The sequence below is a fragment of the Cupressus sempervirens genome, chromosome 6 (assembly GCF_028749045.1).
Source record: "Cupressus sempervirens isolate cs-2001-9-10 chromosome 6, ASM2874904v1, whole genome shotgun sequence".
In the NCBI taxonomy this organism is placed as follows: domain Eukaryota; kingdom Viridiplantae; phylum Streptophyta; class Pinopsida; order Cupressales; family Cupressaceae; genus Cupressus; species Cupressus sempervirens.
This window is the reverse complement of record NC_143123.1, coordinates 690951494-691095672: the sequence shown is the minus strand read 5'-3', so window position 1 is coordinate 691095672 and position 144179 is coordinate 690951494. Positions and strand designations below refer to the sequence as shown.

Here is a 144179-nt window from a genome sequence, read left to right as displayed (position 1 = left end):
GTGGCCATCTTAGAGCCATTGATCCTCCCAAAATTCAACATTATTTACATTCTTCAACACCCAATGAGTACCCTTCTTTATAATTCTACAGGTTTGCAAAATATTGTTCCAAAAATTGTATCCTAGGGGGAGTGTTATGGTCCAAAGATGTTGATGCAGCAAGTCACCCCTCAGATACGTAGCCCTAACAATACTACACCAACTACTCAAGGAGTTCATCAGTCTCCATCCAACCTTAACTAGGACAACCTTATTGAAATGCCCAATTCTTCTAATGTTCAGCACCCCCCACAAAGACTTAGGTTGATAGACATTCTCCTAGCTGACTAAGTTACTTATTCACAACTTATTGTTGTGTTGTAGCTTGTTCCCTAAAATTTTATATATTTCTTGATGTAAATATTTTCTTCTAAAAATATATTAATTAATTCAAAATAGAAGTATAATATTATCAATAATATTAGTCAAAGTTAAATGTTAATTATTGATCATATATCAAATCTATTATGGCTAAATACTAGCCTATTGAGACTAGATTTCAAGTTTATTTCAATATCTAGTTTTAGAAGATATCTTACAAGGCTTGGATATTTTGAAAAAAAATTATAGTTTAGAAAATTTCTTATCTTCGGTTAGTAAGTAGTGCATTAGATGAATATATGTCTATTTATTAAATGATTCTTTGGGAGGGAGGATGATTAACTATTAGAAGATATGAAATGTGTGTAGCTAGTTGACCTTCAATTTTATAAGAACATGGAATAAATTGAACGTAAATATATCTGGTTGAATCATAGTGAATAGTGAAATGGATAGGACTTGGTGATATTTGAAACTAAATACTTGGAAGTCAGGGATCAAATTTATAGATGCAAGTTCAGACTACAACATTGGCATTGATTTCTGACATCAATTTATAACACCCAAAAATGGAATGTTGCCAAAAATATGAAAAAAAAGTCATTGTTAAACTAACCTCAATAATTAACTTGGTAGACATAACCATCAGACATATAACATCTGCAAAAATTTGTCAAAATTTTTATTGCATCACAATGTCGACACCATGATTGTCAGAAAAGAAAATTCAAAAGCATTTTTTTATGATAGTTGTTTTCTCATTTTGTCATTGGATAACCAATGACAATATCTTCTCAACCATGGTATCCTTGTCAATTAACCTATCATTATTTATTCTTCTATCATCATAATTTCAATGACTTGGACATGGTACTTTTGAGGAATCAAGTCAGGGGAAATTAAACCATCGACAAATAGAGGTGAAAAACACAATTTCCAATATATGTTTACATTCTTGTTAGAGTTCCATATGTTTTTTAGGTTATAAGCCATCCTAGATGTCATAATTATAATCATTATAGGAAAGGTATTCCCTTAATAAGAAATAAATCAAAACAAAAGAAACACAAGAATACTTCTAATCAAAATAACTATGAACTCTCATTTTAGATAACCACCAAGGAGTGTCAAGCACCAATAACTTTATGAATTTCCTTAATATATATAACCTTTATCTATGCATATACGAGTCTTTTATAGAAGGTATATACATAGGTGAGAAGCACAAATCTTTATCAAATCATTACTAGCAACTTGGTCCAATCCCAAATGTACTAATGATGATTTTGTTAGATTTGGATATCAATAGTGCATTTGTGACTAGGCCTTCTCCAAGAAATTCTTTGGAAACTATTGTGTTCTTGTCACTGGCATATATACCTTCTCTATTCAACTCTTATATGCACTAGTAAAAACTGTATATGTTAAGGAAATTCAAAAAGTTATTAGTGGTGGGAACTCCTTGATGGACTTGATGGAGACCTAACAGGGGAGGTCTTAGCTATTTTTATTAGAAGGCTTTTAGTCTTTAAGTTTTTTTTATTTTCTTTCTTTTTTTGGCAATCCCTCACCTATAAGAGTTAGAATTTCAATGTTGAGAATAGTTTGAAACTTTAAAAAACTATAGACATCTCTAATAGACATGCAAAAATGTGCTCAAATTTATTTTTCTCAGCTCTACTTTTCATCCATGATTATGAATTGAGGTTTCAATTGTCCCTAACTTTCTTTCTCAAAAGTAATGTGTGTGTGTGCATGTGCACATGCATGTGTGTGTGTGAGAAAAATCACCTGAGCAAGACCACTAGTAATCTTTGATATTAAACTAGGTCACCTCTTACATTTCCTAAAACCAACATGAGGATTTTCAATTTTGACATCATTTTCTAGACACAATTATACTATGCAAGGTTATCAGACTTCCAACAAAGAGCATTATGTATGGTTTGCAAGTTCAATGAAAATAGAATAATAAGAAATATGAAAGCACATTATGGATTTGTTAACATTTGCATCATAGAAAAATAGGTCCATTTTAATTATGTTCAAGTTAAATACAAAAAAGGTATTGCTATTATGATTATGGAAAGGGTAGGTGGATGCTTCCATGAGACACAAAAGAATGTACATTATATTACCAACTTCAATGGGGTATTTATATGGTTTCCTAAGAGAAATTTGATGCAATAACTAGTCAGTTGCCAAATGTTGCAAAGGATCTTTGAAACAAGTCTTTTTTCTTGGGCTTAAAATATACTACTTATCTAAGTTACTAGGACTGTGCTATAAAAATACATTAAAAAATATTTCCATAATAAGTGTACTATGAGAGTGTTGGAGTATGGAAAATAAATTAGCTCATAGAAAAATACTAAGCTTGGGTCCATGGGAAGCATTCATATTTTACTTCATTGTATTTTTTCACTGGTAGGCTTTCATATAACAAGCCATTGTAGAGTTTGAACTATACTTACTAAATTTACCTCTAGAAGTTTTGTACCGCAATGGGTTTCTAACATAAGAAAAATGTTGAGGTGATTTTCTTGAAATAGTTTATTTCCATTTAACTTTCTAAGTAATTATCTCATGCTATACATCTATTTCGATTCCAACACTATGTCAAATAAAGAAACATATGTAAAATATTTTTATAAGAACAAAAAAAATTCATAAGAGTTATAGATGAATATGTAAGCTTATTTTAAAAATTACAATATCTCTCGCTGAATATTTGAGTAACTAGACTGCTCATTTATAGTGTTTGTGAATTATAGTTACAAGTAATAAAGTTGCATACCTTTTATTATGGGTTCACAAACAATGGATGTAAATAGTTGATTGACTAGGATACTACAAATGTTGAAGCCAAAAAAATTATTACTCTATGATATTCACTCGTAAAATGTATCAATTTCATTAAATGATAAACCAAGAAAGTATGAAATGCATAATAAAGAGATATAAAATTTCAACAATGAGGAAAGAAACATACCATAAACTGATAAGGTTACATACCTCACCCCTCCCCCCTAACATAACTCTAAATTACCCATTAACATCTAACATTAATTCATTCTTTCATCCATTAATAAAATATGACATTTATTTACATTAGGTAAAAGAAATTAAGAGTTTCTATAAAGTAATCTCATAATATCTAAAGATGACATATAACATTCATTCTTTCTTTCTTTAACATTCATTAACACTAGCACATAAATAGATAGCATTCAATAATGTATATGAAATAATTTATTTAAATATACCTCAACCAATTACAATTGGTTTTGGAATATCTACCTAATTATTTTGGAATTTCATTCTCACCAAGCATTTAAAAATGCAAGAAAAAATATGAAAAAAGAGCATAAAAAGATTATGATCGTACACCAGTGTTTTTTGTGCTCTTTTGGAACAATCATTCTTATAATTGTGTGGCTCAATCTCTAATTGGCCAACATGTGTTTTGAAAGTTATTGATGAACTATGAGCTAGGCAAAAGAGAGATATCAAACTTGAAAAAGATCTACATAAATGTAATTAATTTTTAAACTTTAATTTGATAAAATGACAATGAGAACCATAGAATTAGTTGAAACTATTATGGTTTTAGTGTTTGAAAATCATATGTATACAAGTGATAAAGTTTTATACCTTTGATTATGGGTGCACAAATAATGGAAATGAAGTATTGAATATAATTTCCCACTTCATTTCATGATTCATCTATTTTTTTCTTAATAACTAGTCCAACCATCTATTTGAGGGGTTCTATCCAAAATGACAAGGGGAGAGGGAGAGGTTATACATGTCAAAAGGGGAAAACTTGAAAGGGGCTCAAAACATGCCTCCAAGGATGACCAATATTGAACATGCCAAACTAGTTGAATAGCAAGAAGGGATTCCTATATGACCATGTTTGTTCTCACCACCCGAGTTATGGTCGTTTTGTCCCACCCATAGATAACCCCATAACCCCTAGAGTTCCTAATTCCTCTGTGATTATCAAAGAAATCTATGCTGATAAACTCCAAATGGAGTTGCCTCAAATTTTAGGTAACCCCCATCCCACTAAATCTAAGAATTTTTTATACCTTTGGAATAGTCCCTTTTGATTAAGGCCCCCAAGCAACACAAAAATACATCCACAAAATCCAACCCTGCTAGTACCCCCCAAAAAAGGAAAATGACAAAACAAATTATTGATATCAATAAAAATGAAGGGGTAGGAAATTCTACTAATGAGGAGGAGAGAACTATGAACTTCAAAAGCAAAAAGGGGAACACTAGCTCTAGGGAGAGAAGATCTGTGACATTGAAAACTAAAAAAGAGAAGAGATATGAGGAAGAAAGAAAGGAGGAATTCCAAAATTCCCAAATGGAGGACAAGGTGGAAGATATAAAAGTGGAGGAAATGCTAGAGAAAGATGAATTTTCTCCTCTGATGAGGTTGATTTTAATGTGAAAGTGGTAGAAACTGATGATGAGACTCACTCTTCTCAAGATAAGAAAGTAGTTTGTGGACTTAGGCATTACTAAAGATGAATGGATTAAGATTAGTGAAAATAATGAGGATGGAGAGATGATGAAATCCCTTTCCAATATCTAGAGGAATCTAGAATATTTCAAGAAGGATTGTAATAATAAATTTGAAGAAATAAATGAGAAAATTGAAAATCAAAACAAATAGTTCAAATTTGTGGTTAGTGGTCTTGAATTAGGGGTGGTTGTTTTCTCCATTTGCAAAGTGAAAAAGGAAATGATGAGAAAGGCCATTTTTGGAGTCAACAATGGGAAGATCAAACTGAAAAAGGTGAGTTATGACAAGGAAGAGAATTGTGAGGAGATAAAGAATGTCACCCTGATCAAGAACTATACTGAAGAGATCAAGTACCTATATGAAGATAAACATTAAACAAACTTCAATTTTTTTCCTATATTTTTGGTAATCTTTTTGGGTTTACTATTGGTTTCCTAGTTTATGTGTTGTCATACAAACATTTCTATAAACTCTCGATCATGACGAGGTTTATTTTAACTATTTACTCTATTAAGGCCCACTTCTATTGGGATAGTAAATCTCAAAACATGGTTAGTAAGATTAGTAGTTTAAAGTTTAGACTTAATTTAGTGATAAGTGTGGATAGTTCAAACTATTTGAAGAACATGGATGGTTTTGAATAATTTTCTCTTTTTATAAGTTTTGGGTGGGATTCTAATTGCTAGTGTTAGAGTGTGTTTCTTTGCTGCTTGGCTATAATGGCCTAGGGTAGAGATGGTTTGATTACTTTGTTGTTATCTCAGTTTAGGACCATCTTCCTACTTTTTTTAATCAAAATAACTAGGGAAGTACAAGAAGGTGATGGAAAAGATGAGAAGGATGGAGAAGGAATTAGAGAAAGTAAAAAATAAGAAGATGTAGTGGACTGATCAAGTTGATCATAGTGAAGATGAAGAGGAGGTAGTGGATTTTGAAGGAGAAATGGAAAGAGTACCTAGAGAAGAGATGGATCTGAGTGATATGAAGATGGAAAAGTTGATCAAAGTCATTAAATCAAAGGATTAAAATGGGAAGGCTAAAGGTAAGTGATACATGGAGAGTAATGGGTCATATGGTGTTGTTTGACCAATAATAAGGCTCTTGAATGTGATTTTTTTTGTACAATCATAGTTTGAGAAGTTGATTGGGTATCCAACTTCACTTTGTTTTGAGAATAGTTTTCTATTCTCTACTTAATAGGTCCAACCATGTGAAGGTGGAAGCTTGACTATCCCCCATCCCCTAACATAACTCCAAATTCCATGTTAACATCTAACATTCATTCCTATATATTCAGTAGAAAATACCACTGTGGGATAGAACATGGACATCACATGGTCCATCTAATATACCCTAATCAAAGTGACAAGGTTCATGATTACACAAAAAAGGATATTAAAAAAAAACTATCCATATTTTATTTAATGACATAAAAGAGTATAAAAAACCAACCATTATTAATTTTTTTAATAATTAAATATTTCATGACTACTTATCAGGTTAGTGGATTATGGGATAATAACATCACAATCCTCCTCATCAGAGCTCTCCTTGAGGAGAGATCTTTGATGTGGAGGATAATGCCATTATTGTAGAATTCAATGTTGAGTTAAATATTCCTCATGGTTGCTTCATGTCTATTTGATGTAATCCATGTTGAACCCTCTTCATATCATTTTTTTTTCTTTCATTTGGACCCAATAAGGTCACATGGACCAAGTGTCAATTCCATGAGTCAATTCTCATCAAAAGCCCTAAGGTTAAGGCCCCAAGGCCACTCATCAATAACATCCATCAACATTTGGAACTACTCCTCTATAATAATCATCATTTAGAATTTTAACTTAATAGGTCCAAATAATTATTATTTTTAACAATTGGAAGTACTCATGTACAATAATTACCATTTAGCATTTCAATCCAATAGGTCCAAATGATTATTATTCTTAACATTTGGAACTACTTAAAAATAATCACCATTTAGTAGTTATGAGATGATCAAATGAGAGGAAATAGTCAAGAGATTAGATTGACACAAATTTTATATGATCATAGAGATGAATTGGATGTGTGAGTATAAAGAAACTAGAAAGACATTGTGTACAAATGAAGGTGTGAAATGGATAATTTTGGAGTACTTAGTACAAACACTCGAGACTCAATATATGTGCATATCATTATTCAAGATCAAATGGGTTTGTGGGATTATACAAAAAATGAACAATAAAGGAGGGAGGTGCCAAGGCTCACACTTATTGAGGTCCACATCAAAAATGGCCCTTTCTGTGAAATAACTACATATAAAACCTTTCTCATGAGATAACATATTATGATCTCTTCACCACTGGGATGGAACTTGAACCTAAGAGACAGTTTTTCATCACCCTTAAATCATGATTGTAACCAAAGTTAGGAGATTCCATTATTGAATTCTCTTCCCAATCATCTCACAAGAGCTCAAGAAAATAAATGGATTGTTTCAACTATGCTCCACTATATAGGCTAAGGCATCCCTACCCAATTTTCCAAAAGCCCACTTAACCTTTTCCAAAATCTAATATGTGGATTATGGGGAGATGTTGTGTTGAATTCTTATATGGGTGTTAGGGGAGGTGGGAAAACATGATAGGATGAGATGTGTGAAGAAGCATAGATCAAAGATGAATATGACTAAATCTTATTGCCAATCTAAAATGGATTCCCTCAACCTATGATGGGGACACAACCCAAGAACATAATGGACACAACAGAAAAGGGAGATTGTATTAACTGAAAAATAAGCTAGTACATTCAGTACAGAGAAAATAAACTTCAAAACATGCCCTAAGGGCTTACAATAGCATAAATGTGGAGATAATTTCTCCTTTCAATACATCCTCTCAAACTCCACTCCCAACTCCTTTTACAATGCTAGAAATCTCCTTAAATAGACCCCAGAGGGTTAAGGACTAGGAGTACATTCTAGAAAGTGCTAGTAGGTATCCACCGACCAAATAGAAGGTTCCAAAAGCTGTGTTAGAAGTTGACGCAAATCTAGAAGAATCTAGAAACGGTAACCGAACTTTCGGGAGGCATAACTTTTGAACCGTAGCTCCGATTGACGAACCATTTACATTTTTGGAAAGCTCTCGAAGCGCTCTATAGCCCTATGGACCAACTTCACTCGTCCCCCATTTTTCGGCCCTTTTCAAGGTCATTTAATGCCCCTAACTTGACTTTGAAGTATTCTTAGGAGGTCTCCAAAACTCGAAAAACTACAATAACTTTCAAACTGTGGGGCCTTTTGACCTGATTCTTTTTTCTGGAATGTTCTAAATCACAATTACATTCATTTGGCCAATTTACACCTTCTAGTTTACCAAAATGATGGCCCAATTACATACTCCTATTTTTTCGGGATTTACTAGCTCACTGATAGTGGAACTGTGAGAGTTGGAACCTTTATTTGACCCAAATGGGTGTCCAAAAATGAAAACACATGAAATAGAAACTAAGTCTAAGTACATTTTTTTGGGTGACACGAGATTGCCCTTATACCTCCGGATGCTCCTGCATCAACCTAGTGTATACATTTGTATGAAATGCATCACCATAGATAAGCTTTCTTGGTGTTGGAAGAGTATGTGTATATCGTTATCATTTAAGGAGGGGGGACAAGGTTTTGGTTTTGTGGGGGGGGGTGTTCAATGCATAGATAAACTAAATAAATATATAAATGCCATGGGAATGAGCATGCTATATAGCTGGACTAGGGAGTTGCATTTGTGTTGCAACTTAGTGTTGAAGGAAGTCATCCCAAAAGATTGGTACCAACTTAGAGCTATGAGAAGAACCTGGAGCTCTTGGAGGAGGAGTTTTAGAGAGCCAATGAAGTGGCAGAGACCGTATACTACCTTTGGCTTTTGTCTCTATAGGTTTCTTTCTTTTTTTTCTTTTCGCCTGTCCTTCGGTATGGCCTTTCTGTTGGCTATTATTTTGTTGTTGGGCATTTTTTGTTAACTTGTTGCCCTTTTTTATGTAAGAACTTTTGGGTTTCAGGATTCCTATAAAACCTACTTTTCTAAATCAAAAACACTTTCATATTTAAACCACATAAATCACGTTTCATAAAATTTTATTTTCAAATTATATAAACTTGAAGAAATACATGTCCATATCCAAGTAGTGTCAATGATATGTGGGTTTGTAGCATTAAGTGGTAGTAATATGGAATAGATAGTTCATGCTTAAATTGGAATCATGCTTTTCTCGTGTGATATTGGGTGAAAATGATTTATTGTTTGTCTTTTGTTTAATGACTACCATTATTGTCATAATTTTGACAATTCTCATCATATGTAGTCATATTTATGATGATGTTGGACAAAAAGTCAAAAAAAAAAAAAAAAAAGATACCAATTTCAAAAAATGTGCCCCTCCATCAAAATTTCCCATAAAAAAATAGGGCCAAATGTAGTAGTGTCAATATTAAAACCAAAATAATGACTAGGGATAATGGAATAATAAAGTTTGATTCATAATCAATAAGCATATAATTATTATTTTGTTACAGTAACAAAGGTTGAGATTGGATGTACAAAAATAGGGATGACATGAAATTGAATATATACGAATATTTATTCATGGAGATAGTTGAAGACCAAGGAAATGAATTCAACTTGTAATTTAATGGTTTTTCAAATTAAAATAAGTGGGTTTTTTATCGGGCACAAATCTTATGACAAAGAAGGATGTTACCATAGGGCTAACCAAAAAAAACCAAATTTAAGGGGAAAAAAAAAAAACTAATTAATGGGGGAAAATTGACATTTTAATTAAAAAAATATTACACTTTAAGAAAAAATAGAAAAATGGTTAATCACTAAAGAGTAGATTTGGAGCCCAACTTTGGTACCTATGGGACAATATTTGTGGTGAGAACTATGTGGGTTTTATATTTTCATGAAAAAATAGTCCATGTTGTATCATCTTTACTCATTTTTATTTCAAGAGTAAAGGAGGAGGTTCTCTTTGTATTGGAAAACACGCCTCTCTAATAAGAATCCTATTCAAAGGGGAAAGCCTTATAATCTAGGTTTAAATATTTAGAAACTATTATTAGAATAAGGCATAAATATAAGTCCCTATTGGTAGAGTACTGAAAGTGGAAACTAGAGAAGTTAAAATATTTAAAGTAGAAAGAGAAGGTAGTAATCAAGTAAAGAAACAAGAGATGCATCAAAAGAATTACAAAATATAGTATGATAACAATAATCAATATTCTTCATCCAATTAGATAGGAAATATTATAAAGATCCATAGGGACAAGAGGAAGCCTTGAATGATCCATAGTGAAGTAAATTCTATAATGGAAATGGATATCATTGTAGTTAATCATATATGTACAAGGCCAGTCACCATATTCAAACTTATCCAACCTAGAAAATCCTCTAAAAGGTTAGTATCCACCAAGATTCAAGGGAAGAATGCATGGGAGAATTTTATACTATTAGGGTTCACCTTGGGGAAGCAAGCCTACTTATTTCCAATAGCCTCAAAGGCTAATTTGTTTGAAAGATAAAAGGGAAGTAAAGAAACCTAACCTAGAATAAATTATAGATATGCATAGATTATTTAGATGGTCGATGGAGGTCAATTAAGGATGAATATAAATATTGAGAGGGATTATAATGTTTAGTCACACATGATTAGAAAAAATTCATAGTCTTTATATGGGTAGAAATATGTAATTAAAAAATGTGAGAATAAGAGCAAGTCTCAACCTTAAATTATAGGATTCTAGTTATCAGTAATATAGATATGTAGGTCTAGTAGTAAGGATCATAGGTAGCTAAATTTAAAAACCAATCCTTTCCTAACAAAATCTACAATACATTAAAAAAATCCTAAACTACCACCACCTTTAAAAAATAGTGCCATAGGTGAAGAAATTTAAGGCAACATCAAAGAGGAGCTCCATGTGAGGAATTTTGTAGTGGTATACATAAGAAGATTTGAGAGTTCAATTAATGACCTTAAATCTATTAAAGGCTTATATATATTTTATTTTTTGATGAATAGTCCCTTCCTTATATTAAAATAAATACAATAAAGTTACACATTCACAAAAAAATTGGTTGGGGGAAACAAGATCACCCCACAAGTTTAGATGACCCAAGGCTGGAGATCAACTATTCATCAAAAAAACTCAGTAAACAAAAAGCCCTCTAGCTGCTAGCGCAATGCCAGCCAAGGGAGGAATTTTAGGTCTGTTCTCAACTTCTTCCACAATGTCCTCCAAAAATACCCCACAAATTTAGTAACTCTGTCAGAAACTATACTCCTTGGAAGACCATGTAGTCTTACCACCTCTTTGAAGAATAAGTATGCAATATGGACAGCATCATGAGTTTTGTGGCATGGAATGAAATGTGCCATTTTGGAGAACCTATCAACCACCACGAATACTGAGTCATTACCCCTTTGTGTCCTTGGCAATCCAAGAACAAAATCCATACTTATGTCCTCCCATGGCTTTGATGGAATAGGCAATGGTTGATATAGGCCAGTATTGTGACTAAACCCCTTCGCAACTTGACAAACCTGGCAACTCTGTACAAACTTCTTCACATCCTATGAAATTTGAAGCCAAAAATAATGTTCTCTAAGAATGGAAATGGTCTTATCTCGACCAAAATGTCCTGCCATCCCTCCACTGTGTTTCTCCTTAATCAGATTTTCCCTCATGGAACTCCTTGGAATGCACAATTGACTACCCTTGAACAACATGCCATCCTGAATCAAATAGTCTAACCACTTGGTTCTATCTACAGCAACAGGTTCTTTACCCTCCTCATAAAATATTCTTCTTCCTCATTAAAAATATTACTCTAGTTAATTCATTGTTCTCCTTTTTACTAAATTTCAAATACACCTTTCAAGACCTTTATAATGAGAACCAAGCAAATAATAATCCAAACAAATTGATTGAAAGGAGAATTTAGAAATATTAGAAGCTTAATCAATGAAAATGTGGAAAACAAGAAAACCCAATTAAATACAATTCATATCATATGAATGGATTACATAGAGAAAAATCAATAAGAAAAAGTATTTTTTTATTCATGTATTTATGGATCAATTTTTTGATTGTATTCTACCCCTACCAAATAAATATGCCTTTTCCAAAATTCTTTGAGGAGATATTAATTATTACTACACTATTTCTTACCAAAAGTAATGAACATGTGGAAAACATCCATGTAGAAAAAGCCAAAATTCAAAAAAATAACAATCATTTAAGAAACAAATAAGCATTAAACAACATCCAAAAATGTGGCAATGAACTTAAAAAAAGAATTAAATACTAAGGGAACATAATGAAACTTAATTAAACAACTACTCAAATTAAATATCAAAAAAAAATCAAAAAAATAAAATCAAGAAGGAGATGCCCCGTATTAGGCTCCCCAAGAGAGAAAATAATATACGTGCTCCTACACATGATTAAAGCCAACATATGGATATTATTTACAATCTTAAATCCAACATATATGGTTAAACTAAAAATTAAACATAATAGCAAGACAATGCAACTCATAACAACATTATTTGTTAACTAGGAAAAGCTTGGCCAAGGGAAAACCTCAATGGGGATGGTACCCACAAAATGATCCATTAATTAAAAGTATCTTGTGAAAGATATGGACCCTATTAGTAGTCTACTATATATGTATAGTGTATATATCCTTGTTAGAGGACTAGGCCTTGTTAGAAGACTCAATCTTGTTAGGAGTTGGTATTACAATTACCAAAGTAGCAAATTGAACCCATTGCTTGAACATGCATATAGAATAGGTACAATCATTACATAAAAGGTATAGATAGAAAAACCTTACTGACTATGTTAATATTTTCAATATTTTATTTCTCCTTTGTAGCCCTCTTCAAAAAATTGATCATGCAATTGCACAATACCATACTATCATCAAGTTCACATAAATATTGATCATACGAAGTGTGCATCACAACATTATTGTATTATATTGCAATGACACACTTCTTACAAAGAAAATTTTCTTCCTTTATACTCAATTTCTTAACCATTCATCCTTCAAAAACTTGCATGCTTTCCAAAACATAAAATTTATATTTTGTTGTCATCCCAACCTTGTTAAGTCATTATTTTGGTAAACCAAAACAATCCCTTAAAAAGATGCCTTTACTCTATTATCTTCTCTATTCTGCATGTATAACATGTACTTGTAAAACTTTCCATAACTTTGTCTATAAAGTGAGTATTCTTAGGAAATCCTAGACACGTGCTTATTACAATATGTTCTTCCTTCCCTTGAGCGCACATAACCTCAACTTCTTCCAATGAACTAGACAAAAAATAATTGTATGACTATTCACTATCTTCCTAAATTATACTTATACAATTTTTGAAGTCCAAGTATCCAAAAATTAAGATAATGGTTTTCCTTCTTCATAGCCAATATATATTTCCATAAATGACAACCCTATATCATCCTTACATATCCTCCTAGCCAAATTTCCAACACTTGCAAAAAAAATCTTATGCCTTAAGTCAGCTTAAAATAATTATTAAATTCACATAGGAGAAAGGACCAAGACCAAAAATAGGTCCTTACACATCCCAATTGTCAATCCATGTCTTGAGCTATACAACCAAATTAAATGCACTAGTCAACTACCAACACAATTAATAATGCACTTGTCAGTGAACCAAACCATTGAGTAGTTAGCACAATAATTGAGCATGTCCATATTCACCAAGAATCATTGAATTCAAACACCAAATGATCTAAACATTAACCAAGAAGAACATCAATTGAACATAGGTTCATCCACCACTGAAAAAGTTAGGTAAAGAAATGTCTTTGATTAGTCATTGAGTCCATTAGTGAAGCCATATTTTCCAAGCAAGAACCACACTAGATGATAAAGAATCACAATTCTTCAACCAAGCTTACCAACTCCCATCACTGAGAGCCAAAACCAAACCCAAATATATAGGATTTCCAACTTAACCAAGATGCTCTGACATTAATTTTTTTGATTAATAAAGGTCCCTTTTATACTAATAACCATCATTCATTTTGTGGCTTCAACAATAATCTATTTAATAGAAAAGACTCTCTATTTTTAAGTTTATGATTATGGTTGTCAAAGGTGAGTTAATAAGTTATTGATATTCTTTCACAATATGACTTTTCCTTTGATAATGATGGCTTCTAAAATACTATTTTTGACTATAAATAATCTCTATGGTTGGTTTTATCATTATGATGAGAAGGTGATCCCATAATTCCTTAATCTTCTTACATAATATTTTTGCTCCTTTCAAGTCTTGTTTTTCCTTCCTATTTTTTTGATTAATAGACCATTTCCATTAATTTATAATTTACAAATACAAATTCACAAAAAAGGGAAACTTAGGATGATCCTAAATTTAATATCGAGCATACTAATTACAATATAAAATATTTACCCAAGAAACCTCTTCCCCTTCCTTGATCACCACCTCAGATTATTTGCCTCCTCCTCTTTCTTTATTAGCTTGTCCAATAAAAGAAAATTTTCCCTCATCTAGATATTATTTTTATTCTTTATTAATATACTATCTTCTCCTTTGTAGTCTCTTTTTGTACCTTTTTCTTTTCATATTTGCTTCCTTATTATCTTTTCATCTATGTGAATGGTGAAAAGTTAAGCATCCTCAAGTGATTTAGGGCTTAAAAGACTCAAATCATCCTATAAATTGTAGCTCAAACCATTAAAATATCTTTGTGATCTCTCCATGTACCTAAAAGCATTCAAATATCTTTCTATAAAAGGTTAATTAATGAAAATTAGAAAAACAAGAGAAATCAATTAGAAAAAATTCATATCAAATGAAAAGATATTAGAGAACCAAATTTAATCAAAAGATAAATGTTTTTATATTCATATATTTTATGTCAATGATTTTATTACAAAAATAATAGATCATTTCTAAGAAGCATTTTCTTCCTCTTATATTCTTGACTCCCCTTGCTTTTTCTCTTGCATTCTGACCCTACCAAATATGTATGCCTCTACCAAAATTGGTCGAGGAACTACCAGATGTTATATGTACCATTTGTAACCAATGCTAATGAACATGTGGACAAAATATAACCAAAAAAAACCAATATTTGTAAAATCAACAATATTTTAAAAAGAGAGTTATTGAACAACATATTAACACATGTTTATGACATGTGCATAAGAATTGAACACTAACAATAGAAAAAAGAAACTTTCTTGACAAAATACTCAAACTAAAATTAAAGAACAAAATGCCCCTACATCCATCAAATTCTCTCATCTCAAAAGAAACAAGTGCTTAGTAGAATTGATTCACTCAATGTTTATCAAGAATATTACCCTCCTTAAAAGAAGATACTTTAGAACTATAAATTTTTGGAAATTATATAAGTACCTTTTGAATTGTTGTTTCTTCTTTTAGTAATCACTTAAGACCTCTAATGGTATTCAAATCCTTTGTACACCTAAAAAATATAATCGGTGATATCTCCATCCTCTAACATCCTCATGTTTTCCTCTATATATTTTTAGCTCGACTTGTCTTACTTTAGTGTCCCCTTCATAGAGACATCTTATATTTCTCAAAAATCCCTAGCAGCTTAACATTGCATAACTTTGATAAGTTTAGAATCTACTAATCCACTCAAAATACCATCGTTTTCATTTTCAATCTTCTTATAATACCTTTATTTCACTTGTATTAGTTAGTATCTTGTAGGATATGAATATATCTTTAAGTTATTTCTAATCCCCAAATCCTACAAAAATTATGTGAGCTTCCATTCTTATTCCCAAAAAGTAGTTTTAAGTGCAAAACAGAGAAAGTGAATGTGGTTTAAGTGAAATTATATAATGCAAGAACACTAAAGGGGAGATAAACTATCATAAAATAAAGTGATTCCAATTAAATATGACACATATAGTCCCCACATTAGTGGTATATGACACTATGTGCATACACAACCTAAAGTAAGAAAATGATTTAGAATAAAATTGGATATAGCTAATTTCACATACATAGATACTACAAGAAACCATTTGTAACCACATCTTGAAAAACCATATTTTAGTGATAATCAAAATCATCTAAGACATGGTGAAATTCATAAGTGGTCATATTCCCCCTTGTTATGGCTTACTAATTCAGGAAGGTGAACAAGGAATCATGTTTACCATGGTGAACTAAATATGCAACATGTTGATGAGTACTCTCCCAAATATTCAAAAAGTTTCCTAATGGAACTTAGAAATAAATATTATTGAATCATGATTCTCACACCTATAACAATGCTTAAAATTGGTGCTTCCAAGCTAAAGATATGAGTGAATCAATGAAAGAAGGAATTGATGCTTATAAAAAGAATGTTGTTGAAATTAAATACAAAAATAACTCACCAGAGGAGGAACCCCTGGCCCCAATTCATTTCATTACTTTACCTACATGGCCAACATGAGCACATACAAATACAACCCCTACTAGGCTGAACTAGGAGGGAAGAGAGAGTATTCAGTTTGTACCCCAAACATTTTCTTGAGAGAGAGATCCCAACTTCTAGGAGGGAGATACAGGTGTGAGAGAAAGGTATGACATTATACGCATGTATTTTTAATATGAATAATTATAAGATATGATACACCATATGTATTTTAGTAAACTGAGAGGAGTGGAGGTTCTTTCTTAGTGATTTATTGAGAGATATGGAACTTGCATCAAGAGAACCTATTATGTCACAAATGTGATATGAGGGATAGTAAGATCCAAGGAGACACAAGGATATCTTTGTACCCATGTAACTAAATTTATAGCTAATGATATAGAAAAAGGAGTGGTTAGAGCGTTAGAAAATGGAGCTACATAGTACACTATAGAGATAGTGTTAAAATAGATAATACTGAGGTGGGGGGGGAGGGGGAATTGGTATTCTACAAACTTTTGCCCACAAATAGATATTAATAATTACTTTACAACATGCATATGAAAGTAAACCAACAATGCTGAATAGTAAATAAATCCATGCACAAATAGAACTCATAACACCATATTTTGTTAACTAGGGAAACCTTGCCCAAGGGAAAACCCCAGTGGGGATGGTACCCACAAAATGATACACTAAACAAAAGAATCTTGTTAAGGATATTGACCCTGTTAGGAGTCTATGAAATACATATAGTATCTCAGTCCTTGTTAGAGGACTTAGGCCCAATTAAAAGCCTCAACCCTGTTAAGGTTTTCTCCAACCCTATTAGGAGTTGGTACTACATATACATATGTATGCAAGAAGATCCCACTGCCCAAACATGCAATTATACAATTCAGTGCCTTAAGCAAAATAAGATAGATATAATAGCCTCTTGTCTGCTAACGGTTGTAATTCATGTCTCTGAGCTTACATCAAACTTTGCATCATATAAAGTTTTCATATCATAAATAAAGTCATTACATAAGTTTATATATCTCTTTCACATCATTCCAACTACCACATAACTTCTCAAGTTATGATTCCTTACATATACCTTTATGCTTTAGAAAAACATTGTCCAGTTGGCCTTGATGCTTCCACACGTTTGGCTATATACAAAATTAGCAAATGCTAACTTAGGGTAAACCTCTAGGATGTTATCTCTAAATAATTGAGTAATTATTTTGTAGCCAAAATAATTCCTTAACCCATTATTAACATTTTTCTAATATACATTGTTATGTATTATTCTCAGCCTTTACTAATGTTTTACCTGTAACTCTGTTAGTATTGACCATACTGATCTGCGCACTTAGGTACATCATCACAACACTTAGTTCTACATGTCCTTAATTGCAGTACGTGCTAAATTTTATTGTAGGCTTCACAATACTAAGATTATCTCTAAACTAAAACCACAATTGTCCAACAATTAGATAATTTTATGTCTCTAATCATGGGATCTGTAGCTGTAAGTTCTTCCTTCTATTCCAGAATAATATGTTGCCATAAATGACAACCCTTACCTTTACTGACTTATCCATATTTCCTACAAATAGATAAAGAGGATATTTTCTAGGAGTTATACCCATACCTCAACATTCTATAGACCCTCATCATTGCACTACAGATCCAAGAGGAATAGATCCCATCGCCCCATGCATGAGTAGTGATATTTTTTATTTTCATCTATAGGGAATATTTTGTACAGTGCCTCTTGTATACCAAAATAGTTTTAGATTATAGTAAAAATAGATTTTGAAGGGACCCTGAAACCCTTTCACGTCCTCACAAAGGAAAAAGCAAGACAACCATAAGGAAAAGAGTCCTTAAACCTACTAGAAGTAGCACCAAAATCATGTTTTACAGGAACCTGATGTATACCAAAATAGTTGATGTGTGTGTGTTTGTGTGTTTGTGCGATTTTCATGCCTATCATCCTCTTTAATGTCTGTATGACTATTTTTTAATAATTAATAACATAAGGATAAAATGATAAACATGAAGAAGATAAAGAAGAACATGTACTAATATTTTTAAGTGTAATATTTTAATAATAAAGATTAAATCATTACACATAACATTTGAGAAGATATACATAATGATCAAAAGGATAATTAAGTACATAAAAGAAGAGAAGAAAAGCTAAAATCTAAGCATAATATCATTGAGGATGTATAATATTAATAGATTTATTAAGAGGCATGTCTTTCATGTTCATTAGTTTTATATGAACCAGAGCAATACACTTCTATGAAAATGTAAGGATCTAGCCAATTATGACCAAAATTCCCTTTTTCACTAGGTATGACATTCACATTTTTCCAATTGAAAAGGAAAGTTCAATCACTTTCTTATTTTATCTATTATTAATAAATTTATGATATTTTATTATCTGTTCTAGAGCATTAATGTATTGTTTATCTAGCATTTCAAGTTCTTGTAATCATTTCTCTCTAAAGGATTCTTTATCAATTATGCCCTTAAATAAAGCTCATTAGGAACAAATCTCTAATTATAAAGGAAAAATCACATTCATTTCATAGACTAGATTATAGGGTGATATTCTTGTTATAGTGAAAAAACTTATTCTACATGCCCATAAAACATAGGTTAATTGAGTATACCAATCCTTGGCATGATTATCAACCATTTTTGTAAGGATTTTCATGATAACCTAATGGAAGCTTTTTTTGATCTCTAAGCCCAAGTTTCCTATCAGTGTCTAACATTTATTCATTTCCAAGGCAACGTTCGATGAACATCACTATGACCAAACCATCAAGAGAAGGCTAAGCTACAAAAGACTTGTCTACATCTTATCATAAGTTGAGAAAGTCAAAGGTTGTTGAGCACCGTAGTAAAGACCAAGTTAGCATACATGCCAAGTAACATAGTAGAGACCAAGCATTTGGAAAGTTAGTTATTACTAAGTGAGTTAGTATATCCCAAGTGAATAGAAGTTGAGTGACAACATGAATGTTAGTTATGATCAAGCATCAAAACAATCAAGTGTTGAGTAAATCAGTTTTGACATATGAGTATGTAATTGCACAAACACTTATGTAAATCATTTTATCCAACTTCTACATGACATTTAAAGATTTTAGAGACATTTAAGGAGAAGATTACATGGTCTTTTAGAAGGAATTAATCCGAGGACAAGAATATTAAAAAATCATAAAATCAGAAAGGTAAAATTGCAAAAGGATGAAATAAGGAATGTTGATCCGAATCTAGAACTTTCTATGATTATATATTTAAGAAGGGTTCCAACCCTAAGAAGATAATAATTGTGTATAAATAATGAATTTTGAAGCGTGAAGGAGAAAACAAGCTAAGTACATAGTGAAGGAAGACTAAGTCTAAAAGGAGATCAAATAGAGTGACCTAGCAGTGAAGGACATAATAGAGATATCAAATAAGGACATCAGATAGAGATTTTAAAGAGAGGAGATCCATAATAAGTATTTAGAGAAAAATGAAGGATCAGGTATTGAATCAATTTTAATAGATTGAGTCAAGGAAAATATCTTAATAGATTGGTTCTAAGAGACCTATTTAAATCTCCTAATAGAGTCCTTACTCTATTGTAAGTGGAAAGTCCTTTAATAGGGTAAGACCTAACAGTATTAAATTATTTTAATGGAGTAGACCCCTCACAAGGTAGATCATCAGATATGATCAAATTATAGCCCTAACAAGAAAACTTTGTGTTGGAAACTTATAATTGGAACAATTGTTGTTTTGTCATTGATGTCAAATCTATTGATGAGACATATTGATACCTAATCTAAATGTCATATCTATTTTATTAATGAAGAGGATTTGAGAAATTTCTCATAACAATAACACCTAGAGGAAAGGTTGAGTTATGAAAAGGAAGCTGTAATAAATATTTTATTAGAAAAACTTTGATAAAGAAAAGTGATTGTTTATATCAAGAAAGTTAAGCCAAGTTGAGTAATAGAGTAAAAAGAAAATGAATGTTCGGTGATGCTAGTGACAACTGAGTCACTGTTAGAGTCAAGAAAATTTAGTGTTGACTGAGCATTAGTATTGACAAAGTAAGTTTGTTGATGTCAAGCTAGAAGATTTATAGTGACTAAGTGTTAAAATTTAAAGATTTTCGAGTAACAGTTTTGAGAATGAATTTAAGAAAATCACGAGATCTAGCAGACTCAGTTGATTTCTTGGGAGGTTTAAACCATGTTGAAGATAAGATTGATGAGTTGGATCATTAAATTTGAGATGAGGGTTAGGTAAAGACATAATAGATGTATTCTAGAGAAGTTTCTAGAGGATTATCAAGAAGATGGACAGATACAATGAATCATGTTGAACCTGATTGTAAACCCTAGGATCTACAGTGACCATGGAAAATGGAAAACATAGAATTACCTATTTAAAGAGGTACAATGCCAACCAAAAGAGTTGGAGAGAGAGAGAGAGAGAGAGAGAGAGAGAGAGAGAGAGAGAGATAATATGTGTATGAAGTTGTATGATGTGTGTGAGAAAGGAATATAGATAATGGTGGATTGGAGACATGCAAGAGTGAACACAAGAGTGTGTTAGTGAATGTGAAGCTTAAGAAGACAGTTTTCATAGATGCTATTGATGTTGATAAGTAAATCTGAGTTGAAGTATTAAGTGTTGGTGAAGTGAGAAGGTTGATTTCTAGAAGGGTTTCCACACAAATCAAGATTAGAGATGACAATGAAAGGCTTATCAGCTAGTTAGCGCAAGGACCAAACATAGATTTGAACTTTCAAAGTGAGTTGTAATCAGATAGATCAAAACCTATTGTTTTCTTTCTAGTCATTATAATAGTTTGTATTGAAATCATTTTAATAGAGGTTGACCTAATATTCACTTGAAAGACTTAATAGTCTATGTAAATCCTTTAACTAGGTGACATTCTAAATGAAATTATCAAAGTCCTTTGACAAGGCCACTCATAATAGGGTAATTAAATCCTCTAACCAAGTCACATTTAACAATTTACATTGTAACCTTTAACATGGTTGGCTCCTAATAGAGCTCACTACGAAAGAGTGAAAAAGTGGTGACATGTTGCTGGTGGTTTTTCCCAAATTGGGTTTCCATGTAAAATCCTAACTTGTCAAATCTATGTTGAAAGCTTTATATGTTTTACATTTTATATTCAAAAAAGCATGTTATATTTCAAATAGTAAATTTTGTTTATAGTAGAGATTGAGCAACAGAAAAAAAATGGATTTATCGATTACCATAATCATTGTGTTATGTATTGATATTTTTCATGGATTTTATGCTTAGATAGATCTCATTTTAGTATTACAATTATATGTTTATATGATATGAGATTTGAGATATGAGATGGATTAGGTGTGAATACAGTTAATTGTTTTATTGTTAATTTTTTTATAGATCCTAATTCATCCCCCCCCCCCCCACTCTCAATATCTTGTTTTCCATTAAGATTTCTAGCAATTGGTATTAGAGCTCAATTCTCTTGAATAAAGTCTAACAACTTCAGAGAACAAGATCTTGAAATGGAGGAATACAAAATGGGAAAAATCATTGAGAACTAGATTATTTAAATCTAGATCATACTATAGCAACATGAAGGAGAAAAAGATGAGTTAAGGAAATCCTTAAAGAAATGGAAAGATTTGGTCATTTAGTAGAATGATACACTATACACGAAAGTTGATATTAGAGGATTGCTTAATAGTAGAAATATTGATGACAATGATGCAATGATATAAGATCTACTAGAGAAGAACAACATTATGAACAAAGAACTCAAAGAACTCAAAAGAGAACATGAAATTAAATTAGTAAGACTATGTGAAGTGACTAAAAAAAAGAAGAATGTTGAAGAAGACATAATCATAGCTAAAGAAGATACAAGACAAATTGATACCAAACTTGAGGAAAGATGATATGCTGTGTAGAAGCTTACAAATAACAAGTTGGGAATGATGAACCAATTTTTAATTGCAAATTAGGAGTTGAATAGAAAGGACATGGAGATCAAAATAAAAGATTACAAAGTAACCAACTAAGGAATGAGTTTAGATCCAAGAAAGAACCTCTAGAAAGAATGAACAAACCAAGTGAAGATATCAGATACTTTGAAGAATTGGTGAGATCACTAATGTCACCCAATGATACTTCTAGTCTACGACATGTTAAGAACTTTGCATCTACTGAGGAAGGATAATCATCAAAGAGTGGTGAGTAAAGAAATGAAAAATCCAAAGAAAAACCTACTTGTCATCATTGTGGTAAACTTGGACACATTGCTAACATATGCAGAAACAAAATTGGTATGCAAAACCTTAAACTTAAGTTCATTGGTAACTATTTTAATTGCAATAATCAAGGACACCAGGCACATGAATGCAAGACAAAGAAAAGTGATGCACCTAGTTTTAAAGGACATTGTTACAACTGTTAGAAATATGGACATAGAGCCCATGAATGCAGATCCTAGATAAAATATAACTAGACATCTGAAAAAGAAAATGCATGCACCTAAGAAAGGTAAATCATATAATTACGATTATAACACATGGTATAACTGTCATTATTGTAGAAAGTATGGGCACATTCTAAAGAATTTCATTAAAACGCATTTTAGAGGTAGCTATAAGAAATGGTTGAATGGAAACCTAGTCTATTTTAGTTGATTTAAGGTCAAAAATGTTAGTAAGAATTGTAGGACCCAAGCACCAACCCCAAATAGTGAAAGAAATCAAGGAAAAGGAAAAGTTAGTGATGAAAAAATATGGAAGGAAATAGTAGAAGCTAGAAGTAGTGGAGAAAACAAAGCTAAGATCACCCAATCCAATGGATCTGGTGATGACACCACATCTAACTATGAAAAGAGGGTATGTAAGGGATTGCATACTTAAATGTAACATCAATCATTAGTTCCTAACTAGAAAAATGGTTTAAAGTCCATATCAACATGAATCAAGATGCATTAGGACAAATCTAAGAGAAGTATTGGAAAATGAAATATGTTTTACTATCAAGTGTCAAGCATTAGTAATATAGTTTGTATTAACTAAGAATTATAATATAGACTAAGAGCTTACATCGACCAAGATGATGTATTGGCATAATGAATTGATATTGACCAATCATGGTGATAATGACTAAGTATTTGAGTGAAAAGAGGCATGAAAGACTAAGACAATTGTTGTGCACCTATCTAAGTATAAATGCATTTATTGCAATACCTCAATGAATAGATTGAAGGTATATATAAAATTTTGACATTCATTTTCATTTTACGAAGTGATTTTCAGAGCTCAAGTGTTTCAAAGGCAATTTCAACAATATAGCAAGAAAATCACAGTCTGTCGTCAACATGGAGAATTGAAGGATCATAGTAAGTTAAGTTTTCAATATCAAGGAGGTTGTTTTTGAAGTTATTGAAGAAAATTTGTTTAACCCTAGTTCAAAGATGGCATCATCTGTGTTAGCATCTGTGAAAGAAGTGTTGAAGGAGAGCAATGCATAGATTGTGAGGAATGATCAGTGTCCATCAAATTTTAAAGAATATCCAAACATTGCATTGAATGGTGATGAATTTGGTGCCCTATTATCAAATTCACCAAAGGTATTGATGGTTCATGATGTACAATCGTGTTATTTGTGTAAAGTGGGAGAAATTGGAGACTATGAACTTCAAGGAGCATATGATAAATTGTGTGATAATGGAGTATTGAAGGAAAATCACAAAATTGTTACTGAGAAAGGGCAAACCTAGGCCCTAGAGCCTTTCCAAAGGTTTTCAAAGTTGAATGAATAAATATTGTGTTGAGTCATATACATGACATGAAGATATGGTTAGATGGTGGACCAATTAAGATCAACAAGGATATCAAATTCCAAGTTCCTAGTTATCCTACTTTGAGTAGACCTAAGTCAACAAGGAGTGTTGTGAAGGATGTTATTGAGAAATATATGAAGGCAAAGTGGAATGGTCATGGCATGTCAATCGATGGAATCAATGACATTGTCATTAAGTTCCTAGTACATGTGATTAGACACAAGTTCTATCAATCAAGCCAACCGAATAGTGTGCCTTGCATTGAAATTGACCTCAGATACAAAATTGTGAAGACAGATCATAGTTATGATGTTTCCAAGCTACAAGTACAATAATTGTCAAAAAATCTTGGAGCAATAAGGAAAATGAAGAATACATCACGTAAGTTTGGTTCCCTACTTGTCTACCTATTTGTCCATGTACAAAATTTAGTTCCCATTGTTAGCAACATAGCATGGGATAGGAGCAAACCGACAATAGAATAGATAAGTTACTTGATATGTAAATTAGGAGAAAATTTTGAGGCAATAATGGATAACTATTTCAAAGAATTCAAGAATAAGATTTTGATTATTTTGATAACTATAAGATTGCAATCAAAGGATAACTATTACTTCATGTCCAATAATTATTTTGATGATAGATGCTTTATGGTAGATACAGATTTTATATATGCATAGGTAGTAATACCAACGGTTGCATTGTTTAGGCCATTACAATATGAAGTGAATGTTGATGAAGTGACAACAACAATGACTATAATGCTATATAAAGAGATTGATTTAAATGTCAAGCCATTCGGTACATATGACATAGCCAAGAGAAGAATGACATTAGAAACAAATTTTTTTGAGATAGATAAGAAAAGAAAGAAGGATCTTGAGGGAAAAATTGGTGAAGATCAACTTAAAATCACCAAAGGAAAAGGAGAGCATCAAAAATATGGAGATCAAGTTGAAGTTGAGTCATCTAAGGGAAAAGAGCTAGTTGTTGTCAAGCCCAAGGAAATAAAGAAGAAGAAAATAGTGATTGTTGATCCAAAATTTAAAGAGGATCTAAAGAAAGGTGTAAAGAAGGTTGTCACACCACCTAAGCCAAAGCTAAGAATAAGAGTAATTACAAGGTCAAAGGTAGCTTGGTCCCTGGCTGAAAAAGGAAAAGGTAGTCTAGTAAAAAGGAAGCCAACCAGAACACCAAAGAAAAATCTACCTAAGTGGTCGAGGAGAAAACTAGCCATGAAAAATGAGGAGGAGGAAAATGATGAAGAAACATAGTCTGATGATTTGAGAAAACTTTAGAGTGTTCCCAAACTGTCTCCAACAATTGTTGACTAGGTATGTGAGACAATGAAAGAGTCAACTGCTATAGAAATATTAAAGATGATCAATTTTGATTCTTTAAATAAACAAGACCAAGATAAGCTTGAAAAAGATATGATAGACATGATGATAGAGTTCAAATCTACACCTATGGAGTTAGGTCAAGGCATTCCTGAAAATTTGTATAATAAATTTGATCCTACGTGGAAGTGGTCATTATCCATTGAAAGACAGATCGAGAAGACCACATTAGCACCAACAATCCCATATTTGGGAAAGAAACATATGTCTATAGCCCTAAAATATTTTGTGAATAAATTCATGCCTAAAGAAAGGGCTTATAAAATTTTGATGAATAAAGTTCTTAAATTTGAGCAAGAGAGCATTCTTCTATGAAAGGAAGCATTTGGGTTGGGAATTCCATTGTATGACAATGAGGAAGAAGAAGAGAGAGGCAAAGAAGTAAAGGAATAGGAGGATGCTATGGAAGAGGTTTCAAAACTTGTAGAGGAGATAAGACAATTGGTAGTAGGGTGTGAACAACAAGATGTCACAATTTTAGACATTCCTAATTCATCCCCATAGAATTAGAATGTGTTGACTAAGGAAGATCTTAAAAATACTACACCAGATGCCTCAGATCCCTCCCTACCATGCACCAATCTAGTGTTAGTACAAGTACAAGAATATCAAAGTATTGAGAGTGCAAATATTGGAGGTTTTAATGTTACATTAGTTTTTGACATGAGTTTAAAGCAATAGGGAAAGGAAATAATTGTGTTTCCACAATTCACCCATGTCACAGATGTCAAACCAAATGCGAGTAAGATATAAGTAGAGAAAGAGATAGAAGAGAAGGAAAAACCCAAAGAACAAGAATTTATCCAAGCTCTTATACAATTGTCGAGTTCCATACCTATAGAGACCTTAAATGTTACACGTGTACAAAATGTTAAATCAACTCAAAAGAAGAAGTCACTTGGATTGAGTGCAAAGGGAAAGCAACTGCAGGTATCACTACCTAGTGATAGCACCCCTTGATCTATGATGATGGCACATATAGATGATACAATAGAGGGAACAACAAGTTTAGATTAAGTCAACACCTTACCTATGTATGACTTAAACAACATGACATTGGAATTGATGGAAGAGTTACAAACATTGCTATGTCACAAAAAACAAAAAAAAACAGTTGAGGAGAGAACACAAAAAGAAGTAGGCATTTCATAATATAAAGGATATCTTTGTTGATGCATTTAAGATTTCTGATGTTTATATGTAGCATCAAATTTTGGATCAGTTAGTGTATATAGTTGATAAGGTTCAGACTAAGGATATAGAGAACAATGATTCGACAGAACTTGCAATTAGATAGGTTGAGCTTTCTAACCTTACCATTCAATTGGAAGGGATTTTGAACATCATTCATTCTTTGTACATGAAACTTTGTGATGTTGAGTTCTTCACATTGGAGATTCAACAATCTATTGATATGATTCAAGAAGATATGAAGATGTGTACACATTCTTTAGGTAAGAATGAAAGTTCAAGCTTATCTTCTTATAATAAGTTAAACATTTGATCAAAAAAGATTAGCCAAGTTAATGGCTAGAGATAGTGGCATAAGGAAAAAATTGATTTCAATTCAATTCATGCTAATACCACATGTGGAGATAATTCAGAGGGAATTATCTATAGCTCAGAATTTAATGAAGAAAGATACACATCTTCTAATTGCAAAGAGCTTAATTGATCTAGTTGCTGATCTAGACATTCATATTCAAGTCATGGAATCAAAAAGAGATGGATGGAATAAAGGACATGAATAAATTTTGGAAAGTCATCAAAGATTTTTGGATAAATACAAGCTAAACCCTATAAACCCCAAGCCATAAGTTACAAAAACAAGGCAAAAATTTTCATGACATTACAAGGGAGAAATATTTGAATAAAGAGGAAGATGACAAAAATTAGAAATAGCATTATCAAATGAGTTGGTAACATCAGGGTTTACAGACATGTATATGCTTTATAGCAGAGATTAAATTTTGAAGATTGCATTATAGTCTTAGGGGGAGCATTATTTTTGCATGGAAAGCCAAGTCATGAAAAAGGTATTTTTGCCACTAATGTCAAAGGGGGAGAGTTTTGATCTCAAGCCCAAGTTTCCTATTAGTCTCTAACACCTAGTCATTCCAAGGCAGCATTGGACAATCATCACTACAAAAGAGATATCTAGAAAAGGCCAAGCTAGAAAGGACTTGTCTACATTTTACCATAAGTCAAGAAAGTTAGAGGTTGCTGAGCACCCTGGTAGAGACTGAGTTGACATACATGTCAAGTAACACACTAGAGACCAAACATTTGGAATGTTATTTGATGTCGAGTGAGTCAATATATGTTGAGTGTATAAAAGTCAAGTGACAACATGAATGTTAGTTATGACCAAGCGTCAAAACATTCAAGTGCCAAGTAAACTAGTTTCAACATATGAGTTTGTAATTGCAAAAAGACTTATGTAAATTATTTTAACTGAGTTCTACATGACATTTAAATATTTTAGAGAAATTTAAGGAGAAGATTACATGGTTTTTCATAAGGAATTAATCCCAAGAAAAGAAGATTAACCAATCAAAAAATAAAAGGGTAAAATGATAAAAGGATGAAATTTGGAACACTGATCCTAATCTAGAACTTTCTATGATTATCTATTTAAGAAGGGTTCCAACCCTATGAAGATAATAATGGTGTATGAAAGATAAAGAGTGAAGTGTGAAGGAGGGAGCAAGCTAAGTATAGAGAGAAGGAAGGCTAAGTTTGAAAGGAGATCAGACATAGTGACCTAGTAGTGAAGGACGTGACATAGATATCAGATAAGGAGATCCGATTGAGATTTTGAAGAGAGGAGGTCTGTAATAAGCTTCCAAAAAAAATTGAAGGATGAGATACGAAATCAGTTTTAACAGATTGAGTTAGGGAAAATATCTTAACAAAGTGGTTCTAACAGACCTATTTAAATCTCTTAATAGAGTCCTTACTTTATTGTAGGTGTAAAATCCTTTAACAGGGTAAGATCTAATAGTCTTAAGTGCTTTTAACTGAAGAGAGCCCTAATATGGTAGATTATTAGATATGATCAAATTGTATCCCTAACAATCAAACTTTTTTGTTACAATAGTAAAGATTTGTTGGTTTCATCCCCACCCTAGTTTTACCTTCAACTTTAAGTGTTTCCAGGTTATGAAAATCATTTTGTTATGTGCTGATATTTTTTATGGATGTTATGCTTATATAGATTTCATTTCAACATTACAAGTTTATGTTTATATGATATGAGATCTAATATATGAGATGGATTAGGTGTGAATATAGTTAATTGTTTTATCAGTGAAAAGTTTTAGATATCATAAGCATTGAATCTCAAACCATAAGTACACTCATTAGCATCATTTACCATAGGAACATGAATTCCTTATTCAATTTTTTGACAACCTTGACTATTAAATCCATGTTTAGCAAGTAGGCGATTGTTGGAACCATAATGAGAAGCCATAAATGAAAGAGTTAAAGGAGATTCTATGTCATAACAATTAATTTTAATTCTTTTAATAGGTTTATTAGATAAAGTGATGATAAATTTAATTCTTAAATCACCTGAAAGAGGATTAGGATTGAAGGGGGTTTTAGTTTTAGGTTGCATAATTGCAAGATCTAAAGCTCTATACTCACCAATGAAGATAGGAGTAAAATATAAAGTTCCTTAATCATACTCAGAAATAGAATAGGAAGTATATTCTTCTTTTGGTTTGGGTTTTAGTGTTTGATTCATGTTCTTGTTTATGTTTAATAGGTTGAGAAGTCTTAGCTAATTTTGTAGGTCACACTATTGTATATGTATGGATAACAGGTTTTTATTTGAGAAGTATTGATTAATCAAGTATATGATTGACAATTGATGTCAGAGACAAGTTCCTTAGAAGAAATCCTAATATCTTGGGAAAACTTTTGATGGCACCTAATAACTATAACTTAAAAAAGATTCCTATATTTTTTGGTCCATTGTTGGATATTGTTCATGAACTAGTGAATATAAGAAATTAGAGTACTTGTTCTAGAATTCCAGTGTTGTTTCTTGTAGGTATATGAGTCAATTTTATAGAATATGATGTAATCATCATTTTAAATATTAATGAAACTTGAGAAGACAATTTCTAGTTTTATTTCTCTCCACTTTTATACTCCTAATTTTAAAGTAACTCGAACAAGAATTTTAATTATCTTTAGTGCATTTTTATCATGTATTTTATCTATTTCTTTGTTTCAATTAAAAGAGTTGATTAAAATTCATGAAATAAGAGAGTAGATACATGGAGTATATAATTTAGATTTTATAATGATGATAAAACCTAGGAGTGAGTGATAGATTCTTGTTGGTGTAAATAAGTATTTACTATTTACACTTGAATTAAGTTTACTTAGGATAATGCATATTCATATTATTTTTCATGTAGAGATCTAGGAGTTTGCATATTCATGTGAGTTGTCATGTTGACAACACAGTAGTTTGCACTCCAATTGAGCACATTTTGTCTACAACATCTCTTTACAAGATACACCTTTACATTCTTATCCTCTCATCGTTGCACATACATTCATGCACATTGGAGGATAATCCACTCTTGGTGGACATGTGCTTAGTTGGTATGTGTATTTCTTTAATGAATCCTAGTCATATCAGTTGCCTTTATATACAAGGCACTTCTATAATGTATTCATCCAATCATCTGATATCCATTCTTATTTGATCATATATTGTCTCTCTTGTGCTATCTTTTGAGCTTCTAGATCTTGGCATTTCATTCTTTCCTTAGGCAAATTCTTACATGGTATTAGAGTTATACCAAATTCTTACATGGTATCAGAGCCATAGGAGTTGCATTACATAGCCATTAGAGAGATTTTTTTTTTTACAGGACAAGAGTGGAGCTTTCTAGTGCAAATTAGATATTGGCATCACATTCAGAAGGTCAAAAAACCCTTAAATCAACTTTTGTTTCATCAAAATCAGACATATGAGGTAAAACCTAGAGTCATTTTTTTTGGGTCATTTTCAAATAGTAATATCTCCTTCATACAGACTCCTTTGTTCGAGTGTTTTTTTTGTTTTAGGGTAGAATTTCATGATCTACACATTGATGCAAGTTGTTTGCAACCCTTGTTCTAGATTTTTTTGAAAATCGCAAGTCCCAATTTTGCAACTTCAAAGGCTTAGTTTGGGCTCATCTTAACACATATTAAGGTGCTATTTTTTTTTAAAGCATATGATTTTTTTCTACTTTCCAAATTTGGTATCAGTTTGTTAGGAACCTGTGTGTTCCTTCTGTTTATTTTGTTAGAGTAGTGTTGTTGGACGCATATGCTTTGTAAGTCGTCCCGTGAGTATATTTTATTATCCCACATGCATAGGTAGTATTACTTTTCTAGATCGTACCCAGTATATAAGAATAGGTTGAGACCCTTGATGGACACGGACGAATTTATTGTATTGAGCTTGCTCAAAGGAGGTTACCCCCTCGAAGTGGCCTGCGATCAGTAGATTCATTCTGAGTTCTGCTATCACTTTGTATTCTGTTATTTCGAGCATTCTCACGATATTGCTATAGGGAGGTTCTTCACATCTGGTATCAGAGCACTCTCTTGGGCTCGCTGGGTGGAAATTACATCAAATTTTTTTTTCTGTCGTGGCCTTCAGGTTCCTCTCACTTCTAATATCTCTTGTTATTGCAATAACTCTTTTCAGTTGTTCTGTCTGTGAGTGAATTTTTCTAAGTCGACTGTTCAAAAAAAAATGAGTAAAAATTTTTCTATTTTTTAGTCGTAGCTTCCTTGTTTGCTTTCTGTTTCTGCTCATACTTCCGCAGAACGTCTGCAATATCATTTCGCATACTTCCTTCCTTGGCGACCCAACCCCAAATTTTACATATCAAAGCCCTAAATCCCTCATTTATCTAATTTTAGGGTTTGCCCTATCTTTTTCACCTCTCATCCAATCGCCACCAAACTGAGCCACAAGATTCAATTCCTCATTTTGCTCCCTTATCCCTCTTGGACTGTTCGCCTCATTTCGCCTCCCTACCCTTGAAACCCTCATTTTTCTTTTTCCCTTGTCCCCAGATAGTCTCCCACCACCCGTCGAACACCCATTTCCTATATGAGTTTTACCCAAATCCAAGTTTGCCGTAACTAAAAAAGTTTTTGTTTCTCATCTTCTACCCATTCCAAAAAAAAAAAAAAAACCTTGTTTTATGGTTGTTACGCGTACAGGAGCAAAAATCATGGAAGAGGAAATTGCATCCCTCAAAACCAAACTTCAAGATCTGGATGACAAAATTCTGGGTCTTAACTTTCAGCAGTCAGCCATGAGCCGAAACCATTCAGGAGATACTGGGTCCTCTTCTGGAAATTTCCGTGGACCAAAGCTTGATTTTCCACGCTTCGATGGTTCTGATCCGACTGGATGGATCTATAGGGCAGAGCAGTATTTCAGCTTGCATAATACTTTGGATAACCACAAAGTCCCCCTTGCATCTTTTCATTTGGAACATGAAGCTCTTCAATGGTTCCGTTGGTACATCAAGGCTAATGTAGGCCCAACGTGGAGAGAATTGTGCACCCTCATTTTGGAGCGCTTTGGCCCTAGTTCCTTTGATGATTTCACAGGAGCACTCACTAAACTGCGTCAAACAGGCACTGTAAGAGAATACCAGACAGAGTTTGAAAAATTAGCTAATCACACAAAGGGCTTGTCTGATGAATTCTTCCGTAGTTGTTTTGTCAGTGGTCTGAAGGATGCACTTCGCTCAGAAGTCAAAATGTTTCGACCTACTACAATGATGGAAGCCCTTGGGTTGGCTAAGTTAGCGGAAGACAAGATTAGTGCTCTACAACGCTCCAGATCTAATTTTGTTCCATTTAGAAATACAGGTTCTCACAACCCTCCAGTCATACCAGCTCCCAGAACTACTCCGATCAAGCACTTGTCTGAAACAGAGATGCGAGTCAGGCGAGACAAAGGGCTTTGTTATAATTGTGATGAGAAATGGTCTCGGGGCCATAGATGTGTTCAGCAAAAGCTCTATCTCTTGGATGTGGATTCTCCACCGGAACTGGAAGAATATGTAGATGCTCAGGAAACAGTGGATGATGAGGTTGAGCCTCACCAGCCTGAACCTCCTTCACCAGAAGCTCCACCAGAGATATCTGTCCATGCTTTGGCAGGAGTCACTACTCCACAAACCATGCGGGTCCAGGGTTTCTTCAAGAAGATCCCTCTTACTATACTCATTGATTCTGGTAGCACTCATAACTTCATTGATCCACGAATAGCCAAACAGGCTGATTGCTTTATCCATCCCTGCTCTAGCTTTGAGGTCATGATTGCCAATGGGGGCACTTTACCTTGTAAAGGGAAATGTCGCAATGTGCGTCTCTCTATTGGAGATTATAACATGCGCTATGACATGTTTGCCTTACCCTTAGGTGGCTGTGATGTGGTTTTGGGTGCCCAATGGTTACGCACTCTTGGCCCCATTCTCTGGAATTTTGCTGAACTTTGGATGCAGTTTTCAGCCGAGGGGTACCAACACACTTTGAAAGGCTTACAACCAGGGTCTCTCAGCATCATCAGTTCACACCGTATGGAAAAACTTCTTAAGAAGAATTCACATGGTGTCATCGCTCAGCTCCATTCCATTCAGATGCAGCCATCAGCAGTCTCTAGCACTCCTGCCGATCTCCAACACATTTTGGACAAGTATTCTGGTATATTTGCTGAACCTGTGGGATTACCTCCTTCTCGTCCAGAGGACCACCGTATTCAGTTCCTTCCTGGCAGTGTTCCGCCCAACATCAGGCCCTACCGCTACCCATTTAATCAGAAGACCGAAATTGAGATACTTGTCCGTGACTTACTGAAGCAAGGTATTATTCGCCCTAGTACCAGTTCCTTTTCTTCTCCAATTCTGCTTGTTCGCAAAAAAGATGGGTCATGGCGACTCTGCATTGATTTTCGAGCACTTAATCATCTCACTATAAAGGACAAGTTTCCCATTCCAGTTGTTGATGAACTTCTTGATGAACTTCATGGGGCTCATTTTTTCTCCAAGTTAGATCTTCGTTCTGGGTATCATCAAATTTGGGTTAATGAGGAGGATATACCTAAAACTGCCTTTCGCACACATGATGGTCACTATGAATTTTTAGTCATGCCCTTTGGCCTCACGAATGCTCCTTCAACATTTCAGGTAGTGATGAATAACATATTTCGACCATACCTCCGAAAATTCATTCTGGTCTTCTTTGATGATATCCTCATATATAGCAAAACTTGGGCTGAGCATCTCCATCATCTGGAGCTTGTCTTGCAACTTCTCTCTGATCATCAACTCTGTGCAAAACTATCTAAATGTGTGTTTGGCCAGGAGGAAGTGGAGTATCTCGGGCATATTGTTGCACACCATGGAGTGCGGGTGGATCCTACAAAAATAGATGCCATGAAAACTTGGCCGCATCCTAAAACTCTCAAGAGCCTTCGGGGTTTTTTGGGGTTGACTGGCTACTACCGCAAGTTTGTCAAAGATTACGGGAAAATTGCAGCACCATTGACAGCTCTGTTAAAAAAGGATGCCTTCTCCTGGACCCCTGTTGCTGAAACTGCATTTGAACAACTGAAACAGGCTATGTGCAGTACACCTGTTCTCGCGATGCCAGATTTTTCCAAACCCTTCACTATTGAGAGTGATGCTTGCGGCAATGGATTGGGTGCTGTTCTCCTGCAAGATGACCATCCTATTGCGTTCACTAGCAAAGCCCTCTCTGGTAAGAATCTAGCCCTCTCTACTTATGAAAAAGAAATGATGGCTATTTTGCATGCTGTACAGAAGTGGCGGCCATACCTCTTAGGGAGTCATTTTTGCATCAGAACCGATCACCAAAGTCTGAAATACTTCCTGGAACAACGGGTATCCTCTCCTACACAACAGAAATGGGTCAGCAAACTCATGGGGTATGATTATGAGATCACCTACAAGAAGGGTAAGGAGAATATTGTGGCAGATGCTCTTTCTCGCACATTTGATAATCAAGCTTCCCTTTCCGCTATTTCTATGCCCATTCCCAATTGGTTAGCGTCTGTTCAGCAGGGCTATGACAGTGACTCTTCTTTATCTCAAATCATTCACCAGCTAGCCAATAATCCTTCTGCTATACCACATTACTCTTGGGATGGTGCTTCTCTTCGATACAAGGGTTAGCTAGTGCTTCCTCAGAACCCAGCTCTACATCAGGCTATTTTTTATGAACTCCATGCTTCTCCTTCAGCAGGGCACTCAGGCTTCCTCAAAACTTATGAGCGAGCAAGGAGAAACTTCTTTTGGAAAGGGATGAAATAGACGATTCAACAGATGGTGGCTGAATGTGATACTTGCCAACGCCACAAGGGTGAAACGACCCTCCTTCCTGGCTTGCTCGAACCATTGCCCATCCCTACACGGATTTGGACTGATATTTCTATGGATTTCATTGAAGGGCTTCCTAAATCCGATGGCAAGACAGTGATCTTGGTTGTGGTTGATCGTCTCTTGAAATATAGTCATTTTTGTGCCCTCAGCCACCCCTATACTGCCTCCTCTGTTGCACAAATCTTCATGGACCAGATATTTCGTCTTCATGGACTCCCTTCTTCCATTGTCTCTGATCGTGATGCAACTTTTACCAGTCATTTTTGGACTGAACTGTTTCAGAAAACTGGCACCAAACTGAAGATGAGTTCGGGCTATCACCCACAAACTGATGGTCAAACTGAAATTGTCAATAAATGCTTGGAAACTTATCTTCGTTGCTTCACTTCCGAACAGCAACATCAGTGGGCCAAGTGGCTCTCTTTAGCTGAATGGTGGTACAATACCTCTTACCACACTGCCTCTAAAATGACTCCATATGAAGCAGTCTATGGTCAGGCACCTCCAGTGCTCCTTCCCTACACTCCCAACAGCTCACCAGTCCAGGCAGTTGACATAGTTCTCCGCAGCAGGGATCAGATTCTTCGTACCTTATCGGATAATCTTCACATGGCCCGTAATCGGATGAAACAGCAAGCAGATCAACACCGTTCTGAGCGCTCATTTCAAGTTGGGGATATGGTTTTTCTTCGTCTACAGCCATACAAACAATCCTCCCTAAAGCTGAAAGGGCGTCATAAGCTGGCCCCAAAATTTTATGGGCCTTATAAGGTTCTGCAGAAGATTGGTTCAGTTGCTTATAAACTGGAACTTCCTCCTTCTTCCCGCATTCATCCAGTCTTTCATGTTTCTTGTCTAAAGAAAGTTCTGGGTACCACTGTCAGAGCACAAACTACTCTCCCTGAAATGGATACGGAAGGATCCATTATCCTGGAGCCGGTGGTAATCATTGACCAGCGCACTCGCCAGCTTCGCTCTCGCTCCATCTCTGAGGTCTTGATTCAGTGGCATGGCATGCAACCAGAGGATGCTACCTGGGAACCCCTTCTTCAGATTCAACAACAATTTCCACACCTTAAGCTTTGAGGACAAAGCTTTTTTCTAAGGGAGAGGGGATGTTAGGAACCTGTGTGTTCCTTCTGTTTATTTTGTTAGAGTAGTGTTGTTGGACGCATATGCTTTGTAAGTCGTCCCGTGAGTATATTTTATTATCCCACATGCATAGGTAGTATTACTTTTCTAGATCGTACCCAGTATATAAGAATAGGTTGAGGCCCTTGATGGACACGGATGAATTTATTGTATTGAGCTTGCTCAAAGGAGGTTACCCCCTCGAAGTGGCCTGCGATCAGTAGATTCATTCTGAGTTCTGCTATCACTTTGTATTCTGTTATTTCGAGCATTCTCACGATATTGCTATAGGGAGGTTCTTCACACAGTTTGGAGTAATTCTGAGTAGACATGGTATTTTTAGCATTTGGTCATTTTTGGCCTATTTTGGCACTTGTAATTAGATCCTTGAGAGGTCTTGTGTTTTATCTTGTTGAGCCTGATATAAATTCATAGTTGTTGTTGTAACCATCAAAATTAGAAGTCCAATTTGGTTCATTTTGACAAGCGATAGTTTTATATGCACTAAGTATAAAGTGCCAAAATCATCTATTTTGGGGGGTTCTTTGATTGAGTGATTTCGGGGTGGGGGGTGTCTTGAGTGTTTGCACTTCTCTTTCTTTTGTGTTCTTTTATTTTGCATCATGGGTTCTCATAGATTTATACTTTTAACTCCACATAATTATGCTACATGGAAAATCAAAGCATGGAGTAAAATGATGAAAAAAAGGTTTAATTGATGGAGCCATGGTTGCGCCATCTAATCCTGATAAACTAAATGAATGGAATCATAACAATAAGGTTGTTATTAGTACTTTGAGGAAGTATGTACATGAAGATCTTATCTTCCATATTGACAATTGTAAAATATTAAAGGAAGCATGGGATAAGTTTGCTTGCTTGTATACAAAAGTAGACAAAGCTAGGGGTTTTGAACTTGATTAAAATCTCATGTCATTAGATCCAAATGAGTTTGACACAATTCAAGACTATATTACCAAGGCACATGAGCTAAGGTCAATGGTTAAGGATTGTGGAATTACCATAGAGGATGAAAAATTGATCTATAATTTGATGAGAAAACTTCCTCTAGAGTATGCATCATTTGTTTCAAGCTTCAACACTCATAAGTTTACCTTAGGTTCTTCCTATACCATGCCTTCATTTGATTTCTTCACAGAGATGTTGATGGTAGAACAATAAAATTTGATGAGCATAGGGATTGTCAAGTCTTCAAAATCCAAAGCATTGGTGGCTAGTAAAGGGAATAAAGGAAAAGAGTCTAACAAGAAGCAGAAATCATGGCACCAAAATTCACAACAAGAGAAAGAACACTCAACCTTCTCACCACAAGACAACTCTAACAATAAGGGAAAATCATCCAAGAAGGAGTTTCTTACTTGTGCATATTACAAAAAGAGTGTACATGAAGAACATAATTGTTATAAGAAGGAGATTGATGAACTCAAGAATCTTCTTAAGAAGAATCAAATTGGTTTACCATCAAGAATGACCACTTCATTTTTTTCTTCACATTCAAATTTTGATAAAGGAAAGGATCACATTGGAAAAGGTCAAGCCTTAGTAGCTACTTCAAGTCAAGATTCAGGGAGATGGCTTCTAGATTAAGGGGATTCTCATCATATGGCATCTTCACAGTCTATGTTTTCATCATTTGATCCTTGTCATACTCTACTTATTTTTATGGGAAATCATACTTACATGAATGTGATTGGGAAAGGAACTATTGATAAGGGGGAGGAATACTTCAAAGATGTGTTGTGTGTACCTCACCTAAGTCATAATCTTATTTCCGTCTATCAGCTCACTCATGGAGATAGTGGAATTCACACCTAATTTAGTTTTTATCAGGGACATCTCGACTATACTACTTTTCAAATTTTGCTCATGATGATGACAATGATTTCTCAGTAGATTTTGATCACACTTCTACTGTTGATTTAGACTTTGAGGAGGACTTTGGCTACTTGAACTTGAGTATTCTCACATATGATTAAATTCTTGAGCCATCCATTTCTTCTACTCCTACTGATATTCCATATGTTATTGTTACTGATGATAGTTGTATTCACATAGCCATGGACTCAATTGATTCAGTGCAACAAGATATTCATTGTCTTCTAAACTCAGTTCCATGGGATGACTACTTGACATACATTTCTAGTTTATTTGTGGAGTCCTACATTGCAGATTTGGGAGACACTATTGATGACATTCATCTTCTCTTTGGTGAAGATTATCCTTCTTTAGCTGTTGTAATGGAATGTTCTTACCCTCATCTTCATTCTCTACTTCATCAGTCTTTTGAGGTTGACATGATGGTAGATCCTTTGATACAACAATTGGAGGAGGTCACTTTCTCTTTAGAGGAGACACTTGAGTCTTTGATACATGATCTATATTCATCCTCAGTTGAGCTTGATTTTTCTTTTTCAGCAGAGTGGCATAGTACACATGATTTGGAGGAGGTACCTTTCAATATTGACATGGGGACACTTGAGCAAGTTTCAAAGATTTCATAAATTTTGAGGTTTCTTCCTATAGATGGGAGAGGCTTCATTCATACACCTTTGGTTCTATTTCTTCCTAAGGGTAGGATTGTTTTTCTACACTCATGGAGGAGTTTCTACATTGATCCTTGCAAATCTACCACAGGTGTACATTCTACATTGAGGGGGGGTTACTTGGTTTATCTTCTCTTCTTCTCTCATATGGGGGTGATCTTTTCCTCACATGAGGTCTTCTTCTCTCACATTTTCTTTTATTGTACTTATCTCTCTTTTTGGAGGGGGGTTTTCGCATGAGGTTTTCCCTCTTTCTCCACTTGATGAGAGAATGCATTTCATATCTTCTACACTTGCATCTTGTACATGGGTACCTAACATGACCTAGTGGTCGGGACCCATTTTGCATTATTATCTATCTTTTGTGAGCTTAAGTACATTTCCCTAAGTTTCACTTAAGGGGGGGTGTTGGTGTAATAAGTATTTACTATTTTCACTTTACTTAAGTTTACTTAGGATAATGCATATTCATATTAGTTGTCATGTAGACACCTAGGAGTTTGCATATTCATATGAGTTGTCATGTTGACAATATAACAGTTTGCATTCCAATTAAGCACATGTTGTCTACTACATCTCTTTATGAGATATGCCTTTACATTCTTATCCTCTCATTGTTGTACATACATTCATGCACAACGGAGGTTAATCCACTCTTGGTAGACATGTGCTTAGTTGGTATGCTTATCTCTTTATTGACTCCTAGTCATATCAGTTGCCTTTATATACAAGGCACTTCTATGATGTACTCATCCAATCATCTGATATCCATTCTCATTTGATCATATCTTATCCCTCTTGTGCTATCTCTTGAGCTTCTATATCTTGGCATTTCATTCTTTTCTTAGGAAAATTCTTACGTGGTATTAGAGCTATACCAAATTCTTACAATCCTATTACAAAGTAATAGAATAGATTTTTCAATTTGTCATTGCATAAGGTGAGTAAATATTTTGACTCTATTTCACATGGTAAAAATACTAATATAAAATGGTAGTAATGTAGTTAGTACCATTAGTATTTGCATATAAATCTTTTAAAATAGCCAAAGATGTACCGTGATTTTATTATTGTTGTATAGTGAGCCAAACTATAATTTTGTACTATCCTATTAAATTGTTGATGTCAAAGTTTTTAGCATCTTATTTAATTTCTAACCATGTATCTTTAGAAAGTATATTATTAAGGGCACTTAGAAAGAATAGTTAGAAGGAGACATAGTGGGTAATAGTTGGACCTATTAAATTGTGTGTTGGCATAACTAATCTAAAATTTTCTAATGAGGAAAGGAACTTATGGATTTTATGCTCATCAGTTATACTATTTGTCATTGATGTCAAAGTGTTTGGAATATTACTTTAACTTCTTACCATATCTTTAGAAAGTATATTATTAAGGGCACCTAGAAAGAATAGTTAAAAGGAGACTTAGTGGGTAATAGTTGGAACAAAAAATGGAAGCAGTGTTAGTGATGAAATATCTTATCAGACTATCAGAGAAGAAGACTTATCACATAAGTGAATTCCTTATTGGAGTTGTAGGAAAAGTCAAGTCAGCATTAGGTTTAGGAGAGGAAAATTATTCAAGAAGTTTCTACATGAAAGGATGATATTGTGATCATTGGATATATAGGTTTAGGGTTTACAATATACTTAAGAAAAAGATGAATAAAAGTAGATGGTATCATGACTAAAAGAAGTGTGGTTGGAAAAAGGAAGAAGAAAAAAGGCTATAGATAGAGCCATCAAAGTGCAGAAGTAGGAAGGGGGTTGTGATCATAGTAGATAATAGTTAACGGTATGTTATTGAATTGAAGATCTTTAAAGTATATGATATAGAAAGGAAATGCAAATTATAGATCATTTTTTTCTATTACCTTCTTACCATTATAACATTTGTAATACCTTGAAAGGGTAGCCTTAATTAGTCTATTGTAAAAACTTTAACAAGGTAACATTATTAGATTAGAATGTTTAAATCCTTTAGTAAGTTTATTCCTCGTAGAATATCCTAATAGATCTAGAGGAAAATCCTTTAACAAGGTATACTTAACACTGTTTTATAACCCTTTTTTGGGCAAGCTCCTAATAGAGCATATTTGAAAAGAGTACAACATTTTTGGACACCATTCTCACACTATGGTTTTCACCCAAATTAGGTATCCATGAGATAAATCTTGGTATTATTATTGTGTGAATGCTTTTATTGTTCTATGTAATTATGTATCCAATTAACCAATAACAACACTTGTTATAAGAATAACTAAATCTTATCGGTAAATAGTATTCAAATTTGTTAAAAGTTGTAAAGTTTGTGATTACTGATTCACCCCCCTCCCCTATGCCCTACCCCCTCTCTTAGTAACCAATCCTATACCTACAATTGGTACCAGAGATTTGGTCCCTGATTTTAAAGTGTAATTGCTTATAGTAAATGTTCTCAAGATGCATAGGAATGAAGCACCTAATTTCAGCAAGTATGAAGATAAATTTGGAAAGTGATCTAGTAGGGTGAAATTGCAGTTGTTAGGATTTGGAGACAATGGAGAAGAATATCTTACCAAAGAGTATGCAAAACATCTAGTCCTCTTGATGATTCTGAAAAGAAAGAAAAGTTAGTACACAAGATAGAAATGATAGAACTAAAAAGTACTTTAGAGAAATATGAGTATGTTGACATTCATAATCTATGGATAGCCAAGAAAATGTCAAATAAGATACTACAAGTACATGGTGGAGATGAAAATGGTCTAGAAAAAAAAAGTAGGACTGAAAGGAAACTTAGATGGCATGAGAGTGAGATAATTTCTCAATATGGGACAAGAATTAAGGATATTGTTGTTACAATGAAAGGAGCTAGAGGAACGATTGAAGAACATAAAGTTTTAAGTAACATGTTGAGAACCCTACACAATAGATATGTAATTAGAGTTTCTATTGTACAAGAGTTGAGAACAATTCATAAAAGAAAGATTATCATTGATTCTCATATAGGTAGGATAATAGTGTTTGAACTAAGAAATTATGATAATGCTCAGTCAACTATTGGAGTGGCACTTTAGGATTTAGCAAGTGAAGAACCACACCAAAGAAGAAGAATTATTGATGATGCAAAGTATGAAGCACAAGTAGTAGAAGAGAAAGAGTTAGAAGAGATAGATGCTCTAATCACTAAAATATTTCTCAAAGCACATAGACATCCCAACAAGACAAAGAAAGACAAAAATGAAGAAACGGTGAACCAATATAAAAAGAAAAAATACTTTGGACAAAAAGGAAAGAATGCATGTTACATGTGTAATTTAGGATGAAGATAATGGAGATCATGTTGATGGCGATGACAAAGAAATAGTTTTTTTTGTTGTGAAAGAAGAGTCATCTACTGACAAGAATGTTATCGAAGAACAAAATGCATTAATCTCAAATATGAACAAGAAAAATTATTGGATCATTGATGATGGTTTCTCTCATCACTTGACTAGAGATAAGGAAAGTTTTATAACAATGGAGCAATGCGATGGAGGATCAGTAAAATTTGGAAATGGACCACCCTACATAATAAGAGGAAAATGTATAATCAATCTAACTGATGATATTGTTTGTATTGAAGTTTATTGGGAAGATGGCTTATACTACAATATTTAAGTGTTTCTCAATTCAATAATAAAGGTTTCAAATTTGAGTATAGTAATGGAAAATGTAAATATATGAAAAGAATGGAAAACTAGTTCCTACCAGTTAACATACAAAAGATAATGTTTTCAAGTTACATACCTCACTAGGTCATTGTCTAATTGCAAAAATAGAAAAAATTTGGTTATGGCATAAGAGGTTGTGTCATGTAAAATTTGATAATCTAGAAAAAAATGAGAAAAAGGAAAAGTGTAAGAGCAATGCCAATAGTGAATAAATGTGAGAATGTTGTATGAAAGGAGTGTCAATTTGGAAAAAAAGTAACTTGTTCAAGTTTTTCAAGTAAAGAATATTCAACTCAAAATATATTGGATTCAGTACACATTTTTTTGTTGGAAACAATTCTTCAATTGTATATTGACATTGATGTTTGCACAAATGTTAGTATTAACTCAGCAATGTAGAGTTTGCAGTATTAACCTTATGTATCTCAATATTAACCGAGCAGTCAAATATTGAATATTTCTAGTATTAACTAAGCAGTCGATTAATGAATGGATTCCTCCTTGCAGTATTGACCGAGTGTTCAAGCATTGAAAGGATTAATTGCTAACCCTATTAGGAGTTGTGGAAGATAAATGGACCCACTATCCAGCCACTTTCAAGGAAAGACCAATGAATCCATTGTCCAAATGATCTCTGTATTATTCCTTGCAAAATAATAGAAATGAATAGTACTGCTCCTTCCCCTTTCTCTATCATGTCAACCAGACTTATGCTCCTTCTGATCTTGTAACTAGATCATAAATTTGGCATCCAATAATCCCTTGGATCAGTTACTCACATTCACCAAACATTCTGCTCCTTTTCACACTTCATACTCAATACAATGATCACTTCTCTACCATAAATCTATTACAAACAAAGAAAACATCTTTCCTTTATACCATATCTTCAAAATAATTCCTTGAGTCAGCCCTGAGGCTTTCCCAATTAATTATAATAAGATAATTAATTAATTCATAATTACAATAGCACTATCGACTCACAATCTATGCAACTTATCGCACGTGTGACACTAGGGCTTGTGCATTCACTAACATCATCATCAGACTGTCTTATGTCACTAGTTGACCATGCATCTCTAGATTATATCTCTATCAAATGATATAATCCAAACATCATAAACTGCTTCTTAGGTATTCTATCTCTGTATGTTGACATCATCATCATACTATCTTATGTCACTAGTTGACTGCACATCTCCAGATTATATCTCTATCAAACAATATAATCCAAACATCATAAACTGCTTCTTAGGTACTCTATCTCTGTATTGCTCTTACAAAGTAGGCATATCTTCTGTACATCTTCGACCCAAGTACTATGCATTGAACTATAACATCATAACACAATATCGAACATGCCCATGAACGCCCATCATCAGACAATCAAAACATTGTCCGTACAACTAAGATCTATGTCTGCTACTTTGTTAGTCGTTACAAATTTACTGCTATATTGACATCAATGACAAACAAAGTCATGAATACAACATGTGTCAATACTCTCCAATGCTTAGGATACTCCCCAATGTAGTATCATCAGCATTCATGCTAACATCAATATATGTAAAATTGTAATGTCAAATAAAGATGAAATATCAGCCTGCCCAAGATTGATATAGATAAAACTATAGCCCACAAATATGTACTACGTGTAGCAGATTATTAATACATAAAAGACAAGTATCATTTACTCAACAAAATATTCACTACGTAAAGTCAATATTTAATATTAATACATAAAAAACAAGTATCATGCAATCAACAAGATGACAAAACCAAATGACCTAACAACAATATTAACACCCCCATGGCTGAAATGACGATGTGTTAGATTGATATAGGCTGCCTATACCCCTTTGTCAAGCTATGGATCACATAATGAACTCTTTTGTTCATTGTTTACGCTTTGCTGTCACGTAGTTCTCTTTCCAACAGTCTGCGTTTAGAAACTTTGCAAAATCCGATTTGTTTTCAGATTGAGGATATGGACTTCGCCATTAATCCATAGGATATCTCAATCCTTGTCTTCCACTTCGATGCAATGAAAAAGATTGCCACCTAACAAAATAAGCACCTGAAAAACGTTCCATCAACATAAGTCTGTTAATTAGAACTGATGAAATAACACCTAAACATGCAGACGATCTTTCTAATCATGGTAGATGTGAATGGGACCCTTTGATGCCGAAGAGCAGGAGATTAGGAGGACCACTTTCTGCTTGGAAAAAGAATCTGAGACAAAAAAGAAAAACATATTACCGCCAGGCCCACTTTCACTGTACATATAGTGGCTCTAGAATAAACGTGCAAAATAAAGGATTGGCCGCGAGAATCACAAACAAAATGATGAGATTACCGATTCAACAACCCTAAATTATAATGCTTTATATTGACCAACAAGCCGGCATGTCCGGAAGCGTATTCAAGACTTTTCGCGATTCATTCGAGTGAGAGTCACTGGGGGTGAAAAAGGGGAAAAAACAACAAATGGGTGGAAGTAGAATAATTAGGGTTGCAGATTTCCTCATCAATGGAGTTTGACGATCTGAATTTGGACAATCCTTTTGAAGGAGTAGGCAGTCTGTATTCTCCTCTGAAGATTTGTGGTCTTAATGTTGGTGATGGAGATTCATGGAGCTGCACAACTCCTCATCATTTGCATGGCCTCTGGCAGGACGTGGAATATATACCAACTTCTGTGGAGGGCACTCATGTAAATGTATTGCAAAATGTGAATACAGCGGGCTTGATTTGGGATGGAAAAGTGGATAAATTGGAAGGGAATAGGCATTCGAAGAGACATGAGAGTGGAGGGGGGATGAAGTACTCTTGGGATAATGATAATGGAGAGCGCTTGACTGCCACCAAGAATCTTGTTTCGGAGAGGAAGAGACGCAGAAAGCTGAATGAGAGACTCTATGCCTTGCGCTCACTTGTACCTTATATCACCAAGGTACGACTACTTCATTGAAAACTTCTTCTTTTGGCCTTTGGGTTGGGTTTGCATAGATAAAAGCTTTATTCTGGAGATTTGTAGGAAGAGCACATATAGATTTTCAGAGCAAAACTCAACAACAATTTGCTTTTGGCAGTGTGAATTGTTTGATATTTATCAATGGTTGTTTTTTTTTCAACTCAACACATTTACCGTCTGCTTGAATGCATAGATGAAAGACAAATTTGGGTATTGTTATGGTTTTGTGATTAAGGTCCTTCGTTCGTCTCTGCCACACTGCAGATCATGACTCAACTCATAATATAGCTTTTCACACTTTGACTGATTACACATTATAGTAGCTGTTGTTTTTTGTTTAGAGTGTGTATATTCCTTTTTATCAAAGATTAGAATCATGATCAGAGTGATAGGAAGTTCAGAGAGTAGAAGATGGATCACATTCCTACACTTTCTAACATTCTGATCTGAAACATTGATATACATCTAAGTGAATATTCATCGGAATATAGATATTCATAGTTGAAAACAAGAGTACAATATTGTGTTAAATGTCTCCGTTACACTTCTTAGTGGCTGATATGACATAACATGCATTACTGATACGATTGATAATGTGGGGATTGAAAAATTATACTGCAACTTCGTATTTTGTACGGTTACATCGACTGGACTCCATGTTAAGAAAAGTCATGTCTCATGTCAGTTTCATTAGTCAATATTTAATGCAATGAAAATTATGTTGTTGCTTTAAACTTGGGACCCAGCTCTTTATAAATATTCTAGTGGCTTTTTCACTAATTTTGTTTTGTTTAAGTGGTTAGTGGAATAAGTCATACATCAAAATCTCTTTTTTAACTATTTATTTATGGAATGTTTGTAGTTTATATATATTATAGTTAGTTTAGGTGTGCATCATTTAAATTTATAAGAGTTAGGTATTGAATGTTCTAGATTATTTATTTTTTAAATATTTAATTACGGATCTCTTTCTTTCTCTCTTTCTTTATATATAATTAATGGTTAGTCTATTGTACATTATTTAAATTTATAAGAGTTTGTATAGAATATTTTATATCATCATTTTCTCAAATATGTAATAATCAAAGATTTAAGATATTTAGTAAGAAAAAGAGATCTATAATGAAGCGAAAAAAATTTATTCCATGAAATGATGAAAATGATATAATAATTATAGAGTAATTGTGATGATTAAGAATCCAAATAAAACTTTTTGGTTATATATCTATCATAGTAAGTCATAGGATTATGTAGCATTATGATGTATGTTTATCTTATGATTAAATACATAAGCTAAAAGTTGTACAATGAGTACCTTAAGTAAACTTAAGAAATTAGAATGAATAGGACTAAGGTGATGACTTAGTTAGTAAATACATGTTAGTAATAACAATGCACCGCATACAACAGAGAGCGGAATAGGAGGGGTAGGGGGAGAGGAGGATCAATCAATTGTAACTGGAGTAAAGCATTAAACCATCCACCACTAATTAGATCTGAAACATAACACCAATATTTTATTCTCAAGGAAATCCCAATAAAGGGAAAAATCCCAATGGGGATCAAACCCACAAGATGATGTACTATCGTGTATAAAACCCTATTAAATGTACAATGAGGAATGGACAAGAGCCCATTACTCTAATGCAGTAAGCGAAATAAACTTGCTTGGAAAATAATCCAATTATAATAAGGGAAATAACCCAAAGAGTGAATAATAATTCACTATGGAGAAAAATTTGTTGAGATCAACTAATCGAAAGAATCAACTATGCCAATACAATTCCTTTGAAGCACAACATTAGATTCCACTCATGCCTCTTCTTTGATCTCTGCTCTACATCCACAACTTCACATCCAACTATAGGCATACCAAATTCATAAATGAGTTTACTTAGATATACAAGTCTCAAACACATATTAGGTAAGATCAATATGAGACCTAATACAAAAATGAATTACATCAACTAATATGATCCCATAATTTTTTAGGTAGAATACATATAGATTCCTTTACAATAATAATCAACATGCTTACACTCAATAGATAATCTCAATAATCAAACGAACACATTTCATGATCGTGTCAACCAAGAAATAAATTCCCTTTCATTGTCCAATGATAAAACTGACTTCCATGCAAATAATTCTAAAGAATTTTTTTATAAACATAAGAATGTATGTCTTCATGAAGTATCCTAAATTATATGTCACAAACTTGCACCACCAAAACTTTTCAAGCCAAAAATTGAACCATTGTTAAAGACAATTCCCCAATAAACACTGGCAGTAACCAATCTTTAGCAAAACCTCTACAACTCAACCATAACAGTTAACCATCATATATGATAGAAAAAATAACATGTAGACTCTTTGAATATCAATCCATAACAATTACTAGCACAAGTGAACCAAACTGTGTCACTAGCAACCAATCTTTGAACTAGATTATAACAAATTCTATGTCTAATAATTAGATATTTGGACATCCATGGAAAAATATTAATGCTAAAAATAATCGACAAACTAAAAAAACTCGAACAATCTCTCAACACCATTAATCTCCCCAATAATCACAATCTCCAACCTCCAACAAAACATCACATTTACACTAACAAATCTCCTTAAGTATAACATAAGAACAATGTGCAATATGTAAATATACAAGAATGTGTCTCAACTATGAGGCAATATTTTTTATTAAAATGATTGGGAAAGGGTCCTGACTCATTATAAATCTAGCGAAACCCATGTAAAACTAAAAGTGAAGCAAAATGAGACTGAAAAATAGTTAAGTAGAGAAACCAACCAAATAGCAGAGTTAGATCCAAAGAGGTCGCATCTTATTCTAAATAATATCTTCAAGATTTCTTCTCTAACATCCTAACCTTAGAAGATTTTTTATTGATATAATTCTTCTACATTGAAATTTTTTCCAAGTAGATCCATTATTACAACCAAAAAAATGTTGACTTACAAGAAAAGATGGGTTAGAAAAATTAATAGAAACATAGTGTAAGGGACATAAACTTTGCCAACATAAGAAATAGTACATGAATCCTTGACAAATCATCTACAAAGACAATAGACACAATGTCACCCATTTTATTGTTAGAAGAATATTTGGACTCTAAGGAAATGAGGCAATTTATTATATCTGTGTGTAATTAAATTTATTATAGATTGGGAGAGGAGAAATAAAAATGTAAAAACAAAAAGTGACTCTTCCCCAAGAGAGAGAATTTAATGTAAAACTCTCTCCAATAAAAATGAGAAGCGAAAAAAACCTTACATAAAGACAAAAATGTCTCCTTTAAAATAGAAGAAGAGAGTCTATGTAGCCTCTTCCTAGTGTATAATGATGATCCAATATCATTGTATGATATTCCTTTACTTTGAAAGAAATAAAACCAAGAATATACATACTACCTTTTCATTATTGAAATAAATATGAAGAAATCAAGATCAAGATATGTGATTCATTTAAAATATGTTGAACTAAGCTCAAAAAAGAAGATTTGACAAAAAACTGTATTGAGATCATGTCTTACCATTTGACATGAAATGTTTCAATTCTCATTATCTTCTAGAAAAGAGATTTTCATGAAAGGAAAAAATTGAATTTCCTATAGTCCTTAAGCTAAATAAACAACAAGGTTTTAGGTTTCAAAGTTATTAAACTAGTAATAAGGAAAAATCTATAGTTTTATAGTGATGTAATTAGATTTGTTCTTAATGTACAAATATAATTTTCAAGAGAAGTATATAAATAGACCATTCTAAGATTTAAAAATATATAAAATAAAACTATTTTTCAACATTCATTTGTTGTTGGCTACTATAGCTTTGCAACTTTCCTACTTGTTTCGGGCTACACCTTTTTTTCATACCTTCTCTGTCAAAGGGGGAATGGATCCCCCCCAATATTACCCCCTCCTTCAGAGCTGGTACTTGTGTGCCTAGATCTGGAACTAGTTTTGTCTGCCAAGTCCTAGAATGTTCAAGTGTTGCATTTGGTGGTAAATCCTAGCCTCACAGAACCATGTGATATTCCTGACAATTGTGCCTATTTGGGCCCCCATGCTCTGGGGGGTCCACGATAGCTATGGATGAGACTGTGATCCTAGAGTTAAATTGGATCAAGTTTTTCCTTGGATCCAAGATTGTTGTGGGCTCTGGAGAGGATCTCACATTTTCCTTAGGGGCTAGAGGACCACATATCTCACTTTCAAACTCTATGGTTGATTCTATTTCCTTAGGTCTATCCTTGAACCTTGTTGGAAAGTTTGTCTTGTTCCAACCCATGGTATATATGGTGAGAAAATGGTGCTCCACTAGGTGGAAATTATCAAGTTTGGTGTCCATTTCTGTGATGGTAAACTCCCTCTTCCTATTTAACTTCACTATTGAAAAGGATCGTGAGTTGGTCATGGAAGGTTCCTAGAATTTTGGTGAACACCTATTTATGGTAGTGAAATATAAATTGAGGTTTAACCCTACTCTATAGATCTGTACCAGTTTGTATAAGATTATCTAGACTCCCCTTGGAGTTTTGGGAGGAGGGAGAGTTTAGATGGATTGGAAAATCTTTTGGACATTTTATTAAAATGGATATAATGACTAGATCCAAGACTAAACTAGGCTTTGCCTAGTTTTTTGTGAATGTGAGTGTGAATAAACCATTGCCAACTCCAGTGGATCTGAAATCTAAATGGGGTACTTGGTCGCAACTAATCATATATGATAATGTTGCACTCTTTATGCCAATAATGTAACATGTTTGGCCATTTCATAATGAAATGCAAAAAGGGTAAGAAACTCAAGGGACAAAGTAACCTCACTGGGCATGGTGGTGGTAGAAAGCTTAAACACTGCTGAAATGGTAAATGAAACCAAACCCCACGAGACCATATTTTTTTATAAGATCGATGGAAACAAGTGTGGATAAACTCTATGATTTGAATTAAGCTTGTAGTAAGGGTAGGGAGAAGGTTAGGACCCATGTGAGGGAAGGTGTTGATGGGCAAGTTGAGGAGATGATCTGTGGTCAAACTAAAAAAAAGGTAACTACTGAGCATGAGGAGGGGAGATTGTTGAAGCTCATGTCATGCAACTGTTGACATATCAGTCAAGTTTGTTATTAGTGGCATACACTTATTCAGATTGTAAGTATCTACTAAGGTTATTGTATAGTTAATAGTGTTAACTAAGCATTTTAAGTTGTCACCAAGTTCTACAGTTGCTACCAAGTACTTTTGACTAATTCTAGTGTATATCGAGTAGTTACAATTATTGTGAAGATTAGCAATGTAAATCGAGCATCTTAGTTTATACCAAGTTTACCAGTGCAAACCAAGCTATGCAGTGGTTACCAAGTTCGTAGTTGATATGATACTAGTCCAATGTTGACTGAGCTACTTAGTGTTAACCAAGTGACTTAGTTTATATTGAGCTCAACTTGATAGTGTTTACTAAGCTATGCAGTGGTAACCAAGTGATTCAGTTTATATGACGAGTTTCATAGTATTCACCAAGTCACTAGTGGAGACTGAGTTTAAGACTACTTGGAAGTAATCAATATGGAACAAGTTTCTACATCTATTGAGTGCATGAAAATGTCGAGCATTGATAGTGGATGACAAGTATCAGAACCTCACCGAGTTAGTCTTCAAAACCTAAGTATCTACATTTGAGTTGACTTTGTAATATTTGTGTAAACTTGTATTGTGGCCAACTTTGTAATTGTATAATTGGATTGGTATATATGTTATGTATTGTATCACATCCAATGGATGAATGAAATGCATGGAATTAATAAGGAAGTAATGTGATAATTAGAAAAGAGCGAAAAGAGCAAATTAAAAAGGCTACAGTAGTATAAGGAGTAGCAAAGATTCATCTATCACAATAAGGTGATTTGTATACTCATAGGAATCTCATTCAGCAAACGAAGTTGCGGATCAGAGATTAGCTACTACTTCATCCTAACAGGCAGATCAATCAAATCCTTTAACAAGGTAGACCTAATAGTCTTATGCAAATCTCTTCACCGAGTGCATACTTCATTGTATGTTTGTAAAACCTCTAACAAGGTGGACCTAGCGGTCCTTATTGCTCCTAATAGGGTAGATCATTAGAAGTGATCAATGTAAGCCTTAACAGGCCAACTTTATACTGCAGTACTAAAGCTTGTGGGTATCATCCCCACCCTAGTTTTACTTTCTATTTGGAAGGTTTTTGGGTCACCAAATCTTTGTATCAAAGTGTAATGCTTTCATGTTTTCTAATTTTCTCATGCATGAAGTTAGATCAGAATTCATATAAAGGATTAATTGCTAATTGGGTTGAAAGTTTTAGAAGTTACTGATTAACCCCTCCACTCTTAGTAACTTAGCCTTCAAGAATATTTCCAACAATTGGTATCAGAGCTTTGTGGTTCCCAGAGAAAAGTTTACTAGCTTGAGTAAAGATCAAAGGCCATGGAGATATTCAGACTTGACAAAGCTATTAACAATGAGAAGCTAGATTTGGAAATGGATATTGCCCAACTCAAGAAAGCAAAGGAGCAACTCTCTCAATCTTTGAAAAAAAGAAAAGATCTTGCGACTCAAATGAATGATCATCTCTACATTGAAGAAAGAATTGAAGAACTTCATTCAAGCAATCCAAATGAAGCAAGTGAAGCATTCAAAGAACTCCTAGAAAAGAATGGTTCACTACAAGAAGAAGTAAGAAAACTAAAAAGAGAGAAAGAAATTCAATTGGTAAGATTATGTGAAGTTATGGAAGAGAAAAACAAGATGAGAGAAGAGATGGAAGGAAAGAATAATGAAATCCAACATCTATCCATTTAGCAAGAAGACTTTATTGATTAGCTCACCAATGCAAATGATGAAATCATGACCCTGAGGTCAGAGAATAAAAGATTGCAGAATGATCTAAACTCTGAAAGGCAAACCAATGAAAGAATGATAAAATCCCAAATAGACATGAATCAATTGAATGAGCAAAATCTCTATAAACAAAAAGGAAAAGAAGGAATTGGATATATAGAATGAGAATCATCCAAGCAAGGAGCTCAAAAGAATCAAAGACCTACTTGCAAACACTATGGTAAGATAGGTCATACATCAAACAAATGTTGGAGCAATGGAAAAGCAAAATTCAATGGAAAATGTTACAATTGTAATCAACACGGTCATAGAGAAAATGAATGCAAAGAGAAACCAAGATTTGAAGGCAAATGTCACAAATGTAAGAAGCATGGGCACAAAACATTAGAATGCAAAACCAAGTTATTAAATCCAGCAGAACAAATTGTGAAAGCTATATTTGGTTGGGACTACAACACCTAGTGCAGATGTCATTATTATGGAGAATTTGGACACATTGGAATGAATTGTGTAAAGCATCATTTGAGGAAAAGAGATACTACTAAAAGATGTTTTATTTGTAGTGAACTTGGTCATCTTGCCAAGAACTGCATGAATACTGGAAGGATTGAAGATGAAAAGAAGACCAAGGTTGATAATATCTAAAAATAGATGAGATAGCAATGGGTTCCAAAGTTTACTGAGAATGCAAGTCCAAACAATGATGAACAAGTCACTCAAGAATTGGGTGGCTCCACAATTTCTACTTGATTTCTCAAAGGAGAACTGGAACTAGGCTACCAAAGAAGACATCCAAATAAGTTCCAACTAAAAGGACAAAAGATCCATATTCAAGATACAAAGGGATGACTGAGTAAAAGGGTACCAATTACTACTGAGTTACTTTACTTACTGAGTGAGGTCGGGTCACAGACTCTACCAACTGAGGTTGGGAGTAACTAAATTTCATATGGTTACCAAATGATGGAAGACTCTACCAAGAAATCAATGCAAGTGGATGATAGTCTATCACTTTGATCTACTACTTGTACCAAGCATTTATGGAAAAAATTTATAAAAGGAATAAAACTGAAGTCATTTTTACCATTAATTTTCAAAGAGTAAACTGTGTAGAGCGATCTTCAAAAGCATCCAAGCGATTTGAGTGAATTGTTATTGAAAGATTTTGAATTCTCTCAAACCCTACCAATTGAAGATGGCATCCAGCAGTAGCAAGGTAAAGCAAGGTTCTGACATGCTAGTTCATGATGTAGAATGGAAAGCTCTAGACTTCAAGCTCACTTCTGCAATCATTGAAAACCTAGATCTGAGTGGAGCACAGTCGCAAATCCCTCCAAAGGTAGTATTGATTAATGACATTCATTCTCATTTTAAATGCAAAATTCAAGATATTGGTACTTTGGAAATGGACGAAGCCCTAGAAAAGTTGTGTGTAAATGGCATCTTGAAACCTGAACATCAATACCTTGAGACAAAAGGGTTAACACATATTCCTCACATGCCCCATGAATTTCAAGTAAAATGAATTAGGTTTATTCTCAATAGGGTGCACAATGCACATTTATGGTTGGAAGAACCAATTTTAATCACGAAAAAGATGATTCATAGAATCACTAGTCTCCCAATATTGGCTAAAGCTAAAATGACCAAAACCCTAGGTCAGGCTGAACTAGAGAAGAAAACCCTAGTAGAATGGGACGGTAGAGGCATGAAGATAAGCAGTGTCACTGACATGGAATTAAAGTTTAGTATTCATATGATTGCACATAAGATCTACAGTTCAAGTAGGTTGAATAGTGTGTCATGCAAAGCAGTTTACCTTGCATACAATGTAGTGAAGAACAATCTTTCTCTTGACCTTGCCGAGCTACTGTTGATTCAATTTAACAAGAACATGGAGAGAAACAGAATGACAAAGAACAACCCATGTAAATTTGGCTCTTTGTTGACTTTTTTATTCTTTTATGTTCAAAAATTCTTCCCTTCAAAAGGTTCAGTTGTATGGAGAAAAGATGTGCCAATACTCTACCATATTAATGAGTACATTGCTGAGATGGGAGAGAATCATAATAGTATCATGGATAACTATTTTGATACATTCAAGGAGAAAATGAATAATAGACTCAAGATTCCAAAGAAATTAGTTGAAGATTACAAGGATGATGTGTGTTTCATGGTAGATAGTGATAAGGTATACATTTAGGCAGTCAGGCTTAGAATTGCATGGGTGAAACCTCTTGGATATGAGGTTAATATAGATGAAACTAAGGACATAATTGAGGCACTTGTAAATGAACTAGTTGATCCCAAGGCTACATATTTTGATACATATGATGAAGCCAAAGCTAGGATAGAACTAGAGATCAAGCTCCCTCAAGCGATAAACAAAGGCAAGAAAAGAATTGCCAAGTTGAAAACTAGTTCCACTCTTTTGTTGACCAAGGAAAAAGGTGAGGATGAAGAAGTAGAGGATGATGAATAATTAGAGAAAGAGGAACCACTGAAGAAGAAGGGAAAGGTAATCATTACCAAGCCTGCCAAGACATCCACTACTGTGTTTACCAGAAGATCCTCAAGAAAGAAAGTTGATAAGGAAGGAGCAGATATAATATTCAGAAAACCTCCTCCCACCTTCCAAGATAGACTAAAAGAACTATGGGAAGGGGCCAATATAAAAAAATTCAAAACATTAAAGTATGAAATCAATACTAAGGAAGAACAAAAGCAAATTGAAGATCTAGTACTGGACTAAATAGGTAAGTGGAAATACTCACCTAACTAGATTACTTCTCAGATTCCTAATATTTTGATGGATAAGATTAAGCCAAGATGGGAATTTGCCATGTAAACTTTAAAAGACATATATAGGCAAACCCTGAGGCAGCTTATTTCGAGCTTATTTGACAAGGAGGTTAAGGAATCTCTAAAGAAAAATGAGGAGAAACTAGCTCTGAAATTCAACACTTGTCTAGTTCTGATAAAAGATATTGAGCATGTTGTAAGGAATGCAACAAATACATGGAAGAATATCTATCTTCTTCATAGATCAAGTGATTTTTCTATTGATGTGAAAGATGATGATGATGATGATAAAGAAGAGAAAGATGAAGAAGGAAATGATGAAGAGACAACACATTTTGATAATGAAGAGGAATAGGAGCAAGAGGCTACCGAGGAAGAAACATAGGATGATGATGACACGGACCTAGTTAAGATAGCTACAGTATTTATTGCCTCACTCCCTCACTCTCCAAGAAAAATAGTGACAACATCAAGCATAGAGACAACCTTACCAGGATTGACTGTGACTACCAATGACAACACTAACATCTAATCAATCTTTGCACCAGTTCAACTCAGCACATCATTGACTAAAGTTACCTCCACTTCATCTACTCTTCTACCGTGTTGGATATAATAGTTTTGAACACATCAATTTTGGGTACATCAATTTTGGGTACTACAGGTATTTGTACTAGTACTTCTACAATAAGTGCAGTATCAATTTTTACGGCTAGTCCTATTATGTCTACTATTGTTTCCATTTCTAGTAAGCAAAAAATAAGTGCAAGGATAGTTAAGACCAAGCCTTAACTGAGCACAAAATTTTTATGTAAAGGAAAAGAAAAGGAGGAGGGAATAGACCTTGATGAGGATATAGTAATCCCAAATTAGAACATATCCAAACTCAATCTAGATCAAACACACACTTTTGGTGAACTTCTCCAAAAGAAAGCCAAGTAGTAGAGGCTAAGAGAGGAAAGAGAAAAAGAATTCAAAATCATTGAGGATGCTAAGAATATTTTGGTAGAGGCTATAGGCATAGAGATTGATTCCTCTCAGCTAGTTTTGTTTCAGCTAGTAGATGCAGTACAGAAGTTCAATGAAGATGTAGATGGATAGGACAAGTTACTACAAAAGGTAGAGAAGAAATTTGAGAATAAAGTGTTAGAGAACATTGCTCAATAGATTGCCATCTACCAAGTAGAACTCTCTACCATTTTGGGCTCTTTGGAAATCTCTTGTACTAATGTATCATCACTTTTTGGTAAGTTATGTGATGTTTCATATTTCACTAAGGAAATAAAGGACAAATTGTCCAAGATTGATATAGATCTCAAGGTGAGTGCTCAAAAGTTAGAGATTGACCCTTGTTCAAGCTCTACTCATTTTATTAAGATAAGATTTTTGATAGATATGCAAGCAAAATTGCTTAGAGAAGAAGCAGGAATTAGATCTACATTGGGAGATATCCAAAATATGATTCTCCCTAACATGGATGCACTACAAAAGCATATTGCACATGCAAAAACCCTCATATGTGAAAACAACTTCTCCATAGTAGACCACATGATTGAGCTATCAACAAAAGTGTAGATTGCACTACACACATGTAAGGTCTTGCAGGACAATTGGGACAAAACTTTTTCTATCATACTCAAGCTACATTCGTACTTTTTTTCTCATTTTGACATTAATATGTAAATATATAGAATAAATCTTTGGCATTATTGTCAAAAAGGGGGAGAAGATATGGGAATGATGAGTTATGGAGGAGAAAGATGTAAGAATTGATACATAAGCTAAAAAGGAAATGGGAGAGATAGATGTGAGATAAATGTAAATAATGATTCAAAGAAGAATGTATAGTATATTGTATAGGAGCCTTAGCATGTACAAAAATATATCTTACAAAACCAATTTTGAAATATCTCAAAAAAAAATAGTATACTCTACCAAGCTAGAATCACAAGGTGATGGATAAAGGTATTCAGGAAACTTTTTCAATTCAATTTTGGCTAATAAGTGTTTTTGTAACTAATGCCAAAGGGCAAGATTGTTGACATATCAGTCAAGTTTTTGTTATCAAGTTTTAAATATTCAAATATTAAAAAGGGGCACAAAATACTTTACACTCAACCTTGTATATTTCTTTCCCTGTGCATTTTAATGTTTCTGTAGGCCTGCAAGTCTCCATCATTGGATCAAGATAGATCAACGGTTGGCGCTATCTCGCTATGGGAAGTTGCACATTGTTTTGCCATAGCGACATAGCACATTTTGGCTGTGTGTCAGGTGGGTCCTCCCTTTCCTTTTTGTTTCTCTGATGCTGAGTTTTGATAGATCCCTAGAGGGCGCTATGGTGCTATTGAAAAATATGTGTTCCTCGCCATTAGCGACATAGCGCCTAGACATAAAGTGTTACTGCGGTGACATCAAAAGGAAGGTGGGTCCCAAGTATGCCCCATTGGATATCGGTGATGAAATTTGGAAAACACGATGGGACCCCAGGCAACGTGGAAGGATGATTATGCTTGAAACGAGGCTTTAATTCATCACCAGTTGGGCAGTTCATTGATGTCAGCAGTTACCTAGACCCACGCTCCTTTCGAACGCATGAAGATTTCCTCACCCTCGGATCAATTTGGGTCGATGGTAGGCACTATCTCGCTATGGAAAGCTGGGAGGATATTATCCATAGTGACATAGCGCCTTGGTGATGCGTGGCACAGATGACATAATGGGCCCACCCTTCTCCAAAGTAATATTATGGCTCATCCTCGGTGGCAGTTATCAGGTGGGTCATAGTACAGTGGTGATATTTCATTGGTCCATTCAGCCAACTCGGTGTGCAGTTGTACAATTTTGTTGATCACCATAGATCTAAGGAAATTGATGGTAGGCGCTATCTCGCTATGGGAAGCTGTGAGGATATTACCCATAGCGACATAGTGCCATTGTGCCACGTGGATCAGTGGGCCCAGGTCTTTCCATGATGAAGATGTCAGATCATGCCAGGAGGTTGCCAAGTGTTTCATGGGCCTAAAATTTTGAGGAGGCAAGCGCAGTATTATGAGGATCTTCCATGATCATTGATCTCGTGGAGATCAATGATCGACACTTTCCCATAAGATGAAACTACAAGGACTTGTTAGATAGGTTGGCACATGGCCAGTTTCTTATTGGTTGGTACACTGATAGGTCGAATCCATTTTACTCACCGCCAGATCTCAGAAAATCAACGGTGGGCACTATCTCGCTATAAAAAGCTGCGAGGATATTACCCATAGCGACATAGCACCTCGACAACACATAGTGGGGTGGGGCCGAGTGTTATGAAATCGTAGAGATGGTACCAGTTCGGGCCAAGTCAGATGCCAAGTGTGCTAAGTTGGTTCATGGGTCCAAAAATTTTAAGGGCAAAGTGTTGTAATATGGCGAGTCTTCACGATCGTCAGATCAGCCTGGATCCACGGTGGGTGCCATCTCGCTATGGGAAATTGCTCGAAGGATACGCATAGTGACATAGTGCCTTAGTGACATGTGTCCCAGTGGGTCCGATGGAGGCATGGACGGTTAGCGATCGAAAGTTAATGTGAATGTCGTAGTCAGGGTTTGCAGGGTGGCATGGTCAATTCAAATATCTAGTTAAATTCGAGGAGACCTACAAGGTGGCATAAAGAAATGAACTGATTGGTCCATGTGGCCTATTTTTCTTATAGTGTTCAACTGACTCGTTGACTCTACTAGTTCATGCACCAAAAATGATAAGAAATCAAGGTCTTACACGAATCTGATCTTCATGATCAATTCCAACCACCCGAAGTGAATGTGAAGCATGCAGAGACACTCTAACCCCCCATCCAACCTATCTACCTGGTCAGAGCACAGTTATGGTGTCATTTCTATCTTTTCGAGGCCCTATGTTAGTTAACAGTCAAATTTTTTGGTACCTAAAGCTATACTTAGATCAAATTTCTTCAGATCCCCATGATTGTTCTTGGCGGAGCCTTGATGACGGTGGTTGCAGGATAGTTTTGGAGAGAAAATCTCAGTTATGCCTGAACTATAAAGGCAATTTTTGTGAATTTTGTAAAGGTCGACCTTTCTCTATTTTCTCTGTTACTACTCTACAGATTCTTAGTGTAAATTCCCATGTGCCTCTGAACTACATGATTTTCTACCTTATCTCTTACATCCATTGGTATCAAAGTGCAAGAACTCTTTGCCTCTTACTGGTGTTTTGTAGAGATCTATGATCTGCATGACTATATCTCTTTGGCCTATGAATGATGATATAAGTGAATCTCTCTTTCCTTGTGTCATTCATCTTAGTTTTCTTATCTACATGTAATTATTAGATTAAAGCAAGTCTGAATGTGTATATCCTTAGTTTCATTCTAGTTCAATGGTGCATTTATGGGTAGAGTTTGGTTCGAACACTCTATTTTGGTGCATCACCTCTTTAGATTAGATTAGGTAGATTTGCTTTCATGCTTTCCTTCTCCCTTTTTCTCTCCAAGAGTAGTTAGGTGCATCCTGATAGTAAGAGGAAGCCAGCCTTCTTTGGAGACTCAACCTCGCAGTTCAAGTCCCACAGCTTGGAGGTTGTTTCCATGTTTCACTAGGTTGTCCTCATGCATAGGCTTTGGACAAGGGTGCAGACTTAAGTGACAACAATTTTTGGCACGTCCGATGGGACAACTTTTCAGAAAACTTCAAGCCTATTGGTTTCAAAAGGGAAGATTTCAAGATCAATACCAAGGAGATAGTACTGGCTTCGGTGTTTAAGCCTTCGAGAGGCTCATTCTTCAAAGTAATTGGCGACTCTGAGCTTCAAATACATATCTGGTTCCAAACCAAAGTTGCAGTGATTTATGCCTAGATCTGAAACTAGAGCATCTTCTAGAGGTAAGTTTTAGTATCAAGAGCTTTCATTTTCAAACCCTAGAAGAAGGAAGACTAGAATATCTTTATCACCAGTTAGGAATACAATAGTAATAGATACACTGACAAGATCTATCTCCACTCCTCTTGCTGTTAGATCTCAGCCTAGACTGCCATCAATACATATTAATAGATCACTTGTCTATATGGCATTGCCTAGAGCTCATACTTTTGCCACCTTTAATGGTGGGAGCCCTCTCTTATTAGTCCAAAGACATGACATACCAGTAGCTGCCCTCAAAAGTATACCAGAGTTTACTAGTGAAACTTTTATCTCTCCCTCAGAACACATTCAAGAGGTTGCAAATGTTTGCAATATCCATGGTATTATAGAGGATGATGTTGCAGTTAGGCTCCTAGCCTCATCCTTGAAAGGAAAAGCATTACAATGGTATAGAGGTTTAGCTCATGGTTCTATAACAGATTGGGATGGATTAGGAGCAGGATTGTGCAAACATTTTGAGGATAAAAGTGACTATTTGTCAGTTTTAGAGCAGTTGACTACTATAAAAAGAGCCCCCCATGAATGTATGACTGATTTTAATTATAGATTTCAAAAGAAATGGGATAGAATACCTACTTTAATGAAGCCTACCCCTGGTAATGCCTTCTTGCATTACCTTAGAGCTTTTAACAGTGATATTGCCACTACAACCCAAACTATGGGAGGAGATACCTTGCCTAATGCTTATGACATAGAAATAAAATTAGAGAACATCCTAATACAAGGAGGTAAACTAGCTCTAAGGCCTCCTATGCCTTTCTTCCTTGATGTTCCAGATCATCAACCAGCAATGGCTCCTCTTCCCATAACTTCTACATCACAAACCCTTGTCCCAGTCCCTCAAGCTTCCACATCTTCAAATGGGATAGATAAAATCAAAGAGATGATGCAATCTCTGATGCAGAACATGGATAAAAGAGAAAAGAACCTAGAGAAAAGATTGCAAGATTCTAGGAAGAACCTGGAAGATAACTCCTCTATGATGCAAAAAATAAGCAACAAGGTGGTGACTTTAGAAAGACAGCAAGCTCAACTTAGTAAGTCCTTAAACATGGGGAAGGTATGTTCTGAAATTGAACAAGAAAATTTTATTCATCTATGTCAAGAATTTAATGATGTATTTGCTTGGACATATGATGACTTAAAGGGCTTTGACCCAAGGTTGTTTCAGCATACCATAGATTTAATTAATGATGTAAAACCAATAAGAAAAAAATAGAGGCTAGTGAATCCCAAGATTGAACCCCTAATGAGAAAGGAGCTATCCAAATTGATGGAGGCCAATATAATTTTCCCTATCAAACACTCATCATGGGTAGCAAACCTTGTCCCTGTTAGGAAGAAGAATGGAGAAATTAGATTGTGTGTGGACTTTAGGGACCTTAACCAAGCTTCCCTTAAAGATCGCCATCCTCTCCCTTCTATGGAGCAGATTTTGTCCAAGGTCAGTGGTTCAAAGAGATTTTCATTTCTTGATGGATTTTTTGGCTACAATCAAATGCTGGTTAAAGAGTCTGATAGATGCAAGACTGCATTCACCACTAAATGGGGTACCTATGCTTATTGTAAGATGCCATTTGGGCTAACCAATGTAGGTGCTACATTTTAGAAGGCAATGGAGATGGCCTTCAAAGGATTGATTGACAAGTTTGTCTTAGTTTACCTTGATTATATCATTGTGTATTCAGAAGATGTAGAAGATCATTTTGATCATCTAAGACAGGTATTCCTAAGATGCAGAGAGTTTGGGGTTTCCCTTAACCCAAGAAAGTGTGTCTTTGCTACTAACCAAGGAAAATTATTAGGACATATTGTATCTGAGGATGGCTTAACCATTGATCCAAAGAGGACAAAAGCAATACTTGCCCTTCCTCTTCCTAAACACAAGAAAGGACTGCAAAGTTTCTTAGGTAGGATAAATTTTGTGAGAAGATTTATTCCAAATCTTGCGACCATGGTGAAACCTCTTATAGCTATGCTCAAGAAAGGTATGGTCTTTGCATGGACCAAGGAGGGGAAGGAAAATTTTGAAGAGATCAAGGCAGCTATAGCCTCAACCCCTACTCTCATGAATCCAAATTTTGAGAAAGATTTCATCCTTTATACCCTAGGTGGTGAGTCAAGCATTTATGTTTTCCTGACTCAAAGAAATGATAAAGGTGACGAGCAACCCATAGCTTTCTTTAGTGAAGGGCTTAAAGAATATGAAGATAAATATAGCTATGTAGAAAAGCAAGCCCTTGCAGTCATCAGAGCTTTAAAGAAATTTAGACACCTCTTGTCTCATAATAAAAATCATTTTTTAGTATCCCATGCTAGTGTGAAGGAATTCCTTTTGAGCAAAGATATTAGTGAGAAAAGAGCTAGCTGGATTACTAAAGTGATGGAATATGATATTGACATTCAGATTACCAAGTTGGTAAGAGGGAGGGGGTTGTGTAAACAGATGTTATCATCTTAGAAACCTGATGAGGAAGCTGCTATGATACTGACAGAGCAACAAGAGGTAAGAAACAGTGACCCAAGGAGTTGGATGGATGATATGGTGAATTTCTTATTAGGCAATGGATACCCTCAAGGATTAGATAGAACTAAAAGGAGATAGTATAGATTACAATCAATTCCTTATGTCATAGTTGATGGTGTCCTCTTTAGAAAAGATTTTAATGGAGCCCTATTAAGATGCCTTGATATAGACCAGGCTAAAAAAATGATCAAAGAACTTCATGATGGTCCTGATGGTGGCCACTTCTCAGCAAGGACAACTATGATGAAGATCATGAGGGCTGGTTATTACTAGCCATCTCTGTTTCATGATTGTCATAAGTATGTGAGGAAGTGTGAAAAATATGTCTTCTTCTCTGGCAAACAAAGACTTGCAACTCTTCCCCTTCATCCTATTCAGGTGGACCAACCTTTTGCTCAATGGGGATTGGATTTCATAGGCCCTATTAATCCTCCTTCTAATTCAAGTCACAAATGGATTTTAGCTACTACAAATTACTTCACCAGATGGACAAAGGCAGTTGCATTGAAGGATGCCACTGAATCTTCAGTTGTTGAGTTCCTTGATGAAATTGTGACCAAGTTTGGTGCCCCTTCAACCATTATTTCAGATAATGCAAAGTCTTTTGTTGGAGCTCAGATTTGTGCATGGGTAGTGGACCATAATATCTATTTGAGCACATCCTCAAATTACTATCCTCAAGGTAATGGTTTGGTTGAGTCCTCCAACAAGAACCTGATCAGGATCATAAAAAGGACAATAGAAGATAACCAGAGGTGTTGGCATAAAAAACTGAAGACTACACTGTGGTCTGATAGAATAATGCCTAAAAGGTCAATAGGGAATTCACCATTTGTGTTAGTCTATGGAAAAGAAGCAAGGCTCCCAATTTCATTGGAGTTCCCATCCCTAGAGCTAGCTCATCAGCTGGAGTTGATTGAAGATGATGCCATGACAGTAAGAATGGCAGAGCTAATGGAGCTGGAAGAGAAGAGAAATAAGGCCATGCAGACCCTAAAGACGCACCAATAGCAAGTAAAAAAGAGTTTTGACAGGAAAGCTAGTGTCAGAATCTTCAGGGAGGGAGATTTGGTTCTGAAATGGGATGCAGATAGGGCAAAACCAGGAAGACACTCAAAGTTTGATGCATTCTGGACTAGCCCCTATCTGATTATTTGTTGCAAATAGGCCAATGCTTTTCAGTTAAGCAGGCCTGATGGTGAAATTTTTCCCATCCTAGTCAATGGGATTTATCTCAAACCATGCTTCTACTGAAGGTTGAAGGTTTCATGTATATAATTAGAGTAGTTTCCTTTTTTAGCTCTCTTTTTTTTTCAAGTGCACGAGAACAAGCTATTTCTCTGAGAGATAGCAGGTTTCTAAGTTTTGGAGGCCACAAAAAGGAGGTTTTGGTCTCTGATTCCAGTTGCAAAGACAAGGGTTTCAAGGTTTTCCTCTCAGAGGTAGGGTTAGGGTTTCACAGTATACATAGGATCCACCTCTTTTTGGCTCTGTAGCCCAATAGGTATGAGGTCACTGGTCTATGCATAGCTGGCTTGCGTCTCCTTTGAGTCGCCAGATTTGTTGGTCATTTTTGCCTTCTCGCCAGAATCACCACATTTGAATTCAACATAGTAACATTCACAAGTTTTAAATATTCAAATATTAAAAAGGGGCACAAAATACTTTATGCTCAACCTTGTATATTTCTTTCCCTGTGCATTTTAATGTTTTTGCGGGCCCGTAAGTCCCCATCGTCAGATCGAGATAGATCAATGGTTGGCGCTATCTCACTATGGGAAGTTGCACATTGTTTTGCCATAGCGACATAGCACCTTTTGGCTACGTGTCAGGTGGGTCCTCCCTTTCCTTTTTGTTTCTCCAGCGCCGAGTTTTGATAGATCCTCGGAGGGTGCTATGGCGCTATCAAAAAATATGTGTTCCTCGCTGTTAGCGACATAGCGCCCAGACGAAAAGTGTTACTATGGCAACATCAAAAGGAAGGTGAGTCCCAAGTATGCCATGTTGGATATTGGTGATGAAATTTGGAAAACATGGTGGGACCCCAAGCAACGTGGAAGGATGATTGTACTTGAAATGAGGCTTTGATTCATCACCAACTGGGCAGTTCGTTGATGTCAGCAGTTACCTGGATCAGTCTGGATCAACGGTAGGTGCTATCTCACTATGGGAAGCTATGAGGATATTATCCATAGCGACATAGCGCCTCGGAGATGTGTAGCACAGATGAAGTAATGGGCCCACCCTTCTCCAAAGTAATATTACGGCTCATCCTCGGTGGTAGTTATCAAGTGGGTCATAGTACAGTGGTGATATTTCATTGGTCCATTCAGCCAACTCGATGTGCAGTTGTACAATTTTTTTGATCACCATAGATCTAAGGAAATCGACGGTAGGCACTATCTCACTATGGGAAGCTGTGAGGATATTACCCATAGCGACATAGTGCCATTGTGCCACGTGGATCAATGGGACCAGGTCTCGCCATGATGAAGATGCCAGATCATGCCAGGAGGTTGCCAAGTGTTTCATGGGCCCAAAATTTTGAGGAGGCAAGCGCAGTATTATGAAGATCTTCCACGATCATTGATCTCGTGGAGATCAACGATCGGCACTTTCTCGTAAGATGAAACTATGAGGACTTGTCAGATAAGTTGGCACGTGGCTACTTTCTTATTGGTTGGTACACTGATAGGTCAAATCCATTTTTCTCGCCACCAGATCTCAAAAAATCAATGGTGGGCACTATCTCGCTATAGAAAGCTGCGAGGATATTACCCATAGCAACATAGTGCCTCAGCGACATGCAGCAGGGTGGGGTAGAGTGTTATGAAAATGCAAGGATGGTACTAGTTCAGGCTGAGTCGAATGCTAGGTGTGCTAAGTTGGTTCGTGGGTCCAAAAGTTTTAAGGGTAAAGTGTAGTAATATGGTGAGTCTTCACGATCGTCAGATCAGCTTGGATCCATGGTGGGTACTATCTCGCTATGGGAAATTGCTCGGAGGATACGCATAGTGACATATCACCTCGGTGACATGTGTCCCAGTGGGTCTGGTGGAGGCATTGACGGTTAGTGGCCAACAGTTAATGTGAATGTTGTGGTCAAGGTTTGCAAGGTGGCATGCTCAGTTTAAATATCTAGTCAAATTCGGGGAGACCCGCAAGGTGGCATAAAGAAATGAACTGATTGGTCCACGTGGCTTGTTTCGCTTACAGTGTTCAGCTGACTCACTGACTCTGGTGATTCATGCACCAAAAATGATAAGAAATCAAATTTTTACATGAATTTGATCTTCATGATCAATTCCTACCACCCGAAGTGAATGTGAAGCATGTAGAGACACTCTACCCCCCGATCCAACCTATCTACCTGGTCAGAGCACAATTATGGTGCCATTTCTATCTTTTCGAGGCCCTTTTTTAGTTAATAGTCAAATTTATTAGTACCTAAAGCTATACTTAGATCAGATTTCTTCAAATCCCCATGATTGTTCTTGGCAGAGCCTTGATGGTGATGGTTGCAGGATAGTTTTGGAGGGAAAATCTCCGTTATGCCTAAACTATAAAGGCAATTTTTGTGAATTTTGTAAAGGTTGACCTTTCTCTATTTTCTTTGTTACTACTCTATAGATTCTCAGCATAAATTCCCTTGTGCCTCTAAATTTTCTACCTTATCTCTTTCAGCCATTGCTATGAAAGTGCAAGAACTCTTTGCCTCTTACTAGTGTTTTGTAGAGATCTATGATCTGCATGATTGTATCTCTTTGGCCTATGAATGATGATATAAGTGAATCTCTCTTTCCTTGTGTCATTCATCTTGGTCTTCTGATCTACATGTGATTATTAGATTAAAGCAAGTCTGAATGTGTATATCCTTAGTTTCATTCTGGTTCAATAGTGCATTTATGGGTGGAGTTTGGTCCAAACACTCTATTTTGGTGCATCACCTCTTTAGATTAGATTAGGTAGATTTTCTTTTATGCTCTCCTTCTCCTTTTTTCTCTCCAAGAGTAGTTAGGTGCATCCTAATAGTAAGAGGAAGTCGGCCTTCTCTGGAGACTCAACCTCACAATTCAAGTCCCACAGCTTGGAGGTTGTTTCCATGTTTCACTAGGTTGTCCTCATGCATAGGCTTTGGATAAGGGTGCAGACTTAAGTGACAACACTAGTTGTTTGGGATGAAGCAACTAAAGTGGTTGATGCAATGAGATAGGAAAACATATTATGTATGGGTCACTTTAATACCCATCTCCACCCTTCAAAGAAAATGGGGGGCTTGGAGGACTTTTTTGAAAGCATGCATGACTTGGAAGGCTTCCTTAGGAGGAATGACTTGATTGATATTGACCTCCAAGGTCCTTTTTTCACTTAGTCTAACAATAGATTGGGGAAAAATATGATCTAGGTTAGGCTTGACATTGCCCTCATCTCAGCCAATTGGGACATGCTCCAACATACATCCTTAAAGGTAGATCCAAGGACCATCTCAGACCACTCTATGCTAGTTTTCTCATGGATGTAGAATCAAACAACCAAATGAAGGCCCTTCAAGTATGAAATAATGTGGCATTGACACCCAAAGTTCAGGGATTATATTGCACGGTGGTGGAATAATCCGGTTGAAGGAATGGCTATGTTTCACATTGCTAGGAAACATGAAAGAGTCTACAAAGAGGTTATTGGATGGAGCAAATCTCTGTTTGGAAATATTTCCAGGGAAAAGAAGACTACTAAAAAGAAGTTGAAATCTATTCAAAATTGTCTGGCACAAGGTAATGCTAACACTATACATTAGAAGAAGGAGAGGGAGTGTTAGGATAGGTGGAAGACCCTTTTGAATTGGGAGAAAATCCTCTGGAGGTAGAGATCTAGGGTTCAGTGGTTGGAGGAGGGTGACTGAAATACAACCTTCTTCCACAGATCAGCATTAAGGAGAAAAAATAGGAACACGATAAACCTTTTGGTTGACAATAATGGTTAGAAGATAATGGAAGTAGAGGAGATAGAAGATAGGGCCAATAAATATTTCTAGGAAACTTACAACCCCACAGTCATTCAGGTCAACAGTAACATGTAAGAATGTATTTTAAGGTTGATTAATCCAGTGGTGAATAACTTGATGATTGAGGCCCTGAATGGTAAGGTCAAGGAGGAGGAGGTTAGAAAGGCAGTGTTCAGTATGAATAAGAACAAAGCCCCAGGACTTGATGGGTTTTCCAAGCCTTTTTTAAGGAATTCTAGGATATTATTTAGTAGGACATGGTTCGCATAGAAAATAACTTCATCATAACTGGCAAGTTTTTGAAGGAACTTAAATAGATGTTCATAATTCTAGTCCCTAGGATGGATGACCCTAGATGTCCAAAATATTTTAGAACCATTAGTCTCTATAAAATGATCTATAAAGTCCTCACCAAGATTCTCATTAATTGCATCAAGCCCTTACTTGATGGCTTTATAGGACTGCACTAGAATAGTTTTGTATCAAGGTGATAGATTCTTGATGTGGTCATAACCAAACATGAGGTAATTCACTCTGTGGAAAGAGAAAGAACCTAGGTTTGGCCCTTGAACTTGATATTTCCAAGGATTATGATAAGGTCAAGAGGGAATTTATTTTTGATATCCTAAATAAATTAGGATTCAATGAGAATGTTATTAGAATTATCAAGAGCGTTCTGAACACTATCACATTTTCAGTTCTTGTTAATGGGCCCTAGAAAAAAAAATCTTCTTCCCATGGTCTATGACAAGGTGACCCCCCATCACCTTACCTGTTCATCATTGTGGCAGCTTGGTGCTGAGCAAAAATTTAGTGGCCATGGCTAACTCTATCAGAGTAAAAGGCATCAAACCTATGTCCCTATGTCCACCACAGATTATCTAGTAATTTGTTGATGACACCTTATTTGGCATATCTTCAGTCCGTGAAGCTAGGGAGTGGAAAGTAATTATGAATCAGTATTAAGATGGTTTCAGGACAATGCATAAACTATTAGAAAAGAAAAGTGTATTTTTTCAACACAGACACTAGTTTGAGAGAAAAGGTAATGAGAATATTGGAATGCCATAAGGCAAGTCTTTCTGATACCTATCTTGGCCTCCCACTTAGTTGAACACTTTCAGAGAAAGCTAGCAGGATGGAAAGGAAAGGTCTTGAGTAGTGCATGGAAACTCTAGCTCCTCTTAGCCTCTTTGTAGAGCATTCTGGTGTATTTTATCTCTATCTTTAAACTCTCAAGTAGATATAGAGACATTCTTGAGAAAATCCAAAGAAATTTCTTATGGTCAAGTTCTAAAGAGAAGTCTAGGATGAGCTTGGTGAGCTAGGAAAAATTCTGCCGAACTAAGGCCCTTGGACGTTTGAATATTAGAAGGATAGGACATATGAATAATGCCCTCCTAATTAAAGTCAGCTAGAGATTGATGAACTCTTTGGATAGTTGGTGCAATATTGTGAAGGCCAAGTATCTTGGAGGGGACTCTTTCCATCAATTCCTTTGGACCCATGCTCTCCCCTAGGGTACTAAAATTTGGAACAATGTGGTGCACACCCAAACTATTCTGAAGATGGGTACCCACTGGGTTATGGGAGATGGAAACAACATTGAGTTTTTGGAAGACCAATGGCTTCAAGATGACCCCCTCATGCACACTAGATTCCAACCTATGCATGAGGCTTGTACTAGATATAAGGGTACTCTAACTTGAAGCTATATCACCTCTAATAGACAATGGAAAAGAATTCATAATCAGGAGTTTACTGGGACAAGGCTTTCTCTGGAACTACAAAATCTTCTCTAGAGTTATCAAATTCCTTCCACCTAGGTTGATGACTCTTTGGTTTGGAGACTTACCCCCTCATGTGACTTCACCATGAAATCAGCTTATCTTTGTTCTCTAAGGGGGGATGTGGTCCCCCAGAGGAAGGTCTGGCACCCATGGATCCTAGCAAAGATAAATCTCTTTCGATGGATGAACTTAAATAGGACTATTCTCATGTAACACCCTGCCAAAGGATCCAAAAGAATTAACCTAAAGTTTTACTAAGTTTTCCTAAACATTTTTTTTTTTAAAACAAGAAAGATAATCATACACATTAAACACATAGTAGCAGAAGCAGTAACATACTAACAACTATAAGCATACATAATAGGTTACATTCCTTAAGGATCCCAAGATGTTGAGTCACATTTAAATCTAAATTAATAGTAACTCTAATAACTACCACATCCACATAAAAGAATAATTAGAAAGTCCAAGTCCATAATATACATTTGTTCTGAATGCCTCTAGGAAAATTAATTCAGAATGCTCATTCATCCACTATACATGTCATAGGGTATGAAAGGCTAAAAGAATATATATATGTAGAAATAGAAATAAAGATACATCATCCTCCATGAATCCATGATACAAAGTACAGTAAAATAAATGAAATCATCCACCATACATGATACATCCATACATCAAAAAGATATAACATCCATCATAAAATATAACCATCCATCATAATGATCCATGAACAGAATGAAGGTAAATGCCAACAAAGAATGCTCCAACCACGGTAACTACAGATGAATCTCAATGGTAAGAGTAAAAAGCACTACCACCTGACCATGTGGAACCTAAATGGCCCACTCCCACTATGCTGAGGAGATAGTCTAAAGTCCCAAACAAGATATCAAATCACATAACACAAATACTCTCTAAGTCCAAGAAATCTTAAAAGTATACTAACTCAAAGGTTCCAATACATAGATCGACATCTAGACCTAGAGGCACACAAAGACACATAGTAATCTACTATATAAGCGAGCAAGTGTCATTGCATGAATCATGTTCGGAGTTACCCAAGCAATCCCTTAGGAATCCAGGGTCCCTAGTGATCCCTGTGGCCACTAGTATCCTCTCATACTGACAAGGCATACTACGGAATGCAAGGTTGTAACCAAGCATTCTCTCTACTCCTATCATAGTCTATACTAGCACTCAAGGCATGGGCGAGAACATACAATTAATCTTGTTAGGTTCATTTTACTCTCATTTAGTGTAAATGTTATCACTTATTAAAACAACTTACAATGAGTTACCCTGGCAGCCACTTAGGGCCCTGGCCCCCATCGCAAGCTACTTCTCGACACTACATATAGATAACCTACCCTAAGCTCACGAAATCACAAATTATAGAAAAATCACCTCAATCCTATACAAGTGACTGGAAAGCATCATAAGTATAATCCACAATAATCACATCAGTTGTCCATGAGAAACTGAATAGCATCAAATGATAAATCACAATACCCATTGGTTCTCCAACAAACAACTAGAAAGTATCCCAAAACATCCATTGGTTCTCAATGAGCAACCATAAATCATCACAAAATAATACTGATCAAAGACTCCAAAATGGTCAAGTCAAAACATGTCACAACATGACATCATCAAAAACAAATCACTTAAAACACCTCAGTCCTCTCAAACGACTAGAAAGTAAATCAAATATAACTAATCAAGACTCAAAAATGGTTAAGTCGGGTATCTCATATATATACACTTCAGCTTGACACAAAATGACTAAAAAATAATAACAAACAGTAAATACAACATATCATAGAGCATACTAATCACATTACCATGGTTGGGAGGAAAAGATCGAGATAAAATCATCATGACATCACACTCACACAAACCCTGAGCCTCTGGTAACAACCTAAATTGGTCAACATCTAAACAACTCGAAAACCCCAAAACATAGATAACACATAGAAATATAGAATAGTCTCACAATTTGGTTTAATCTTGAAAATATAATGTTAATTCAAATGTAAGGTTTTCAGATCTCATTTTCAGTATATATTTTAAGTACATATGACTTACAATATATCCCTTAACCCACTCTTATATTTAAATAGAATTATACAATTACCCTAATTCGATTTCAAATCAATCATTCAAAAATGATTTAATGGATAATTATCTATTTAAATTATTAAAATCATACTCATTGATTTTCAAGTAAAAGTCTCCATGATTTTATTAAAAATCAATGTTATCGATAGTTAAATAAATTTTCAAACCTTAATTAATAACATTCTTTAATAATTAAATTTAATTAAGTTAAACTTAACTAAATTAATTAATAATTAAATTATAAATATTAATAACATTCATTATTATTAGATCTTAATTAAATTCAATTCAATTAATTAACAATATATTTAACCATATTATATTCATTATTATTTTATTAAATTATAAAATATGAATATAATTTAAGAATAAAATTATTAACAAATAACATTATAAATTTAATATATTTAAAATTTAATAAGTTTGACTACGATTTAAATTTATTATAATTTTTTTAAAAATCATATTAATAAAAAAAAAAAAATTTAAAAGAAAATCCATGCCTGCGTTGATGGCCACCAGCCTCCCCATAAAGGGGTTGTCGAGTAGCGTACCTTGCTGATGCAGGGTCTATGCTAGCAATGGTACACTATACCACTGCTATCGTAGCCTGCATTAGCAGTGTATAGCCACAGGAAAGTTGGGGGGTAAGATTTTATATATATATATATATATATATATATATATATATATATATTTATTTATTTATTTATTTATTTTTAAATTTTTTTTTTAATATATTTTTTAAAATTGTTTTTAATTAAAACATTAAAACAATTTCCACCCCCTCCAAAAATGTGTAAAAAGATATATATCATTTTATTTTATTGTTTTAAATTTTATTTTTAATTAAATTCATTTCCACAACAATCTCCCTTTTACCAAAAACTTATATATATATATATATCCCAATGTAGAAACCCTATGACATTACAGAGGATGAATATTTTTTTTTAAATGATACATAATAAATAATAAACCATTCAGATTCCTAATTTTAAAATTTTCTTTTTAATACTCAAAAACCCTCCCCAGTTTAAATAATAAATTCTTTACTCTACGAAATGAGGATCTTGATTTCTTCTCTAATCTTCATGCATACATAAGGTATTGACCTTGACCTGTAGTAGGTCCTTCATCTAGATGGACTAGCTAGACTGCCTTCTGCTCTCTAGGTTCCTCCCTCTAAGACTCGTGGACCTATCTCTATCTCCATGCTCTAAATGATGAGCTCTATCCTACAAGGGTAGGCATGCTAGGATCTTCTTGACCAAGTCTCTAGTGACTAGTCCTTCTATCTCATCATGTTGCTTAACACTATCGTCCCCTCTAGCCTCTTCCTGAAAAGGGTCCCCTAAATGGACCAAGGAAGGGATACGATGACTAGCTCTCCCACGACTTCTACCATGTCCTGAGCTATGACCCCTAGCAATGGATCTAGAACCAGAAGTCATCTGTCCTACAACACCCAAACACAACAATGACATCTAAGAATTCATCATAACCATAAGGTCATAGCTTACTAACATAAAGCAATAATCTAGAAAATTTTATAAGTTTTCTAGTTTCATGTTTAGAATTAGTGTGGTTTCAGAGTTTGTTGTTCAACAGTTTGTTTTCAAGTTTGATGTCAATATAAGTTTTGTCATTTAAATAAGTTGCAAGTTTACTAATTGCTCAAGTGATGGTGCACATTATGCCCAAAGTTCCCAATGTTGAAACTCAGGCTCTAATACTAGATGTAACACTCCGCTCGGGAACCCAAGAGAAATAACCTAACATGTTACAATGTTTACTCAACTATTTTCTTTCTTTTTTTCTTTTTTTTTAAAATGTTTGAACAACATCAAGATAACATTAATGCAGAAGCAATATAATCATGCACATCAAATACACATTTGCAATTACAGATACAATTTCAATTCCTCAAGGGTTCCTTTACATTGAGTCACATTTAATAATTTAAAATTAATTAGTTTAAGTTTCAAGTAAAATGCCACATGATCATAAAGAAGTAATAGATACATATTGCATAAGCAAAGCATAAGTATAACTAATACAATGAAAGTACATCCAATTAATAACATCCACTGCACATGTCGCAGGGTATGTGCGAATAGGTATAATACATTAGAATACATGATAGCATTATTACATCATCTGAAAAGAAGTCTCTAAGATAAGAAATAAGAATGATTAAGGTACATCTTCTATGACGAACATCCAACAACTAGAAAAGTGAGGGGAACCCAAATGGTAAGAAGACACTACCTCCTAATCGCATGGTTACCTAGTTAGGCTTCCACTCCCACTGTGTAGGGAAGATAATGAATGATCCTCATATGGCTAATCAAACATAAAACATTCCTAGGCAAGGAATTCCTAATAGCCAAAACTACCTCAAAGGTAACACATACTACTCAAGAAGATAAAATAATCCAAAAGTAAGAACACTCAAACCAATACCAACACCTCATAACCAAACATCATACATGAACAAAGTATAAATCGAATACCAAGATCATAAGATAAAGTCAACGAACGATAATCACCTCAAGTCAAAAGCCACATGTCAAAAGTACATCATCCATGAATCACCAATCATCATCAATGAAAGTAAATAACCACACTAAACACATCCAACAATAAGTACACCACCAGAGGTACACAAAATCTAAAGAGGAGACTCAGGCTACATACTAGGGAGTGGCATCACATGGTCAAACAACTTGAGTTACCCTGGACTGATCTATCAATAGACCCTAGACCCTCAAGCATTGAGTTACCCTGGACTGGTTACTCTAAACCTCGGATCCTCAACATGACACATGTAGAACCAAAAACCCCTATCAAGAAGATGAGGCAACCAATTATACTGTCATCCCATTCCCATCCTTAGTCTATACAAGCACTCAAGGCATGGGCAGATCAAATATCTCTAACTTATCTTTTTAGTGTGTTTCCCCCGCCCCCCCCCCCCCCCCCCCCCCCAAAAAAATATTAGTTACTAGATTATCACTTATTACATAACTTACAATACATTAATCCTTATTATTCATCTATTAATGATACATTGATTTAAGATGTATTACTAAAATTTATTAATAAAATTAATAATTAATAATTTCAATTAATTATAATTCATTTAATAACATTGATAGTTAATTATTTAAACTAAATACAATTTAAATTTAATAATACTAATATTTAATAAATTATATTAAATATAATTTAATTTTAATAAACTTAACAATTAAAAATTATAATTAAAAAAAACTTTAATAATAAAATTACATATGCGATTAAGGCCCGTCGGCCACAAGATCCCTTTCACAACAAGGAGTATGATTATCTAGGGTACATCATTGACAGCATATACCTACAGATCATGAATGCTAAGAAGGGAGAGCTGGGTAATTTCAAATTCCATCATTGCTCGCTGCTTGCTGCTCATGCATTTGATCCTATACAAGAACATTAGCTACATCAGTCAGGATTTCATTGACCAAACATATGATGAATTTAGTGAGTTTCCTATTCAACTGTAGACCCGTATTTGGGACAAAAAAATTTATTATTCAAATGCTATTCTATTTTTCAATCAATTTAGTGCTATGATTATGAGGATGTTAGATCATACCTTTTTTAAGGCTCCCTCCATTTTGAAAACTCTACTAAGACCCTTCCATCAAGATGATCAACTAAAACAAGATCATAAATAGGGTGATATATATTTTTTTAAAGAGTGTTCTTTAATGAGAATTTATGCATGCCCTTAGCCACCCCATGAGCTACCTAAGTATGTTCCTCCTAGGTTAGCCATTATTGAATTCTTTTGGCAGCTTTTATTAATGAACAAAGAGTATTTCTTGCTTCCCTACTTAAACCTACATTTGTGTGTAGATGTTTTAAGGTAGGAGATTTTTTGATTGGAAAGAATGTCATTGAGGAGTTCAATGAGTATTTAGGTCAGTATAAATTTACTATGGACCTTACAGAGTATATGACCTAGACAACTATGCAACCAATGAGGTTAAGGCCATCAAGGGTTATATTCTACCTCCCAGCAAGCTCATCCCTATGGAAGACCTAATTCAAAATATAGTGATGACAGGAGAGTCTGAGGAGTTGTTAAGAAAATATTATGAAATCAAAAAGGTAGAAGATGCCTTAAAGAGGAAATCCAAATTTGAAGGGATTTTACACAGAGGTCCCATACCTCAGGAATTTGAGGAAAATGATAGAAAATTTTGATAATATCATGGCTCAGATGCTAGACGAGCTTGTATGGGATGAAGCAGTGGTGAATCCAAAATCCTCTGCACCAAATGTTCAATCATAGGTTGATGTTGAAAAGGAGGAGAAACCTTCATCATCTAGATGGGTATGAGGTTAAGGCCATCAGGGGTTATATTCTACCCCCCAGCAAGCCCATCCCTATGGAAGACATAATTGCAAATATAATAATGATGAGGGAGTCTGAGAAGTTGTTAAGAAAATATTGTTAAATAAAAAAGGTAGAGGATGCCTTGAAGAGGACCAACCCAAATTTCAATGGTTTTTACATAGAGGTCCCATACCCCGGGAATTTGAGGAAAATGATAGAAAATTTTGATAATATTATGGCTTAGATGGCAGATGAGCCTCTAGGGAATGAAGCAATAGTGAATCTAGAATCCCATGAGCCAAATGTTCAATTAGAGGTTGATGTTGAGGAGGAGGAGAAACCTTCATCATCCACATGAGTAGCCAAGGGAAATAAAAGGTAGAAAAAAATGCACATCCTAGAGAGGTTGGTGAACAAAGCCTTTCAAGTCATCTTGGGCAATGATCAAAATTTTCTTGATATCAGGAAGAATTACCTATAGGAGAGAGCAACAGAGGTAGGTAGGGCCTCTATTGATTTTCTAATTGCAGCCTCCAGATTAGATGACAGGCTTGTCCAATTTGAGAAATTTATGGAGGATGATGATTTTATCAAATCATCAGAGTTTAAAGGTTTTTTGTTTTTGTATAGGGTAAAATAGAATGAGCTCACATTGAGCCTTATGCCAAGAGAGGATCTTGAGAAGACAAAAGAATTAGTAGACAAACTATTGGCATATGATCCAGACAATGAAACAATAACCCTTGTAGAGGCCAGAGAGTTAGTATAGAGAAGTGGCATGATTTTAGTACCAGGCTGGGATATTGAAAGGGCCTTTGTGCTTGACCAAATTAGAAGGCAAGACAAGGCAATTAGCTATGAGCCTAACAATATTGATGGCTTGAAGAGAGGGTCAAGTTTTAATGTAGCTACTAAAACCCTAGCCATTTACAGCATCGCCCTTGAGACTAACAAACCAAGAATGATGGATGTGGAGGAAACCACTTAAGGTAATATGATTACTTGGAAATTAGACAACACAATAGACAAGGAGGTCTCTAGCATGATGAAGCACTTTGCATACTCTAATGAGGCCAAGATGGATCAAATTGAGGATAGGCTTGTTGTTGCTTACAATGAGTGCTTGGATACTAGAAAGTTATATGAGGAAGAGCTTAAGACAAGCTATGTGTAGAAATAGAGATTCAAAGCGTACAAAAGGAGATTTTATCTCTACAATACCAACTCAAAACTGGAATAGAGGTAGAACCTACACAAAGGAATGTGGAAGAAATCAGGTCCACTGCTGAAGTGGAGATTCAAACAGAGGATATACCCATAGGGGTAATAGTGTAAATTTCTAGTGATTAATTTGGAGGGTGAAATCCCTACATCTAATGGTGCACTAAAAAGAGGTGTAATGTAGAGCATGTTGAATCATAGGGTAGGCATCTTGAAGAGAATTTCTCAAGATATATATAATGCATTCACTAATTTATAAACTACTAAGTAGGTATGCAATGAGGCAATAGCTTGGCTAGACTCAATTTTCCAATAGCTTGGCTACCTCTAGGTATAATAAATTATGTTGTCTACTGGTAATAATAATCACTATTAATTTAGGAGCTAACATACAACATGCCTATCAAAATGTCACGACCTACCCAACAACATATGACATATGTCCATAGGTATGATATCACATAATACCTCATCTTGGTAGCTTCTAATCTTAAACTTTTTTTATCACTATTCATTAACCATGACCTTGTGGTCATCTTGCACCCAAGCAATATGGTATGGACATAGGTGTTTCTATCTTTTCAGCTTCAATTTTGTGACCATTGTAACGGTTTCATAATAGATGAAGATAATCACTACATTGTCTTTCTCAAGGATACCATATCTATTCTAAAGACTACTTATTCCATCGTGAATTACACTTGAATAGTCAACCCAAGGACGTAGGACTTGAAATGGGTTAGCATAGTATGTGCACTAAGTTCCTTTAAGAGTCTTAACACCTATGTTGTAGGAAAGTAAAATGCATGAAAGGAATATATACTACTATGAAAAATAGTAAACACTCTTGGACTAATAACAAATAAATGTAGAAAGTTTTGAAAAATGAACCTAAATTGGTTAACAACTCAAAACATCCACCATGATCATTTTCTGCAAGTGCTGCAAGAACTTTCACAATGCAATGTTGCAGGACTAATATAGTAAATCTATATTGAAAATAGGAAATTGCAAGGAATAAATCTACTCTACCTAAATCTATTCCACCTCCCAAGTGGGCCCCTTTGGTTGATTTCAACTAACTAAGAACGCAACAAGTATTCCAAAATCACTCTTTCATTAGAATCCTTCTTTGATTACATCAACTGAATAATTCATGAAGAACGGAAAAAGAGTACCTTCTAAATCATAAACTAGCATTGTCTATTTTCTCCTTATATTCTACTAAGATGATCCAAAATCCATTATATAGAGGATTGGATACTTATTAAAAACATGACATAAAAGTCTTGAACAAACATCACCAAAAAAGAGGGCAGAAGATCAACCATAACATAGTACATTTAACAAGTAACATAATAATAGCTCATAGGAAATATAGCAAGTCAGGTCTTCCTAGATTTTCTAGAATATTAACTTCTCTACAAGTGCAACTTATCCATAGGAACTGAACTACCCTTTCCTTGCCATGATTGGTCTCCATCATCTTCTTCCTTTAATGCAATAATCACCACCCTTTTGTGTCGCTCTTCATTTCCTGAAACTTAGAAACATCCAGAACACATATAGAAGATAACATTCCTACTCTTATTAAAATATTAGAACATAGCATAAAATATTTACATGAAATATTGTGTTCTATGTATAATACTAAGCAAAGTATGTCATACATGCTACCCATAGGTTTAGTAAGTTCTAGTTGTCTTTGGCATAAGTTCACAAGATATTTAAACAAATGTTTTGGAAATGATTTTAGAAAAAGAACAAAGAGTAAGTCCAAGCTATAAAAACTATATCAAAATTGAGATATTAATGTGCCTCATCATCTGCCCCCCACTATTTAAATGCTCGTCCTCAAGCATTATACTTCTTTCCATATCTCTAAAATCTCCCACTGTAGTTTTCCCTTGCTTCCTACTTCTGAAAGTGTAGAAGAATCCTTTGGTGTGCTTCCAATGTTCACCTAGGTGTTCTTCAACCAATGGATCTAGTCTGGTAGCATTATTATCATAAATAGGCCAAAGAAGGGTAAAAGGCTGAAAAGTCAATGGCATCCATAATTCCTTTCTAATTTGTCTTCCCAATTGTAGATACTTAGCCACCCTATTAAAATATGCCTCATAATTGATAGGGCTATGTGGTTCTACCTTTTTGAAGGCTTTTGGAAATCGGTTCCATTGGTTCCTAAGCCCTACAATAGCTCCTTATTGTGTAAAGTTTGGAAGTGTTTGCTACTCTCTATACACCTTTTCTCTTTTTGCAAACACTTTCTCTCTAATCTCTAGTTTCATTCTTCCATAGGTTAATATAAACCAATCTCTTAGAAGGTCATTAGGCTTACATGATTCAGCATGTAATGGTAATGGTTCAAATTTCTCAAGATCTCTATAGGTATCTAACAACCTATCATAGTTTGTCTAATTGTGCATCCAGGACATTAAAGCTCTAAGATGAACATCCACTATGTAAAGTAGAGGATTCCACTCTATCTCATGTGGAATTTTGAAATTATGTAAATAAAGTTCACACAACAAATTCCTTTTCCATGAGGGCAAATTCTAATACACATTGTAGAAATCTTTAGCATTTTTAAATTCATAATCAACATTCCTTATTGTCATCATCAATTGAAATAGTAGAAATTGTTCCATCAAACAAAGGGAATACACACTAGGTGGTGGCTTGCAAGCCATCACTTGGTTAGCCAACTTTAAAGCTTTATTCATTTGTTTTTTATGTTTCTCAAGTTGCTCTTTCAGTGACTCAATTTCCTCATCTTTGTCAAATATTACTTTATGCATTTGGTTCCTCTCTTACCTCCAAAAGGCCTTTTGAAAAATGAAATGATTATATAGACCAAATAATATAGATTGAATTGTTGATGAAGGGAATTCTTGAGCCATAGATTTCTTCTTTTGCTCCTTAGCAACTTGCTGAAAGCAATGGGTATACTAGGAGGATCTATAAGATATGAGAGAAATATTAGAATATTTAGGGATTGGTGGCATGGTAGGTTGATCATTGTTAGGGGCTTTTCTGAGACAATAGTGGGGTTTGACTCACACATTTCCTTACTCTCCTGTAGCATTTCATTAATAGGCTCATTTTCATTTGTTTCCACATTTGGGGGTTTTGATTGTATAGGAGAGTCATTTGGAATATTCTCAACTACTGATTCTATATGAGATTTTGAAATTGGAGCATTTAGGTTTTCAGTAGAAACTGGGGATACTCAACCTTACATACGAGGGCTTCTACGCATAGGAAACTCTTTAGCTTTGACCATTTTGCAGGTCTACTTTAGTTCAGGCATGACTGGGGTAGACACTTCAAGAGTAGTTACTACAAGAATAGACCTTTTTCTCTTTGTTACTTTAATAGAAGGGTTTTGAGCTTCCTTTTTAAGATTAGGGCTCTCTTTACCAACCTTACGCTTGCCTTTGTCTCTTGAAGAGCTAGTTATATCTCCTTTTGAAATAGGCTCAATAGGTTTATCACAAGAGGGTTATGCTGGTTCTTTTGCTATTTTAGTTGCATTTTGACTAGGCTCTACAAATTCTTCCTCATTTCCTAAATTTTGTAGAATAGGATTTGCTTGAGGCCGTAAGGTTTTAAATTCAACAAAGTTTTCCCATGAACTAGGGGAGGAATCCCTAAGAGACCTTTCAACTAAAAGTTTGATGAGGGCATGATGAGAAATATAATTTTCATTTCCTTTCTGAGTTTCCTTAGCACTAATACACAATATAATATAAAGGAAATTAATGTCTTATACAACTAAGCAGCTTAAATGGTGAGCATGCAAGTTTGAAACCTACCTTTGCAGGTCAAATACTTGATAATATGGATCACCAATTCTGGATATGGAGCCGGAAGAGAGAGTCTTTTATACCCTTGCTTTGAAATGTGAAGTTGAGGGACACCTAGTCGAAAGAATTGTGCCCATGACGACCTGACATCATGTTCATTAGGATAATGTTCCCCATTTGTTGGTAGTCCTGTGACTTCTTCTATCCACTCCTCAATAGCAATTACTTTCAATCCCCATACTATGGCTTCCCCTTCATCAAATGTTCTCATAAACTCCATTGCTATTTCATCATTAAGCTTAGTTAACTGTAGGAAGTAGCCAAGCCATCCATAGGCATGAAATCGTTGGACTACTTCTATGCCCACAAGTAAAATACTATGAACAACTAGCTCATACCATCGCAACTATCTTCCAATCTTTAAAATGATTAGCTTGAAAAAAAAAATCTATTCTCACCACCCTAATAAGTTTTATCCCCTTTTAACATTTCTGCAAATACCCTCTTCTCAAAATTTGAAATTGATCTTTTTGAGAAAATGTCAATACCACATTCTCTTAACAAGACTCTATTATGTTTGGCATGTAAAATAATGATGCAATTATTTATGAAGAACATCAAGGTTTAACTGGAAGTGTTCTTGTAATAAATCATAGTCCTTTTTTAGTCATGTCAATCAGTGGAGATTTTTTCCAAAATCACAATGAAAAGGTACAACAAATACAAAAAGATTTTAAAAATTAAAATTAGACCACTACCAAAGTAAAACCTATAATGTGGTCATGACTAAGGTGACATGGAGATGACATTTGGAAACTAATACACTTTGTTGACCCCCCACTAAATTTTGACAAGGGTCCACACTTAAAAATTTGGGCTTAGGAATGAGAAACTGGCTTAAGGCTCAAACGATACATTTAATACAGTATTATATATAAATATTGAAATTGATGCACTATAAATGAATAAAGAGTAAAAAATGTTGTACCTAAAATTTGAGAGTGTACTTCTGCATGCAAACTGATGAGGTGGCAAAGTCTGATGATCATAGAAAAGGTGCCAAAGATATAGTTTATTGAAAGTAGTAAAAATAGAATTTGTGGGTGATGTGGAGTGTGAGTGGATGATACATAAAGAAATGAGATGAGTTGATATGAAGAAAAGGAAAAATGAATGAAAGAATGGAGCTCATATTAGATGGGGTTTTATTATGAGTTCTTGTTGAGGGTTTGTTATGGTGTAATTACAATAAGAAGGTTTTCACCTTCTTCTAAAGGAAGTGTGTCAGCTGGGAAACTATTTAGTTGGAACTACTGCAGGAACTCATCTTCAGTCTATGGTTTATGATAGAGGTGCAACCTATGGCTGTTTACAAGTAATTTGAACTGGATAGGATCAACGGTTGTTAGCTGGACTGCTCCATTGTCAAATACATATTGAATGTCATAAGGCCTTAACCATTGAGTCTGCAACTTTTGCAGATTCTCTATGAAACGAGAATTGTATAGGAGAGCCTAATTGATAGGCCAACACTGGGGCAAATAATAAGAGGTGAATTAACAATTTTATGGTGAAATTTGGCTTGTCTATACATGTCAATCTGAGAGTGTAAGCTTGCAAAAGGTGTCCGAGCAGTATGCTATCAAGGGATGATAGTTGTGAGATGAGGGGTTATGAATGCAGCTACGACACATGAAATTGAGTCTATGAGAAATGAAATAAATCTAGTGATAGGAACTATCACTTCTGGTGACAAGAACATCAAAAATAAAGGAAATTCAAAAGCATCAATCTGTAATAAGATAATATCAATAATAATTTAAAGTATTAACTAATCTAGATTATAAATCAATACAATGATGAAAACTTGAACATCTAATTTATTAAAAGACATGAATACATAATAAAACTATTAACACTATATAACAAATAAACTACACTAAATAAAATAGTCATTGTGCTTTACCAAAGAGCAGGCCCAAACTCCTCAATTTGCATGATGAGTAGAGAAGACAAACTCTATGCTATTGTAACCATGCTAAAATGGATGTTGTTATTTATTGCAAAGTAGTATAGTTCAGACTTGCGTACAATAATCTTTTCTTGTAGAATGTTGTATATTACCAATTTGCCTCTCGATATGCTTATGTTGCTTTTATATGTAGATATTATAATAGGTTTTGAGCCATTTTGGAAATACATACAATAATTAATACGTGGCAATAGAACATAAATTTTTTGCGTGCCAATAATAGGTAGCTTATTATTGTCAAAACAACATTATCTTCACCATAAATCTTGCTTGCAGAAAAGGAAACATGAAAAATGGATTAATATTACTTGTAGCAACTGCAGCAGTTGATATTATTGAAGCCTCATTTCCATCCACTGTTTCAAGCTATGGTTTTGAAAATGTTTAGATGTAACAAAATACATATATAGAGCAGATGACGTGTATTCTATCCACACAATTCATTAAAATGAATCTCAATTACAATGTCTTTTCCAAAAACCTTCATGTCCTTTCCACACGTACATGCATTTGCATTCAGAATAATTGGAGTAAATGTCATTTAGTGGATCATAGTTAAATGTGTCTAATCTCGAAAACAATCTGTTGATTGACTAGGTGACCTCCCATCACTTCTATAGCCTGTAACTACCAAATTTCTTGCTCCTCCAATCATTGGATAGGATACTGATATGCTAATCCATTCATTGGATCATCATTACCTCTTGACATGTCTCAGTCCCAACATCGATCCTTGTTCTTCCTTATGTATGAGATATTCACAAGTTGATGGATCTTTGTATTATACTAACAAGAAGATACATAATAGGTTACATGAAGACTTGCAACTCATAATTAGCATGCTAGATAAATACAATCACATCTTATTTATTCACATATTTTATCTAATAACTAGATTAAATATTACTCATACATATTAAATCATATGCAACTTATAAGGAGAAAACAAAATATAAATGCAGATTGAAATGAGTGTGAAGGCTTATACGAAGGCTAAAATATGGTATGATTTGGAACATTAAATGCTCTCATCACCAATCTCCAACTTGGAATTGTTTATTACTGATATGTGTATCATGCCACTTCTTTCATTGTTGCTAAATGATCTTTGTTCTTTCCAAAGCTATCTTTCGTATTTCATCTAGTGAGTTCAAGTGGAGAAATCTCTCTTCTTGTGCTGCAGGAAGATTGATGTTCAATTCCAAAGTAGTGCATAGTCTTTTATGTTCAAATTCAATAGGCAACATTGCTACTTTTCCATACACAAGTTCAAATGGAGTGAATCTAGTTGTTGTCTTCTATGTAGTTCAGTATGCCCAAATAGCTTTAGTTAATTTGCTAATCCAATCTTTATTTGTGACTTCTACTTGGATAGAATGGCTTCAATTTCTCTATTTGTGACCTCTACTTGCCCATTTTCTTGAGGGTGATAAGGACTGGATTTCTGGTGCCTTATGCTATATTCTTTCATAACTTTAGTGATTAAGTTTGATGTGAACTATACACCTTGGTCTATGATAAGTTCTCTGGGAACTTCGTAGCATGTAAATATTTCCGCATAAGAATTTAGCTACTTTCTCATCTCTTGTAGTTTTCATTGCCTGACCTCCACCCATTTAGTTAAATAATCCATGCATACTAAGATGTAGGATTTTTCATTTTCTGCTGGGTCAATTGGACCTATAAAGTCCATACCCCACTTGTCAAAGGGTGTTATGATAATCTATGGATTGAGTTGCATCTCATTTGACTTGGTTGGTCAGCCCATCCCCTGCCATTTGTTACACTTGGTGGTATAATTTGATGCATCCTTATGCAATGTTGGCCAATAATATCTAGTTGTGTGTACCTTTAGTGTTGTTCTTTGTCCTGCAAAATGGCCTCCACATGGTTCATTGTGACAGGCATGTAGTATGTCATATATCTCATCTTCTTTGACACATCTCCTCATGACCTGATATGGTCTAGTATAAAAGAGATTGTTATCTATCCATGAACAATGAACAATTTTCTCTGCTAGCTTCCTCTTATCTTTGTGAGAGAAGTGTGAGGGCATTCTATTTGTAGCAAGATAATTTTCTATGTCTGCATACCATGGTGTATAAGTTGCTATGTAGAACAAGTGCTCATCTAGAAAGGTATCTTCAATTGGAGTCAGATCTTCATCAACAATGTGCAGTCTAGACAAATAATCAACAACTACATTGGACTTCTCTAGCTTATCAACAATGGTAATATCAAACTCCTAAAACAACAAGAGCCATCTTGCCAATCTACCCATTACAACACATTTTTTCATAAGTACCTTATAGTTGAGTGGTTAGTATGAACAAAAATAGGATACCTAGTTACATAATATATGAATTTGTTCAATGCATAAACTATAGCTAAAAATTCTTTCTCAGTTACTATGTCATTCAGTTCAGGACCATGGAGGCTTTTACTAATATAGTAGATGGCATTTTCAAGATTAGTAGGCTTTTGTCCTAATACAACACCTACAACATAATCTGATGCATCAGTATGGATATGAAATAGAATTGACCAATTTGGTCCCTTCAAAATTGGTGCCGTGGTGAGGAATTTCTTAAGCTACAAGAAGGCTTCATGACATGCGGATGTCCAATTGAATTCAACTTCTTTAGTCAACAGTGTATAAACTAGCTATTTTATTGAAATCTTTAATGAAACACCTATAATAGCCAACATGACCTAAAAAATATCTTACATCCTTTGGTTTTTTAGGTATGGGAAATGTTATAATTACCTCTATCTTACTTGGATCCACTTGTATTCCTGTAGCTGATATGAAATGACCAAGCACCACTCCTTCCTGTAGGTGCATGAAACATTTCTCACTATAGAGTGATAGATTATGTTCTTTGCACTGAACAAGAACCTTTTCAAGATTCATCAAGGCTTCCTCAAAGGTGGCTCCAAACACTATGAAATCATCCATGTATAGTTCCTTGCAGTCATGCGATATATCAAAAAAAATGTTAATCACAGCTCTTTGAAATGTCGCGGGAGATTTACATAGGCCAAATGGCAAGACAAAATATTCAAAAGTACCCCATGGGCATATAAATGTGGTTTTATCTTGATCTTTAGGAGCTATACTTATTTGATTATAACCATTGTACCCATCAAGAAAAGAAAAGTATTTCTTACTAGCTAGAGTATCCAAAACTTGATCAATGAAGGGTAAAGGAAAGTGATCCTTCTTGGTTTCCTTATTCAATTCTCTATAATCTACACAAATTCATCATTTCCCTCCCTTTTTAGGTACTATAAATAGAGATGAGACCCATCTACTATTAGATATAGGGTATATAAAACTAGCATCAAGCAACTTTTGTAGTTCAGTTTTAAATATTTCTCTAAGTGTTGGATTAATCATTCTCTAGGTTTGATAGAGTGGCAGGCACCCTTCATTGATGTATATTCTATGAGTGCATAATGTAGGACTTAACCCTTTCATATCCCCATAGTCCCATGGAAAAGCCTTTTCATGTTTTTGAAGAAGCTCTATTAACTATTTCATTTGTTTGGGAGGCAGTTTGTGATTGATATGGAGAGTATGACCTTTTGACAACTCAATAGTAGTTGTGAGATCAACCATAGTAGCTTCAGAGATTGGACTTGTATCTAGTTCACATGGAAAAAGTTTATGGATAATGTCTGGCCCCTTGGGCAAAAAGCAACTCTCATTATATTCCTCATATGTAGTTAATTCCAACATAAAACTAACAGATACATCCTTTTCTACCACACAAGTATTATTAAGAATACTTTGAATTATTAAATCCTCCTCCAGTAGCTTTAGAAAAGACTATATATGTAACATCATAAGCTATGCTATAGAGTTTAACTCTTCCTCTCCATCCCCTAAATCTGGCCATACAAATGTGCTTAAATCTGGTTGGGGTTGTGTTGGAGGATACAAGTCAAATGTTTTTGTTTCCTGTCCATCAGATATGGTCATACTCCCTAACCTACAACTTATATTTTCATCTTTGTAGCTAACCATGGTTGTCCTAAAATGATAGGGTAACCAAATAAATTGACTTTTGGGGACAAAATCATGAAATCTACAAGGTACTCTAGAGAGTCTAAGGTTACTACAATGTCTTCTATCATCCCATCAGGAGTGATAGTAGAACTATCTACAAGTTGTAGAATTGTTGGGGTGGCCCTTAATCCTTCTATATTTAGCTTTTTCATAGTATCCTTAGTCATAATATTTATAGTAGCACCAAGATCAATCAAAGCATTTTAATAAACTGACCATTTATAACCACATTCACAATTAGACTTCTTGCATCAAAATATTTAGGAATAACCAAGTTTCCTAACATAATATCAGCTAATTGTCTTACAACATGGACTGTGGTTGGGTCCTTTTTCTTTCTCCCATGCTTTTTCAAACATGCTTCTCTAATGGCTTTGCCATAAATAGGAACATCTTTAATAGCTTGGAATAAAGGAATTTGGACATGCATGTTCTTTAGTTGATCAATAATGTCAAAGGATTTTTCCTCTATTTGTGTAGATTTACTTTGTATGAGCTTTTGTGGAAAAGGAGGTTCAACTATTATTTGGGTTTGAGCTGAGCTAGTTACACTAATTGGGTCAACCATTTGTGGCTAAGAAGTTGTTGGTACTAATATTGTAGGAGTATCTGGTATTTCAATTTTGAGAGGTAGTTTAGGCATTAGTAGGGTTGTACTAGATCTCAAATGTATATCCACAACATTTAGAGCATAAGCAGGGTATTGTTGAGCATTAGTAGAATACACGGGTTGTTGTGGTTGTTGGTTATTTGGATTTGGCTAAGGTTGTGTAGGCAACTAAGTCTACTTTTGAGGTCCAAAATTTGCAGGTGGTGGCAATAGTGCAGGTGGATTTGTTGGAGGTGGTAAAGGTGGGTATCCAGCATTGTTAGTCCATTGTTGAGGTCCTCTCCATTGGTTTGTAGATTGCCAATTCCCTTGGGGTGGTTTCCATTGGTTTGGGGGCTACGAATATTGAGTTGTTGTGGATTATTTTGCCAAGCATTATTCTAATTAGGTTGACTATATTGTGGAGGACCCTAGACATTATGGTTTTTCCATTGATTACCATATGGATTTGAATTTTGTGAATGGTCTTGAGGCATACCTTGATGTTGGGCCCATGGCCAGCATTGAGCAATGAATAATACTTTCTCATCCTCTCCATCTATCTTGATGTACTCAATTGGAAGATGTTGGTTTTCCACACTAGCGACCAATTTGCATTGAAAATCTTTCTTCTACTTCCGGTAGTGTGGACAATACTTAGCTAACTACACCTCAGCCTCTGCATGCTTCTTCTTTGCAGTCATTGTGTCAAGATGTGTAGCAACATCATTTATGATGTCCTGATTAAAATTTGAGAGTAGATTAGATATCTTGAGCTTTGGAATACCTTGATTGATCCCTTTAATGGTCGTGGACCGATGTCCTCTACCTTTCTTCATAATTGATCTTTAGTAGTTAAGACAAATTTTCTTGAGGTCATCCCAAGAGGATTGATATACATCACTTCCAACCATCAAGTTTTATGCTTCTAGACAATTATCATTTAGCCCTCTCAAGAAGACTAGCATCTATGAATCCTCTGCCAGTACATGCTGAGGGTTCTTCTGTAGTGTATACAAGAAACATGAAACATAGTCTTCCAATATTTCATCCTCCTTTTGTGATATTCTAAAAATATCATCTCCTCTTGAATCATTCGCCTTGCAATACTCTTTGTATTTCTTCAGAAATAGAGTTTGCATTTCATCTCAAGTACCTACTGCATTGGCTCCGAAGCCCATGAACCATCATAAGGTTGATTCTTTCAATGTTGCTAGAAACAACTTGAGCTTATGGGCATTAGTGCTATATCCAAATCTATGATAGCTTATGTCAAACTCAAACAAGAAAGTATTAGGATCCTTAGTTTCAAGGCCATAGAATTTTGGAAGAGTAGTTGCGGATATATTTTTGAGATTAGCATTGGTTATGAGGCTCGAGAGAGAAAATGGAAAAGTAGGTTGTGCTATTACTGAATGTATTTAATTATGAGGTTGCTGCTGAAAAGGAATGTTGGCCATGGGATTATTAACAATAGGTAGATTTGGACTAGAACTATCAAGAAAGATGGCCAAAATTTCAGCAAAAGACTGAAGACCACTTGTGTCCAAAGGTTCTGCTCTAGAGGAAGATCTTGTAGGAAAATCAGGGTTGGCATCCCCAAAAAGCAACTCAACTTCTACTTCAATTTCTTTGTTCAAATTAATAGACTCTTGTGGAAGAAATTTGTCATATTCTTCTCGTTGTCTTCCTCTTTGATGCATGCAATTGAATTGGTGACTTGTTAATCAAACCCACAACTTTGTGGTTTCTAACTAACAAACTAATATAAAAATAAAGGACTCATGAAGGTTCCTAGTTTGACATCATCCCTGGCAACGGTGCCAAAAATGTAAGGATTTCATAATAGATGAAGATAATCACTACATTGTCTTTCTCAAGGATACCATATCTATTCTAAAGACTACCTATTCCATCATGAATTACACTTGAATTGTCAACCCAAGGATGTAGGACTTGAAATGGGTCAGCACAGTATGTGCACTAAGTTCCTTTAAGAGTCTTAACACCTATGCTGCAGGAAAGTAAAATGAATGAAAGGAATCTATACTACTGTGACAAAATAGTAAACACACTTGGACTAATAATAGATAACTGCAAAATTTTTTGGAAAACAAACCTAAACTAGTTAACAACTCAAAATATCCACCATGAGCATTTTTTGCAAGTGTTGTAGGAACTTTCACAGTAGCAATGTTGCAAGACTATTACAATAAATATATCTTGAAAATAGGAAATTGCAAGGAATAAATCTACTCTACCTAAATCTATTCCACCTCCCAAGTGGGCCCCCTTGGTTGGTTCAACTAACTAAGAATGCAATGAGTGTTCCAAAATCACTATTTCATTAGAATCCTTCTTTGATTACATCGATTGAATAATTCATGAAGGACAGAAAAAGAGTATTCTAAATCTTAAACTAGCATTGTCTATTTTCTTCTTATATTCTACTAAGACAATCCAAAATCCATTATATAGAGGATTGGATACTTATTAAAAACATGACATAAAAGTCTTGAACAAACATTGCTAGAAAAGAAGGCAGAAGATCAACCATAACATAGTACATTTATTAAGCAACAAAATAACAGCTCATAGGAAATATAGCAAATCATGTCTTCCTAGATTTTCTAGAATAGTAACCCCTCTGCAGGAATAGCTTATCCATAAGAACCGAACTACACTTTCCTTGCCATGATCGGTCTCCATCATCTTCTTCCTTTAATGCAATAATCACCACCCTTTTTCACTACTCTTCATTTCCTGAAAGTTAGAAACATCTGGAACACATATGTAAGATAACATTGCTACTCTTATTCAGATATTAGATCATAGCTTAAAATATTTATATAAAATACTACATTCTATGTATAATATTAAACAAAGTATGTCATACACACTACCCATAAGTTTAGTAAGTTCTAGTTGTCTCTAGCATAAGTTCACAAGATATTTAAACAAATTTTTTGGAAATATTTTTAGACAAATCACAAAGAGTAAGTCCAAACTATAAAAACTTTATCAAAATTAAGACATTATTGTGCCTCATCAACCATCATTTCTAACACTAGATTGTCAGTACTTCCACCGTCAATGATCACATCACAACAATTATCTTCACATTTTGCACCTTGTGCGAAACAAACTCCTTCTTTGATCATGTTCATTCTCACCACTCGCTAGGACTCTTTTGTTAACTAGGACTTCTCCCCTTTCAACATCTTCAAAAATGTGATGATCTAACATCTTCATTAACATGTGCAACTCTAGCCTAGCCTTCTATTCTTTGATTTGTCCTTCCTTGGCGCTGGGAACATTCAAATGCTCTATGCCCTTCTTCTTTGTAGTGAAAACATTTCCCACAGAAGCCTCCCCTTCCAGATCCTTGTCCTCTACCTCTTCCTCTTTGATCTCTATTGTTCTAATCATGGAAATGATTGGAACTATTTCCCCCTTGGTTTTGACTACTACTTTTACCCTCATCCTTATTCTTCTAATCATCATTATAGCTTCCATAAGATCGTCCACCAGATCTTCCACCGCGACCTCTTCCATTATTCTTCTTATCCAAATTTTTGCTTAGTTTCTCCTCGACCTTTAGGGAAAATTGATATGCCTCCTCAATACTGGTCACTCGAACAAGACTCGTCTCATCCTAAATGCTTGGCCTCAACCCATTAAGATAAGGGAAACTTTATCCTTATTAGCTTCTGCATGGCCAGTTCTAATGAGAACTCTATAGAACTCTTTAGTATACTCTTGGATAGATTTTCACGCTTGTTTCAACCCTTACATTTTCTTTGATAGATCAAGCTCATTATCTATGGGAATGAGTTGTCACTTCATTTTAGCTACCATTTGATACCATCTAGTGATTTTGTCCTTTCCTCTTTTATTTTGATCCAACTAGATCTCTTGCCACCAGATCTATGCATGACCCTTTAGTTTAGCCTTCACAAACTTGATCCTATTCAGATCTTCAATATCTTCATATTCAAATTACTCTTCCAATTCATTGATCCAATCAATCAATTCCTCTGGGTTGAGATTTCCCAAAAATGTGGGGACATCAAACTTATGTCTTTTCCAATACTGGAAATGGCCCTAAAAATCTTTGCCTCCTCTGGGTTAAGAACTTCCTCTACTGTGTCTGATTTCATGTTTCCTTCTTCTTCTCTTTCATCCTCACTTTTGTCATCTCCTATGGCGAGAATCATTCCTCTGTGAATATGTTCTTGCATCACTTGCATTTTCCTCTAGAGGGTTCTAAAATCCTTAGGTGTAACACCATCGACTCTTCCACCACACTCTCTTTGTGGAGGCATTTTTGCACTTCCATTAAAACCCTATTGTAAATTGCCTCATTATCAACTATCTATCTACACACTCAACCCAAACCATGTTCTCGGTGCGAATTGCCTCACAATTAGTGATTTGTCCACACACTCAAGAACTCTAGCTCTGATACCACTTGATGAAGGGTGCTCCCCTTAATACCATAAACACATAACAGAAACAAAGAAACAATAACAAATGTGAGAAAAAAATATGAACTTCTTATTATGCCCACAAATGTAGAATTATAGAACTCTCAATTATAATATGGTAACCCAAATGGGCACCTTCATTGTATAGTAATTTGCAAGAAATTGCTGCGAATTATCAACTAGAGTTGTTCTAGACAATGTTTAGGCCTTTCTTAAATAGGCAATTTTATATCGCCTGAGAAGGTTCTAGACAATGAAACTTAATACCTAGGGCCAAAAAACCCTAACAATACATATAGAGTCGGTCAAATACATCTTTGACAATTATTTTAGATATTTTGGGTAACCCAACTTCAGAAGGCCATAACTCTCAAACTGTTGCTTCGATTGGCTATTATAACCACTTTTCGAAAACACCAACTCGTGATCTACATGCTTGAAATTGCATAAGTGCCCTTCCATCAAGTTTTTGGACCTCATCTGAGCACTCTAAGGCCTCCAACACTAAGCCTGAAGATTTTTCTGCAAATTTTTCCACCAAAAATCCACAATAACTTCTCTGATACTTAAGCTAGAGCAATGAGATTTTTATGGTAAGCTTATAACTTTGAAATGAACCTTCATGTAAAAAAGAGAACATTTTGTGGCTCGTATGAAAAACTTACTAAAAATAGAAAGCTCCCATAAATATTAACCACCATGTCTACTAGTCCTTATTAAAATAGTAAAGACTGAAAAGAAACTATTTTTGGGTGATGCAATATTGCTCTTACACCCAGGATGCTCCTACGTTAGCCATGCTTGGAAAAATAGAGAACCACCTCCTAGAGCTTCCAAAATTTATATGTACAAAGTACATATAGTTCTCTTATTGATTCCAAGTAGCCATGAAAGTTCAACCATTGGAAATCATGAAAGAGCCATAACTATGCTTCTAACTACTTACAAAATAGTGAACATGGTAGTAAAATATTATTTACAAAACACCTATCAAATCTATTGAACATAAAAAATAAAGGAACATTAAGAAACTAGATTCAACAAGCTATTCAACCATGTAAACATAGTACCCTATTCAAGATCCATTAGAGCGTGGATCAAGGGTTTGAAAACAAGACTCTGACTACTTGCTGCAACATTACTCTTTTCTTCAAACACAATGTCTATACAAAATGAATGTCAATCCTTGTCCTAGGCTTTAAAAGGTGTTATATAGGTCTTTTGCATTTGTGGCAACTAACTATGTCACTTCCCTAACTGATCTTGTTGGATTTTTTAACTTGTTGTCAAGTTGTCATGAGCAACTTTGCAAGATTTTGCATTTTCTTGCTCCATATCCTCAACTTGATCAAATATGGTGTAATTAATTTTAAAAACACTAGTCAACCTCATTTTATACCTTTTCCACAATTTTTACACTGTTGGTTAACTTTGATCATGTTTGACCAACTTAGCAATATTATGCAATTTGTCACTAAATGGACAACTTGTTGACAGCAATCACACACTCACCTATCAACCTAAATATAATGACTCTATACCACAATTGGGACTTTATTCTAGTCCTTATTTCCTAGTGGTTGGCTTAAACCATCTACAAGCCAAATTTTCTTTGAACATGTCAAGTTCCTAGGTGCTCCTACACCATATACATTGAACAACCTAAAGGATTTGTTATCGAACAAGGTAAAGATTTGGTATGCAAGATACACAAGGCACTATATGAACTAAAACAAGAACCAAGAGAATGTTATGAAAGGTTGTATTCTTATTTGATCAAAATAGGATTTGTAAAAATTTGTGCATTTCCAATCAATATCATAAGATTGGAAGTAAAAGTAAAGTCTTGATTGCTGAAATATTTTTGGATGACAGTCATTGGAGGAGATGAAGCCTTAAGTAAGTCATTTGGTGAGGAAATGAGGAATGAGTTTGAAATGTTTATTATTGGAGAAATAAAAATCTTTATTGGACTTCAAGTAAAACGAATGAAGAATGGGATCCACATAAATCAGTCAAAATACATTAAAAAATATATTAAAAACATTTAGGATGGAAGAGTTTAAACTTGTCAATACACTGATGGTTATTAGTTGCAATCTATATGAAGAAGATGCATCCAAATAAGAAAATGAAACATTATACAGATCAATGATTGGAAGGCTACATTATGATGTTCATAGTAGAACTAACATATCTCAAGTCATATGAATTATTACAAGATTCTCATCACAACCAAAGGAGTCACACTTGATAGTAATTAAAAGGATATTCAGATATTTTAAAGGTACTCAAGATTACAGCCTATGGTATGAAAATTGAGGATAATTTGATCTTAAAGTCTATACAGATGCAGACTTGGTAGACAACATTGATAATAGTAGAGCACAAGGGAAGGAGCATTTTTCTTAGGCGAATGATTAGTTTTATGGACTAGTAAGAAGCAGAATTACATTTCACAATCAAATCTAGAAGTTGAATATGTGGTAGCTACAATCAAATTTTAACAAGTTGTGTGGATGAGGAAGATGATGGAAGGAATATAGTAAATAGTTCAAGAACCAATTGTTAGACATTGTGACAACACTAGAACTATAAATATATCAAAAATCTGAAGGTGCACTCAAAAACCAAAACCATATTAATCAAATATGATTTTCTGAGAAGTAAGTACAAGATGAAGAAGTCAGACTAGAGTATTTTCCCACAAAAATTTAATCACATACTATCCTAGTAAATTATGTATTGGCATAATGGATCTAAAAGTTGTTGATGAAGAAAGAAACTTATGTATTGTGTGTTCATCAGTTATACTATTTTTCATTGATGTCAAAATGTTTGACGTATTATTTTAGCTTGTTACCATATCTTTAGAAGGTATATTATTAAGGACACCAAGAAAGAATGGTTAAAATGAGAATTATTGGGTAATAGTTGGAATATACAATGGAAGCAATGTTATTGATGAAATATCTTATTAGACTATCAAAGAAAAAGACTTATTGTGGAAATGAATCTCTTAACAGAGTAGTAGAGAAAGTCAAGTCAACATTAGGTTAAGGAGAGTAAGATTGTTTGAGAAGTTTCTACATGAAAGGATGATATTGTGACCATTGGATCTAGGTTTAGGGTTTGTGATATACTTAAGGAAAAGAAGAAGACAAATAGAATATAGCATGACTAAAATAAGTGTGGCTAGATAAAGGAAGGAGAGAAAAGGTTGTAGATCAAACTATCAGAGCGTAGAAGTTGAAAGGGGGTTGTAATCATAGAAAATAATAGTTAATGGTGTGATATTGAATTGAAGAGCTTTACATGATATAATATAGAACAATAGTGCAAATTATATATCAGTTTTCTTCTATTACCTTCTTACCATTGTAATAGTTGAAATCCCTTAAAAGGGTGGCCTTAATTGATCTATTATAAAACCTTTAACAAGGTAACATTCTTAGATTAGAGTGTTGAAATACCTTAGCAAGGTTACTCCTAGAAAAGTAAAGATCCTAATAGATCTAGAGGAAAATCCTTTAACAAGGTACACTTGACAGTGTTTTGTAACCCTTTATCAAGAAAGCTCCTAATAGAGTGTATTGTAGAAGAGTACAACATTTGTGGGAAACATTATATCACACCATGGTTTTCATCCAAATCGGGTTTCTACTTAATATAAATATTGGTGTTAATATTGTGTGAATTATTTTACTATTCTATGTGATTTTTTATGCGCTTAACAGGTAACAGTGTTATAGGTAGAGATGAATCTTATCATTAAATAGTAGTCAAAGCTGTAAAGTTGGCAATTACTAAAAGTTTTTAAATATTATTTGGTGTTGTTTTAACCATGTCATTTGACATTGTTATAAGTTTGAATCAGTCAATTCATTACCAATCTAAAATAACATTCAATTCACTTAACTTTGTGTCACTGACTAATTTAGTAATTACCCAGTTTGCATCCATCACATATAACTTACTCAATTCATCTTTCTAGAAGTTACACTCATAGTCAACCTGAAGCACTTATTCAGTGGAGGAAAAATGAGAGTGGACCTTGAGGCAAGATATAATAGAAATTGGAACATATTTACATAGTTCTCCAAGCTAGTTCATGCTACAAAATATTGGCACAAATATTCCACATTGGAAAAATAACCCTTTAGCCATTTAATCATTCAATCTAATCACCAAATAGAACTAGAACTATACCAAGACACAATATGAAGAGTACATGAACCTCTTATGACACTAAAAAAATATTGTAGAACCTTTCATTCACACTCTCACATCTAATTTAGCTAGTGCAAATAAATTGGCATAGAGAACAAAGGATCATATGAAAACTAATGAGTTACAAAAATTAGAATCATACTTGATACATATTTGTGGGTTTAAAACCTTCTTCTAAGGATTTATCCTATTCTCATTAGAAATGTGTGGATGACTCTATTGTGATGGGAGAAGCCTCGATAAAAAATGCAAGAAATATTAAAAAGGCTCTTGAGGATTATGGGTAGGTTAGGACATATTATTAATTGGAACAAAAGCTTGATATATTTCAATGTTAATGTGAATAGACAAAACAAAATTAAAAGAATTATGGGTTGTGAGAGTGGTAGCCTTTCAGGGTCTTATCTTGGTTTACTTCTTTGTCTTGACCCTCATGAGTCCTCCTGGAGTTCCCTCATTGACAAAATCCACTCAAAGTTAGCTGGCTAGAAAGGATCCCTCCTTAGCTAGGCTTGTAAGATTTTTGTTCAAAAATCCACTTTACAAAACATGCCCTTGTATGCTTTGAGTGTTTTAAAAATACTTAGGAAGTATGCTTTGGCCATTGAAAAAATTCAGAAAAAATTCTTATGGACTGGGATGGAAAAGAAGAAAATAATGGCTTTGATTTCTTGGCATAAGGTTTGTATGCCCATCAAAAAAGGAGGGTTGGGTCTAAGAAAGATTAATAGCATGAATTGTTTTTCACTTGCTAAGCTTATTTGGAGATTATATAATGAAAATGGAGAATGAAAATACATATGGAATAATAAATATAACACAGAGAATCAAGGCTTTAATATTTTCCTTAGTAGTGAGAATGCTCAAGGGGGTTCTGTGATTTGGAAGAAGGCTCAAGAAAACAAGCAGATTATAAATAAAGGGGTAAGATGGAAGGTTGGAAATGGCAAGTCTATTCAATTTTGGGATAACATATGGATTCTTGATCATGCTCTGAGTTCATATCACAAGTGGAATGAGTATATAAACTAATGTAAGACTATTTTTGGGACATATGTTCCTGATTATTGGGAAGAAGATAATTGGGTGAACCTTACCAGAGTTGATGAGGCTCTTATTGACCTTAACAAAATGTTGAATGTTATCTTTTTAGTTTAGGATGATGATGCTTTAGTATGGAAATTTAATCCAAATAGATTGTTTTCTGTTTCATCTCTGTATGGTAATACTTTTGAAGACTATCATATGCCTTGCTGGGCTAAATCCCAGTTTAAAGGCTTGACACCCAAAGTTAACATATTTTTTTGGATCTTATTATAGGATAAAATCCTTGCTACTAACAATTTAATGAAGAAGGGCATGTGTCTTGTCGACATGAGTTATCCTTGTAAGGAAGCAGAAGAATTGATTAATCATTTGACCATTCATTTCTCTTACACTAGAAGGTTATGGGAGAGGATTTGTAGACTTTTGGATGTGGATTGGATTTTCCCCCTCAGTATTCAAGATTTATTCTTATCATGGAAGTCTCCTTCTCACAATGCTTTGCTTATTAATTTATGGGTTTTCATCCTTCCATAGTTATGTTTGGGTGTTTGGAAGGAAAGAAATGATAGGGTTTTTGGGGGTAAGGAGACTACTTCCAATTAGATATTTCATAAGATTAAGCATATGGTGATAGAGAATATTAGGATAACTGGGAAAGGTCAAGAGCCTCAAGCTGACTAGGAAGCCAAAGTGATTAAAAATTTGAATTTGTAAGGAATTAGTTACTCTTAGAATGATAGTAACCTTAGAAACTTGGTTAGGTGGGATTGTCCACCATAGGGATGGTATAAGATTAATTTTGATGGGGCCTTAAAGGGAAACCTAGGAATAGCGGGTTATGGTGTTATTATCAGAAATGAAAATCAAGATAGCTTGGGTGTTATGGTTATTCCCATAGGAGATCAAACCAGTCATGTTGCAAAAGCTAGTGTGGCTCTATATGGTCTTCTATTTTCCAAGAGCATGAATTTGGAGAAAATTTGGCTAGAAGGGGATTCCCTTAATATTATTAAATGCCTTGATAAAGTTAATAACCCCTCTTGGACCATCCATAATATGATGTAAAAGGCTAGTAATTTGATTAATTCCTTTGCAAAATGTGTTATCACTCATAACTATAGAGAAACCAACAAAGTGGTTGATTGGGTTGCGAACGTGGCATGCAAAAGCCATACAAAAATGATATGAAATTATGGTGACAATATCCCTAATGATGGGCTATCCTTGATAGAGTACAAAAGGCTTAGAAGTATGCAAAAGAGTTTTAATAATGATGGAAATAGCATTTAGGAACAATTATGATTTGCGTAGGATTGGGGAGTTGTGGGTTATGATTATATTTGAAGATACAACTCATTCATTACCACATGGATTGTGGTTATCTCTACATAAGAGAACACTTTGTTGTTATTATAATATAAAGATCTTAGTTTTGTCTGAGCTTGATAAGATAGTGAGGAATTGCAATTTGAGGATTATGGGTGGTAAGAGAAAAAGGGTTGAGCCTACAAGTTGTAAGGAATGGAAGCAGAATATTAAAATTTGGGATATTTTAGAACATGGTCAATTTACAAGCTTCATGGAGAAATTGAAGGGAAATAACCCAACCATAACCCACTAGTTTATCAAGACTTGGAAGAACGGAATCATCCTAGTGGGAAACTAGAGAATCTAGAAGTCATGGAGGATATTATAGCTGAAGCCACCGATCTTGACATGAATGGGATCAACTTCTACAGGGATAGGAAGCTGTCCAGTTGTGTTGTTGATAAGTTTGCAGAGACGACCAAGGAGAGAAATAGGTTGGTCAAAATTGACAACTTCTATTTTATCCCTCATTCCATCTCCAGACCATGGAGATTTATTATGTTTATTGTGATTGAATACCTAACCCTTCATGGTCGTTTTACAAAGATTTTTGGCACCACTTTATGTTGGTAAATCATTTTAGGCATGGGGTTGGAAGTAATTTCCCTTTCTACCTGAGGTAGTCACTAGATAATACCATTTTAGTTATTCAGAACAACCTTGAGGGGGATCATGCTTGCCACAAGGGTTTGATGGTGTTGATCATGAATCTCCTTAAAGTGAAAGAAGTGGACAGACCCCATATTACTAAAAAACCTTGGAGTGTGATACTGAGGGGAGTGATCAGGATGAGGTTTATGAAGAGGAAACGAAGGAGGAAGAAGATGAGATGTTTGACAAGAAGAGGAAAATCCTTTCACCTAGGTGCTTGTCTACCAAGAAAAAGAAGAGCAAGGAGGTGGACTATGAGATGGAAACAAAATTTGATGAAGATCTTGAGGAGGTTATAGGGAAGAAAAATGAAGGCAAAACTTGTATTGTTACCAAGACTAAGGCGAAGAAGACTGACAAAGTTATGAACATTCCCTTAGATGATAAGCCTCTGATTAAAAAGAAGGAGCTAAGAGGTAAGAATGTGCTATCTCAAGGGAAGGATGAGGACAAAGGTATCAAGGAGGTGGATACTAAAAGAGACACTATGGATATGGACGAGGAAAACCTGAATCAGAGAAAGGACCATGATGAACAAGGGTATATGAAGGGTATCTTTGGAAATCCAGGTGTGATGGATAGAGATATCAGTAGTATGAAGGAAAACATGTAAGATATCAAGAGGGATTTTGATCAGCTAAGCAGGACTACCAGAGGTGAGAGGACTCTTGGTCACCATCTGGATAGACTCTTTGATGTTATTGGAAATGTGGAAGAAGTCAAGAATTTAATGAAGAGAGTCCCACCTCTAGAAGTGAAGAATGAAGTTATGGAAAAAATGGTGAAGGATATACAGAAAAAGATGGATGTCGTGGGAAAAATAGTTGACAACACTAAGAATGTGGTTAAAAAACTTGCAGACCAAAGTTACTCCATCTTGAAGACTGTTGCGGACAACATCAAAACTCTATTGGACAAAATGGAACATGGGATAATCCAAGGTTTTAAGGAAATGAAAGAGGATCAAGGCCCCAGTAAGCACACCAGGGATAATTCAAAGAAGACAGAGGTTATGGAAGACAAAGAAATTGATGAGTTGAAGGCCTTTATTGTGAATATGAATATCCTTGCAGATTTGGTTGTTTATCTACTAAAGACGCTATAGCTATCTTGGTGTTGTCTTTTTACTATCTTTTCTTGTTTGTTGTATTAAGGCTTCTTGTCTTAGTTAGTTTTGTGTATTAGTGCTGACGTACAATTCCTCGTGGGCTTTCTTTTCTTATTCTATCTAATAATTTGTAAAAGGTTTTAGGTCCTTCAAAACCTATTTTTACTTAATCAAAATAAATCATCAAAAAATAATTTTGAAATTTGAAATAAATTGGAGTTAAAGGGGTTTATGATTGTAAGATTGAGGGATTCTATTTGCAACATAAAGGATGATGAAACATTTTATTCGAAAGATGGGGTAACTGAAGATAGTGGGTATTTGTAGGCTTGTTTGTCAGTGTCTCTTTTATTTTGTAGGTGGGTGGATGTTTTATTTTTCTTGTGGCTTATGTCTTCTATGTGGTGCCTTATCTAGGCTTCTAACTTTCTTCTTTCCTAGAAACTTCTCTTTTTTTCAATGTTCCTTGCATCTTTATTGCATTTGTCCTCTTGTATGGAGAGAGTGGGGTTTTTGGTTTTTGTGGCTAGGTTATGCCTTGTTCTAGCTTTACCCTATTTCTCATCACCATATTTGTTGGGAATTTTTTTGGGGTTTTATTTTTTTCTTTTCATCACTTGATTTGTGTTTGTAGTTGTTCCTAGGGTTAGGTTTTCATGTGTTTTTTTTTATCTAGTGATTTTTTCTCTACCTCCCTTCTCAACCCTTACATAGTTCTTTTGTCTCAAGTTTTAGGCTTTTATGTGGGTGGGTGGTGTTTTGGACATGATTAGCTAATGAGGTTTTGTCTTTGGGACTATTCTTCCTATTTTTGTTTGTGTTATTTTGCGTTTCATGGGACCCTCTAGTGGTTTGGATTTGTGCCTTATCATTATTTTGATGAGCTAGTTTTAGTGGGGTTGTTCCTTGCCTTGTCCTTTGGGTTGTTCTTGGCCTCATGTTTTCTTTTCAAGGTCTATTTTGGTTGGGTTGTGTATGTACCTCTCGGTGCCCAATATTGTATTTTCCCTTTGGTTTTGTGGGATTTTCATTTTTGTGGTAGGTTTTTGTACTGCTAGGCTCATTTTGTGGCATATCTTCCTCCTATTAAGGTGGGCTATATCTTTTCAACTTTCTTTTTAAGTGGGTCATTTTTATCCTTCTCTCTTATGTCCTTTATCTATTATTTTCTATATTACACTTGGAAATATATTTCTCTTTGATCAATGTGGTCTAATCTCAAACATGGTTGTAGAGTGTAGGTTCAAACATGGTTTTGATTTCTCTTTTGGTTGTCTTCTATTAAACTACTTATATGGAGGTGAGCTCCTCTATTATTGAGTTGGTGAGGAATATTGTACGTGCAAAAAGGACTAGTATGTGGTTGATTAGGTTTCCAAGTTATTTTTGGTTATGGAATCCATTTAAAACCCTATCTTAAAGGTTTGGAAATCCTTTACATAGCCTTTGGCCATCTTCTATTATTTTTTGTACTTTGCAAGGTGTTTCTATGTTCCTTACACATATTGAGTTCCTTTTTAGGTGTTGAATTCTATATTTTAGCATGCATGAGGAAGTCCAAAGCTTAGTTTATTTTTCCCTAATTTTATGTAAAATTCATATCTTATTTGTGGTAGAGATAATTCATGCAAGATGTCTAAATTTAGAAAATATGTCTAGAAGAATATATTTCCAAGATAATTTGTGAGGGAGATATTTCTAAGAGAATATTGAAAGGTAGAGATTTCCAAGGTGTGTTGAGAGGAAGAGATTTTATTGCCACATTGAGAGGGAGAGTGAGTATTATGATAGAGAGTAGATTGTGAGGATGGAATAATAGCTATGGAAATCTTGTAGTCTTTTATACGATTTATTTCTCTTGAAGCTAAATAAAAGTGTGATTCCTAGTTTTCGCACTTTACATTTCCTATACATATTTGTTTTATTCATTATCAGCTTCTCAAGAGTTTTCTCTCATTGATAATTTTTGTTAATTAACCTAGAGTACTAGCTATTAGAAATTAGATGTGTAATTAATATTATTGCTTCTACTCTATGTAATTTATTGAATAGTTAATTTTTTTTGGGTTGTAGAAATTAACATGGTATTAGAGCTTTAATCTATATGTAAGAAAATAAGTTTTGTGACATAGATATCAAGAAAATATTCACAAGGTTTCCTAACATGAAGGTTAAGAAGTATGGTGTGTAAAAGGGTTGTACACTATGGAAATATGTCAAAGACAAGTTTAAAGACAAGTGATCAAAAGTTTAAATATGCCAATGGTATATTTGATTGGATATAAGTAAATTACATTAACTTCATTGGTGATTTCTCTAGGAAGACATGGATATATATATTGAAAAATAAATATGAAATCTTCAACAATTCCAAAGAGAGAGGAAGATCAAGTATTAGTTCTAGAGATTGTGTTAAGAAAGAGACAGTGAAATTGTACTGCATTCATACAAACAAGTAGGTTGTGCATATTCCATCTAGACCAAGGCTTGAATGAAGGGAAAGATTGTATACTTTAGGGATAAGTTGGGTATTTTGCAGGACACCTTCCTCACTAAGAGAGGGTGTTGATTGTTGTGGCTTGGAAGGTATCAACATGTTACTTGCATGTTTAGTTCCTTTTTAGGCATTGAGCTCAACTTTCTAGCATGAATTATGAAGTCCAAAATTCAATTTGTTTTTTTCTTCTAATTTTATGTATAATTACTAGCTTCTTTATAATAGGGATAAGTCATGAAGTGCATCTATAAATTTGGAAAAGTTGTCTAAATATACAAAAGTATTCTAAATATATAGGAGTGTTCTTTTGGAGACAGAAATATATAAATTAGATCATGGAGGAAGAATCAAATACATTTTGAGAGGAATAATTTTTTAAGAGAATATTGAGATGAAGAGAGTTCCTTGGCATCTTGAGAGGAAGAGAGTTCATGGCATATTGAGAGGAAGAAAGTTCCTTGCAACATTGAGAGGGGGTATGAGTGTTATGATAAAGAGTTGGTTTTGAGGCTAAGATAATTGCTATGTAAATATTTTCATATGTTGTACAAGTTCATTCTATTGAAGTTGAATAAAAGTGTGATCAAGCAGGTTTTCCCACTTTGAGTTTCTTTCACATATTTGTGCTATTCATTATTGGTTTCTTGAGAGTTTTCATTTTTTTTCTTATAGTTGCTAATCAACACAGAGTATTAGTTGTTGAAAATAATTCTTCAAGTGTATGTTGTCATTGATGTTACACAAATGTCAATATTAATTAAGAAATTAAGAGTTTGCAGTATCAACCTTGTATATCTAAGTATTGACCGAGCAGTTGGGTCAAGAAGAACTTCCAACATTAATCGAGTAGTTGGTTAAAGAAGGGAATCCTTCTTGCAGTATTAACCGAGTGGTCAGGAATCAAAGGACTCATAGTGTTGATTGAGTGTTCAATCCTGGTATTGACTGAGTGATATCAAAATGCATTTGTCTATTATTTAATTGATTGAGGTTAACTATTTGGTTGTTTATTGATTATTTGGAAGGGTATTTAAGCCAACTTGTCCAATCTTATGATATATAAGAAAGGTCAAGTTGTGAGGATAAGATAAACAAGTGGAATGTGAAATAAGATGGATAGGTGAGTGAAGGCAAAGGTAGAGCAGGAAAGTGTGAAAGATAAGCTACAAAGAACATCTGATCAGTAAGGATCTAGAGAGCCAGAAAAAAGATTTGAATCTGCAAAGATAGTTGCTTCATAAATCAGGTCAAATTGTTGTTACCTTCTAACCATTGTAGTGGTAAAGAAATCTCTTTAGAAAGTTGACTTAATAGTCATATTGTAAATCCTCTAACAAGGTGACTTTTATAGATCGAAGTGCTTGAAGACCTCTAACCAGACCACTCCTAATAGGGTGATCTAAATCCTCTAAAAAGGTCATACTTAGTAATATGTTTTTAAACCTTTAACAGGGTTGGTTCCTAATAGGGCCCACTTTAGAAGAGTGAAAAATATTGTAACTAGTTGCATGGTGGTTTTCCCATATTGGGTTTCCACATTAAATCTTGGTTTCATATGTGTTCATGTAATTTTTTTTATGCTTTATGTTCCTGCAACTAAGTTAGTAAAGGCTAAAACAATTTTTTAATTGTAAGATTGCTTTGTTATCCGAGTATTAGTAATATTCTAGTGTTAACCGAGTTGGAAAATATTGCATGATCAGTGGAAAGTTTGAATTGACATCTAGGGATAGAGAATTATTTTTGTGGTAACTGATTCACCCCTCTCCTCTCAGTTAGACTTTTACATTTCCAACATTAGATGCCAAAAATAAGATATATAAATAATATTTGTGTCCCTATTCTATGTGATCTGTTAAGAAGTTAATCTATTGTTAGGTTATAGAGATTAACATATTCTTTAGTTTGAAACATGTCAAGATGGGGGATCTTGGTGAAACCCTTAGTAAAGTTAAGGGTGATTGGATTATCAACTCTTCTAGCATTTGGTAAATGTTCTATTTGGTCCTAGTGAAAACAAAGGTTATGGGAGTCTTGTTAAAACCCACGTTTCTTTAGCTTAAGAGAGCATGCTTGCTAAAACCCTTCATCTGTTGTTTATGGGGCTAAGGGATCCTTGGAAAACACCTCTTTGAGTTGTATGTATTCATACTAGTGTTTTCTCATCTTGTACTTAGTGTGAGGATTTTTTTTTGGTTGTTGTTGTGCATTTGGTTGATTTTTGTACTAAAATGATAAAATTTATGCAACTATTTATTTAAGATAGGTTCCAAATCCCTCTTAGAATATTCTTGTAATAGGGTTTTGAGTCCAATCAAAATCTATTTTACCCTTCTAGTAAAAAAAAAGATCATCAACAACATGAAGGGAAGTAAGATACAAGCAATATGAATAATTTATCCAAATCAAAAGAGAAAATACTGAAATGTAGAGAAATTATGAGCATTTTTATATTGTTAAAATTCAGCATGGTGCTTAGTCATCTCTAACTTTCTCTGCAAAAGGACTTGAAAATTTGGATATATTGTTTTCTAAGCTTTGTAAACTTAACTTCTAAGCCATGATATCATAAATTGGCAAATGTAGATAAATGCAATATAATTCCCTAAGACAAAGAATCCAATATGTAAAACGACATATTTGACCAATTTCATTTGACATCCAGCAATGAACTTTAGAACATCTGATTCTATTAAAGAATATTTTGACATCCAACCACGAACTTTTACTAATAAGACATTTTCACATTGAACTATTAACTTTTGATAAACAAACATTTTGACATTCATCCATGAGCTTCTGATCAACACATACTCATCAACTATAAATCAAACTATTTTGATTTCCAACTATGAATACATACTCATGAACTATAAATCAAACTATTTTGATTTCCAACTATGAACATTAGTTATTCAGACTTAGGTTGATGTTATTTGCAATAATATGTCCATTACCATTAAAATATAATATATCCATTAAAATATAATCAAAGGTAGCACTAATGATACACATGGCTCCAACACAACTCATCAAGGACAACACAATATTGTACATGTTGCTCGTGTCGATAACAATCTCTTGTTTGTAGTAACATCTTTCAACACTATACATGTCTTCCAAACTGATAAATCTATACAAAACACATATCTATTGCATATTAAAGTCAATTATTAATACACAAAAGACAAAACTTGACAACCCAAATGACCAAACATTAATATAAACACTAATTAATCAAAATGATGCTGTATTGGATACATATTGGCTAGGCATGCAGCCTTGACAGGCTACTAGAATTTTCACTAAAGATAACAGCCTTGTGAAATGTCCCTTTTCTGATTTTTTATGATATTTCCAAACTCTAATCAGATCTTTAAAATCAAACAGCTAATATCCCAAAGATCCACCAAATTCCTCAAGAAACCCCAAATCGGGTATGTTGAAAATAGTGCTAAAAGCTTCACAACTTCACAAATTATTAATAAATCTGAAAATGGAAATTTTTACAGAACTTTCAGCAGCATAACAGCCTACAAATTGACATTTCCAGATCCGTATAGCCTTTACACAACAGCTCGAAAATGTAGGACCAAAACTATGCTCATCGGGCTCCCGAAATAGCACAAAATATGCCCGGAAACACCACAAGAACACTAATAATCTATCTCAGAAGTTTAATCACGTCCCAATATATATATTCAGCTCTATTTTAACAGCTTAAAGTATAAAATACAGCAGCAACCAAAACTGATATGAAATACTCAACCGGAAACACCAAACTCTTACAAAAATACACCCGGAAACTCACAAATCTGCACTGTTCAGCACAAAGGCAAACTCTGTATGAGCATGCACATGGAATGGCTTCAAACTCCCGTTCTTAGCCTTCCTGGAAACCTGCAAACTCCCGTTCTTGGGTCTCCCTGGAAACCTGCAAACTCCCGTTCTTGGGTCTCCTACTCCACAGGTTTGGCAGCCTCTGAAGAATAACAAAGAATCAGCAAAAATCAAGTTCTGGAATGAGCCCAAAATGCCTCCAAACCCCTTAAAAGAGGGCATAACTGTAACTCACGTCCAAGAGAGGTTAATGAAACTTATTTTAATAATAATTTTCATTTATTAGTCCAACGGTTTCCAAAGATTAACCCCCTTTTTCCGAAACTTCACTTTCTTGGGCCTGCCTGCCTTAGCAAAGATTTTCTTTTTTAATTATTTGAAAAGGGGACATGACAAGTCCTCCCCTCCCAATCATTGCTTGTCCTCAAGCAATGGCTGAACAATAAACCAATCAATCCACCTGGATCCCAAATGTAGTCATGAACTATACTACTACCAATTAACACAGGCTCCTGCAATATCCTCTGCAATATGACCAAGAGGAATCCATAATCAAATTGATAATTATAGCTCAACCAAACTCCGAAATCACCACTACCACAATCAAAAACCCATGAGGCACAAACTCTTAGAACATCAGAACCCAAGTAAAGTGGACAAATCAAACTACCAACCCAGTAAATACCATCAACCCATCCCACTGGCCTATATGGAATGTACAATCCAACTCTGCAACAATGGTGAACCCTCTCGAATGAAACTATACCAAGTATGGAGAATCCACACACTGTACAACTCCTGCAGTCAACACAACTCTGCAAATCATCGGCCACTATCTCATAACCATAACTCCCATACACTGCTGATGGTGAAAAGACATTACAAGATAAAGAGTAAGAAATGGAATCCAAACCAAATTTGTTTGCCATCAACTCCTCAGCACAAGGATCAAATGCTAACTGATTCACATACCCTGCAATATAATGTTGATAAAAAAAACCAACCTCAGTCAACAGCTCACCATGAAGAAGTGATACAACCCACTGTGACTGATCACCAGCTAAGTCAAGAGATGTCATAGCCAAAGGAGTAGAATCAATAACAACACCTGCTAAAGCATCACTCCAAAACTCCTTCTCTAAGTCATGTATTATCAACCTGTCAATTGCGGGACCTATCACCATGTCATGCCCATCACAACTCTCATCCCGAGGCATCAAACTATCCCATAACTGATGATAAGCACTAGGAACCAAAGTACATCTCTGTATCATCATCTCATCAACATGGTCATCAAAGGTAGATAGATGAGCATACCTCACAGTGTAATGCCGATAGAATGCACCAATCTCAGTTAGTGGCTCAGATTGCAATCCAGATGTAACTAACTGCAATCGATCATGAACCAAGTTGGAACTGACTACTACCTCTGAAGACATTGCGAAGGGAGTAGTATTACTAGTAGGGACCATGCCAACTATCAGCTCACCAACATCACACATGGTCTTTGATACAACATCTCTAGTCTTCGTGCCATTAGTACTAGAGGTCACCACCATGTCAGGCACACCACAAAAATCTGCTACAGCACCCAACTCAATTGAACCTGACTCTAGTGGGAATGAACCTGATATGCCAAAGTTAGTATCAAGGATGGATGCATCCCCATCTCCACTGTCTCTAACAATCTCGACCATGGACATCCTCGGATCACCAAACACCACAGCTTGTGACTGTATAGAATTAGGTAAAGACTGTAGTCGCTCTAACTCCATGGTCACCTTAGCCAAATGAAACTGTGACTCCTTGAGAGCCAACTGTGTACTCTCAAGAATCTCAGAAGTCACCTCAAGCTGCTCAGTAAGCTCACTCACCTCATCTTCCTTGGCCAACAATGCATCATATGCTGTACTGCCCCACTCCATAAGATAATCTCTGTCGGCTACCAACTGCATATAATTCTGTCTCAAAATCCGAATAGCCTCCCATAAAGAGTGGATCTCTGTCAAGGAAAGATAACTTCCTCCTTGCTCATCACTAGTAGGAGAACCCCATCCATAAACTGCTAACAACTGACGAGCAGCATCAAAATGTTGGCAAGTGATAGCAATGTCTTGGTCACTAACTCTCAACTGATTAGACACATGATGGCACTGGTTTGACTGTCTCCTACAAACCTCCTCTGATGCACTGTCTGAAGGAGTGTCCTCAAAGTTACTAGTCTCTAGAGTATTACCATCCATATCCTGTGAATCAAATCTAAAGCTCATATCAACATACAGAGTATCAAAAACATTAGCATTGCTGTCCAACTCCTCTATACCCAAGGAAACTAAGTCTTCAAAACTGCCCACTGCATCCTTCTGGATGTCATCAATGCCAATATGATCCTGGGACTCATCTATACACACTACCAAATATGAAATATCATCAACACATTCCAGCAAGTATGGCCGACTGGATATATGAACAAAGCCCAACATTGGTGTATAAAAACTAATACCAACATCAAACAAGATACTGGCACAAGAAAAGACAACACTGTGTAATCTGCTAATCAAATCCATGATAGCACCCAAACAAATACTGCTACCAAAAAGTGTTAAAGATCTCCAGTCAACTGAATCCCAAATGCCAATATAACAATCTCGAGTCCATATCCGTAAACTAGAATCAACTGGTAACTCAAGCAAACTCCTCACCTGAGTAATATGACCAATACCAACTAACTCCACATACCTGTCATGATGAGATAATGAAGTCACACTACTATCTTTGTTCACCTTCAGCTGGCTGGACAAATCATGTGAAGTACTACCAGCCTCAACCTCATGTGATGAAGCATCTAACTGTGTCTGATACTCTTTCTCAGAAAAGTCATGAATGCTCAATGTCTGCTCATCTCTACCAGGTATCTCACCATCCTGCACAACAACATCCTCATAATCATCATCTGAACCCACTACACTGTAGTCACTGCCTGTTGTAACTATACCATCCTGAATACCTGTGGCATCACCCTTTGATGACCTGTAAACAATTGTCTCAATTTGAGTATCAAGTTGACCGTTACTATCAATCTGTGTAATATCCTTTCCCACCGCCTCCTGTGGCAGAGTAGAATCTGAGACCTCTACCTGGCTATCAACTAGTTTCTCAAACTCCTCATGCAAGTTCTTGGGAATTGTGTCATCTGTCCTGTGAGAAAATCTGCCAAATAGAAATCCAGTCAACTTATCCACCTTAGCTGGGTCAGATAACATGTCATTTATACGGTGGTGCTCAACCAACTGTTTAGACATGTCATGGCTTATTTTCATAAGTTTATCTCGAATGTCTAAATAACCATCCTTTCTACTATTTTGATTCTGGCTATCAATTGTCCAAGATTGTTCCCTCTGAGACTCTGTACTATACCTGTCCATTCTGGATAAAGTAGAGTGTAACCCCAAAAGGATATAACTTCTTCAAACACCAAGAACTAACATGCAAATGATTAGAAGTAGCATGCAACCATAGATTTGGACATGCAACTGATTAGAAGCAACATGCAACCACCAAATTATGACATGCAAGATCTGGGTAGTTGTCAAAACTGACATGCAAACTTCTACAACCACCAACTTCACCAAGAACTAACATGAAAATGATTAGAAGTAGCATGAAACCATAGATTTGGACATGCAACTGATTAGAAGCAACATGTAACCACCAAATTATGACATGCAAGATCTGGGTAGTTGTCAAAACTGACATGCAAGATCTGGGTACTTGTCAAAACTGAAATGCAAACTTATACAACCACCAAATTCACCAAGAACTAACATGAAAATGATTAGAAGTAGCATGCAACCATAAATTTTGACATGCAGCTGATTAGAACCAACATGCAATCATAAATTATGACATGCAAGATTTGGGTAGTTCTCAAAACTGAAATGCAAGATCTGGGTAGTTGTCAAAACTGACCTACAAACTTCTACAAACCCTCAGGCTGGCAAGATCATGGCTCTGATACCACTGAAATGTCCCTTTTCTGATTTTTTATGATATTTCCAAACTCTAATCAGATCTTTAAAATCAAACAGCTAATATCCCAAAGATCCACCAAATTCCTCAAGAAACCCCAAATCGGGTATGTTGAAAATAGTGCTAAAAGCTTCACAACTTCACAAATTATTAATAAATCTGAAAATGGAAATTTTTACAAAACTTTCAGCAGCATAACAGCCTACAAATTGACATTTCCAGATCCGTATAGCCTTTACACAACAGCTCGAAAATGTAGGACCAAAACTATGCTCATCGGGCTCCCGAAATAGCACAAAATATGCCCGGAAACACCACAAGAACACTAATAATCTATCTCAGAAGTTTAATCACGTCCCAATATATATATTCAGCTCTATTTTAACAGCTTAAAGTATAAAATACAGCAGCAACCAAAACTGATATGAAATACTCAACCGGAAACACCAAACTCTTACAAAAATACACCCGGAAACTCACAAATCTGCACTGTTCAGCACAAAGGCAAACTCTGTATGAGCATGCACATGGAATGGCTTCAAACTCCCGTTCTTAGCCTTCCTGGAAACCTGCAAACTCCCGTTCTTGGGTCTCCCTGGAAACCTGCAAACTCCCGTTCTTGGGTCTCCTACTCCACAGGTTTGGCAGCCTCTGAAGAATAACAAAGAATCAGCAAAAATCAAGTTCTGGAATGAGCCCAAAATGCCTCCAAACCCCTTAAAAGAGGGCATAACTGTAACTCACGTCCAAGAGAGGTTAATGAAACTTATTTTAATAATAATTTTCATTTATTAGTCCAACGGTTTCCAAAGATTAACCCCCTTTTTCCGAAACTTCACTTTCTTGGGCCTGCCTGCCTTAGCAAAGATTTTCTTTTTTAATTATTTGAAAAGGGGACATGACACCTTGTCAACCTACTAGACGTTTCTCTTGAAAGATAACAGCTTTGTCAAGTTACTAGATTTTCTTGTGAAATATAGTATGAACCTTTGGGTTCATCGCTTACGCTTTACTGTCACATAGATCTCTTTCCATGAGTTTTTTTTTTTTTAACGTTGCAAAATCCTATTGGCTTTCAGCTCTTGGATATGGGTTATGCCATTAATCTATGGGATATCTCAATTTTTTGTCCTGAACATTAATGCAACGAAAAAGATTGTAATCTATTTTAAACTAAGCACCTGACAAACGCTCCATCAATAGAAGTATTTTAATTAGCAACGAGTTACTGCGTCAATGACTTCCAATATATCTAATTGTGATTAGATCTGATGAAATAACATACGTGCTCTCCGATCACGGTAGATGTGAATGGGACCCTTTGATGGCGCAGACCGGGTGGTAGGAGGACTACTTTCTGCTTGGAAGGGAATCTGAAATAAAATATCATTAATGCCAGGCCCATTATTCACTGTACATATAATGGCTGTAGAAAAAACGTGACCAAAAATGTGATTGGCCGTGACAATCACAAACAAAATGACGACATGACAGATTCAGCAACCCCAAATATAATGTTTTATATTGGGCAACAAGCCGGGAAGTCAAGAAGGAATTTGAAGCCTTTGTTGTGCACTCGCGATCATTTGGGGTTTAACTTCACAAATGCATCTGGGCACCACACAATAGACTTCTTCTTCCTTGGAAAGAAAATGGAGTTTGACGATGATCTGAATCTGGACAGCATTCTCTTTGAAGGCGCCGGCAGTCTGTATTCTTCATCAATCGCTTGTGGTCTTAATGTTGGTGTTGGAGATTCCTGGAGCTGCACAACTCCTCCTCCTCCTCCTCCTCATTTGCATGATCTCTGGCAGGACGTGGAATCTATACCAACTTCTCTGGAGGACACCCATGTAAATGTATTGCAAAATGTGAATACGAAAGTCCTGATTTGGGATGGAAAAGTGGAGAAAACGGAGGGGAAGAAGCTTACAAGGAAACAAGATGAGTATTTTTCTGATGGGAGTGGAGGTGGGATGAACTCATGGGAGTGTTCGACTGCGACTAGGAATCTTGTCTCGGAGAGGAAGAGACGCAGAAAGCTGAATGAGAGACTCTACGCCTTGCGCTCTCTTGTCCCTTATATCACCAAGGTACGACTTCATTGATAACCTATTCTTTTAGGGTTGGGTTTGCAGGTATAGGAGCTTTCGTTTTGGGTTAGAGAAAAACTCAACAAGCATTTACCTTCTTATGGTTTTCTGATTAAGGCCCTTGAGTCCTCTCTGTTACACTACAGATTGTGAATCACCTCAGAATATAGTTGCTCGTACTTGAATTGATTGTGTTCAATCTGTTGACTCAGAATTTGCGTTTAGAATATTAATTTCTTAAACTTGTTCTAGTTATTGTGGTTGTTTATTATTATTTATTATTTATTATTTAGATCTTGTTTTTGCTAAATACTATAATGTGATCTGATATGTTGATCAAAAAACTAGAAACAGTGACAACAATGAGAATACAAATATTTTATTATTATTATGTTAAATATCTTCATTTGCACTTTCTGAGGTTCGCCCATTCTTTAATTTGTGGCTGATATTACATTACATGTATGATATTATATTACATGTATTGATTGATGCGACTGTTAGTATGGAATTGTTTTTATTGGTTAAGTCCACTTGGCGAGCATGTTCAGAAAAGTCATGTCTGCCAGTTTTATTGATCAGATATAGTGCTACGAAAAAGATGATCATAAGGTTTCTTTTCCTCCAGCTTTTCCAGAGAAAAGCATTATGTCGTTTCTTCAATCATGGGACCCAGCTCTTTATAAATATTCCATGATTTTCTCCATTAGGCTAGAAATGTTCTTTTGTTTGTTAAAAGTACACAACTTTTATTTGAATCATGTGTTTTAGGTTGCCTTTATTCTGGTTTTCTAGTACAATAATTATTACAAATAGGGTAAAAATTGGTTTATATAAATGTAAATGTGTAAGAAGTTCACGATTTTGAGATTTTGAAGGTTTATTCTTATAATATATATGAATATTCTTAATATACATTCTCACTATTAATAAGTATAATACAAGATTAGAAGGTGTCTTTTTATAGAATTAAAAAATTGTAAGGAATTTAGTGAGTAAAACAAAGTTGATGCTAAAAACTATTGAACAAAATAAAAAGTAAGCAAAAAATATGATGCAAATAAAATAACATTTATTATATATGAGGTTGAATTGAATATTCATACTGTTAAAATAATCTATACCTTATCCTTACTAGGCCACCACATAATCTCTATTGACTAGTATGGCTTTCTAAAGATAAATTTTGCTACTCATTGCAAGATCTAGAAAGGGGTGAATAGCTTTCAAGGATAAAAGAAGCGTGAAGTTTTGTATCCCTTCATCATTTTCAAAAGATGTTTTATTTATACTAACAACATTTTCTTAGTGTATCTAGTCCCCTAGAGGATGGACAAATTATTAAAGAAAAATGGGGACCATTACAAATCAAGTGATTTCTTCAATGGAAGAAAAAGAGATATGCAACATTAAAGAAATGTATTATTCTATCAAAGGTTGAAAATGATGGACTGGTTGTAGCTTAATTATGATGGTTATTATTCCAAATAGAACATCTTGTTTATACGGACCATAGTAAGACACATGATTGCATCTTAATCTTATTACTTAAGACGTAAAGTAAAAACTATGCCATGAGTACCCTAGGTAAATTGGGAAAAGTATTGTGGATAGGACCAAAGTGATGAGTTGGTGAGGTAAAAGACCTCATTTGCACCAAAATGCCCTGTTAAGTGTAACTTCAGAAGAATGAAAAATATTACATTATGAATAATGTTTCTCAACTATAAGAAAACATTTTTTTTTGAGGTAAAATATGTTTTAAAGAAGGCCCAAAAGTCTTTACAAGAAATATTTGGTGGGATATGAAGCCCTTCTTTAACTAATGGGAGAAAAAGTTATATCATGACCAAACAATAACACCACAAGAAACTTTAAAACAACAACCTAAAGGAGACTAATCAATCAAAGCTCAAGATGCTACAACAATAGACTAAAGTTGTTCAACTCAATCCAACAGGTTTTTATAGAATTAGTTGACCTCTAACATTTAAAATATTTTTTCCAAACCCTCTTAACTAAAAAGTAAATTTTAATAAGGCTCATATATCCTTAATTTCTAAATATTTAAGGATAAAACAAAAAGTAGAAAAAGGAATAGTTGGACTTGTCACTACACCATGAGCATGCAAGGAAAAGGGGGCTTTCAAAAGGTCTACAAACCTTTAAAATGCATTTCAAGTTGCTCCCAAAGCCATCAAGAATAACTAATATAGGTTCCTCAAAAATTGAATCTTAGCTCTTCTAAAATTCCCTTCTCCACATTAATAGAAGAGGTAGCAACTCAATAGGAACTACAAAGGAAGAAACTACTTGAAGGAAGAGAGGCACTCCAGAAAAACTACATCCAAACTCTTCCACAAGGAAAATATTGACATCCGTAGGAGGATGTCACCACCTAAATAGGAACCAAAAAAGTGGAAGAAATGACCCTAATGAGACTTAATACATAAGTTGAAGAGAAATATCTTCCTTAAGAGGAGAAGACTCCACCTCTATAGGACATACAAAGGAAAGGGCCAATGAATGAACATTGATATCAAATCACTAGATAGAAAAGAAAAACATTATATATATATATATATATATATATATATATATATATATGTATGTATGTATGTATGTATGTATGTATGTATGTATGTATGTATGCACAAGAAGGGAAAGAACAAACACATCACCACCTACAAATGACTTAAAAGAGATGGAAAAGAGAGAAGGAAAAAAATCCCTTAGTGAAACAAAGCACCATTGGTAGGCATAATTTGGTTGAAACAACTAGAAGTTGAAATAAAGTTGTAGGGTAATAGTACCAAGGAATGAAAAAAAATGTAACATAGGGTTTTCAACAGTAAGAAACCAACCTCTATAAATAAAACTACAACCATAAGAATAAATTTGTCAAAAAAAAACAAATCAATCATGTAGAGTAAGAAGCTCACTAGAAAGATAAGAATAATTAGGATGCAAAAGTTAGGGAGGCCCTAGGAATTCAATATTTCTTTGTTTCTTTCTAAAAGATCTTTGCCTTTTGGACTTTTATTACATACTATGGACACAAATCCTCATGATTTTCAATGGACCTAACCTCCCTACAAACTTTCTCTTATGAATTCCCAATCAACATAGGTAAAGACTACTAGTTCTATCTAACTTCTCTTCATATGGTTTCTCAACAATTTCTCAAATGCTTCCCTAGTTCATTCAAGATTGGAATGGCTCTAAATACCTTGTATCACACTTAATTCAATCCAACATGGTAGTTTCTTGAAGCCATATTTTACCAAGTTCATCAACAAGAAAGAATGACCTACTAGGATTGAGCCCTAGTTAGGCCTACAATTTTAGTTTTTAAGACTTTTCTCTATAAATTTGTGGATGACCATATCAAATACCCCTTTGGGATACCTAAAATATTTTATTCATTTCAGAAAACTACCCTTTGTACAATGCACTAACCCTAAATTAGGCCTATTTTATCTTACACAAGGAAATCAACTAATACTCTTGTACAAAGGAGATAAAATAGATTCAAGAATTTATTTCAACCATGCACACGGTCTCTCATACCTCAACCAAAACTCATGGATCATTCCTTTACATTATCTAATCCACTCCCCCAATCTATTTTGTTTGCTATGCCATGTACCTAATCAGGCACACTAACTGCTCTCATAGGGGTTGCTTGCAAAATTCACAAATGAGACTTCTTTGCAAACCATCCATTAGAACATAATGTACATAGCTCTTTCCTTCATTCCCCCAATAAAAGTTAGTTTTCTATGGTGAAATCCCAATATAGGGGCACTTTTGTGCTCAAACTCTAGAACTACCACTAACTGTGCAGTTACATGTTAAATTTTACTGAGAACACCAGAACTTTAAAATAAATCAAACATATATACATGAATAAAGAACTAAGAAAAACATAGAACTAGTTACACTAATTAAAACATTTGTTCAATCTAAGAAATACAAGATGCTCGGGTTGTAATGAATACTATATAGGAAATGCAAAAAGTTTTCACTTGCTTAATATTTCAAAATGTATAAATGAGTTCCAATCTAGACATACAATCAAAATAGGAGCCATATATATGCCTCATAACCATTCCTCAAGTAAATGGAAATGAGCATAACTATTTAATTCTAGCGGCTGTCTCAGCCATTGACATGTAGATCTTTTGGTGTAGTGGAAACCTTGGCTTGTTACAAGTGGTTTCAGAGCTTGGTCAGAGGTTCAAATCTCCTCAAGGAATGCTGAGGGGGGATTGTTGGACTAACCACCAATGTTCCCCTTCACAATTGGTGACATGACTTAACCACTCTTGTATTCTATCAATCTAGTTATTTTATCAAGCATTGATAGATTGATCTTTTGGTGCAACAACAACCCTAGCTTGTAACACACTCCTTTGTATGTCTTGAACATAAATGCCCCAATTTAGGTTCACTAATAGAATCCCTCAGGATCAATTCCCACAATGATAAGAACATAGGATTTGTAGTAGAAGTTTCTATGGTTAAGGTCTAGCTTAAGAAAGCGATTCAAAATGTTTCTATTACCCTCATAGTTTGTTTTTGAACAAAATATGGTGGGATGGGTAAGATAGCCTTACCCAAAATAGAGAGATATTTGTTGATCTATTTAGAGGGTTGAAGGAGACCAACCAAAGGGAGTAGACAGAGAATGTTGGCTTCCCATTCCTAGTTATTCATGGTATAAAAATTAAACTTCTTGACCTTAATGGATACAAAGCATACAACAAAACTGTTGTAGGTATTAGGATGGTCTCAACTCTGCCTATAATATAGGGTTCCTAGTGCTTAGTAATCTAGGTATATAAATAGGACAAGGGCCACAAGCGACAAATTCTATAAAAATGAGTCCTTTCCTATCAAACTAGGAAATATATTCAAATACCCCATGATAGAACACCTCATCAAGAACAAAGAAAACACATGGGAAGTACTTTTGAGTAGAATTAGTAAGTACTCCATGAGATAAATTTTACAACATGCATGCATATGAATCTTTGAATGGTGAATGAGTGGAGAGGTTGTTAATCAGATTCTTGAGAACAAATTTTTTTCCCGAACTTCCTATTTGTTGATAGACAACATAATATATGCATTCTTTAGATTTGTCAACATAAAAAAAGAAAAAAGAAAGAAAAAAAATGCTTTTCATGCTAAACACCATCTTCGAGTGAGAAACTAACTTGAGGTGATGGGAAAACCTCTAACCTCAAGTACCTCCTACTATAATTTATCCATATTTAGATAACCAATCAGAAGTATAATACAGTGCATGCGAGTTTCTAGTTAATACTTTACTTGGATAATGAGCTTAATCACACTTTGAAGCTTTAGCTCTTGTTGTGATTCCTTCTAGTCTTTTTGCAAATGGTTTCAAAATATTCTATGCCATAAATTTTAATATCTTCAAAGTGAAGAGACCCAACTTTTGTAAATCTTGTATGGATTCTATACAACTTTTTAAGTTCAACCTTTCTTTACCTTCTAAAGAAAATGAGTAGCCTTAAAAGACCTAGAGTAGAAATATTTTCCATTCTACCCTTGTGTATAAAATTAAAGCTCCATTTCATTCACAACCAACAAATGCATTATTTGGAGAATCAATCTCCTTCACATATTTCTCTCAATTAAGACAAAATGAATTGCATCCATCAACCACTATAGCCCCTATATCAATTCATTCTAACATCTGTTGGAGCTACCTACATATACCAACAGTCTTTTTGAAAAATGAGATTTACAATATTTCTATTCTCCTTTAGCTAAGCAAGGCTCATGTGACAGTTTAGTTTAATGTTTGTCTTTCTTTAAAATCAAGTTTTAAGCAGACATATGTGTATACTAGGATAGCCTTCTAATCTTCTAGAAACTCAAATATATTTTTTTAATATAATAAGTAACAACTATTTGATTCATACTTTGTTATATCATATTATTGTTATTTGATCGTGGAACCTCCAAAATCACATCATGTATGCTCCACAATTGCATGAAGTGGAAATTTCGCTATACCATATCATGGACAAAAACTCTTTAGGATCTTTACAATTCTAATTCCAAAACCTTTGAATGTGATTCTTTGAAGAGTCCATCTACTAGAACGGTAGAACAATTTTATCATTTTCCAATAGCCATAGTAGCTATTGAGATTAACGCCTCTTAATGCTTCTAGACTACCCGTTTCCCCGTCCAAGATATCCCTATGCTCTTTCTCGCCACTACAAGCACAATCTTACACAATATTACTCTTTACCTTGAAGAAACTCCATCCTCTCAATGATTAGCATGCACTATGCAGTCAATAAATGATTAGCATGCAGTCAATAAAGATTGAAATCATAGAAATCCTTATCCCCGATGAAGATTGTAATGTATAATTTCTCTAACCAAGATTTGATTTGTAGGGACCAGGATGACATGTACTTATATCATTTGTAGCAAGTGATTTCTTGGCTAGTTATGCTAGCAAATGTTAGCGTGCAACAATTTGGCCCATAAGAAAAGGAAGGGTTGAAATTTCACGATGAAGACATCCAATTCATGACCTCGTGGTACCCACTCTTCCTTCTTATCACCATTGTTTGAGATTGACATTCACTTGCTCAGTTCGCAATCAATGCCCTTATCGAAGCCTTACAGATCACGCATGCATTATACGACTATGGACAGAATAAAATAAAGTACTATAGATAAGATTTTCATGCAGTCTCCAATTTTGAATGGTTTTTCAGTTGATTTCCTCCTATTCCAGCACGGTGCCTGATTGACCGAAAAGGGAACACCTGGGGTGAAATGTTCTAAATTGAAAAAAAACATGTCTGATAGGTCACTACTGAAATTTAGTGATGAGGAGTAACTAGACGAAGGTATGTAACAGCCTCATTATGAGATGGAAAGAAGAATAAATTGGAGAAATCTTCAGCAATGTCATGAGATGAATGACAGAAATTTCAAATGGGAACAACACTCTACAGTTTGAATCCATTCATTCACAGCAAACACATAGAGATGCTGCCTTACCAAACAAGAATTTCTTCAACTCGCAGCCCATTTTTGCAAATGGCCATGGAGAAAATACTGTACATTCCTCCTACCCGCTCTCCACCACGCTCAGGCCACTTCACATGGTGTTCATGCCAGCAAGAGGCATTTCTGCCCAAATTGACTCCCAGAGGTTTTTTGTGTGTGTCTGACTTCCTGCAGCAATGACTTTTACACACAAAATAAATGTCACTACTATTTTATTCAAAAGAAACCAATAAATATGATATGCATCTCTAATCAATTGTAGTGTTAAAATATTAAGACAGGCTGGAACTGAATATAAAATAAACTGAAATAACAGAAACCACCACAATGTTATTTATTTCATTTATTCAAAACAGAATACAAATAAAATAACCTGACAACCACCAGACCAGACCCGTAAAGACTTTTTCTTTATCCTTTACTAAAGTAAGATTAAATTATACTTAACAAAAACTTGTAGACCCAAAATATACCCTTATTATATCTAATAATATCAAAACATTAAAAATACTCCCAAAAATAACACCCGTCAAAAACTTTTTAAAAAAGCCTGTAACAAACTGGAAGTCTTCCCAGTGCCCAGCATCTGTAGCTGCTCCTGCAGCATTTAGTTGGCCAAAAAAAACAAAGCTGACAAGTCTCGAAGAATCATTCAGCTTTTCTTATAAAAAAATGCTATAGCAATCATTTGGAAATGGAATCGTGAATATGGCTGATTCCTGAAGCATTGATAAATGTCCAAGGATTAGACAAATGGTAAAACTTGTAAGTTGCGTTTATTTAAAGGCCGAGGCTGGATAGCGTGATTAAGACACGAGGATAACCCATATGCACTCAGCGAGAATCACTATTTCCAAATATTCCAGGTAAACATTTGGACCTGTTTCAGCGAGAAATCATTTTAATATCTAGAATGATTTTAAAAGTTCAACTTTCTAGGGAGACAATCTAGTAGCTGTCTAGGTTAGTTTATGTGGAAATTTGTTCTGAATTTCTGTAGGTGGTCTGAAGGTATCATTTTAAAATGTTAGTTTGGGTTTTAGTCACCCTTTAATATTAATTCACCAAAATAACAGTAGTATTTATACAAATGAATCAATTAGAAAGTTAAAAAATGATCAACTATTAGTACATGTGTAATCACTATTAGTACATGTGCCATCATTTTTTGAAGCTTTTTATTAGTTGAATAGATCAACCCAAAAAGATATCAAGTTATTTACATAATTGTATAATTGTCTGTATTGTATAATTGTCTATGTTGTTATTGAAGGCATTCTACTTTATGCTTTTATGTTTCTATTTTCACTGAAAACACCTAAATATACTAACTTTGTAACTTAGTATCAATGATTTTCCACTTTCATCATTTATGTACTTTTATTCTAAAGGATGCTGGCTAATTCCAGACAAAATGAATTAGTCCAAAAAAAAGTGAAACATGATTCTTTTTCAGAGCACAAAACATTAACTATATCAATTATATATTATATTTAAATTGCAAACAAGGAATGGGCACTGGTTTGGTTGTTGACCTGTTACTATTTTCCAGATCATGCAGGAATAAAGAGGCAGTGAAACATTAGAAAATAGGTATAAAATAAACATGCTATAATTGAAATGGGACCCAGTTTTACAAATAATTAGAGAACAAGTAGGCCATCTAAGTCATAGGTGTTGCCATCCACCTAAAAGTACATCAAGAAAAGACCGAGAGACATTTAATGAGCCCAGCATGCATGCCAACTCACTAAGGTTGCAAACATTAGGAATTTTTTTGAAAAACAGGTTCGGATCTTTCCTTGCGATAAAATCTTACTAAATCAATACTATAATTGTCAGCCAAGATCACACTTTCCTGGGTTTTATTCTTCCATTCCCACTATGATGTCAGAGCGTTATAATGATTTGTCCTTATAAAAAGTGATGTTAATAGTAGCAGTGAATGTCTGCAAGGAGTGGGGTAAACAGCGAGCTAAAATGTATATAATGTATATCTTATCAAGGGGGACATGTTTCCTAAACTTTTCTTTATATACTCTAGGTTTTAGTTCGCTGGACAGACTCTAACCTAAGAATGTGGCAGATTGTTACAAGTGGGAAGGGTATTTTTCTTAACACCATGTTTCTTTTATTTGTCAATCTTTTGAAGGAAAAGTTAGTTAGAAATGATGAGAATATATTTTTCTTTCAATTTTACATCTCATTCATTATTCTCATCTATTATCTTCAAAGTATCTTTGAAGAAAATAAAATAAAGTAATGATTAATAAAACAAAGATAAAACCTAGCTACATTTTAATATCAAAATACAGAGCTGCTGCTCTTTGTTTTCTCAAAAAAACTAGAAACAAAGATACCCTGTTCATTGCCTGCTTCGAACTGACGCTACAAAAGATTGGCATCTGTTCTCAATTTTTCATATATCTGATAATGAAGGGCTCACTAAAAAGCACACATATGTCCAGCTAACTAAAGAGCAATAATCAAAGCTATAAATGACAAATAAATGACCATCCTCAATCGGACAGGGAAAATCTAATGATGGAGATTTTGTTATTAATTTCCATCCGAATATGTAGGAATACAGAACGAGGAGGAATGCTGCATCTGAACTGATGAATGATTCTTTCATGTTTGAATGGATGGAAACAATATACTAAGTGCGAGGGTAAAGAGTTTACAGTCAAGGCAGTTGGATTAACTTTAACACTTCTCCATAATCATAAATTTGGTCATTCATGACACCTAAACAATTTCTTTCATGTAAAATAAAATAAAATTTCAAAGGATTGGTGAATTATATGTATATTTTAAATTTTAAATTTTTCTTTGTTTTTGTTACCTCTTCTTTCTTTCTTTATTACTACTTTTGCTATTAGATCTACATTCTATTTATCTTTATTTTTCTTGTGCTCTCTTTCATTCTAATAACGATTCTAAAAGTTGATCTAAAATCTAAATATGCATTTAAATTTAGAAACATTGTAAAGAAACTATATGCATACTTGTTTTCAAGGATTTTTCCATTACTAAATCTTGGAAAAAGAGGGGTAAAAATTTATTAAGACAAAAAGAAATACAACAAGGAGAGCTCAACAAGGAGCTCTATCCTGAGCAACAAGTTTATCAAATTCTTACACCATCTCAAAGGGAAGTTGCCCCCTATCCATAATATTCCAGCCTGAAGCATGACTAGAAACCCATTTGGGTAAACAATTAGCAGCTCTATTCCATTCACAAGAAATGTAAGTAAACCTAATGAACTCAGAAAAGGTACAAAAAGAATAATCTGTTAACAACAGTGGCCAGCTGCCAACTAACATCCTCAAGCTCCTACAAGGAAAGCAAGTTCACCACCACTTGGGAATCAGGCTTATAGATAATTTTGCGTCATCCCTGCAAGCAACATTGTTCCACAGCATATAAAATAGCCTGAGCCTCCATGAGATTGTTAGTGTAATCACCTTTATGCACTGGGAAAAAGAATTTAACATCACCACAACTGCAATGAGCCACTCCCCCAATACCAACAGGGCCTGGATTCCCTCGGGAAGAACCATCGATGTTAATTTTCAGAACTCCATGGGAGGAGGAGTCCAATGTCCATCCTGATTCACCCAACCTTTCCTCTGATGCCGAGGCTGCCTAGTCACTCTTGGATACCTTTGAGCTGCAGCCCCATCCTAAAGATGAAAATTGAGGTGATTGCATATAGCAAGATCAATTGGATCCATACCCCCATCTAGCGCACACTTCACTTGAATAGTTTCTTGAAGAGAATGTGAGATCTTCCACCAAAGATGCATAACACCAAGCTAAACATCTTGGAAGATTTGATGATTCCTCTCCAGCCAGATATGCCAGAGCATGAACGATGGGCCAGCAATCCAAGCAACATGGAGAGGAGAAGACTTGGAGGGAGCACTGCCCAAGTGGGCCTAGAACTTAGGCAAAGAGGAAGCATGCCTACAAGAGCAACCCCAAGCACTCCACCAAAGGTGCCATAGCTGAGTAGAAAAGGAGCAATGGAAGAACAGATGGGAGACAGACTCCTCCCCATTACCACGCAAAACACAATAAGAAGGGCCTTGAAATCCACGTTTACAAAGATTATCCCACGTGAGACAGCGGTTGTCAAAGACTAGCCACATAAAAAAATTGCACTTGGACCAAGAAACTTTATTCCAAACTTGCTTCTTCTTGTCCATGTTTTTTAAGTGATTTATTATTCTCAAGATATAAAAGAGTGGCAATAGGCTATTGCTTTGATGCCCATGACATTGCATTTGTTCTAAAATGAAAAATATAATCAGAAGTACTATTCATATTTTGAATACTTCTACACAATCATTATCAATGTATCCTATCAACGTGAATTCACTTGACCTTGAATGTCAAATTTTATAATTTAATATTCAAATAGCATATCTTAAAATTGATTTTCCTACTTGTCAATGAGAATCATTTGGCAACTCCATGAACCTTGAGATAAGCTGAACTGCATACACTATGTTCAATATTGTGACTGTTTTTTTATAAAGGAGGCAAGGAGAGGGTCCTGAACCCAAAGATTAAAAATATAAAAAGGCACAGCTTAGGGTCATTACAGCCAAGAAGCTCTAGTCAGAAAGACCAAAACCTACATGCAAGTCACTCCTCAAAATAATAATAAATATCCAAGAACTACCACAGCTACTGATACCAATCACAAGAGCAGCAATTAAACTGATTGAAGATTGCATCAAACTAAAAACCAAAAGAACAATTTGCAACCACAAAAATCTATCCAAAATATAGGAATCAATTAAATGTCTGCCAATAACGTAGTTGTAACAACATAAAGTCTTAATACTTCACAAGTTCTTAGCAACCAAAAATGAGATTTGTTAATTACATAAGATTGTTAACAAGTTATTTATAGAAAGTTGAATCATCATAGTATCCTTTGCCATCGTTTCTTAGACTCAAACCTATTATAATTGGTGTTGGGATGTTTTGCACTTCACCATACTAAACATTTTTCCTTCTTCTAGCTTTATCACTTCTCTTAGACTGACATTCAATACCCTTCCTCTCAACACCATTTATGGAAATATACACATCATGGTCAATGAACTCATCATAGTATACTAACATAATGGACTCAACTACTCTCAGTTGCATGGAAAGAGAGAATTGGTTATGTTGACTATTGTAGGTGGGACGAAGAAAAGGGGAGATAATATCTTTTAAAAATAAATTATTTATAATAAGATAAATCAAACTTTGTGTCATTGTGTTTCAGGATGTTTAAAACATAAATACATATATTTCAAAATTGTGTGTTTGTGAATATTATTTGTAGACTACAAACTAGCTCTTTTGTTATGTCGGTTGTTCTTATGGTTCTTCTCTATTCAATTTGGTTATAAATGTGATTACTTTGAAATCTTTGAGTTCTAAAATGTTAATGTACCTAGGATTAAATAGTTAAATGTTTACCTTATTCATGTTATATATCAATAAAGTGAATTCTGTCTCAATATACCTTTCTTTTGCCTCTATCCACTAATCCAATTTCCCCCTACAATGTATCTATGCTCAGATGTTAGTTAACCTTTCCTTCTGTCTAGAAGAAAGATGTTGAATGGTTTCATCTCAAGGTGTTCTCTATGCAATGTATAGACTTTGGTTCAGATTCTTCAACAAACACAATGCCTCCCTCCCTAATCATTTCTCTTAGGGCCCGTTTGGATGTAAGTATAGGGATAGGAAATTAGAAGGGAAAATGGGAATGAAGAATGGAAAATGGCAATCCAAGTCTTCTTTGGTTCACCTAAAATTTAATTGTGAGTTTGTTTTAATTTTTAAAGATATGAGCATTAACTAAAAAACTTTGTTCAATTTTCATGTTCTGTAAAAAAATTGGACAAGTTCTCAAAACAAAGAGAACTATAGAAATGAATTCTCTCCCTTCTATCCTCTTCAATTTTGTTGTCCTCTATTTAAACTTTATTTTGTAAGGAAGACTACTTTGAAAAGTTGATTCAGAAAATGTAGAATTGTTTGTAGATTCTCTCCTCAAATTTTGATAATTGTTCTTCACAACTATCTTCTTTTAAATCATACTGAAGAATTATTTTTTTAGCAATTATAGAATGAGTAAAAACATTGATTTCATTCAATGTCATCTATTGGCCATTTTAATCTCAATCTCAAAATACTTTGTATAGAAGGCCACTGAAAAGAGGCGCTAAAGATTCTTCTTAATACATGCAGATTTCGTGCACAATCTTCTACATATATTCATCTATTCCAGGAATGAATTCATAAAAAATCCCTCTTAGAGGGTAAACAAACCCACTCTCACATCAATGATAGGGAATTTACTTTTGCCACATACCCACTTTTACAATAGGGCAATGAATCTTCTTATCCATGGGAGAACACAAGTGGTAGGTTTAGGCTTGGAGGAATCCAACTCGGGCTTCTCTGGCAGGAACAGGACCCACAACCAAAGTGGCTTGCCCACGAAAGAAGTATTCCTATTCTCCATTCCAATAACATATATTTTTTGGGAATGGATCTATGCTCATTTTGGGGACAAAAGAGAATACGTATTCCTATTCCCCATTCCCATTCCTTGCGACAAACGAAGAATACAATCAGATATTCTAATTTTGAAAGACTATTCTGATTGTATTCCAGCAACCAAACATGTCCTTACTTCCATTTTTCATGATATCTTATCTTTTGTGGCCCCTATCCAAGTGGCCTATATTCCTATGATCCCTTCTTTGACAAATCATATTGTTAATTCTCTTGTGGTTCCTTCTAGTATTCTTTTAGTCTCTACTCTTATCTAGCCCATAGTTCCCCACTCCTTATAGCTGGATCACCAAGTTACCCTTCTAAGTATGGTAGCCTACTTTCCAAGCTTGTCTACTACCTTTAATAGTTTGTCAACACTTCTCCCTTGCTTCTCCGAAAACTCCTTATAGTTGGATCACCAAGTTACTCTTCTAAGTATAGTACCTAGCCTACTTTCCAAGCCTGTCTACTACCTTTAATAGTTTGCCAACACTTCCCCCTTGCTTCTTCAAAAATAGACATTTCTTATTGGATTATTTTATGTTAAAGACAAGGATTGAATCACCCAAAAATCTCAAATAGTTCCATCATGCTCACTTTAGGATCTCAATTGTGATATCTAATGGCTTCTTATGATAAGTGTAGGTTTTATTTGTCTTTATTATGTTATATTTTTGTTACCTTAGTGTAACTCTACTGTTTTGTCCTCCAATGACTTGTAGTCTTAATGGTCTTTTTTTAGTCTAATTAGAGTTCTCCCTAATTTTAATCAAAATAATTTTAAAAAGTAACCTTTATATTATCAAATGATTTTTATTGAAGTACAATTTTTTGACACTAATATCTAAGACTTCCATCTTATATATAAATCTCATAAATATAGATCCCATAAATATGACCTTTACAACTATCTCTTTACATTGCTTGATTATGTTGAAATTATCACATGAGTATATGTTTTTGTGTAATGGTACAATATGTAATCAATCATACTTCCTGAATGTTATCATTCATTTTGCATCTGGTGGTCTTTTCTTCGTTTATAGCATTATTATTTTGTATCAAATATTTCTCTCAATAATTCTTTTTAGCCTAAGAGCCTTATAAAAGAAAACATACCACTTGTGGACTCCATGGTCTCCTCCTTTTGCTTATTTTCAGAATGATTCAACAACTATCTATGCAACTTGATTTGATGTTCTACTTATTTTCCTGTAGGCATTTTTTCCCGGTGACTACTAATGTGGATGTGTAAGTCATTTCATCCATTTAAAAGGTGGGAGACATAGACTAGAAATGATAGTGATTTTATTAGAAACAACTCAAAACTAATTAGATAGGGCTTGTCAAGTTGTTATTTATTGCATTTATTGGTTTTTCAATAAGAGTGGCATAAAATAGGACTAGTAGGCATTTGGAGAACACACGTTTAAGAAGCATTTACAATAATAGCAACGATGCAGTGATTGTGTTGGGAATAGTAGTGGTTGAATCCCAGCAAGAAAAAATGAGAGATTGTTAAAAGTCTTCCATAAGAGGCAATCAATTTATGTATATCTTAATGTTCTAAAGTTTTGTAAAGTTCATCATTGTAGTATTGGTTTTTTCTTCAAGGTTTTTCTAGAGACAATTTATCTAAACATATTTTGTTCCTTGTGTTGCATAATATTTTCATTATTTTATTTGTGAAGTTGTAGTTGAGTTATTATTAAAGATTAGTTTCTGAGAAGTAACAAATAATCTATATAAGATTGGAGATTAACAATCAGTAATTGCAATGGAATTTTCACATGGTATGAAAGATAAGTTGATGGAAGAAAATATTCAGCGTAGGAAAAGGAAGGAAAATCAAGGGTTTATAAAACCTAGTTAGACCTCTTTAGAATTATTATTTCCTTTAATCCTGTGAGATGGATTCAACAACTTTCTAAGAGATCAAGACAAATTAGATGGAGCCTCTAATTTTGGTGTTTGAAAAGAAAGAATTTATTAATTGCTAGAGGAGATTGGTATCAAATAATATGTGACTAGTTTTGTAGTTGCACCTATAGATCAAACACAATACACAACATACAAGAAGGATAATGCCAAGGTGATGAAGTGAATCCTTGATGGTGTCAATGACCATATAGTTATGCATAGCACTAAGTTAGATACAATGAAAAAGATGTTGGACACCGTTATAAGTTTGTACCAAAATGCTACCACTAACCAAAAGATGATATTCTTAGATAAAAGATAAAGAATACCCTAATGAACAAGGGAGAAGACATGAAAAGTTACCTCACTAGGCCCAGACTTGTCAACGATAAGTTAGCGACTATTGGAGATAAGCTAGATGATGAAGAGCTACTAAGAATAACCCTATATGGTTTACTAAGTAGTTGGATGTATTTATTCAAGTTGTTAGTGGACAAGACACCTTATCAATTTGGAATCATCTATGGAGTATTTTTACTGAAGAAGATTTTAAATTAAGTCTTTTCAATGTAGCCAACAATAAGAGTAAAAAAAGTAAGGTGGAATAGAAAACATTGCCCTGGCTAGATAAAAGGAAATCTAAGCAGAGGTCTAGAAAATGATCAAATGCACAAAGTCAGATGAAGGACTTTTCCAAGATAAAGTGTTATGGTTCTCACAAGTTCAGCTACCATGTCATCAATTGCCCACATAGGAAGAACAAGTGACAACTTCAACAAGTGTAAATGAGGTCTCTAGTAGAATGGAGGATGATTTTGCACTCATAGTTTGCATGGCTAGCTCAACATCATGACATGTTTGGAATATAGATAGAGGGGCATCATTTCATATGATAAGAGTTAGAGAGTACTTTTCAAGTTATACGCAGGAAGAAACCAAAATCTAGATTTCTATGGAGTTCTTTTCCAAAATCAATGGAACTAGGAAAGGGATTGTTCAGTTTTGAAGGGAGAGTGGCAAGCCTATTCCTCTTCATGATGTGTTGCATGTGCTAAGATTAGGTATGAATCTTATTTCCATACCTATAATTTAAGATTAAGGCTATTGTGTCTTCTTCAGAGAGACATATGTGTTGATTGAGCAAAAGGATTGGAAATTACCTATATCTGTTTGAGCTAAGAGTGGCTGGCTTTATAGGATATAGTTTGATATTCCTAAGGTACTCTTGAGAAGTAGTAATATTAGAGGGCATGGAGAGATGTGGAAAAGGAAGATGGGCCATATAGATCATGGAGCACTTAAATTTCTTTGTGAGAAAGTGACAAGTGTTCTAGAGTTAAGCATAGAGCACGATGATGTATGTAAGGGATACATGCCAGGGAAGTTTATGAAAGCTAGTTTTACAATGAGTGAGACCAAATCCAAGGGTGTTCTTGATCTAGTACTAAGATATGTGTGGACCAATTTGATGGAGTCTCTTAGAGGATATGATTACTTTGTTACTTGTATTGATGATTTCTCCATGAAGACCTAGATTTACTTCTTGAAGACCAAGGATGAGGTTTTTAGTCATTTACAAGAGTTCAAAGCTCTTGTGGAGAATTTGAAACGAAGGAAGATAGAGGTTTATTAGTCAAATAATGGAAGCCAAAATAAAGGTAAGGAGTTCTCTAAGTACTGTACCAATAAAGGAGTCAATAGAGTGCATGGATTGTTCCTTACAACCCACAATAGAATAGGGTTTCTAAGAAGAAGATTCATTCTATATTGGAGGCAACAGGCTATGCTATATGACTAGGACATGCCATGTGACTTATGGGCTAAGGGATGCAGTAGTAAAGTATACATAAAGAATAGGATCACATATAAGGTACTTGAGGAGATGGCACCAAAGGAGGCTTTGACAAGTAAGAAGTTAGATGGTAGTCACTTTAGGATATTTGGAAGTTTAGCCTATTGTTATATTCCAAGAGATATGCATAGTGAGTTAGATCAGATTACAGAGAGCGGGTACTTTGTAGGGTACAATAAAACCTCAAAGGCATATTAGATATTTATTCTAGGGACCATAAGAATTATGATAAGATGTGATATCAAATTAATGGAAGATAAGGTATTTAGGAGATCCATAAATTTTCCAATAAATGACTAGTGTAGAAGCTAGAAAAAGCTATAGGATGGTTCAATTGAATCAGGGGCAATAAAGTACTATTAAAATTATAAGTACAAGAACAAGCTTAGGTGGTGAGAGATCATAGAATATAGGGAAACAAGTGCAACAAGAGATGCCTCAAGAAGATGAGGAGGTTGATATTTCATCCTTTTTTATTCATAGTATGAACCATGAGGTTCAAGAGACACACATGGACACTCATGAGTTTGTGAGAGCTCCTTGAGTGAGTACTAGATAGTAGATACAACTAGAAAAGTTTAATGACTATTTGGCATTAGTCAGTCGATGGGTAGATAGGGAGCCTTCTAGCTATCAAGAGGTTGCATAACATCAAGTGAGGTGAGATGATATGGTTGAGAAATATATAATACCTCAGTAATGTAGAATGATGTGTGGTAGGTAGTGTCTAGACCAACAAATAGCCCACACTGGTCAGATTATGCTAGATCTATAAGATTAAGCATGGTGCAGATGGTAGCATTGAGAAATGCAAGGCAAGGTTTGTGACCAAGGGATTCTCTTAAAGGAGGGAATATACTATGATGAGACATTTTCTCTAGTGGCAAGATATACATCTATATGAGTCGTGATCAAAATTATTTGCAACAAAAACGACATCACAAAACCACCAAATAGATGTCAAGACAACATTTATTAATGGTGAGTTAAAAGAGAAGGTATGCATTAAACAACCATAAGGCTTTGTAGCACACAATAAGGAGACCCACATGTTTAGATTTAAGAGAGCCTTGTACATACTCAAGAAGGTTAGGACTAGAGCATGGTATGATCACATTGATACATACTTGCAGGGAATGGGATTTGTGAAGAGGGAGGTGGATGCCAACCTCTATAACTTAGTGGTTGGGAGTGGGATTCTCATTCTTGTTCTATATGTGGATGATTTGTTTCTAAAAAAATCACTAGGGATCATAGAGGAGTGCAAGAGGGATCTTGTAACAAAGTTCAAGATGAAGGATTTGGGACTCATGCATTACTTTTTACTCATGGAGGTGTGACAGATAGATGGAGAAATTTTCCTTAGACAAGGAAAATATTGCATTGAAATCTTAAAAAGGTTTAGGATGGAGGATAGAAAAGCCATGTCTACACTCATGATGACAAATTAATAGATGACAGAGACATCAAGGGAAAATGACGTAGATCCTACATTATACAGGTAGTTGATTGGTTTTGTCATGTATTTGGTCAAAACCAAGACAGATATAGCTTTTGTAGTGTACTCTCTTAGTCAGTTCATGGTTGAACCAAAGATAGTGCATTGGATAGTGGCAAAGCATGTGTTGAGGTATTTGCGAGGTACAATTGAGTATGAGATTAGATATAATAATTTAACTGAAGGAATAAAGTTGATAGGCTATAATAACACAAATTTGATAGACAATATAACGGATAAGAAAAAAACTTCAAAGTGTTTCTTTAGCTTGGGATCAGGAGTCTACTCTTGGTTTAGCAGGGAGGAAATGTTTGTGGCTCAAAGTTCTACAAAGTCGGAATACATAGGAGCCAACATGGCAATGTGTTGTCTCAAAAGTTCCTAGTAGCTTTATTTGAATGGAGAGTTGATAGTACTATGATACACTATGGTAATCAGGTTGCATTAAATTGTCTAAGAGTCATGTGCTTCATGATAGGTCTAAGAATATAGACATTAGGTATTACTTCATTAGGGGTTGTGTACAGCAAGTGATTGTCCAACTATAATATATACTTGCAGAGAAGCAAGTAGAAGACATTTTGACTGAGGCACTGGGGAAGACAAAGTTCATCTTTTTTAGAGATAAGTTGGCTGTCACGCAGAAAAACAACTTTGAGAAGCATTTGCAGTGATAGAAAATGAATTTGCAGAATTAGCAAACAATCTTGCAGTGTTTGCAAGGGTGCAATGATAGTGTGGGGGGTATAATGGTGGAATCTTAGCAGGGAAAATTAGAAGATTGTTGGAGATCTACTAGAGCCAAGCAATTTATGCATCTCTTAATATGCTGAAATTTAATATAGCTCCTCATCTACAGTACTGGTTTTTCCTTGGAGATTTTTCAAGAGGCAATTTGTCCAAAATTTTTGTGTTTCTTGCATGGCATTATCTTTTTATTAGTTTATTTGTCAAGTTGCAGTTGCATTATTATTCACTATTTGCTTTCCGAAAGTCTAATAATCTACATAAGATAGTAGATTAATAATCAGTAACTGCAATAGAATCTAAAGTATAGATTTTAAGAACATCGCAGACCCCAAACACCACACCAATCAGCTATCAGATATCAAACCACTGATTCTCAGTAGTGCTCTCCTCTTTTGCACCTTTCTATTCAAATTTCATGCCTGATAAAAGAAGCTCACTTTACAGCCTTCTACACATATTAATCGGTCGTTTCTTGTCTCTACGCTTGTGTCAAACAGATTCATCCATACATTTTATAAGAGTTTGTATTCAATGGATTTGGCAAAAGAAGTTTAAAACTCATGCTACAGTCACCCTAGATAATCCAACTGCTATAAATTGGATCTAAATGAAAGAACTAGAAAATCATGGATCGTAGAAGTCTATTAGCATTAAATTGGATCAAATCAAATATTATAAGATGTTCATCCCATTTTACAAATGGCTCTGTTGTTTCTTTAATAAGAAACAGAGATTCAGTCACGCTTGGAACTAATTCCTGTATTAAATAATCTAGATCAGCTACAAGACTACTATATCCCAAGCTATAAATTGTGGTTCTAATTTTCAAGAAAATAATCAATTCAACAGCATAATCAAACCATGCTAATTTAAGAGTAAATGAGTTTTAAATAAAATTTAAAACTACAGTACAAATTAAGGAAATTTAGAAAGTAGTGTATTCTTATTTATTGCATAAACTCCAGCATAATATTTTGAAGTTTTTGATAGCTAGTATTAAGTATGAATTACTGTTTTAGCAGTTTTAATACTTGGATTTAAATGTAAGTAATCTGTGATGAATTATAAGCAGATGGACAAGGCCTCTATTATAGCAGATTCAATCAAGTATATTAAAGACTTACAAAAGCAGGCAAGAGATATTGAGGCTGAGATTGCTTCCCTTCACTCCAACAAGAATGAATGCTCTCCCACTTCTACCCTGACATCTGCCACTGCTGAGGTGGACAATAACAACTGCCAATCACAAGAAGTCAGCTGTCAGATTCCAAAAATTAATCTAACTGCTGAAAGAAAGGCTCCCTGTCATGGGCATAGCCCACTTAATGTAAGCATTTCTCAGCTCTCTTTCTTTTTATTCAGTCATGAGAAATTAGTGTCTAAACTTTTTATTTTCTTGTACATTTATGAAGGACAGATTGATATTTCCAAGATAGAGGAAGGGACATTTCACATTAGAATATATTGCAAAAAGGAACCACATGTACTAGTGCACCTTACAAAAGCCCTCGAATCCCTTCAATTATTGGATGTTCAAAGTTGTAATGTTACATGCTTTGATGACCACATCATCAAGATTGTCATTGCCAAGGTACAGAATCTTTTCAAACTAAAATTGTCATTGGTTTTGATAAGTACTTAGAATTTAAAATATATTTTAACAGTGTTGGAATTGAGTGCAGAGTAAAGAAGCACAAGAAGATGAACTGAAAAACACCATTAGAGATATGGCCCTTAAGTGCGGTTTCTGTGGAGCCTGATCAATGTACATCAATGTACATTTTGGTTTTCTATCGTGTTTTATGAACAGGTTTTGTACCTACGTGTAATATTTCTTACCTTGTTTGATGGTGCATGGATTTGCCAGCCTATTTTGTTCATGCAAATCCTAAAGGACACGAATCTCCTATCCATTGATCTTACGTGAATAGTAACTGCTGAGTTATCTGGCTATATGTAATATAAGGAAACTTTTTGAGAGTTTGCGATTGGATTGAAGCTTACCCTTTCAAATTGATGCATAATCACTATGAAATATTCCTTCATGTTCTATCGGTATCTATTTAAGAGGTGTAGAAATTTTATAAGGATTTTGTCATTGAAGAAATCTTTTCACTATAATTAAAATATAAAATAATAACAATTAATGATCTATAATATAATGTTAATGAGGTTAATAATTATTAAATTGTTTTTTGTATAGTTAGTTGTAGTATCTTGATAGTTGATATATAGTTTGAAAAGTTGGATTTTGAAATGACTTGATAGAACTTTTAATATGTTATTTCTTCTTTGTATCTAAAAATGAAAAAAATTGTTTATTTATTTTAATACTATTCATATGATTCGGTTTTAACAAAATTTGTCCCTCCAAATCTCATCACATATAGTACTATGTAGCCTAGTACTTGTCTCACATCAAGTATCATCATCATCATTAATATGTGGGATCTATTTAGCTATGCTCAAGTAGACCTATTTTGAAAGAATTTATCATTATTAATTTTGAACTATAGAATTTACATGAAAAAAAAGGTTGATGACCTTGTCTTTCCTAGCTAATGTTTTAGGTTTGAGAGAAGTCACTATTTCACATGTGATGTTTTTGTCTTTCAAGATAAGCACTACATGACCATATTATACTATAATTTTTATTCAGCAAATAGAATATTATGTCTCTCTATCCTAATGCTATGTATAACTAAACCTCTTGGAAAGTTAACAATCTCCTACTCAATGCATTTGCCACTTTGTTCGTTTGCCCTTTCTTATGCTTAATTGTGAAAGTGAAATCTTGTAGGTATTGCATCCATTTCAAGTGCATTTTGCCCAACATTTCTCAAGTGTTGATATAGCCGAGAGCTTGATTGTTAGTAAATACAACAAATTCCTTGGGCAATAGGTAATATCTCCACTTCCTAAGAGACCAAACTAGGGCATAGAGTTCTAGGTCATAGGAAGAATACTTCTTTTTTGGATTCATTTAGTTTTTCACTTAAGAAGGCTATTGGCTTACCTTCTTGACTCAACACTCCTCCTACTACTAGGCCACTTGCATCACACTCTATGGTGAAAGGTTTCTCAAAGCTACGCAACTGCAAAACAAGTTGGGTAGCTGCTTGTTTCTTTAGCATCTCAAAGGATTTATCTACTTCTAAAGTCCACTTGAACTTAGACTTGACTCCACCCTTAAATGTATCTAGCAAAGGTGCACACAAGCCACTAAAATTCCTAATGAACTTCATATAAAACTAAGCTAGACCATGAAAACTTCTTACCTCAGTGGATATAGTAGGTGGTGGCCAGTTGAGAATAGTTTCTACCTTCTCTTGATCCATCTTCAAGGACCCATTTGATACTACAAAGGCCAAATACACAAGATCTTGTTTAAAGAAATCACAAATCTCAAGATTGATGGCAAGCTTCTTCTCATGCAACCTCTGCAATACTGCTTCTACATGTTTGATGTTCTCCTTTTGTTTTCGCTGAATATTATTATATCATCTAGATATGCAACCACAAACCTTCCAATGAAATCCTTAAGAACTTCGTTCATGAGCCTCATGAATGTGTTAGGAGCATTTGAGAGACCAAATGGCATCACAAGCCATTCATACTACCCATCTATTGTCTTGAATGTTTTCTTCCAATCAGCTCCCTCCTTAATCTTGATTTGGTGGTATTCACTCTTCAAGTTCAACTTGGTGAAGTGTGTTGCCCCTCCAAGACAATCCATGAGAGCCTCAATCCTAGGTATGGGGAACCTATACCTGATTGTGATCCTATTTATATCCCTTGATTCTATGCATAGCATCCATTTTCCTCCCCTCTTGGATGCTAGTACAACATAGACTACACATGGGATTATACTTTTTTTGATCGAGCCTTGGTCCAAAAGTTCTTGCACTTGTCTTGATACTACCAAGTTTTGGTCTGGAGTAAGCTTATATGTTGCTTTGTTTGGTAGGGATGCACTAGGAACAAAATCTATTTGATGTCTTATCACCCTTCTTAGAGGTAAAGTGGTAGGAGTTCCATGACTAAAAATGTCTTTGTACTTTTCAAGCACTACTTGTACCTCTCTAGGCAATGAGTCTTTGACTGTCTTGTCTTCTAACCTTGGACTTTAGCACAACTGCATAGCTTTGTTTCTTATCATCTTTGAGATCCTTGACAAATTCTTTTTCTCTACAAAGAAACACACTAGACACCTTAGACTATGGTTCATCTCTCTCCAACAAAGATTGGATTTTAAAAGTTCTACCCCCTTTCTTGAATGATATGGAGTTTTCCTTCCCATCATATACTACATCTCTATTAAACTGCCAGGGCCTACCTAATAGAAGATGGAAAGCATCTATGGGTAAGATGACACACAATAGCCTATCCTTGTACCCTGCTATGGAGAAATCAACCCAAGTCTATTCATTCACCAGTGTACTTTGACCCTTATTAAGCCAAGTCACCTTATATGGGTTCACATGGGGTATCTTGGTCAACTTGAGCTTGCTGACTACCTCCTCAAATATTATTTTATCAATAGAGCTTAAATCCACCACTAATTTGTAGACCTTCCCAAGAGTCTTACACCTTATCCTAAACAAGGCCCTCATATGCTTAGGTTCATCACAAGCTAGTTGCTTGATTGATACCCTCCTAAACATGAGGTTTTCTCCTTTTTTGGATTCTATGTGATCCAATTCATTTTCCTTTCCACTAGAGTTATCCTCTTGAGCATATACCACCCTTTTGTCATGGTTTGAAGAAGAAGGCTTTTCAAGGCGTCTATATGTTAGATGGCCTAGTTAACCATAGTTATAACACTTCATGCTACCAAAGTAAGAGTTACATCTGCCTGATCCTCTACCTCTACTAGAACCTCCTTGGTTACCTCTTCCTCTATAATAACCTTCTCTAGGAGTACTTTCTGTGGTTTTCTTAGTGATTTTGGTCTCACCTTGGTTTCTCTTCTCATTACCTCTACCTTGATATCCTCCTCTTTGTCCCCTCTAATTTCTCCCCTTGCCTCTATCCTTGAAGTTAGAATCCCCCTTCTTTTTAGTCTTTTCTTTCACCTTTAGGGCTAGTTGATGGCATCTTTGAGAAATAATAGGTGCCCACAAGATTAGCTCCTCTTTAATATTCCACTTTAAACCACTCAAATACCTAGCCACTTTTATTGGCTTTTCTTCTTGCTTCTTGGACCTAAGACACAACCTCTAAAACTCCTTTGTATAAGAGGTCACATCCAAATCTCTCTGTTTCAGTCCGTGTCTCCTCTTGTGGAGTTGGATCTCATAGTCCTTTGGTAGGAAATTCTCCCTTAGTTTGGTTACCATGAAATTCCAATTGGCTATAGGGTTCTTTCCCATCTTAATCCTCTCATCTTGGACATATTTCCAACATGTCAATGCAGATCCCCTGAGTCTTGACTTGGCTACTTTAATATTTTGTGCCTCTGACACCCTTTCACATTCAAAATGGTTCTCCATCCCATCTATCCAATCCATCATAACATCAATGTCCATCTTTCCATTGAATAATGACACACCTTCCAAAGCCTTCCCTCCTAGGGCTTGTATGGCCTTCAAGAAAGGCTCTTCATTCAATATTGGGTCTGGTTCAGGGATAACAGGCAAACAAGAAATAATACAATTTATCCAACCAACTAAAAACCTAAAAAATACAAACTAATGTCGTATATAATCTTAAGTTGCACTCATCTAATACTTCCAAACATTAAAAACCCAAGTTCAATCCATGAAAGTGGCGGAATACTTTGAGAGCATAAAAATGTAACTGATTTCTTATTGTTCAGTCTGTACACACCAAATTGCTAAAACTTCCAACCCTTTCAAAAGGTCAAGGGTATCCTTAAATAAACATCCCTAGTCCCATCCTAAATGTTTAAGATAGTTACCAAGCCTTGTCTACAAAGTTGCTTGAATGCAACAAAAAGTTGTCAATGACAACATTGACAATTTTTGAGCAACTTTTACATCTTTTAGTGTTTTTTCCTCAAACTTGGTCCAAAGGCTCCAAAACTTAACCAAAATCCCTAAATAGAATTAAAAAAAGTAAAAAGGAGCATAAAACACTTAATTTTCCATTCCACCCTCCAAAACACAAAAATGCCCTATTGACCTAATCATGCAACTAGGATCGACTAAGGCCTAATGAGGCTTTCTACACTTAACCTATCTCACATTAGGATGAGATTAGTTCCATTATTTTCCTAGTGATTTGGATAGCACTACTACAAGCCAAAATATCCTAGGAGTCCTAGGTCTTCCATGAGCTTACCTAGGTGCCCCTGCAATAGTGGTCTATGTGTAATGCTACAGTATCTTGATGCACTGGGTCTAATGTTGCCTACATACCTTTTTATTGTGTTATATCACATGCATTGAAGATTGGAGAAACACAAAACTCTGAAGGTAACTGGATCTTATATGTGTTCTACCCATAGGTTGCTATTACTTGGAGAGGACCTACTTTCTTACATGGAATTTTAGTATGTTTGGTTTGAGGTAGTCTCTCATTTTTTAGATAGGAACATACTAAATCACTAATGTTGAATTGTTCTTCCCTTCTTTTCTAATCATCTAACTATTTATACTTTTGGTTTGAGTTTTGTGTTTGGTAGGTACTTCAAATTTAAAATGTAAACTTTAACAGTGTTAGAATTTAGTGTAGTGTAAAGAAGCACAAGAATATGCACTGAAAAAAAACATTAGAGATATGGCCCTTAAGTGTGGTTTCTATGGAGCCTGATCAATGTACGCCAAAGTACATTTTGGTTTTCTAGATCATGTTTATGAACATATTTTGTACATACATGTAATATTTCTTACATTGTTTGATGGTGCATGGATTTTCTAGTCTATATTGTGTTTGAAAAATGTTCAGCACTCCCCTTAGGATTCATGACAAGGGCTTAAACACCTCCTGTGTACTATAAGTTGAGTGGTTGTATAAAGCATTGACAGATTAGTCTTTTGGTGCAGCAACAACCCTGTCCTTTCTAACGAGTGGTATCAGAGCTTGGTCATAGGTTTAAATTATCAAACCCTTGGGTAACACTAATGGGGATATTGTTGGAAAAATGTTCAGTGCTCCCCTCTAGATTTATGACCAAGGCTTAAATGCCTCCTACGTACTATAAGTTGAGTGGTTGTATTGAGCATTGATATATCAGTCTTTTGGTGTAACGACAACCCCACTCTAACATATTGCTTATGCAAATCATAAAGGACATGAATCTCCTATCCATTGAGTTTATGTGAATAGTAACTACTAAGTTATATAGCTTTATGTAAGTTACTTAGTGTTGATCTATAATATAAGAACATTTTTTAAGAGTTTGTGATTGGATTAAATTGTGCACCTTTCAAATTGATGCATAGCCACTATGAAATATCCCTCCATGGTCTATCAATATCTACTTTCCATGTTCTATTGATATCTACTTTCCATGTTCTATTGGTATATTTTTAAGAGGTGAGAAGAAATTTCACATGGATTTTGATTTTGTTATTGGAGAAATATTTTTATTATAATTAAAATATGAAATAATAATAATGTAATAATCAATTGATGATCTATAATATAATATTACTAAAGTTAATAATTATTAAATTTTTATTTGTATACGTAATTATTTAATTGTTGTTTAAGTATCTTGATAGTAGATCTGTAGTTTGAAAAGTTGGATTTTTTATTGACTTAAGAAAACTTCTATTATGTTATTTTTTCTTTGTATCATAAAATAAAACATGTTTTTATTTATTTTAATGTTATCCATATCAATATCTATAAAAATTTTCACTTCTTGAATAAAATAAGTGATTAACTAGATTCACTCCTAATCCATCTCATATCTAAATCATATACCATATAACCAAATATATTGTAAAACTAAAATAGATCTAGCTATGCATCACATCCATCAACATGAAAATGTAAACACATGCCACAAGGATTTTGGTTACCCATAAAACCTTCAAGGTAAGGCTAAAACTAAGGTGGGAATGACACCCAAAAATCTCCTCTATTGCAGTAATAGTTCTCCTATTAGGGCTACAATGTTGATCACTTCGAATGATCTACTCTATGAGGGGTCTTCTTAGCTAGAATCATTACAAGACTGTTAAGTCTACCTTGATTAAATGATTTAAACTTACAATGGTGTAAGCACTATGTTAGGAGATTTGATTAGGTCTATGAAAGCCACTATGTTAAGAGATATTCCCTGATATAATGGTTATAATGTCTGAGTACATGATTCTTCAGTTTGCTCTCATGAATCTGATTATAGATCTGCTCTCTTCAATATCTAAATTTGATCTCCTTATCTGGTTTTCTCTATTCTTCCCTTTCACCACTAGGTTTTTCTATTTGTTTACTTGATCGATCTTAGCCTTCCTCACTCTATCCTTAGCCTTTCCACACGTTCGCAATCTTCCTTTGCACACATAAAGTGATTTAGGGTTTGATCCATTTTTGAATAGACAACAATGGAAGGTTCTAGATCATAATCAATGATCCAAATCTCATTATTTTTTGCTTAGTCCTTTTTTTTCTTATTGGTTACTCTACCTATTTAGGTATTGATGTCCTCTGAAAAAATACATAATTAGCTCCTTATTTGTCTCTAAAATCCATATATATCACATAGAAGTTGGCCAAAATGATTTACATAAGTATTTTTTCCATTACAAACACATATCATGACTAAACTGGTTTACTTGACAATTGACTATCTTCATAACTAATATTCATGGTGTCCCTCAACTTCTATATACTTGGCATATACTAACTCACTCGAAATAAAATTACTTTACATTTCTTGACATACTATGACTTTGTCTATACTAAGGTGCTTGACAACCTTTGACTTGTTTGACATTTAGTAAAATATAGACAAGTCCATGTAGCTTAACCTTTATTGGATGGATAGGTTGCAGTGATGATTGACCAATGTTTCCTAGATAATGACTAAGTTTTGGAAACTAATAGGCAACAAATCTTATAGATACACAATCTCCTTCTTTGACATTAGTGGCAAAAACACTTTTTCATGACTTAGCAATCCATTCAAAATAGTAAAAATTAGCAACACCCTTAGACTGTGATTTGGTCTTAAAAAAAACTTGACTCTATTATACACAATATATGCACATGTCTTTGTATACCTGTGTTTTTGGATGTTGATTCCCCTTGTGATGTCATGAATAATTACCCTTTTAAATTTTATGACTATCTTGATTATTGTAGTGTCATGGCTGATTTCCCCCTTATTTTTGACACTTTATAGCTTGGGAGTAGCAAGGGTCAGCTGATATTTATCCAAAAAAAATTTGTGATTTGACAAAATAACCTCTAATCCTTTATTCCATCTAGATCTAGCTGATTTCAGAACCTGAATCTAGATTTCTAGTTGAGCAACTAGATCAACTAAACTATCTATTATTGAGAGATGAGGGTCTCTCTTAACTAAATCTTGTGCAATTGATAGTTATTTTTGAATGACCTCCATAAGAGGTAGCAATATGGTTTGTATAGTAATAAATTTTTCCCTTATGTTTTTGTCTTTAGCCATGAGCTCGGCTAGTGTACCTTGACCAAATGTCAATTTATTAAATGAATGTGAGATTGAACTTGCATTCTTTCTTAAAGAATGAATACTAGACTTCAAATTTGCTTGTAATTGGTCAACTGTATGTTGGTTTTTAGTAGTGAAGAAATCAACATCACAAAGTTTTATATGCAATGAATGAATAGTTGTCAAAATCCCTTCCAAACTAGTTGCAAGGTTAGAAAGCTCAACCTACCTTATTACAATCTTTGTTGATACTTTCTACAAAACTTTGTGCTCAGACTTTTTCTAAGACCATCTCATCATCTTATCATTGGTCTCTATATCTTCATTATTCACTTTCTCAACTATATACACTAATTGTCCCAAAATTGGCTTTTGCTCATTTACGTTTTGAATATCAAAAGCATCTACAAAAATATCTTTTATATCACGGAGTACTTAATTTTGCTTGAACTCCCTCCTTAATTGTTCTTGCCTTGTCTTGCAACTCAGTAACATTTGTAGGTCTTGCATTTTCTCCAATGTCATATTGTCAAGGTCATAATTGGGTAAAGTAATGACCTCATCTAATCTTATTGGAGTCTTTGATGTGTCAAACTTTTATGACATTATCTATAGTCAAGGGGTTTTGTCACTTGGTAGTGATATTTGTAATTATTTCCCTTTTCACTCAGTTTAGGTGTTTGTTGTTTGGCGTAAACAAAAGTTGATCGTTGAATAAGAGCTTGAATAACCTCTTTCTCCTTAAGCTTTTTGGTCTAGATAGACTTGGATGTTTTAGCCTTCTTATCTCCTTGTTAGTACCCAAGGTGGTCTCAGTTTTTAAACTTTCAATTTCAGAGGTTGAACCTCTTTGAACCACTTCAAACTGAATTTCGAAGTAGTTCAAAGTAGTTTGACAGTTCATAATGTAGATTAAGATGAAGTTTAGATGTAGTGGTTCGAAGTGTTTCAGTAGTTCAAACTAGTTCGATGGTTCAAAGTGGTCCGAACAGTTCAGTTTGCTGGACTTGTTGGTTTAAATTGGCATAACAGACATGTTTGGAGGATATTTATCAGTAGTTTAAGTTCAGAGATGCAGTTTTCCAATTCATGAATTCAAAGACTTAGTTCAAGAGGTTCAAGAATGGAAACACTGATGCAAAATTCAAAATCCATGTTCAGTCCAATACCCAGATTCACACTCAGTTCATAATGCATGTTCAGATCAACAGTTTAAAAGGTTCAATAAATTAGTGGTTCTATACAAATGTATTCAGAGGATTGTTTTCAGAGTGTGGATTATTCTTTGAAGGTTTGTAGGTTCGAAGTTTCAAAATATGATGTTTTACAAGATTTGGAGTTCATCATCTTACAAGTAATCTGAAAGACCCAAGCAAGGCTGACTTATCACCCGAGCCCATAAAAATGTTACAAATGTCTTGATGAGAGACGTTATCTTTGCCATGAGCATGGGTTCAAAATGTGTCACTTCGAATTTGAAGGAGTCGGGTTGATACGCCTGCATATGCTGCTAGTCATACTGGTGTAATTGCAATTACGTATTACCAAGTTCTAGCCTCCGTCCATGATGGATAATTGAACCGCAAAGTAATGAAGTAGAACATCGATACTACAATTACATCTCATGATTTTGAAGCTTGCACAGTGATATTTGACAATGACACCTGACGCATGAAAACTCATGATAATAATCAATAATTTCAATTGATTATGTATCAAGGATGGAACCGCACTGAATCTTTGAATATAATGAAAGAAGTTTCCCTTGCGCTTACAGAAAGGCCTGCACAAGGTGTCATAATAGGTGAGGAATATGTGCAAAGAAAGATACCAAATATCAGCATAAATAAAAGCATGTTTTCCAAAAGCTCAAAGCTATGAAACAGGAATCTCATTAAAATGGATGCATCTGAATTTAGTG

General features: G+C 34.7%; 1 protein-coding gene across 2 annotated transcripts; it reads left to right on the top strand.

Annotated features, from left to right (window-relative positions):
• Window positions 1-44910: 44910 nt before the first annotated feature.
• Window positions 44911-134741, top strand: LOC149554082 (transcription factor bHLH35-like). 2 transcript variants are annotated; one of them, XM_089789421.1, is made up of 4 exons: window positions 44911-45447; window positions 133727-133981; window positions 134072-134245; window positions 134337-134741. In XM_089789421.1, exons 1-4 carry the CDS (start codon window positions 45025-45027, stop codon window positions 134412-134414), a joined length of 930 nt encoding a protein of 309 aa, XP_089645547.1. In that variant the 5' UTR covers window positions 44911-45024; the 3' UTR covers window positions 134415-134741. The 2 variants fall into 2 exon arrangements, with proteins under 2 accessions (XP_089645547.1, XP_089645546.1); XM_089789420.1 differs by lacking the exon at window positions 44911-45447 and adding an exon at window positions 112373-112993.
• Window positions 134742-144179: the final 9438 nt, after the last annotated feature.

What these genes read in the sequence shown, in the direction of transcription:
- LOC149554082 (XM_089789420.1), top strand. Translation starts at nt 112,388, where the DNA reads ATGACAGATTCAGCAACCCCAAATATAATGTTTTATATTGGGCAACAA. An exon ending in TTGTCCCTTATATCACCAAG is followed by an intron (nt 112,994 to 133,726) that starts GTACGACTTCAT and finishes AATTATAAGCAG; the next exon opens with ATGGACAAGGCCTCTATTAT. An exon ending in TCAAGATTGTCATTGCCAAG is followed by an intron (nt 134,246 to 134,336) that starts GTACAGAATCTT and finishes AATTGAGTGCAG; the next exon opens with AGTAAAGAAGCACAAGAAGA.